This window comes from Hippocampus bargibanti, linkage group LG06 (genome assembly GCF_051943395.1).
Source record: "Hippocampus bargibanti isolate YZ-2025 linkage group LG06, ASM5194339v1, whole genome shotgun sequence".
In the NCBI taxonomy this organism is placed as follows: Eukaryota; Metazoa; Chordata; class Actinopteri; order Syngnathiformes; family Syngnathidae; genus Hippocampus; species Hippocampus bargibanti.
The window spans coordinates 4,169,059-4,313,237 of record NC_142739.1 but is presented as its reverse complement, the minus strand read 5'-3'; the positions used below and the strand labels follow the sequence as shown (position 1 = coordinate 4,313,237).

Genomic DNA, 144,179 nt, shown 5'->3' with positions numbered 1-144,179 from the left:
AACATTTCTAAAAAAAAAACGGATTCATTTTCTCTGGATTCTAAGTAAGATCGTGTCCTTAGCACCTTGCAAAGCTTGTGTCTGTTGCAATAGGTGTGTAGGAGGAGGAGGTCACAATTCCTTCATTTTGCTATGGTAGAAGACGGTAAAAAATGGCGTCTGCTGCACAGAAAGACACGGGAGCTGGTCACGTAACCAAGGCACGTGACCAAGTCAACCAACAGCGCGACCGATACAGATTTCGATAATGGTGGTACTGTATAGAAACCCCTATGCAAATATCGATTTACCTTAAGTATCTTTTGTATCGATATAAACATAGCAAAATGGCCAGCAGGAGATGAAAAAGAGCACCGTAGTTACCAGATTATCGTAATAACCATGAATCGTACTAAACGGAACTAATTCTTCATAAAACGACTAGAAATGAAAATAGTATCGTAATAAGCATTATTATCAATATAACCGATATCGATATAACGAGACTTTACTGTATTGCAAAATGCATTGAGGTGATGCAAGGTATGCCCTTTCTCGCCGAGGGGCGTTCCTTCAGTGACGTAGCGTGAGGACTCGTCACCAACTCAAAAACAAGACTTCCGCAATATTCAGCGCGAGTCTTAAAACGTAAAATATAGCTATATGCGGTGAAATCTTTGTAAAATACGCTCAGTAGAAGTCATTTGAAGCCATTTTACAAATTATGGACACAACTTGTCCGGAGACGTCGGTTGTCCTTTAAAGTCTTCTCACACCTTCGTGGGCAAGCACTCCTGAATGAAGGTCCAGAGCATCATCAATTTTGGGTATACTATGGACGCTGCCTGAAGTTCTTGCAGTTAGACTCTAGTATCCTAAAGTGTCGTATATTGTTATTTGTAATACATATTAATTTAAAAAAATAGAAAACAAGAACATGAGAAAAGGAAAAGGGAAAAATAAATCAAATCAGAATCACAATTTTGTCAGGAAAGAACGTTATAATCAAATTATTTTTCAGCATAATTCAGCCCTAATTTGTTTTATCACTGACATACCCATTTGCTCTTCAAATCATTAAGATGTGGGTTTGTCACTGACCGATGCTCAAAGTGCATTTTGTTACTGCTTGCAAAAGGATGATTTTTTTTCCTTTTCCGTGAAAAGTTCCTCATATTAAAGCTCCCTCCATGAAAAGGTTTATTCAGCTCTCTCGATGAAAAGGTTTCTTGAACGTACACAGACGTACAGTCAAATTAATGCTGTTGTTCACCTTCTATTAATGATTTAAAAAGATGTGTAGTTACCTAGGTTTTACCCATAATGAAAATCAGAGATGAAGGGAGGGAAGAGAGAAATGCATCCAGAAATAAAAGAAGAGTCTTGCCTTTTATATAAGAGCCGACCAAAATCTTCAGTATGTTCAGGGTGTGGCTGATGGATGGGTCTTCATTCCTCGAACATGGAAATCACTCACATAAACCCACACACACCCTTCCTCCTGCCACACATCTGTAGTATGGACAGGTGATACATAATAATGGGTTTATTTTGATCGTTCGTCCCTGGTTCATTGCTTCTACGGGCGTTGATGGCAGAGGATGGTTAAATCATCAGGAAGCCAGGTATTGAACAGAAAGTTGGTTTAATCTTGAAGACTGCGGAGACATTGTGGGAGGTCAACGAAGGAGGAAGGCAGAGAGGAGAGCGAGAGACGAACGCAATGGGAGAGCATTTATACAGCGCGTGTGTGACGCGATAGGATGTGATGTAATGTGGATGCGACATCATCAGAATCAGAATCAGAAAACCTTTATTCGTCCCACAATGGGGAAATTTGCAGTCCACAGCAGCAATTGAAAGGGGATGGGGTGGGGGGTGAAAGGATAGAAAACAAGATATTTTGAGCATAACAAAATACAACTGTCAACTGTATACTGTGCAAATGTAAATGTGCAAAACCTTTTCATAAAAAACTGTACATAGTGCAAGTATCAAGAAAGGCACATTGAAATATTGCATAAACCCATATATACAAGTGTGCAGGTTTTTTTTTTCACATGTGATCACTGAGAATTGCAAAGCCTGACAGCAGTCGGTAGGAACGAGCGGCGGTACCTCTCCTTCTTGCAGCGCGGGTGTAATAGTCTCTGGCTAAAGGAACTGCCCAGTGCTGTCAGGGTGGGCAGGAGGGGCTGTCCATCATAGCTTTTAGTTTAGCTAGCGTCCATCTGTTGCCCACCTCCTCCAGAGAGTCCAGCAAGCAGCCAAGGACAGAACTGGCCCTCTTGACAAGGTGTTGCAGTCTTTTTCTGTCCCGGGTGGTGACGCTGCCTGACCAGCAGACAAATCCATAGTGGATTGCTGAGGCCACCACAGAGTCATAGAAAGTCTTTAGGAGTGACCCCTCAACTCCAAAAGACCTCAGTTTCCTAAGTAGGAAGAGGCGACTCTGTCCCTTTTTGATTAGGGCATCCGTGTTTGTTGTCCAGTCTAGTTTATTGTTGAGAGTAACACCCAGGTACTTGTAGGAGGTCACCCTCTCAATATCCGAACCCTGGATGTTCAACGGTGCAGGTGAGGATTGATTCCTGCAGAAGTCCACCACCACCTCCTCGGTTTTCCCGGTTTTGATCTGGAGGTGATTCTGCTGGCACCAGTCCACAAAGTCCTTTGTCAGTCCCCTGTACTCCCTATCGTCTCCCTCTGTAATGAGGCCAACAATAGCTGAGTCGTCAGAGAACTTCTGAAGGTGGCAGGTTGGGGTGTTGTAGTTGTCCGAGGTGTAGAGGGTGAACAGGAATGGAGCCAGGACTGTCCCCTGCGGTGCTCCGGTGCTGCAGAGAAGCCTGTCCGACTCACAGTTCTTTACCCTCACATACTGCGGCCTGTTTGTGAGGTAATCTGTAATCCAGGATGTAAAGTGGTGATCAACTCCGGCATGCCGCAGCTTGTCCCCCAGTAGATTTAGCTGGATGGTGTTGAAGGCACTGGAGAAATCGAAGAACGTGATCCTCACCGTGCTCCCAGCATTCTCCAGGTGCAGCAACGCCGAGTGGAGAAGGTAGATGATGGCATCCTCCACACCGATGCTGGGCTGGTAGGCAAACTGTAGCGGGTCCAGCGATGCAGGTGGGCGAGGACGAGTCTCTCCAGCGTCTTCATCAGGTGAGACGTCAGCGCCACCGGTCTGTAGCTGTTGAGCTCCTTTGGGTTGGCAATCTTGGGCACTGGGACCAGGCATGACGTTTTCCACAGCTGTGGAACTGTGCCCAGCTTCAGGCTCAGGTTGAACAAGTGCTGGACAATGACACACAGCTGGTCGCAGCAGGTCTTGAGGAGTCGCAAACTGATGTCATCCGGACCTGCTGCCTTCCTCACCTGCATTCTCCTCAGTTGGTTCCTCACCTGCGCAGTTGTGGCAGACAGGCAGGAACGTGGAGGCAGAGTGGCGGCTGAGGGTGTGGCAACGGTTGGGAGGGCAGTTGTTGGTTGCGGGAAGCTGGTCGTGAGAGGGGGCATGGAGGGTAAGGCCACAGTGAGAGTTGGTGCAGGTGCAGCTACAGGTGAAGTTGACGGTGGGCCGGGGGCGACAGGAGACTTGTCAAACCGATTGAAAAAGCGGTTGAGTTAATCTGCCCAGTCCTTGACTTTTCGTTCAATGTCACTGGGCTTTTGTGGCCTGAGATGTTTTTCAGGCCCTTCCAGACACCAGCGACATTGCTGGCTTGCAGCTGCTCCTCCATTTTCATCCTGTAGGCCTTCTTCCCCTCTCTCATGTAAAGGAAGGCAAGATATGACGTATCAGGAAGTCCAAAACATAGAAAGCGATATTTAAAGATGTTTGTATAGCGAATTATCCCAACACAAGTGTATAGTTATTTATATCCACTAATAGTCTTCTTTATCTCCTTTGTTGGTATGTGGCCTGGGAGATTCGTCAATATTTTATTTTCTGGGAGAAGAAGTGGAGAGAAATCAGAGCTGCAGCAACACTAAATATATATATATATATTTGCATATATCAGCTTCAGGCCAACATCTACCTCGCTCTCATTTCTCATGAATCTCCCATTTGCTGTCTCAAAATTGTATTGGTTCTTGCCAAAATTTACCAGGTTTCACGATGCTTCACTCAACTGGCTGTTGTTATGTTTGCCTCGAAGAACATAATAACCTTTAATTTAATGAAGGACCTCAAAGGGACCTGCTGTCACCTATTGCAAAAAGTCAGATTGAGGAGCAGGGCACTTTGGTGACCTCTGACCCCTTATTATCATTGTGTTGTAGTTGGATCTGCCCCATAATGACTAAGCAGTCGAATCAATGGAGCATGTTTCTCTTTGAAGGATGTGTGGTTTTGCTCTTTGCCATAAGCAACAAGAATACGCACATAATACAAAAGGCAGATAAAAACAAGTCACACAAATCAATTGTGTCATTTTCTCTTTTGGAAGTTCTTGACATTTTGATGTCGTTTAAGCAAGTTGACTTTGCAAAACTCAGAAGTTGAATCCTTCAAAACAAAGTATGAGCACTCCACATTCTTACATTATTGCTGCACTTCAGTAGAAAGCACGAGATGTAGACAATAAAACCTTGACGCAATTGCTGAGTCAGCGTCAAATAATCACATCTCTGATGGACTGAATTTGAAACAAATTGTTAACCCACAACTACCTCTGATTGGTTTGATCTGAGTGCCCTTTTTCAATGAAGCCATTCATTCTTTTCCAAAGACTGCAGACTCGTTTCTGTGTGACTTCCGTGTGATCCATGTGCGGATCCTGTATTGAAAATCCCAAATCATTGCATGTATATGGCATAAGTACTGTACAGTCAGGATTTATTGGTACTTTTATGATTATTTCCCGCCTTAAATGCTATACAAACAAATAAAAGAATGATAAATGGTCTGCATAAATAACTTGTGCAGCTACACAAATGCTCTTGAAGATACTTATAAGGGATGCCACTTCTTCTTTTTGTGCCTTGCTCCTTGTCTGTGTTGCTTTACATGAGATGATCACAAAAGGGGAATTAATGATTTTGACCGCAGGCCGTCTCAGCATGAAGGGCAGTGCCACCCTGGCTCTCATTGTGTCCCCTGTTCCTTTGCCATGATTGATAATTACCACCAGAAAGATTAAATAATTTCTGAGCACATTGTGGTAGTTCCTTGCTGACTTCAACTTCCGTTACTTATTGAGCTGTGAGAAATTTGTTTTTTTTTTCATGAAGAGGAGACATTACTTCATCTATGAAGGTGTGTTCCTTCCTCAGAGAGGTTTTGTGGCTTAGAATTGTCCACACTTTTAAACATTGATCAGTAAGGTACAAACAAGAAATACTTTACTGTACAGGAGTGGGTTAAAACCTTTTCTCGACATGATCTTTATAGTTGTCTCATTGTACAATGATGCATGTGGTCTGTGGGGCTTTCAGCACAATATTAATGCTGGAGACCCAACAACACATGGCCAGCTTTAACATCCATAAACACAACGGCCATTCCACCTTTTTTGCATCATGTTGATGAATGAACAAATGTAAGAATTACTTCATTTTATCAAATATTGCCTGCGTTTGGTATGAGTGTGTGTGTGTGTGTGTGTGTGTGTGTGTGTGTGTGTGTGTGCGTGCGTGCGTGCGTGCGTGCGTGTGTGTGTGTGTGTGTGTGTTTATTTTCCTCTCCATTCTGTGTTCCTGGGTCTAACAAGGAAGCCAGTCAATATTTTCGATAAACTTTCTCCTCATAGAGGATTTTGTTGTTTTTCCATGTACAGTATAGTAATTTCTCTCTCTCTCTCTCTCTCTCTCTCTCTCTCTCTCTCTCTCTCTCTCTCTCTCTCTCTCTCTCTCTCTCTCTCTCTCTCTCTCTCTCTCTCTCTCTCTCTCTCTCTCTCTCTCTCTCTCTCTCTCTCTCTCTCTCTCTCTCTTTAATGGGCACCAGTAGGAGTAGCTAATCTCACTGATGATGAAAACCGTGAGCTAAGAGTTACCCCATGCCCATGCAAACTCCACACAGGGAGGCCGGAGCGGGACGACCTCTGCACTGCGAAGCCGGTGTGCTAACCACTTGACTACCGGGCCGCCTTGATTTGACTTATTAAGTGCTTTTAAATAACCGTTCAACTCTACCTCATTGTGCACGGAAAAGTACAATACTTGACTCAATTCATAAAATCGCAAATTAACTGTGATTAGTAACATTTTTGCAAAAGACAAATTAAGTTTCACTGACCACACCCAAACCTGAATGCCTCCAGACATATTCTCTCAAAAACTCACTTAAATAAACCTGTCTAACAATACACGTTTAAGAATAGAGGCATATATGAATAAACATTATTGATTTTCAGGAAAAAAATAATGTTAAAACAACTATGTTGGTGGTCATGCAAATCACATGACAATGAGTCAGCGATTAGGAGAACATCAAATAGCTGAGTGGAGCTGACATGCACAGTTGAGAGATGAGTGGATAAAATGTCATGCTTTATTGTTGAGCTCCAGCGCTCACAGCCCGCAAACTTTGCATGAGTGAGACATGATGCCGAATCATGACGAACTGTGACATGTACAAACCATGAAATCTGAATGAATAACGAATGAGGACTCTTGTGAAGAGTATATATATAAAATATATGCAGCGCTATTTGAACGTAGGGTGGAATAATCATCATTTCATATTCTGTTGAAGGGGCAAGTCAACAAAAAAAATGTTATTCACACTATCTTCTACATGCCCACACAAGTCCAAACACAGCAAAATCCACTGATTTGTACTCATCGGGGGGGTCGCATTCTGTCAAATGAAAAATGACATCAAGTTATCCAAGGGAACGACCAATCACAGCTCACCTCTTTTCTGAGTTTGCTCATGCGATGGCCACAAGCCAGGCCCCAAATCGTTTCGCTTTAGTCTACCTAAAAGGGGAACCCCGAGTGAGATGAGACATGAAGTTTTCAAGCTTCTTTTCCTCTTTTTGAACGACAGCAGGCTAGGAAATGAAGGATGATTTTACATTTTTGAACACCTTGAAAAAGGCAGTTTAAGTTAAACTTTAGGTTTTCCCTGTGTGCCTGACGCAAGGAGCTGCATTATGTTGAGTGTTTGCAAAGCAAAATACCACTCATTTGTCATCGAATTATGAAATCCAAAAACAAGTGTGTCAAGGTCCAGTGTATTTTCTTCTTGGATTAATGTATTTATACAAGTAGGCTGGCCTCTTTCGCTGTTCCTGGAACATTAATCCATGCTCTAAACCCTGCTGTAAGAAGAGGTTTATAATGCTAACCTTGTCATATTCAGGAGCTGTCAGCAAAATGACCACTGTACCGGGCTACCCGGGTAAAGTGGTCTATTCATTATCCTAATCTCATTAGTTAAGATCTGTTAAGTAGAGATCAGTTTTAATGCATGCTTTTCCGTTTTAATTATTGACCATAAATACATTGCAATGCATTAGGGTTCGGAGCGAGAAGAGCAGAGCAGCTCCGAATAGATTAAGCGGCAAGCACGTTATCCCAATGTCCATATTCCCCTAATCACAGATAAGCAATAGCCATGGAGGCTTTGTGACATCCGCTGCAGGTTGACATTCGACCTTAGGAGTGGCCTCTCAGGGGCTTAGCCCAATAAATGTCTCCACTCATGAGCTCCGAATTTTAGAAAGACGGCGGTTGTATGAAGGGCCCAAGAAAACAATGAAGATTAAGAATGTTTCCGAAAATGCTTTAGATGTTGTTTGCAAATTGTTCAATTGGTCGTCATATTACAGATTAAAATCAATGAGGGATTAGTTTGAAGTTCTTTGACGACTGTACTCTTATAATTACCACAAGCTACAGTATGTTGTAAGGTACATTTGCACAAGCTAAGGAGATTTATTACTCGATGATCTTGATCCAAGTCATAAACGTTTCAGTTAAAATTGGCTTATTTCATCGCATACACTGAAGAGTCTGCCCACCCAACAAAAGTGAATTGTTTTATGGGGAACAATGCCATTTTCTTTTTCCATTTAGTACAGTAAACCCAGATCCTGTGGTGAAGACCGAGTGCTTCCTTTCAGATGACACATCCACTGATGGAGACCAGTCAGGTAGAAAAGTATTTAGAATTGTAGCTCGGCTGTTATTGGGTCAAGTGCACCTGCAAAAGATTATTTTTTTTAAACTGCACGTTGTATAGAATACACCCGACTGATTAGCATTGTGTGCATAAACAATGATCATGGTTCAAAGTGTAAGACAAGTTTCAATATTGTCTGTTGATGTTTATGCATTTTTTTATGGGTTTGCCATGGGCGTGACAATCCATGCGTGAGCATGTAGTCACGTGGGAGTTCCGAAACCACATTCAAAAAATGATGGTTTTGATACAGCTTCCTCGGCTTGGAATATACTCCCATCTAAAGTCTATAACTTGGTTGGATGCCTTGTAATGGTATGTACAGTGGGTCCTAGGTTTACGAACACCATGCCTTACAGAATTTTCGGTTTACGAACGTTAAATTTATGAAAATTAAACCTTGGATTAAGCACTACTTTTCGCGATACACACCCCCGACCACGGCTGGTGGAGAAATCTTCGGCGGAAGAACACCAAAGCAAACGACCGAACAGCACCCCAGCTGGCCTACCTTTCCACACCCACTTTCTATGAGTGCACACGTCGATCGTCTTCAACGACAGTTTTGCTGTTATGAGACCGAAAAAGACTCCACCACAGGCTCGTGTTCAGCCGAAGATGACACAAAACAAAATTACAGTCGAGGAGAAGAAGGAGATCATTGAGAAACACGAACGAGGTGTGCGTTTGTGGCGTCACAGGTGCGCACCGCGGCTTTCATGTGAAATGGTATAAAGGCGCAGCCATCGTGGGAGAGGAGATCAGAATCATCTTGGACTCAGACACACACGCAATTACCATAGACCTGCTTAGCATCGGACGTAGTTTCACAGTACGACTTGCTCGACTCCACGCCACGATCAAGCTCTGCGAGACATCTGTGTGTCACTTCCCTGAGAGTAACTTTCTACTAATATTCTACAAATAAAGAGCCCGGTACCGATATGCTAAATCCACCATTGCTACCAATCTTTCCCAACATTTACTCAATGCTTTCACTCTCATTTTAATGGTTTCCTATGGGAAATAATTTTTTGGGATACACACTTTTCACCTTACACACTCTGTCTGGGAATCAATTAATTTGTAAGCCAAGGCCCCAATGTTTTTCATCTTGCTTTTTGCAGGATTTTAATTACAGAATCTGACAGAATAAAAATGAGCATTTTCATATGTTATTGAATAGATTGCTTGTTCTGTAGCCACAAAGGGGCATACGTCTTCTTGTGTCGGTCCCAAGCAGAATACAGAGGGTTGTGTTAGGAAGGGCATCCGACGTAAAAGCTTGGCCAAAACAAACAAGATGCAGGACACTGATTTGCAGTGGCGACCCCTTGAAGGGAAAATCCGAAAGGAAAAGAAGAAGAAGATTGAATAGATTACACTTTAGATGTTTTTGTTGCATTAACTTTAGGACTAGCAACCCTTTTGAGGATTTTTGCAAGACTGTGATGATTTTACCAACTTGGCTATTTATGCAGCGTATTGATGTGACATCCCCATAAAATTTTGGCTCACTCAGTAGAATTTATTTGACATACTGTTATTGATATCTATATATTGCTAACTTGGATTTTTGGGCGTTACACTTTGAGTAGTCATGAGCAAACCAGATGACAATAATCGTGTTAAATAAACAAGAGAACTAGATCCCCAATGCAGGTGGACTTGCCCGGGAACTGATGAAGGCCACACATTAACAATCACAAAAAAATAAACAGTAAATGTAAAGAAAATGAACATCATGATATGCACCCTTTTAAATGTATTTTACATCTCGCCTTGCTCTCTGTCATCACTTTGTATTGTTGTGAAGACTTTTTGCTACGTCACTTCCATCTCCAGTCTGCATTTAAGTCCAAATTCAGCTTCTCATACAACATGTTGCTTATGATGATTCAGAAAAAAATGAGTACCGGTAGTCTGTTGCAATACTTTTTGTAAGGCACATTTCAGTAATGTGTCTCAAGAATTTCAGCAAGAACTTTGATTGAGACTTCATACTTTACATTTAACAATCACTTTTCCATTCTATTTATCCTCAAGCGGATCAGCAGGAGCCTATCCAAGGTGACTTCCGGCGAGAGACACCTTGGACTGGGAATTTAGACGTAACACAATAATAACTTGGTATTTTAACAGCATTACAATTTTGTGGATGCAATTACTATTTAAAGGATAACGTGTAAGAAAAACTGATTTTCATCCATTGCTTCATTATCGACAGGCTGCTCTATACATTGTGCACTAATTCAACTGAGTCAATCATTAGCCGCCCGCTAACATGAATGGATGGATGTCTGAGAGCGTCAGGTCATAACAGTCATATTGAATTGGCCATATTAGCGAGTCAATAAGAGCCCAAGGCAGGTTTATTTAATTACAGTAGGAGACTGATTGGAATGCTTTCCCTTGAGTAAGTATAAATTATCTCTCATAATCATAACAATGGTGCAAATAATGAGCAGGTCAAACTAATATACTTTTGTGGTTTTTCACTGGTAATTACCCTGGTAAATTATTGCAGCATGATGTGGACTTTTGTTGTGCCTGCAGTGATGATTTTACAAACTGCAAATAAACCAAAACAAATAAATGTACCATCCGAAGAACACAAATGGGACAAATTAGCATCCTGATGACACCCTGGAGCTTAAATATTCTTTTTTCCCTGTGAATGAATACTCAGAGACATGTAAAATTAAATGCTTTATATGTTATGTTCAAATAATATAAAATGAGTGAGTGTGTGCATGTATGCCCAAAATAAGATTTAATTGTCATTGTTAGTTTTTGTGAATTAAGGATCACAGCCTAAAACTATTTGCACAGGCAAAATAATTAATTCTGTAAATTTCAGTAAATATAATTTACATGTAAATATGTGTTCTATTCAATTAAAAAAAAAAACAATATAACACAAATGTAGATAAATGACATCCTAAAGGCCACAATTTTCTTTTGAAATGTTTTCATTGTCTATTTTTTAATTCATGACTGTCATCGTGTCATCGTACACACTTTAAGACAACAATGAGAACCTTTATTTGTGGAAATTATTTAATTAACTTCCTGTATCCATGATTTATTTTTTTCATTTTTTTCTGACTGTGGAGTTGTGTCCAAAATCATAGTCTAGATACTGATGAAAAGCCAATTTGTGGGGTGGGTATTTTGAAGACTTCCAAAAACTGCTCATGTAAGCTTGTCACGTCCGCTCGAGGAGTGGTGACAGGACTCGAGGAACGACATGAAGTAGTACGGGTTGGATCCGAAATACACGGTGGAGACAGTAACTTCAAACAGAGTCTTTACTGAAACACATAAAGTAATACAGGAAATCAGGCAATGTAGGAGAACAGAGTAACAGACCTGCACACGGCTGGGTGACAGGGAACTTCGGAGAATACACCGGCGCAGACTGAAAAATAAGGGTGACTTTTATAGCCAGAAGGCACAATTAAGGAAATGAGGAACAGGTGAGTGAGTCCGGAGAGCAGGGAGGGGAGGGGCACGCTCCAGTAGCAAAGGAGGATGAGACAGGAGGGGAGGGGCACACTCCTGGCGCTGACGAGGATGTGATAAATCTCTGTTTATATGATACATTTAATTTACTATTTTTTTATTTTGTCAAGTAGGAAACCATACAGCTACCTGTACTTGAAAAAAAAATATCCGGACGCAGATGATTTTATTGTGAGCAAAATCTCAAAGAAATAAAATTCAACACTGACAAATTTAGACAGATTAATGCTGCATTTGTTGACAGTGGGAAATCGGATTTTCCCCGACAAGGTACTCGAGTACGCTTACGAGAGGGGCGAGACAAAAAAAGGGCCGGTCTTTAATCTGATGTCACTCAACAATGGAAACTTTCATGGGGACAGATCGTAAATGGCAAAACTTTTTTTCCATTAAGTAAAATATTTGAACGAATTTCACTGAATTTTACATGATTTGCACTGACTGAAAATACTGCATAATCTCCCAGCGATTTATTTGGCTCGAATGCTTTGACCTGAACTGGGGTGTTCCAAGATTTCATTGAAGGCAAAATAGAAGATGAGCCAATATTTTAATTTTGAGAATCATTAAATTGTATTTTCTTTTGCATCCAGTCCCCAAAACACAGGAGTCATCATATTCATATCTTGTTTCTTCTTTACCTTTCGGCTTTTCCCTTCAAGGAGTCGCCACAGCAAATCAGTGTCCTCCATCTTTAGAGGTTTGATCCACATGTTTGTTTTGGCCAAGCTTTTACGTCGGATGCCCTTCCTGACACAACCCTCTGTATTTATCCGGGCTTGGGACCGGCACAAAAAGACTTATGTCCCTTTGTGGCTACAGAACAACCAATTTGCTAAGTAAAAGGCTCCCAAACAGAAAATGGTCATCGACACAGCAACATTCAAAGAAGCAAAAACTACACATATATTCATATGTCGAGCAGTTTTTTTTCACACACAATTTCAGCACAAATTTCTCGCACGGTGGGCATTGAATTTGTGTTGTGTTGTGTTGTGTTTTTTAATCTATTGGGCAACAGATCCCAAATTAATTCATTTAACATGACATGTGTGTATCTTGATCTTTTGCATCATGTTCCAATTTCGGGTTACATGATAAGCAGTATCTCTCCACGTGGTGGCAGCAAAGTACCTTAACGAACGTGTGCAAATTTATGTGATGCGTGTGCATGTGCATACCATCAAATCTGACAGCCCAGATTGGCCGCGTGATAATGATACTTGAAAACGGGGTTGCCAGGATGAGAAAAAGACGCCCACCTCAGTTCTCTTACGCCTCAATTTGTGGGTCTCTAAATAGTCCAAACACTGACTGCCTCATGTTTAAATACTCGGGTATCACATGCAACAGCTGACAGACATGAATGCTCATCATCAGTTATTGTTGCTTCAGAAGAGGCCATTCTGGGCCACGTGAGGGTTGTCATGCAAACCAGCCTGACACGACCACGACTTTAGCTTGAAAATGAATTATAATGTATCCATCCACCATCCATCAACCAATTTATCCTCACCTCGACAGTGTGAGGTCGATGCACAAACCACTCGGCAACCGAGTCACCCAATTTTATTTATATTTGCATGCATGTTTTTGGAATGTGGGACAAAACCAGAGGACCCGGAGAAAACCCACATGGGCCCGATGAGAACATGCAAACTTCACACATGGAGGCTGGACCGGGTCCTGAACTCGCAACCTCTGCACTGTGAAGGCGGTGTGCTAACCACTCGACTACCAGGCCGCCCCAAGGGATATATATTGAATCTTAATTTGAACACATTTCACATCATCACCTTCTCAGATGTTTAAAGTATTTTTCTTTGACATCCTCAACCCGAATGTATTTTTTCACAGTAGATTTGATATGTAACTTCAATTTATCACCAACAACACAAAATACTCTTGAAATATCTAGTTAGATCAGCTTTAATTGGGGTATTTTATATTGTTAAATAAATTAGTACAAGGCAGCCAATTTGAAATTATATTCATTTAAGCAACGTAGGACAGCAGTACTACATTGCCTAAATGTAAGTTGCACAAGTATGTTTCTAATATTATGGGACATCAAGCTACACATCTGCTTTCATTGAAAGCAATTTCCAATTCAATGACTAGAGCAGGGGTCGGGAACCTTTTTGACTAAGAGAGCCATAAATAAAATATTTAGAAATGTTTTTCAGTGAGAGCCAGCGCACGCGCACACATACAAACGATCGTGTGCGCGCGCACACGCACGCACGCGCGGCCACTTTACAACAAAATATCAGAATGTATTATTTAAAATAACTTTGTGATAGTACTCACCGTTAACATGAATGGTTTTCCGTTCCTCGTGATTGGTAAAAATCCAGGCAAACGATCGGAATGAAATTCAATTTGCTGGTCCAGAGGCGAAGTTAATGCTAGCTAGCCTGCACACGGCTCATAAGCTTCCACACTTGCTATCTGCAATCGACTTCTCGCAGAAGTATGTCGATGCTAACGTTAACAAGGGGCTTGTTAAAATGTCACTGACATTCGACGGTTTCATCGATGGTATTGTTTCATTGCAAATTAGAATCAGAACATTTTCTCTCCTCTAATGCTCCAGTGCATTCACGCTGAAGTGCACTAGTTGGGCTCATTTAAAGGGGCGTTTACCTGTTTCAACATGACGGCCACTATCATCCAATCAACATGGCGCTTTCGGCCATTCTAGGTCGGTGTCATCCAATCAAAATTGCGCTTTCCGCCAACTGGAGTCCCAACGGGAAATGAACGGTGAAAAAAATGGCAATATGTATTTAGTTTTATCGGCAAGCCATATGCAATCATCAAAAGAGCCATATATGGCTCGCGAGCCATAGGTTCCCGACCCCTGGACTAGAGAAATTTCCTCATTCCACAGGGGCTACAACTATGGACATTGATCACTGGTGCTCTTTGTAAAATAGCTTTTCACGTGCAAAGGTAATGTCATTTAAAGGACAACCGACGTCACTTTTTTGTTTTTTAACTGACACCAGAAAAACGTTTTATAGCATCTAAAATACCCAAAACATGCAGTATGATATTTTAGTCAGATGCAAAACACCAATAAAAATGACTTAAAGTGTCCAAAATCTGCAAAAAAATTGAGCTGCGAATTGGGCATTTTTAGAAAGTCCCGCCCCCCTTTAGTGACGTCACGGCAAGACGTCTTGCATTGCTGGTGAATCAAAACAATGGCTTCAGATTCGGAGAATATGCTTTCTTGTTACACATCCAGTTATGAATATGATTCAAATAGTCCTGATGAGCAAAGCATACATGTTTGCAACCGATTAAAGAATTTATTTGGGCTATTTTGAGGCAAACGGGCGGGGGGGGGGGGGGGGGGGGGTCTCAAAAAGAGGCAGAAAAATGGCGACCAGCTCCGGTGAGGAATGAATCAGCTCGTTTCCACAGCTCTGATACATTCTTTCCATGGAGTTTGCCACCCTCTGCTGGCGGCTTTTGGGTGTAAGACATGGTTTAAAAAAAAACAGTACGGCAAAATACATAGACGTAATGGAAAGACGCTACAAAGCAGTGACGTGCGGTGAGGTTCATGGCTGGTGAGGCACTGACGTCATCATAGTCAGATTTACAAACATATTAACTCTACAGAGTAGTTTATTCACCATTTGATTGGCAACAGTTAATGTATTTTGTTTAAAATTTCATGTCAGCATTCTTTATATACTGTATACAAACTGTAGCATAGAAAAAAATAATTAAAAAAAATGTTTTTATCGTGTTACCTTTAGCCTTCCTTATCTTTCTTCAGTTTTAAAAGTCTCTCTGTCTCAACGGAGATCACTGCCAGTGAAGAAAGTCGTCCTTGATCAGTCCTGTTCCGACTGTATGTTTTCAGTGCTGAGAATGACAATCTCGTCTACTTCTCCAGCAACAAATGGGGCTGCACCGATCTCCTTTTTAATGTCATTTCTAATGACATCACCAACTGCTTCAATTAAATCGTTCTGTATTCTGTTTCACATGCTAGAAAATACAGTGGATGTCCCAAAATGACTCGCTAGCGAAAGCATGTAATAGTTCAACATAGTAGCCACGATTAGCGGAGCCTTTACTTTCATCATTTCCACGAAATGCCCGCTGTTGTTTGGCAAGGAAGCAGGTGGCATCGATGAGATCTTTTAAAAGCTCCCACTTCTCCTTTACCTTAGCATTGTCGATGCTGATGTTGAGTCTTCGCTCATTTTTGATGAGGCTCCGTTGTAAATTTTTCAGCTCGCAATATCCCATTTGAGTCCAGACATTGTCACAAATTGAGAACAGAAGGCAGGAAAAGCAGAAAAGGTGCTTTCTTGCTGGACATCCACACAGCCAGCCTTTTCGTGTGTACCAGTCCGTCTGAAAAGAGCGTGTATTCTGTCCCGTTGTCTGAAGCAAACCTTTTAGCTCCGGTGTTGGTCTTCCTTTAATTATTACCTCCTGCTTCGATTGAAAGTCCAGTTTAGAAAATTCTTTCAATTTAGATATGTAATCCTCCATTCTGAAAGTGAGGCCAAGCAACACGAAAAAATGACTGCAGGGTTGCACTTTACTTGCTAACTGTTTACTGTAGCTTTCTGTCTCTAATTCTATTATTCTGCAGACGTGGAGTAAGAAGTATCTCTGGAATCACAAGCGCCCCCTGCCTGTCATGAGGCGGGAGAACTGTTTGCCTCACCAACGCACAGCGTTTTGATAAAAATAAAACAAAATAAACACTGTAGTGCAGTGTTTATAATGTACAATGACTCTACATTATATACACCAGCTAAACTGTAGAAATTTAGTTCATATACTAAACGTGTTTGAACGCTTTAATAGCGATATGCAGAAGGACAGCAATGCGGTCTCACTGCAGAGCAAGCCAGCACAGTCTGCATAGTGATTGCGCAATCCATGGTGAGGCTCAGCCGGCTGCTGCCTCACCGCTCGTCTTTACTTAGTATTTGAACGGTAAATGTGAAAATTCAGCGATTTTGAAAAAAATCCTAAAACGGTGAAGTTAAATGGACAAGAACTTTAAAGTACAAATCACTAAATACATATAACTGTTTAATTTTTTTTTTCATTTGATATTTCCATGACAGCTTTCCATGATGACAGGTGAGGCACTGCCTCCCCTGCCTCCACTGACTGCACGTCACTGCTACAAAGCGTCTTTTTTTATGACCTTTTTCTGACGTCACGTACGGACTCGTCACCAACTCAAAAACAAGACTTCCTGAATGTTCAGCGCGAGTCTTAAAATGCAAGATATAGCTATATGCGGTGGAATCTTATTAAAATACGCCCGGTAGAAGTCATGTGAAGCCATTTTACAAATTATGGACACAACTTGTCCGGAGACGTCAGTTGTCATTTAAATGTATTGGACACAATTGAACTGAGTTGGAGGGGGGGGGGGGTCATGGAAAATAACTTAATTTAAAGCAAGAAGGAAAACAGAATGTCACTTCTTAATACAGTACGAGACTTGAAAAGGATGTCGAAATGATGACTTTCTTCTCCACCAGATGGTGCCCAACTTCACAATTCAGACAGAAAAGTCCTCCTCTGTGGAACATCCATCCCGAATCGCATTAATTCATCCTTCCATTCACTTTCTGCAGTACTTTCCCTCAATTAGGTCGTGGGTGAGCTGGAAGGAACCCACCCCGGCTGTTATAAAATGAGAGATGAGTTACAATTTGGACAGGTGACCAGCCAATTACAGACCATATACAAACAAGTATTCACACATCCATCCACAATTTGGGTTTTCAAAGCAAATAGTATGCCTGCTTTATTAGAATGTGAGAGTACATGTTATGAACTCTTAGGAGGAGCAGGGTTTAGGCCAAAAATTTAAACCAGACCACCGTGATGTGGAAAACTTTGACTTCAAGACGGCGCCGCGAGAGTGGCTGCCTTTCCAGCAGCTCATGTATTTTGTTTTTCTACTTTCATTCCTGTCATCACTTTGCTGCTGTGAAATGTAAATTTCTCCACTGTGAGACTAATAAAGGCATATCCAATCCAATCCAATCCAAAACGGGCTCAGCACGAGTTTGCTGTGCTCCACTCAAGATGGGTGCAACATTCACAGGACAAAAAGAAAAGATCTTCCACATATTTTGTTAATTCATGAAAAATCTGAGATTGCACTGTAATTATTGCAATAAAGAAATGTATCAAGTGCAAATGGGATCACAAGTTTTTAAAAATATATATTTTTCATCGGCCTGGTGATGCTGTCATTAGCATGTCGACCTCTGGATGAGGCTTCAGCACCCCCGCGACCCCTGTGAGGATCAGAAAATGAATTAATACATTTTACATCGTTGATTAGTTGCGTAATAGTAAAAAAAATACAGCACAATAAAATATTTGTAATATGTCCGTGATACAGCAGATGGCAGCATTAATACATTTATGAGGAGAAACCTGTCAACGTGTAAATTGTAATTTCATCCATTTTTGAATATCGTGATCAGTCTCTTAATAACTGACACAATTTTGATTAGCAGCCAAAATATTACATCCATAAATGATATTATATTCGGAAAGCTTCCTTAGATAGCCTTTAGTTCACTTCTTTTTTATTGTTGCTATATTTTAGCAAGGAGTGGTTACCACATATATGTCACAATGTAATAATAATATGTAAAATGTAATAATAATAATAATAATAATAATAATAATAATAATAATAATAATAATAATAATAAATGTTATTTACAAGCACATTTCACAGCACCCAAGGAAACTTTACAATTAAGAAGAGAACAATAAAACCAGATAAATATACAGTATAAAGAAAAGAAGGGATGGATTTAAGTTGAATATCCAAGTTGAATAGGTGGGTGTCGAGTGATCAGCTTTCGACCTGCCTTATTTGGAATTTGCATTTTCTCTGAGTTTTTTTTTTTTTTTTGACTACCAATTCCATTTCAATTCAATTGCATTCCAAAATAATGCGCATTAGATTTATCTAATCTCTAAAGTCTCCAGAAAGTGCAGGTTTTGAATGTGACTGTGTGTTTGTCTATACCATCCTCTTGAAATATTGGTATTTCAAAGCATTCACAGTTAAATTCAACTCCAGAATTATTACAAGAATGAGGCCAATTCCTTCAGTCTTGGGTTCAACATCAAACAACGAATCTGAACAAAATGTTAGCTTTTAGTATGCATCTGGTGCACAGCAGACATTTCAATCCACCCATTTTACATTTGGGCAAATGTCTTCTGAGTAGAGTATGTGAGACTAACAGATGTGTTTTATTTTGTCATCCAGGTGTGTCGATTCAAAAATTCAAAACATGGATTGCAGTGGCTCTCTACACTTCATTTCAGATTTGGGGATTGCCTGTGAAGAAAAGTCTCATTCAAGACAAAGGTGAAACTTGCACGAAAACAAAGAGAGAAGCCACTTGTGTACTCAGTATAAAGACGTTGAATGGATAACAGGCGGGAAGCAAGAGTTGATGAAAAAAGTTTGAAAAGGGGGAAAAAGCAATCATGACATCAACAACAGCCTCCAGGACCCAAGGTACCACAATCCAGAGGTGTCACTTCTTGTTTTTAGCCATGGGGACCAAGCACCCAGGAGATGCACAGGATGGATATGACAAAAGGAGCATACATACAAAAGCCAACAGTGAATAGTGATAAACTCAAAGATTGAGAAATTGGTCCTCTGGGTTCCTTCCACATTCCAAAAACATGCATGGCAAGCTGATTAAACACTAATTTGATGTTTGGTGTGAGTGTGAGTGTAGATAGTTATTTGTTTCTGTGTGCCTTGCGATCGGCTGGCAACTCGTTCGGGGTGTCTCCCATCGAGTGCCTGAAGATTGCTGGGATAGGCTCCAGCAACTCCCGCGACCCAAAAAAATGAATGCATCCTTTCAACCGCAATATTAATAATCCGCAATGAACTGAACTCAGATGGTAAAGCCTATTGTATATGTGAGTGCCTCATACAGTAGCTTTTGAGTGATTATACAAAGCAGCGTGGCAAGCTGACAAGTTGCACTAATTTGGAATTCTGACACATGCACGCAATGACATGTGCTTGAAAACGTTCAGGAGAAGTTTTCTAGTTTAGAAATCCTAGATTTCTGAAAAAAAAAAAAAAAAAAAACCACAAAGGAGACGCAGGGAGACGCAACAGTAATGTGTTCCGACTGGAGGCAGACCCTGACCAATGCCAAACTGGGAAATCTCTTTCATCTGGAGGTCTCCTCAATCCTGGCCAGGCCAGGCTTTCTGGAAGTGAGGAAAGCCGAGGTATTGAGTCACACTGGTTGTCGGGTCAGGGTGGTTTCAGACTGTTGGAAAAAAAAATATCTTGGAGGGCCCAGTATGGAGTGTGGATTCTCCTCAGGGCAAGCAGGGATTCCCTTTAACAAGACCCACACTTTATTTTCTTATGGGGAAAAGCGGACAATAGTGGGCAGGGGGAATGTTGGAAAATAGGGCTGAGGAGGTCATGATGTGTGAAATTATATTGTCCAGATGTATTTAGACGCATAACTGCAATCGCTTGAGAATAGAGAACTGTTCTGTTTGCCAACAGATCTCGGTTCACAGATGTTTGTCGCAATCAAAGCTTTCTGAATATGCCTACAGTTATTGGAACGTACGGTATGTGCGAGCATGCCGTATTTTATTTCTTTAATTGGCAGTGTCATTGCAACTGATCTCCTTTAACCGGAGAATGATTAGAGGACCAGACAATTTCCCAGAAGCTATCTCCGTTGTATTTGTGACACATGGGAGCTGCTGAGTAACGCTAGTTTAGCCCTATGCTGGAGGGCTCTGATAACTCCTAGTTTGTGTTGTAGAGGGTGGTTAGAATCGAAAAGTAAGTATTTGTCAGTGTGCGTAGCTTTCCTAAAGACTTCTGTTTTTAGCACTCTGTCCTCTTTTATCAGAATCAGAATCAGAATCAGAATCAGCTTTATTGCCAAGTATGTAGAACACACAAGGAATTTGTTTCCGGTAGAACACGCTGCACTAGTATCGTTGTAAAAAAAAACTGCTAAGTGGCACTATACAGTTCCATTTTGGCTACTGTTGAAAGAGTTCAAAGAGTTAATGGCTAATGGTTAATGGTTAATGGAGTTATAATTACTTTACAATCCAAAAAGGCTAGTTGGTTCTCTTTAATGTCCTCGCGAGTAAATTTAATGTTGATTTCTACCAAGTTGAGGTGATCTGTGAAGGATTGAATTTCTTGTTTTTTAATTTTGACGAAAGTATCGTCCACATATCTAAACTAGATATCTAAAATAGCTAAACTAATACCAACAAACGTCGAAGGTAGAGGAGTCAAAACATATCAGGAGAGCACTCACAAACTGTAGGTACCCTCAGTGGTCGTTTGACAAATGTCAGAGAGAAAGAATAGGGAATGAAACCAAAAATTCTTCTTCTTTTCCTTTCGGCTTTTCCCTCAGGGGTCGCCACAGCGAATCAATGTCCTCCATCTATCCCAGTTTTGTGCATCCTCTTCTCTCACACCAGCTACCTTCATGTCCACTTTGACCACATCCATAAACCTCCTCTTCGGTCTTAATACACCTTCAAAGAACTACAGATGACGTCTGAAGAAACCATTTCATCGATGGACCACTCCTGTACGACTGAAAGCTTACACACATTTCAAACACAGATTTAGCCTCAAATTTGTGTGATAGGACACCCCTGATCACTGCGATGGAGAACCTCCCGTCCTCATAAATGCAATTTATTGTCAATGTACTGAATTAATAGTCCCTAAGAATAAATAATAAGGATTTAAATAATAAGGATTATAACCCAACAAATCTGTTTGTATAAATAAGTATCTATATGTACACAGCATGTTATGTGCAACTACAGCCATACTGAGTTGGAAAACACAGAAGTAGATCTTGTGTTACAAGGCATTGGTTGCAATGAAAAAAACAAGGTCTCTCTCTCTCTCTCTCTCTCTCTCTCTCTCTCTCTCTCTCTCTCTCTCTCTCTCTCTCTCTCTCTCTCTCTCTCTCTCTCTCTCTCTCTCTCTCTCTCTCTCTCTCTCTCTCTCTCTCTCTCTCTCTCTCTCTCTCTTTCTCTTCCTCTCTCTATCTTTCTCTCTCTCCCCTCATTCTCAATCCATCCATCCATCGTTCTATCTTTCCGGCAGTGGCAACAAATACTGTGAAAAAAAAGCCCATACCCCAATGGTTGTTGAAAGGAAATTGCAATTTGACGAGACAGGACGCCTCGTGAAAGCAAACAGGGTGTCAGATTGCTGCTGTGGACTGCAAATTTCCCCATTGTGGGACGAATAAAGGTTTTCTGATTCTGATTCTGAGATTGACCCACGCTGCATGGTGACGGAATCTCTCCTGATGGAGAACCACTTACTTGTGTCAGGTTTCAGAAATTGAGAGTTTGCACTCCACTGGTGTTAATGTGTGTATGAAAATTGGGCAATATTGAATCCAGCAACATGTGAGTGATTTGGAACAGATGTTTTGATTTGATGGTTTTTCACGTGGACAATCAATCGGGACTGTCGAAGACATGACTGTGAATGTGAGTGGTTATTAAAGACCTTAATTAGGCGTAGCACAACCTGATGCACTATTACATCCATGCCATCAGTACATAAGCGATGTGAAGGATGTGAAGGACAGGCCTCACCCTCAGATCTCACCCAAATCTTGAAGATTTTGCTTACTGTATTTGGTGTGTTCCTCATGTGATACATCCTCACACCACTCGTGTCAATGCCAGATGAGGGTGAATCAAAAGAGAGGGCTGACTAAGAACATGGTGTGACTCACATCGCTTTCCACGATGCTTTGTTCTGTTGCTGTGAATTTAATTAAAACAAAGAATTTAGCTGATGGAATTCAGTCATACTTTGTCTTTGATTTGGATTCATCCATCCATCTTCTGCCGCTTATCCGGGGTCAGGTCGCGGGGGCAGCAGCTTCTGTAGGGAAGCCCAGACTTCCCTCTCCCAGGCCACTTCTTCCAAAATGTCCTCGCGGATCCCGAGGCCTTTGCAGGCCAGCTGGGAGACAGTCTCCAGCGTGTCCTGGGTCGTCCCCGGGGTCTTCTGCCTGTGGGGCTGATTTTGATTCAAGAATGTCTAAATATAACTACAGTAAAATGTTCAAATAGGACTCTGGCCTAATTTTCCAAAATGCAATAATGTTACAATACTGTTGTCTATGAATTTATATGAAAAACTGTACTATCAACTATCCTATAAGCCAGGGGTCGGGAACCTTTTTGACTAAGAGAGCCATAAAAGTAAAATATTTAGAAATGTTTTTCAGCGAGAGCCACAGGCACGCGCGCGCGCACATACAAACGCTCGCGTGCGCGCGCGCACACACGTGCGCACGCGCGGCCACATTTCAACAAAATATCAGAATGTATTATTTAAAATAACTTTGTGATAGTACTCACCGTTAACATGGATGGTTTTCCGTTCCTCGTGTTTGGTAAAAATCCAGGAAAACGATCGGAATGAAATTCAATTTGCCGGTCCAGAGGCGAAGTTACTGCTAGCTAGCCTGCACACGGCTCATAAGCTTCCACACTTGCTATCTGCAATCTACTACGTTAACATGGGGCTTGTTAAAATGTCACTGACATTCAACTGTTTCATCGATGGTATTGTTTCATTGCAAATTAGAATCAGAACATTTTCTCTCCTCTAATGCTACGGTGCTTTCACGCTGAAGTGCACTAGTTGGGCGTGAAGTGCACGAGTTGGTTTACCTGTTTCAACATGACGGCCACTATCATCCAATCAACATGGCGCTTTCTGCCATTCTAGGTCAGTGTCCTCCAATCAAAATGGCGCTTTCCGCCAACGGCAGCCCCAACGGGAAATGAACGACGAAAAAAACGACAATACGTATTATAATATGTAATATTTATCGGCGAGCCATATGCAATCATCAAAAGAGCCATATATGGCTCGCGAGCCATAGGTTCCCGACCCCTGCTATAAGCCGTGGAAAAAGGCTGAAGCCTATTTCAACTGATTTAGGAGAAAGGTTGGCTGATCAAACTCGGATACTCTTCACCTCAGACACAGACACAAAGATGTAAATCCCTTTGATACTAAATTGTGCCTGTGTAAATGTTGCCTAAGGAAATCACACATATGCAGAGTGAACACTGGAAGTCTGTCTGCCCACCCTACCATTCATATCGGTATGTGACCCCCCCCCCACAACAATGCCCCCCCATATCAGTCACACCATAGCTGTTGTTATGGATTCTAAGAAAGGGGCTTGATTCTGGCTCGGGCCTTCCTGTGTGGCGTTTGCATGTTCTCCCCGTGCCAGTGTGGGTTTTCTCCAGGTACTCCAGTTTTGTCCCACATTCCAAAAATATGCATGACTGGAACACAACCAGTCCATAATAATCGGTGTGAGTGTGAGAGCAAATGTTTTTGTGAGCTTATCGGTGATTCATGATCTGAGATGGTGGTCCATTCTGGCGTGGTGCAGTTTGACCCCCAGAAGGTTGGGCTGGATGGTGTTGAATGGCTCTGGAGAAATCAAAAAACTTTATTCTCACAGTTCTCCCAGCCTTCTCCATGCCATACCAGGCATGTAGGCAAAATGCAACGAGTCCATTGACAAGCTCACATGCAGTCACATATACATGAGAAAGAGTCTCTACAGCAGGGGTGTCAAAGTCATTTTTTGCCGCGGGCCACATTGTAGTTATGGTTTCCTCTCGAGGGCCGTTATGAATTTGGGGAACCCATTAGAATGTTTAAATCCCTTCAAATATTACATATAGAGCACACAGCAAATTAATGAATAACTCGTTTTCAAATCTGAAGTCAAGAATAATGACTTTTGTTGTGGTTGACATCCAAAAATATGAAATTTTGGCTCAGATTTTAGCAATCATCATGGAATTTAACAAGTTTGATTTGCTTTCGCGGGTCGAAAAAAATGATGTGGAGCACCGGATTTGGCCCGCGGGCCTTGATTTTGACACCTGTGCTCTACAGCGTCTTCATTGGGTACAACGTCTACGCCACCGGCCTATTGCTGTTGAGCTCCTTTGGGTGGGGGAGCTTGGACACTTGGAACGGGCACAATGGTTTTTTTATGGAACTTAGCCAAGCTTCAAAGTTATGTTGATCATGTGCTGGACAATATCCCTCAGCAGGTCGTACCTGGTCGTGAGGAGCCGGATGTTCTCTGGAACTACTGCCTTCCTCAACTTCGTCTTCTTGAGTTGGTTCCTCAACTGCGTGACAGGCAGGTAGGCATTGGGAGACAGACGTGGTTGGTGGTATTGTGTTGTTTGAGAAGGAAGTTGCTCACTGTTGTAAGCTGGTCGTGAGAGAAGGTTAGGAGGGGAAGTCCACAATGAGGGTGTGTGCAACTCCAAGGGGTGCTAGTGATTGCGGGGGAGGGACAGACATCTGGCCGATCTGGTTGAAAAACCACTTTAGTTCATTTGCCCAGTCCTTGTCCTTGTCAGTTAATGGTCTTTGGTCTTTTGTGCCCTGATTTTTTTTCTTCAGGCCCCTCCAGACATTACTGGCCTGTAGCTGGTCCTCTATTTTCATTCGTTTTTCCTCTGTTTGCCCTTTCTCATCAGCTGGAGCTACATGGCCTTCGTCTCCTCTCTGTTTCGCAATACAAAAGCCCTCTTCTTCTCGTTTAGTGGTTCCTTATTTGTCAGGAGAAATCCACGGTTTGTTGTTGGAAAGAGCCAGCACAGTCCTGGTGGGTATGGTGTTCTCTTCACATTAGTTTATGTAGTCTGTGATGTGTCGATGAGACAATTAATGTCCTCGCCATTAGCCTCACTGAAGAGCTGTCACCTGTTTGTATTGAAGCAGTCTGGCAGAGACTCTTCAGCCTCTGTAGACCACCCCTGACAATGCAGGCGACAGGCAGCTGCCTCTGCACCAATAATTTGTACACAGGCTGGAGAAGTCCACGTGGTCGGCTCCTCCAAGAGGTGGAAGAGGGTTGAGTATATATGACACCTTGGTGCTGACATAAAATCAGTCCAAAAATGTTTGAAGTGCGCAGACAAGATCAGCAAGGTGCTCAGACTCTGTTTTTGCAGCCTGTTCGCGACACGCATCAGGGCATCACATGCTGCATCACCATGAGCCGACGGGGAAGTGTACACAATCACAACTATGATGTGTGAGAATTCCCTTGGGAGCTAGTGCAGCCTAAGGCTAATAGCTAGGAGCTCAATTTCCCAGCTGCAAAGTCTCTTTCTGATAGTGATATGCCCAGGATGACACGATCTGTCGTACACAAAAAAACAGCTATTCCTCCACCTTTTGTTTTACCACTCCATTCGTTCATTTCTGCATGTCTGAGTTGGAAGCTTTCCAACTCCGTGTGTGTGTCCTGAGTGATCGCTGTTTGCCATGACTCCGTGAGTAGCAGCAAGCGTGGCTAGCGGTACTCCGTCTGATGTCACGTTAGTGCTGCGAGCTCGTCCATCTTATTCGGGAGCGATCTTGATCGAAGAAAAATACACACAATTACATTCACCATAAATGTCCACCAAGTGCAGAATCTGTGAGCCTGTGCCCTGGACAAGTTCAGCAGAAATGTGTGACACTCTCAGCACCAATAGTTCAACATGTTTCAAGTGAGCATAATGTTTTAATCAACTTTCCGGCAACAAATTATCAGGCATGAATGATATGTGATAAAGAAGGTCCATTGCTATGTCAAAACCCTCTCCACGGCCAAATTCCCAAACAGGCAAAACTCGGCTTGCACTGGTGCAAAAATCAATTTTGGTGAGTTTTACAATGTAAGCAATCAACATTTCTGTCCTGTGTGTCATTATAATATATTCAGCATTACATATTTCAATCCAAATTACTAAAGAGGCATCATACTGAAAATCTTTACCTAACCATGTTGGGGGAACATTTAGAAATATGGCAACATCAAAAGAATTGGCTTCAAAACATTAACTCCCTGCCCCTTCCCCAACCCCCCAAAAACACTGTCAACTGGACTGATGCCATGGTTTCCAAGGAACTCACACAAACAACAGGAAACACAAGAGGTGTTCTATCACAGTGTGCATAAAAAACAGGTACTGAAGAGAGAATGTTTTGACAAAAGAGGAAGCAGACATATGTTGATCTCTTGTGACCCCCCTAACCCCTCGATATGACCAGCAATAAATGTGTTTTTGCTCGACATTCCCAATAGAAATACAGGGCTGTCTCTATATTATTTGGTAGGATCATTTCATCTCTGCATCCATGTGAATATCTACGCAAGAGAAAGGAAAATAGGTTAGTCGCTAACTGACCGATTTGAGGATTTGTACATTTGGAGAAGGAATGAATGTATCTTGCTTTTTTCCTGCCGTCAATCACTTGCTGCCCCCAAAAGCTTACGGTAGCCATGTTCAAGTTTGATCTACAGAGCTAAAGAATGCCGCTCAAAGAACCAACTACTTGGATCATGTTGCAACATGTATGATAAAATACTGAGCTGTTTGAAAGTCCTACACCAATAAAACACCGTAATAAGAGGCCGAACAGTAACCGTGACCTCGGAAAATGTACACTTTCTGTACAGTTTGACAGAAATGATTAGTTCTATGGGTGGCTTGGTGGTCCAGTGGTCGACGCCTTTCTGTGTGGAGTTTGCATGTTCTCTCCGTGCCTGGGTGGGTTTTGTCCAGGTACTCCGGTTTCCTCCCACATTCCAAAAGCATTCACCACAGACTGATTGAACATATTATATTGTCCCTGGGTTTCAGTGTGAGCATGGATGGTTGTTTGTCTCGGTCTGCCCTGTGATTGGTTAGCAACCAGTTCATGTTGTCTCCTACTGTACCTACTGCCCTGAAACAGCTGAAATAGGCACCTGTATGATCAAAGTCAAAGTCAGCTTTATTGTCAAATATGCTAATATGCATGACATACAGCACAGATGAAATTACTGTCCTCTCGGACCCACCATGCAAGGCACTTATAATTACTTTAACAAACATAAACATGAAAACGCCAATTTGCCGGCAGAGGGGAGCCGCTGCATGTTCCTTGTGAACATAAGCAGATTTCAAAATTGATGGATAAAATGGATCAAAATCGATCAAAATGGATACATGACTGTATACTATCACACTTAATCCACACATCGTGTTTAATTTATATTTTTTTCTTTGGCAAAATGGGCTTTTCTCTCATACAATGAATTAAACTCATGTCTCAACAAAGCGCTGTTTACAGTATGCTTCAATTATTTCTGGAAAAATCACTGATTTCAAATGCTGAGATGGGTTCCGTACTGTCCGCACAAAAAGAACCACATAATTTCCCAAAATCCGACAGTGCACGCAATAATCAGATGTGCCTTATATATGGTGTAAAACAGCCTCTTAATATTGCCCATTGGGCCCCCGTCACAATCCTGTTAATGTTCTTATTCCATCTGGTGGTGATTATTAGCAGGAATCGGTTGTAACCTAACAGGTTTCTCGTCTTTACTACATGTGCAGAGAATGTGAGGGTTCTCAGATTTAGAATCAGAATCAGAAAACCTTTAATCGTCCCACAATGGGGAAAATTGCAGTCCACAGCAGCAATTTGAAAGGGGATAGGGGCGGGATGGTGAGAGGATTAAAAAAACAAAACAAGATATTCTCAGCAATTGTCAGAAGACTGAGGTGTGTACTGAAAATGTGCAAAAATGTATCATAAAAAAACTGTACACCGTGCAAGTATCAAATAAAAGATATCTTGATATATGTAGCTGTATTGCATCAACACATATTTACAGTACAAGAGTCCAATTTTTTCACGTGAATTGTTTTCATTATTAATAAGGCTGTATTCATTGTATTTCTTTTAGTGCAACTACATCAACTTGATGCATCATGCAACCGCCAGCCATCATTACATTTTCTTTGCTATGCACCTTATAATGCAGTGTCCCCTATATGAGAACTTTATAATACAAAGCGTGTGTGAATGCATTATTATGGAAAATACGGTAACTTAAATGATGGAGGGGGAGCTTTCAACAGGCCACATCATCAATTGTATGACAAAAATTGTCACGGTTTGCGAGGTGGTGATGGCGGGTGCGGATCCCAAAAAGCAGGCAGGAGGGAGCAGGAGGTTGTTTGACAAATTGTATTGAAATAAAGGTCAGCAGGAACAAAATATAAAACATCAAAATCATCTGAATGGAAAAAATAGAAAGTAGCAAAAGAAGACCAAAAGTAAAAGTCCGCCAAGGTTAAACAAACACATTCACAATGCATGCAGCAAACAAGCAGCAAACAATGAACCGACACCGGATGGTCGTGCCGGGTGTCCTTTTAAGTGTCAGTGATTAAACGACCAGCACCTGCGAGGCTGCAGGCAGGGCTGACGTCGCTACCCGTTGGTCGCCAATCTGATCGGGACGACCAGCACCTGTGCAGGTGCAGGCGGGGCCAACAGCGCCCCCCGTTGGTCGGCAACCAGATCATGACAAAAATACAATTTTCAACATGTGTCAATGTGTATTTTACTTTTATTGAATCATTCTTCACAATATTCTAATATATTTTAATAATCAAATGCATGTATAAACGATTCGGTCGTCAAAAAACAGTGTTTTAGCAAAGAACGGTGGTTAATGTAGCCACAAGGGGGCACAAGCCAGTGTCTAATTGTGCCGGTCCCAAGCCCGGATAAATACAGAGGGTTGTGTCAGGAAGGGCATCCGACGTAAAAAAAAAAAAAAATGCCAAAACAAATATGCGAATCAAACCTATGAATACCATACCGGATCGGTCCAGGCCCGGGTTAACAACGGCCGCCATTGGTACTGTTGACCTTCAGAGTCCCAGTGGAAAATGGACTACTGTTGGTCGAAGAAGGAGAGGAGGGAGGTGTGCCCGGAGGAAAAGAGAGAAATGGAACGCCAAGAGTATAGAACTAAGAGTAGGAACTTTGAATGTAGGAACAATGACAGGTAAAGATCGAGAGCTGGTTGACATGATGCAGAGAAGGAAGGTAGACATACTGTGTGTCCAAGAGACCAGGTGGAAAGGGAGCAAGGCTAGAAGCTTAGGGTCAGGGTTTAAGTTGTTCTATCATGGTGAAGACAGAAAGAGAAATGGAGTTGGGGTTATCTTAAAAGAGGAGTTTGTTAGGAATGTCTTAGAAGTAAAAAGAGTATCAGATAGAATGATGAGTCTGAAGCTAGAAATTGAAGGTGTGATGTTCAATGTTTCGACGATTCAGTGTTTTTAGCAAAGAACGGTGGTTATTGTTGAACAAAAATTAACTCACTTAACAATTTTATGAAAGCCCACAATGACAATCCTCAAATAAATCAGTGACACCCACATGACATTGCGGAAAACTCACTCTGTTGCATACAATCCATAAAGTCACTTGCTCAAACAACAAAGTTGTCAGCTGGGAATTTGTGTCAGCGAATATCAAATCGTTGTCTTGGTGCAACACACAACGATTCACCATCGCGTTATTTATGTGTTTTCCTTCTAATTTCGCCATCAACACGGATCAACACGAAGTTTTCAGACGAAACAAAGTACCGCAAAATGCATTGTGTGTCGCTTTCTCGTCAGGGGCGGTCCAAACGTGACATCACATGGGGATCGTCATCAACTCAAAAACAAGACTTCATGAATATTCAGTGCAAGTCTTAAAATGTAAACTATAGCTATATGCTGTGGAATTTTTGTAAAATACGCTCAGTCGAAGTCATTTGAAGTGATTTTACAAATTATGGACATAGAGTAAAGTCTCGTTATATCGATATTCTCGGGAGTTGGAAAAAATGTCGATATAACCGCACTATCGATATATCCGATCCTGCGCTGAACTGCATTAACAAAAGCTGCCAAAAGAGGGCAGCCAAGCGCCATATAAGAAACGGAGCTGGGCATGAGCTCCCATTTTGTGCCTCTTTTTTTTCAGGTGAGAGATGTTCCCCCAATGTTGCCTCAAAATGGCACATATAATTCTTTAATGATTGCAAAAATGTATGCTTTCATCTTCACAACTACAGTGTATTTGAATCATATTCATAACTGGTTGTGTAACAAGAAAGCATCTTATCCGAAGCCGTTGTATCTGAAGCCATTGTTTGGATTCACAAGCAATGCAAGACGTCTTGGCGTGAAGTCATTTTTATTGGTGTTTTGCATTTGAATAATAAGTGACATCAGTTGTCGTTTAATACACAGTATGGAATGTTAATAATTTTCAAAATCATCACGCTTGAGCAGACAAAACAAGAAACATTGTTGCAAAAAACGATTGCATTCATATACAGCACAGTCGGCATGTACATAACACAACAGGGAAACTGCAACGCTTACATCTTACTGTATTATGTATACAATTTAAAAAAGTCATCAATCTTCTTCTGCTTCCCATTTTTAGCTTTTAACACAAACACTTCAATCTCGTCTGCTACACACGAGCTAGCGTCTGAAAATGAAAATGGCTCTGCTGCACGGGTGCTGGTCACGTAACAAACTCACGTGACCAATTCGACTAATGGCGCGACCGATGGCGTGTCACGTAACCAAGACACGTGACCAAGTCGACCAATGGCGCGACCGATGGCGTGTCACGTGACCAAGACACGTGACCAAGTCGACCAATGGCGCGACCGATGTATCGATGTAAACAGCAAAATGGCCGGCGGGGGATGAAAAGGAGCACATGTGCAAGGGAAATGAAAATAGCATGGTGATAAGCGGTACTATCGATATAACCGATATCGATATAACGAGACTTTACTGTAACTTGTCCGGTGGCGTCGGTTGTCCTTTAATGCTTTACGTTTAGTATTTCCGGCCCAAACACTTCCTCCAAATGCTCCTGGCCCGGCCCCTCTGTCAAATCTTAGAACCCAATGCGGCCCGCGAGTCAAAAAGTTTGCCCACCCCTGTCTTAGATGGTGAACAGATGCCTGAAGAATGGAGATGAAGTGTACTCGTGCCCATTTTTAAGAACAAAGGAGATGTGCACAGTTGTACTAATTACAGAGGAATAAAGTTGATGAGCCATACAATGAAACTCTGGGAAAGAGTAGTTGAAGCTAGACTGCGAGTAGAAGTGAACATTTGTGAGCAGCAGTATGGCTTCATGCCAAAAAAGAGTACGACAGAGGCAATGTTTGCTTTAAGAATGCTGATAGAGAAGTACAGAGAAGGTCAGAAGGAATTGCATTGTGTCTTTGTAGATCTGAAGAAAGCGTATGACAGGGTGCCCAGAGAAGAGCTCTGGCATTGAATGAGGAAGTCTGGAGTGACGGAAAAGTATGTCAGAGCGGTGCAAGACATGTATCATGACTGTAAGACAGTTGTGAGGTGTGCTGTCGGTATGACTGAGGAATTCAAGGTGGAGGTGGGACTCCACCAGGGGTCAGCTCTGAGCCCCTTCTTGTTTGCTATGGTGATGGACAGGCTGACAGACGATGTTAGACAAGAATCTCCTTGGACCATGAGGTTTGCAGATGACATTGTGATCTGTAGCGAGAACAGGGAACAGGTGGCGGAGAAACTAGAGATGTGGAGATATGCCCTGGAAAGGAGAGGAATGAAGATCAGTCACAGCAAGACGGAATATATGTGTGTGAATGAGAGGGAGCCAAGTGCAAGAGTGATGCTACAGGGGGAAGAGATAAAGAAGGTGGATGATTTTAAGTACTTGGGGTCAACTGTCCAGACCAATGGAGAGTGTGGAAAAGAGGTGAAGAAGCGTGTCCAGGCAGGCTGGAGCGGCTGGAGAAAAATGTCAGGTGTGATGTGTGATAGAAGGGTTTCAGCTAGGATGAAAGGAAAAGTGTATAAAACCGTGGTCAGACCAGCCATGATGTTTGGACTGGAGACAGTGCCACTGAAGAAAAGACAAGAAACAGAGCTGGAGGTAGCAGAGCTGAAGATGTTGAGGTTTTCTTTGGGAGTGACCAGGTTGGATAGGATCAGGAATGAGTACATTAGAGGGACAACGCATATTAGAGGCGTTGGAGAGAAAGTCAGAGAGGCCAGACTGAGATGGTTTGGACATGTCCAGAGGAGAGAGAGTGACTATATCGGGAGAAGGATGCTGAGCCTTGAACTGCCAGGCAGGAGACCGAGAGTAAGACCGAAGAGGAGGTTTATGGATGTGGTCAAAGAGGACATGAAGGTAGCTGGTGTGAGAGAAGAGGATGCACAAAACCGGGATAGATGGAGGACATTGATTCGCTGTGGCGACCCCTGAGGGGAAAAGCCGAGAGGAAAAGAAGATATATAAACGATTCAGTGTTTTTAGCAAAGAACGGTGGTTATTGTTGAACAAAAATTAACTCACTTAACAATTTTATGAAAGCCCACAATGACAATCCTCAAATAAATCAGTGACACCCACATGACATTGCGGAAAACTCACTCTGTTGCATACAATCCATAAAGTCACTTGCTCAAGTATTGTACAGTTTTTGGAATGGTATGAAATCAGCCCATATTTTTGGTTGGCACAAATATCAACACTATATTCATTTAAAGAATATCTAATCTTTTGGATGGATCTTGAGGAAAAAAATGCATCAGACTGACTGACACAATCAAATTATCATACCAACAACGCTGACTGTTTCAGAGAACTCGTTTGAACAATTGTCTGGATTGATGGCGGAAAATTGTCTCACAGGTCAAATATATTTGACCTATAGAAAGTGTTATTGGCCACAGTCGTTGAATTAGCTGCACATGTGGGTAAGATAAGAGTAGCCATGATGGAGCTCTTATCACAACTCACTCTGTCAGCAAAACCTTTACTCGAAAAAAATAAATACACCAGTGCAGTAATAGGTCATTAGTTTACAATGGGCAAACATTCTGAGGCCACACAAGCATTATTTGTGTAGACATGAAGAAATAATGAGCATCCTCAATAGACTTTTACAATTTTGTGTTCGTTAATGCAATGCTGAAAAGAGAACACATTAAGGCTTGCTAATTTACCATCTTGATCAATCAGTTTCAACTCAAGACTATATCCTTGGATCGTTTCAAGTCTAATACCCACTTATCTTGGAACACTGTTTACATATTTAGCTGATGATGATGATGATTTTTTTTTCTTTGCTTTGAGAGAGTGAGAGAGGAGCGAGGAGAGAGAGAGAGACAGTGCCAGAGAGTGAGAGAGAGAAAGACAGAGAGAAAGAGAGAGAGGGAGAGAGAGAGAGAGAGAGAGAGAGAGAGAGAGAGAGAGAGAGAGAGAGAGTGAGTGAGAGAAAGAAAGAGAAAGGAAAGATGGTGGAAGAACAACATAGCACGTAAAACCATATGTAATCTTATCACACATGGCGAGTGAGTCTACCCCTGTTGCATTAACACGTCCCTTTTACTGTATATCGATGCTGCCCCGTAAACTAGCTTTACATCTGAGTAAAAATTTGAACCACCTCCTGAGGACGGTTACATTTGCTCTGGTTTCAGCTGTTTTCAGGGGCGAGACCGGTATAACATTCTACGTGTGAACGTTCTACGGGGCCAAAGTTGCTGTGTGAACACCCTTAATATTTAGGCCCAATCAGTGACGACTGTGAGGTCCGAATTATTTTTGTAGAATGTATTTCCTTTTTTTGGTGTTTGGGAGCGTTTTACTGAGCATCTTCAAATTTATTGAGTTGATTGTTCTTTGAGTTGATTGTTTATTGAGTTGATTGTTCTGTAGGCACAAGGGGACATAAGCCAGTGTCTTCTTGTGCCGTCCCAAGCCTGGATAAATACAGAGGTTTGTGTCAGGAAGGGCATCCGACGTAAAAGCTTGGCCAAAACAAACATGTGAATCAAAGCTCTGAAGATGGAGGACACTCATTCGCTGTGGCGACCCCTTGAAGGGAAAAGACGAAAGAAAGGAAAAGAAAAAACTTTGAGTGAATGCTTAGTAAAGTCAATTGGAAGTGCAACACTAATCCCTTTTTTCCATAATAATATAACTGCACATGGTTGTATTAACAAGTCAATATTCCTGAAGGTAGTCACGTCAAGAAATTGAACATTGTAGTTCCTCCCCATTCTCACATCAATGGCCATGTGACAATGATGACCTTGCTTCTTTGCTTTCATCGCCAGACGTATACGCTACTTCCTGTTTATAAGAGGAATCTCAGAAAAACCCAGCCGCTAAACATACAGCAGAGTCCAGACATGCCGAATATAACTTTTAGTGGTGAATTCTCAAAGAGAAAAAAAGGGAAGTAAAGTGAACTGACCGAAACTATTCACAACTTGCCTAAAATATTCTTTGATCCATAATCACCATTTATGTATGTCTTCAAAAATTCTAAAATGATTAATGATGTATGTGGTTACAGTTGCCATTGACGTTCAGGATAAAAAACTGGGATGGCTGAGTAATTGAGTAATACACTTCTAACAATATGATCGACACAATTGAACATAAAAATGTATTTAAAGCTGTCTGATTCAGGTTGTGGTTGCTTTCCAATGAGCATATTTTTCCGGATATGTTGAACAAGGATTATAGGCAGATCGAGAAATGGGAGAGCTCACCACGGAAGGAGAGAGGTATGCCACCTTCATTTTAGAAGAATTTCCCAAACACTGGATATTGTTGTTTGTAGAAACATCTGTTCCAATTCACATATGACAAAGCTAGCGAGACAAAGTTACCGTAACCTAAATTAAAAATATTTAAATGTCTGCTCCATACTAATGTGAGTATATTTTGCCTGGTGAGTGTCACGTCTGAACGAGGTGTGGCAACAGATCTCGTTGGATAAAAAGGAGAGATCAATCCAAAATACTCGATGGAGACAGGAATAGGTTCAAACGAGGCTTTAATGAGACACGCCGGGAACAAACATAAAGTGGCGAAACGGACAAGCGAGGCAACAACTGCAGAGGGGGGCCAACCTGCATACGGCGAGGCAACAAGAGCGTGGAATGCGGAAATACACCGGCAAATGCCAAGCCTAACCGGGTGACTTTTATAGCCAGAAGGCACAATCAGTGGATTGGGATCAGGTGCGTGAGCCCGGAGGAGCAGGTAGGGGAGGGGAGCGCACCTGACGCCAATCAGGATGTGAAGGTCTCACAGTGAGGTGAAGTTGTAGACTGTTTCCTTGGCCAAACCACACATCGCCAGCAGTAGAGGGGCCGCCAATGACACAACTATTAAAGCCAAATCTGCTCTTCTCATTTATTATATCGTCAGAGCAACCGGAGATGATTCCCAGTCACCTGATGTACTTCAATGAAACAATGTAGCAAGTAAAGAATGATTCAAGGCAAAAAATAATTAAGAAAATAATAAAAAAAATAATTCTGCAATACTTGACAACAGACAATTCCTTTATGCACCTAAATAAAGAGGCAAAGGAAGAGAAAAATACGAGTGCACCATCTCAATTGTAAACACGTTGGAGGCATGTTTCTCTTTGCAGACAGTAAGCAATGATCACTTTGTGTGAAACAAGAGCAAGGAGCAGACTGCTCATAAATCTCAACACGTCGCTCACGGACTCCACAGACATGTTGTGGCTTCTCTGTATGTGTGTTGTCAAAAAGCCAGATGAAACAGCATCGTAAATTAAAATCTTACATTTCCAAAGAATAAGTCAAGTGCTTCCATACCCCATATGTGATCTGTTTGGTTTCCTTACTCAAAAGCATCAAATCATTTCATGGGAGAAGAATAAAAAAAGTCCAGAAGTATTTGGATAGAGGTTTTATGTGTGTTTTTGCCTTTATCCATTACCACAGTCGAGTTCTGAGCACTAATAGCAGCAAATTAATGCACAGGGCCTTATTTTTCAGGGGACTTTCATATGTGTATAATTGACACTAACAATTATTTGAAATCATTCATGATAAATTAGCTTTAACTTGTATTTCATTTATCCACCATCGGCACTCAAAGCAATTAGACACAATTTCTGCGTTCATCTACTAATGACGCAGCAACAGGAATGAAAATTAAATCCTGTGGACACTCATTCAAAGAGGTAATCACAGCAGTTAATTATTTTCCCTTTGCTCCTTTGCCATAAATTTACATTACGTTATCAGTGTTATAAATTGCAAGCACCAAAAAAAATAACAAAAAAAACAAATAACAAAAACACTTTTCCTTTTCATGTGAAACCTCTTAAATTAATTTGGGTCCAGTTCTGGCACGGTTATAAGTGAGGAATGTCATCTTTTGACCTGCTCTATGTGTCCTGAGACAACCGTTGTTTTTATTTGATGCAGTATAAACACTCATTACTCATTAGACATGGACCATGATGTTTGCAGATGACATTGTGATCTGTAGCGAGAACAGGGAACAGGTGGTGGAGAAACTAGAGTTGTGGAGATATGGCCTGGAAAGGAGAGGAATGAAGATCAGTCGCAGCAAGACGGAATATATGTGTGTGAATGAGAGGGATCCAAGTGCAAGAGTGATGCTACAGGGAAAAGAGATAAAGAAGGTGGATGATTTAAAGTACTTGGGGTCAACTGTCCAGAGCAATGGAGAGTGTGGAAAAGAGGCGAAGAAGCATGTCCAGGCAGGCTGGAGCGGCTGGAGAATGTTGGGACTGGACACAGTGCCACTGAAGAAAAGACAGGAAGCAGAGCTGGAGGTATCAGAGCTGAAGATGTTGAGGTTTTCTTTGAGAGTGACCAGGTTGGATAGGATCAGGAATGAGTACATTAGAGGGACAACTCATATTACAGGCTTTGGAGAGAAAGTCAGAGAAGCCAGACTGAGATGGTTTGGACATGTCCAGAGGAGAGAGAGTGACTATATCGGGAGAAGGATGCTGAGCCTTGAACTGCCAGGCAGGAGACTGAGAGGAAGAGGAGGTTTATGGATGTGGTCAAAGAGGACATGAAGATAGCTGGTGTGAGAGTAGAGGATGCACAAAACCGGGATAGAGGGAGGACATTGATTCGCTTGGCCACCCCTGAGGGGAAAAGCCGAAAGGAAAAGAAGAAAGATAAACACTTCACATCAAGTCCATTACATCATATACTGCTGCCTCTGTCATATGAAAATGACACAAAGCAATTAGGAATGGATTGGTCCCCCTGTTCCAACAAGACAAATGTTGAACAAGAAATTCCATCTCCGTTTCCTTCTGACACATCATTAAATGAACAAAGGCAATATGGTAAGTGTACTTGTGTATGTATTTACTGAGAATAAAAAGCCTTTAAGTGTGTTTTTGTTACACTGTTTGTTTTAGGTTTATAACAGCTAATGGGAGCTTTCTTTCCAAGATGCCCTGGTAACGAACAATCACAGAGATACAGTACTTGCTCCTTGGCCTGCTGGAAGAGGAGCCCTGGCGTAGCACTGTTGAAAGCCCAGTCTGTTCGGACATTACCTCAAAATATACTTAGCATAGAGTTAACTAAGAACTGAAATGACAAGCGGGTGAATATGCACTTCAGAAAATGGATGGATGGTTGGAAGAACATGGGTTCTGTCGTTAGACCATCCATGGCCTGGTGTTACTTGGTGGTTAATTTCACAACATTAAACTAATGGTTGATGCTGCATTTGCCGTTAACGCCTCGGTATCCTGAATTTCCCTCTGTAAGTGAGCTTAAGTTATGGCAAAGCCGATGGGCAACATGTGGTGTAGGTAAAGAACAAAAAAGGACACTCTGTTGCCCAGATAGATAACATTGAATGCTGCATTTTTTGACTATGGCAAAGTACATACTAAACCATTCAAATTCATTTGGTGGTTAAATTCCTATCAATCATTAGCTGCAGATATTAGATTGGAGTCTAGCCCGAAAGCACAGCATGTGATATCTGTGTAGACTCTCAGTCGTACAGGAGTGGTCCATCGATGAAAAGGTTTGTGCTGCAGAACTTTAGTTTGTTGACGGAGCTAATCGAATGAGGAGCAAAACATCCGACACCACCTGAAGAAACATTTTCTTCGACATATATAATGATTTTATTTTTTTTCCTTTCTTACTTTTTGAATAACTTTTTTTTCCATCACGACCCTTATAATGCACAACATGGGTCCAATATGACCCATCTTCATTTTCTGTTAATTCATGTATGGCCAAATTTCTTTTTTTCTTCTTTTTTTTTTGTTTCTTTGGATCATTATTCCCCTCTCTTTTTATGAACAAGTACAGATTTAGGATTTCTACCTCAAGGTTGCATGCATGGACCTGAAAAAAAACACATGTATGTATTAATCATTGCATTTGGAGAGAAAATATATTTGACTGCTCTGCAAAGTTCACCTTACCTGCTGCAATACATATAGGAATACTGACCGCATTTTACAAAGATTGGATTGGATTGTATGTACCTTTTTTGTCTCGCAGTGGATAAATTTACATGTCACAGCGGAAAAGTTATGACAGAAAGAGGAAAAGAAAGAAAGAAGTAGAAAAACAAAATACAGGCGCTGCTGGAAAGGCAGCCACTCTTGCGGCGCCATCTTGAAGTAAAAAAAAAACAAACAAACAACATTTTTTTTAAATTTGTGCTGAATATTCATGAAGTCTTGTTTTCGAGTTGATGACGATGCCGGACGTGATGTAAATTTAGGAACGCCCTGAGTTGTTGACATTTTGAATTGAGCAAGAAAGCGCTCTCTCGTCTCAACATCTCTGATGTTCGTGTGTTGCTCTAATTGCTGTCTCTTTTGTGTGTGTGCGGAAAACCCACCCCTCTGTCTTATACCACGGATTTTAACCAATCACGGAGGTCGCCTCTTATAAGCGGCTCCATATACTGGACGAAACGCCGCTTGTGCGGCATCTTGTGCATTTTCTGGGTTACTACATCGGAGTCCAAATCACCGGTTTCATCACTTGCAGACGGTTGGAATTGATGCGGAATGACTTATTTAATCGATCGCAATCATTTATGCTTTCCTCTTCAGAACTATTTGAATCATATTCATAACTGGATGAGTAACAAAAACATCTTCTCAGAATCTGAACTCTCTGAAGCCATTGTTTTGATTCTAGAGCAAGGCAGTTTGTGACCTAACATGACGTCACGGACAAGGGGGCGGGATTTTCTGAATCTCCCCAGTTTTGAGCTCATTAGTGGCAGTTTTGGGCAACTTTAAGTCATTTTATTGGTGTTTTGCATTTGATTAAAAAGATCAGGCTGCGTGTTTTAGGTATTTTAGATGCTATAACACGTTTTTCTCAGTTAGGAAAAAATGGTGTTGGTAATCCTTTAAGGAATAGAAGGTGACAGCCTTGACTGGGGGATCAAAGAAACGTAGAAGAGAATGATATCAAATAATTGTGCACAATGCACAATTAATAAATAATTTTAGCACAATGCATTCAGAAATGTTATTTTTTTAAAGTTATTTATCTATGGGCAGAATAGAGTGAAATGTAAATGCAGCCAGTTTACGGCTGTCAAACTATTGATACAGCTCAACTCAAAAGTCGTGTTCTCTGTTATGAAAGCTGTGTGACAAAGTGGCAAATAAACACATTGCAAATATCAAAAACAAATGTTTGTCTTCCTTCACTGCTAAAGTAATGTCTCGATGCAAATTGTTATTATAGTTTAAGTCATGTATTCAGACTTTGATAAATGGGTCAATTTTGAGCGAAATGTAAAAAACTATTTTTTTTGATAACCTATGAAAGGAAGAATGGAAATAATGATCAGTGATAATTAAAAAAAGGCATCAAAAGCACACTTGGAATATCTGATGATAAAACCAATTGGTTTCAAAAGATAGAAAAGAAAAATAAATGGAATGGAAAATAAATGCGGGTCATTTTTGAAACATGCTATGCATTAGAAGGGGTTTGTATATGTTGTGCACCAAAGGGTTAAAATTATCTTTATTTACTGGTTTTTTTAAATTTTGGCAGTGAGTTCATAACATTCAAAAATATGTCACTGTGATTTGGATAATAACTCGATTTTAATATCTTCCAAGAACAGTCACCAGCATTTTAACAATTTATTTTGGCACATAAAAAGTCTCGGTGTGGATATTTTTTTCCCTTAAAAACTTGTTCTCACATCGAATTAACTTTAAGTCCTGGGATTTGAACATAAAACCAGAGTCCAAATCTCAGTCGGGCTTTTGACTAAAAAGTTTATGAAACAAACAAAAAAAGGAAAGAACACCAATTTCACATGGGAATATAACAGCTTCGAATTTATGAATAGAAAAAAATGAATAAATAAAAGAGAGTTTTACAGAAACCCCAAGTGATGACACATGCCAAAGAAGAATTAAGTATGGTTAATAAAATATCTGACTCTCGTGCATCATTTTTGACTAATTTTTGCAGTTCTTAAATCCACGGATATTATATTATCTGAGGCCTTTCATTTAGCACATAGCTTTATATTTACGACAGGCATTACATCATCAGGTACATTTTTATTGAAATATAGGGTGCCGAATAGCATGAAGAGTTGCTGCTACAAAGAGGATCTGAAGTGTTCTCTTGTTGACAGACGCTGAAGCTAATGATACTTTCCTCAGAAGCATGGATTCCATCAAGATAAGACAAGAAACTGCTACTGAATCGTGTGCCACACCACAAATTTTTCAAACTTGCCAACAAGTGAAAGCTCATCCTGCTGACGGTGCCAATCAGTTGCGCTGCTCCTTCTTTTCCTACCGCAGGTTTGTATCATAATTCACGTTGACTATAAGATGCTGCTTTTTCATCTTTGAGCTCACACGTGCACATCGGCCAAGCCACAGCTGACGCCAGAGATGGAGCAACTGCAGGCAAAGAAAAACACAACACACTCACTTTCTCCCCATGCCATCTGCTTGTGTCTACCTCCAAACTTGAGTCTGCTTGTGGTTATGTGATCATCTTTTGGGCTTGCCATCAGCCTTTTAGACCCACAGCAGTCCCGAACCAAAATGTATTACAGAGGTGTTTATCTAAGCCGTGGTTAATTGTCCTTGCGGCTGGTGACAGTCCAGCTCATTTTGATGTCTGGCTTTTTCTTTCAAATCAGAAATATTCCCACAGTATTTGTAACCCACATAACCGTGATGGTATTTAGAGAGCCAATCAATAGAATCTGATTTCCAACTCCTATCATGCGCCACATCACCAAAATGTTCACATTTTGATTTCTCATTAGTTGAGAGGGCTTTTTCTGAACGTTTAAATTTTGCAGGATTCTGATCTAATTTTAAACAATCACAAATTACATTTGTGTTGCCTGATGGGGTTTGTGATGGTTAAGCAAAGATGAGCAAAATATGATGTCAACGCAACGGCATGTAAATTAATCTACACCATGATGTCTCATGTTAATATTAGTTATGTTTCATTTAGTGGTACGCCATTTTAATAAACATGAGCATGAGATTTTAAAAATATTTGTCAACAGTATTTCTCCATCCATCCATTTTCCAGACTTTCCTTTTTCCTCACTAGGATTACGGGCGGTGCACGAGCCTATCCCAGCTGTCTTCGGGCATTAGGCGGGGGACACCCTGAACTAGTTGCAAACTTGGCGCAAAGCACGCAGAAACGCACAACCATCCACGCTGACTCTCATACCTCGGGTCAATTTCGAGTGTTCAATCAGGGTGGAATGCATGATTTTCGAATGTGAGAGGAAACCGACAGGCCCCGAGAAAACCCACGCAGGACCAGGGAGAACATGCAAACTCCACACAGGGAGGCCGGAGCTGGAATTGAACTGCAATGTGAAGTTGATGAGCTTACCATTCGACTACAGAGTTACCCTCAATCGGATTCATTTGTTACACAACATAATTGTATACTGAAATCGTGGCATATTACCCTGCCTTCACTGCAGGCAGAGTGGTTTAAGTTCCCACTCGGTGACAATGTAAATGTGAGAGGGAATGTTTATCTGCCTCAATATGTTCTTTGCCACACACTGGTGGCCAATAGTTTTTCTCAATGACTTGTAGTATTTCGCAGCTCCCCATGTGACAGGTTGTGAAGTATCTTATTTCGGATCTTATTTCGTATTTTGGTTACATTCGCATAGTTACATTGGTTTACAAATGATATGTATCGAAAATGTTTATTTAAACAAGGAACGCCTGCTTCGGTTATTGTTTCGTGTCGGACCGATTAAGATCGTTGGACAGGAAGTTGTTGTACGTTTACGTTTGCATTACATCTGGGCATTCGAAGTAAACCACTGTTGAGTCAAGACGTATCGCACTGCTTGTCTTGTGTTTTTTTTCCTAGATCCCACAACACCGTATCTCCCTTACCATAGTGGAGAGCGCAACATTTTGGAGGCACCGCTGGGATATTTGCGTTCGATTGTTGTCTACTCGCCGTGGGTAGAAGCTCGTGCCGAATATCCCTAATCAACCCAGTCGGAGTGGCGTCGCCGTTTACTGTTTTTTTCTACATGTGCTCTGGGTGCATCTCTGTGCGTACATCCACCACTAGAGGGCACTGGAAGTCTATGAAGTGAACCCGGCCAGTTGAACTGCGTGTACCCTCTCGAAAATGGAGTTAGAGGAATTACAGTTGGACATCAAAGGCAAGTTATTTGGACTGAATTTTCAACAGTTGTCAGAGTTATGTGCTGAAATCCAAATATCTGGACTGAAAGGAGAGCAAATTACAGGAAAGTCTCGAGGCCAACTAATTAATATTGTGTCAAACTACATTGAAAGAGCTGAATTAGAGCTAGAAGATAGAGGAATGTCAGATTTGCTGCGTGTAAAGGACTTGATTGAAAGTATAAAAGATTTTGAACTAGGAATAGCCAAACCAAGTGAAAAAGGTGAAGATGCAGTGCGAAAGAGAAGCATAGTGCCCCCAGACACTGCCCTCTGGTGCAAAGATTTCTGGACAAATAAGTGAGCTCGGACAAAAAGATAAACTCCTAGTTTGGTCAGACAGATAGAAAGTGGGCTTAGTAAAGGCTACCAGGGGGATGAGATCATCGATGCAGTGGTTCGTGCCATAACACCAGGTCTGCAGTTGAGAAGCTACCTCGAAGGGAAATAAAACCTCACCCTACCTTCTTTACGAAGGATTCTCCGATCTCACTATCAGGAGAGAAGAGCCACTGAATTGTACAAGCAGCTCTCATCGGAAGTGCAGACTAATAAAGAGTCCCCGCTGAACTTTCTACTCCGTGCAATGGATCTTCGTCAAAGGACTCTTTTTGCATCTCAAGAGGGCGAATCAGGTGTGAAGTATGATCCTACATCGGTCCAGAGTTTATTCCTGCACACAGTTCTGACAGGGTTACAGAGTGACAATGTAAAGAGTGACATGCAACCTTTCCTCCTGCTAACCACCACATCAGATGTAGTACTGAAAAATTAAACATAACATGTGCAAATGAAAAGGAGCGACAGAAAAAAAAGAAAAATGCTGCTGCACGGGTGACAACGGTGAACACTGTCCAGTTAGATGACACACCAGCCCCAATTGGGAAGAAGACAGTCCTAAAGCAGAATACTGTTACTGTGCCGAATGAACTCCTTTCAGAGATCAAAGAGATGAGGTCAGATATGATGCTTTTAAAGGAGCTGCGGGCGGAAGTGTCCCAGATCAAAGAGACTATTCAGAAACCAACAGCCACTTCTCAGCCCATCAGCGGAGGACCTGAACGCCTGCCTGACCACTACCCTGAACGGGTCGTCTTCACTCCACCTTCACCATATCAGGTAGATCCACCAGCCAGTACTACTACACCCAGCACTCCCCATCAGCTCTTCAGCAGTACCACCCGGCACCAGGTCCCAGGCCGATGAGGGGGGCAGCACAGTTCCAGCAGCGGTTCGCCCCTCAGCAGTACTACATGCCCCGTCGCCCTCAGCCCAGGTGTTATTCTTGTATTCAGACAGGTGAAGAATATTGTGAGCACTGTTTTAAATGTTGAAGTAGTGAACATTTCAGAGCAGGCTGCAAAGCACAGAACTCAGCCAGGAATCATGCTTTAAACTAGAAAGGGTTACCCCAGTGGGACATGGTGTGACCACAGAGACAGATAGGTCCCAGTGTTACAGTGGTGCTATGAAAATGGAATGGAAGCCCCACACATGTGGCCCCGTTCAGAAGAGACATAAGCAGTCATTTCTCGAGCATACAGATAAGAAACAGTGTGGCAAATTACTTTCGGTCAGGGAGTTAGTGGGAAAGAAATGTCTTATTCGGTGCTTTTTGGGTAACAAAAGGGTTGAAGCACTCTGGGACTCGGGGTCCCAGGTGTGCGCTGTAGATGAGTTATGGAAACAAACGAACTTACCTGACGTTTCATTGAAAAATGTGAATGAGCTTTTTGACCCTGATAATACTCTCACTATTGTGGCAGCTAATGAAACAGATATGCCTCATGTAGGATGCTTGAGAGACCATTTAAACTTGGTGCTAATGATCCAGGGCTACTTGTACCAGTTTTAGTACTCAAAGGTGACCAGCAACAGTGTCCTATCATAGGGTTTAATGTCATTGAGCGTCTTGTGTTAGATAGCCGCTCTAATGAGACACAAACAGGGGATACAGAAAAGCTCTTGAAATCGGTTAGACTAGCTTTTCCCCACCTTAAGCGCAACAAAGCTGCCACTTTCATAAAAGCAGTTAGTGTGGGACAAGCGCATGAGTACCGTGTAAAAACAACAAATGAGAGATTCACTATAGCTAGGCATAGCTCACTTCTTATTCCATGCAAAGTACAGGCTAAGCCCTTTAAGGAAGATGTTACATTGTTTTTTTATAGCCAAGTGAAAACCCACACTGGCCAGATGGCCTCGAATTTTGTGACTCGTTGGTCTCAGTAAAGGCAGGTTCTATCCCTAGGATAGTTGTTAGTGTCCAGAACCCTACTAACCATGACATTAGGTTGCCAGTAAAGACTATTATTGGTACAGTGCAGTCAGTAGGGTCTGTCTACCCAGCTAACATATTTAAAAGACCTTCCTTCAGCGGTTGTCAATGAGGTCCATGTCCAGGATACCACCATCCCTCTCAGTGAGCAGTGGGACCCCCCAATTGACCTTTCTCATCTGGACGAAGATAAAAGAAAGACCGTTCAGCAGATGTTGAGAGAGAAATCGGCATCATTTTCAAAATCGGACGACGACATAGGGTGTGTGGAAAACCTACAAATGGACACTGAGCCCGTTTCAAAGACATATATGTCTGTCCCAAAGCCACTATACAGAGAGGTGAAAGACTATTTACAGGACTTGATAGCGCAGGGGTGGGTGGAAAAGTCCACTTCCTTCTACTCATCCCCTGTCGTCTGTGTCAGGAAAAAAGATGGTACACTGCGCTTATGTATTGACTACAGAGAGCTGAATCGGAAAACACACCCTGACCGGCACCCCGTCCCACGGGTACAGGACGTGGTGGACAGCCTTGGGGGTAACACCCTCTTCTCACTGCTGGACCAAGGCAAAGGATACCACCAGGGGTTCATGTCCAAAGGGAGCCGACACCTGACCGCCTTTGTGATCCCTTGGGGCCTTTATGAATGGATTTGAATTCCTTTTGGACTCATGAATGCACCAGCAGCGTTCCAGCGCTGTATGGAACAATGTCTGGAGGGGTTACGGGACGAAATATGTGTCCCCTATCTTGATGACATTCTTGTTTTCAGCGGGACATTTGACAACCACGTTGAGGACGTCAGGCGAGTGTTGCGACGTCTCAGAGAAAATGGAATAAAACTAAAATCCCGAAAGTATGACCTCTTCAAGCCGGAAGTGAGGTACCTCGGCAGGATTGTCTCTCCTGAGGGGAGCAGAATGGACCCGGCAGATACAGCAGCAGTGCGTGCCCTGAAAAACAGGCAGCCAGGCACTGTCGGTGAGCTTCGAGCCATTTTGGGACTATTACGCTATTATAGGCAATACATCAAAGATTTCTCTTGTATTGCTAGTCCCTTGTATGATTTGCTTAAAGCCCCTCTGAATGTTGAGACTCAGCAGCACCAAAGAAAAAAATGGAAAGTGAGCATACATAACAGTGTGTCTTCCAACACACTTATTGAGTGGAGTGATGAGCATCAGTCAGTATTAGAGCAGCTAATAGACTGTTTAGTTCAACCACCAGTTTTAGGTTTTCCTGACTTCACGCATCCTTTCATTTTGCATACAGATGCCTCCAACCGGGGTTTAGGTGCTGTGTTGTACCTAAGACTAAATGGCAAACTTCGCGTGATAGCCTATGGCTCTCGGACTTTAACTGCAGCTGATAAGAATTATAACGTACACTCGGGCAAGTTGGAATTTTTGGCGCTTAAGTGGGCGATCACAGACAAGTTTCGTGATTATTTGTACTATGCACCATTCTTCACTGTGTTTAGTGACAATAATCCACTCACTTATGTACTGTCGACTGCTAAGTTAAATGCAACGGGGTGCAGGTGAGTCGCAGAACTTTCTGATTTTCATTTTACTGTTAAATATTGTCCTGGTAAGGAAAATGTTGATGCAGACAGTTTATCTAGGATTCCCCTTGATATGGTAACATATATGGAGGTGAATGTACAAAAGAAATGTCATATGATGCTGTGAGTGCTGCCGTACAAGCAGTTGACCAACAGAACGAGTCTAGTGCAGCTTGGTCTATGGGAATCTCAGGTACGTGTGCCGAGGTGTCACTAAACACACCGATAGCCCTATTGACTGTTGGACAGATCAAGCTAGATCAAGAGACTGACACCATTATAGGACATATTATTAGATACAAACTGGCAGAGACGAAACCGCTAGGTACTGAACTAAGAAAACATTGTCCTCAAGTTGTTTGTCTTGTGAGGGAACGGGACAAGCTACACTTTAATGACAGAGGTGTGTTGTACAGAAAAACAGCAAACAGAACCCAACTACTGCTTCCTGAAAAACACAAGGTGACAGTGTTAAAAGAGCTGCATGATGAAATGGGCCACCATGGTGTAGAAAGGACTCTTTCCCTTGTAAGGGATCGTTTTTACTGGCCCTTTATGCAAAAAGAAATAGAGGACTATGTATTGAGAGTGTGTGTGTGTCTAAAACACAAAAAGCCCAACCGTGAGACCAGAGCCCCTCTCACTACTATTGTGACTACTCAGCCTTTTGAACTTGTCTCTGTTGACTTTTTGCTTCTTCACAAATGTAAGGGTGGTTATGAATACGTGCTTGTGCTAGTAGACCATTTTACACGTTTTGCTCAAGTTTATGCTACAACGTCCAAATCTTGCAAAACAGCGGCAAACAAAATCTTTAATGACTATGCTTTAAAGTTTGGGTTCCCCCTTCGGATTCACCATGGTCAGGGTGGCGAATTTGAAAAGCAACTTTTTGCTCAACTGAAGGAATATTGTGGGGTTGCGGGTTCAAGGACAACCCCCTACCACCCATAGGGAAATGGACAGGTTGAACGATTTAATCGAACACTGATCCAGATGTTAAAGACACTGACAGAGAAACAAAAGAGTAACTGGAAAGATTCACTAAACAGGCTAGTTTATGCTTACAACTGGACCAAAAGTGAGGTGACAGGGTTTTCACCTTTTTACTTACTTTATGGACGTTCACCACGTATACCAGATATGTTGTTTAGTTTGAATCCAGACTCTAACCAGGGTGACACCAACCACAAGGACTATGTGAAGAAGTGGAAACAGGGTTTGGAGGAAGCGTATGTGATCACGCAAGAAAATAACAACAAAGCTGCTGCCAGGAGTAAGAGACTATATGACAGTAAACTAAAGTATTCTACCCTGTTGCCCAGTGATCGTGTTCTAGTTCGAAACTTATCCCCACACGGAGGTTCAGGCAAACTGTGAAACCACTGGGAGGATGTTGTTCATACAGTGGTTCGTCAAGTCAGCAAAGACATTCCAGTTTATGAGCTGGAACCTGAGAGGGGGAAGGGCAGATCGAGGATACTCCACCGCAATCTCTTGCTGCCATGTGATCATTTGCCATTAGAGACTTCACTACAGCCCCAGTCAAAGAAAAAGTCCACTCGGCAACGACCGAACAAGATGCCAGATATGGATTCAGAAGAGGATGATGAGGAGGATGAGTATTATCCAGTGTTGTATCGCCAGAGCGCCCGACCAGAACTGCGGGACGTTAGCTTCGTGGAGACAACTCATCATGATGACAACCAACCAGGGAATGAACTGCCGGGGACAGAGCCGGGAGCTGCGGAAGTTCCACCTGTGACGGTGTGCCCCCCTTTGCCCCATCCACCCCCCAGTAATTCTGATATTGGGGAAAATCGACGAGAGCACAGGAGACCCAAGGTATTCACGTATGATAGCCTTGGTTCACCGTCTTGTTACAATGTAGGAACAGTACCATGTTATAATGTAGGGACAGTACCATGTTACGGTGACCAGACAATGCCTTGGATGTATGGTGCACACCCTTATGTTCCGGAGTACTACAGAGATGGTTAATCGACACTTCTGTGAACTGTTAATTATTACAATGTAAACAGAATGTATGAAAAGAGTTCCAGTCTGTAAACTGTTCATTATTATAGTTCATATTTGGATGCAGTTCATAATACCGTGCGTAATTGTTTTGGGTATGTCGTCCAGCACATTTATGTATTTACTAGAACATATGTTGGGGGCAACATCTATTTTGAGGGGGAGTATGTGACAGGTTGTAAAGTATCTTATTTCGGTACTTATTTCGTATTTTGGTTACATTTGCATAGTTACATTGGTTTACAAATGATATATATCAAAAATGTTTATTTAAACAAGGAACGCCTGCTTCGGTTATTGTTTCGTGTCGGACCGATTTAGCTCGTTGGACAGGAAGTTGTTGTACGTTTACGTTTACATTACATCTGGGCATTCGAAGTAAACCACTGTTGAGTCAAGACGTATCACACTGCTTGTCTTGTGGTTTTTTTCTGTATCCCACAACACCGTATCTCCCTTACCATAGTGGAGAGCGCAACACCTACGCGCTTAAATTTGACAAATGGTATAGGAAATGAACAGATGCGTGGAATTATTAAATGTATGCAATGTATTTTCATAGTCTATGACTTTAAAAGTTTGACTGCAGCGAAATCAATGTATCCACTGTCACCATGTCATTCGAGACAGTTCAGGTACAGTAAAGTCTCGTTATATCGATATCGTTTATATTGATAATACTGCTTATTACAACACTATTTTCATTTCCCGTGCACATTTCTAGTCTGTTTATGGAAAATTAGTTCAGTTTAGTACGATTCGTGGTTTTTACGATAATCCGGTTACGACGGTGCTCTTTTTCATCTCCCGCCGGCCATTTTGCTATGTTTATATCAATCCATCGGTCGCGGCATCGGTTGCGCCATAGGTCGACTTGGTCACGTGACCTGGTCACGTTAGTTTGTTACGTAACCAGTTCCCGTGCAGCGGAGCCATTTTCATTTTCAGACGCTCGGTCGTGTGTAGCAGACAAGATTGAAGTGTTTGTGTTAAAAGGTAAAAATGGGAAGCAGAAGAAGATTGATGACTTTTTTAAATTGCATACATAGTACAGTAAGATGTAAGCGTTGCAGTTTCCCTGTTGTGTTATGTACATGCCCACTGTACTGTATATGAATGCAATCGTTTTTTGCAACAATGTTTCTTGTTTTGTCTGCTGAAGCGTGATGACTTTGAAAATTACCATACATTCCATACTGTGTATTAAAGGACAACCGATGTCACTTTTTATTCAAATGCAAAACACCAATAAAAATGACTTCACGACGAGACGTCTTGCATTGCTTGTGAATCCAAAAAATGGCTTCAGATTCGGATAATATGCTTTCTTGTTACACATCCAGTTATGAATATGATTCAAATACACTGTAGTTCTGAAGAGGAAAGCATACATGTTTGCAATCGATTAAAGAATTATATGTGCCATTTTGAGGCAACATTGGGGGAACATCTCTCACCCGAAAAAAAAGAGGCACAAAATGGCGAGCTCATGGCCAGCTCCGTTTCTTATATGGCGCTTGGATGCCCTCTTTTGGCGGCTTTTGTTAATGCAGTTCGGCGCAGGACGGATATATCGACAGTACGGTTATATCGACATTTTTTCTAACTCCCGAGAATATCGATATAACGAGACTTTACTGTAATAATAATAATAATAATAATAATAATACATTACATTTTAAAAGTCAAAGTCAGCTTTATTGTCAAATATGCTAATATGCATGACATACGACACAGATGAATTTACTGTCCTCTCGGACCCAGCATGGATTGGATTGGATTGGATATGCCTTTATTAGTCTCACAGTGGAGAAATTTACATTTCACAGCAGCAAAGTGATGCAAGGAATGAAAGTAGAAAAACAAAATACATGAGCTGCTGGAAAGGCAGCCACAAGGCACTTATAATTACTTTAACAAATATAAACATGAAAACGGCAATTTTCCGGGAGAGGGGAGCCGCTGCGTGTTCACGCGCCGCCATCTTGGGAAAAAAAAATTTGAAAAAATATCAAATATGACAACACAAAGACACAGAGTCATCCATTCTTCAGGACTTGCTGTACCCTCTTTGTGATGACATGAAGCAGTTCTAGTTGAAAGAGGAGAGGATCAAAGCATCCATGTCAGCAGTGGATCAGGGACGTCATGGTGGAATTTGTACGTCTACTACAAGCTAAATGTTGAAAGCAAACACGAAGCTGTAGCATCCATTGACGAAAAGACATTGTCTCACATCTCCTGTCCCACATAAATCCGCTTCAATTCCAAGCCGCGACAGTTCCACATACGCATCGGCGCTCTGCGCTGACGCTGCTTTCTTATCGCGGGCTCCTCAAGCCATGCATCCATCCAGCCGCAGACTGTCCAACAGCACTGACCTTCCACTGAACAAAGCGGGGCTGTGAAGATGCTGCCCATTACAGGCGCAAAAAAAAGCACAATGGCCCCTTTGGTGTCCAGCGATGGCAGTCGAATGGCTCCGACATTCCTCCCATTCAAAAACAGTACTGGCATATCCATGCTGCCGAAAGGCGCAACCACTCAGCATAGTCTCCTCCTTGATGATTGTCGTGGCCAAAAATGCTGAAAAACAATCTGTATCCGTTCCACGTGACGCACAACAACATAAAGTGACAAAAGAAAACACAATTACAAGACAAAAACAACAACAAAAGCAAGGCTCGTGAGAGCACTTGCTGATGGCTGCCTACTCAGGCGCCATCTTGGAAAAAAAAGTGCATTTCAAAGCTCTCAAGGACATTTTACAGTCACAGACAAGCATAGGTACTATAATAAATAAAATACAATCACAAATAGAATGCAATAAAGAAAATACAATTACTATAAATAGAAACAAGAGAGAGAAATTTAAATATGTTTTGAGATGGGACTTGAAGGTGGGAAGAGAATGAATGTTACGAATGTTGGGAGGATTCATTTACAGTAAAGTCTCGTTATATCGATATCGGATATCTCGATAGTCCCGGTTATATCGATACTATTTCTATGCACGCACGGAGAAAATAGAATAATAAAAAAAACAATAGAAAGACCAACAGGCAAACTAGACAAGGTTATCGGGCAAGGATGTACAAGAATGCTGTCGAATTATGTCAGTCATCTGACCAACTACGTCAGGTGACTGGAGTAAGGGACCTGTCGCCGGTGTGTCAGGGTCTGTGCGCTCGGCGGAGATGCACTGCACTGGGTCTGGGAAGGAACTCTGTCCCCACTAACATAATATCCTTATCTTTCTTCAGTTTTAAAAGTCTCTCTGTCTCAACGGAGATCACTGCCAGTGAAGAAAGTCGTCCTTGATCAGTCCTATTCCGACTGTGTTTTCAGTGCTGAGAATGACAATCTCGTCTACTTCTACAGCAACAAATGGGGCTGCACCGATGTCCTTTTTAATGTCATTTCTAATGACATCACCAACTGCTTCAATTAAATCGTTCTGTATTCTGTTTCACAGGCTAGCAAATACAGTGGATGTCCCAAAATGACTCGCGAGCCTGCCACGAAATGCCAGCTGTTGTTTGGCAAGGAAGCAGGTGGCATTGATGAGATCTTTTAAAATCTCCCGGTTCTCCTTTACCTTAGCATTGTGGATGCTGATGTTGAGTCTTCGCTCATTTTTGATGAGGCTACGTTGTAAATTTTTCAGGTCGCTAAATCCCATTTGAGTCCAGCCATTGTCACAAGTTGAGAACAGAAGGCAGGAAAAGCAGAAAAGGCGCTTTCTTGATGGACATCCACACAGCCAGCCTTTTCGTGTGTACCAGTCCGCCTGAAAAGAGCGAGTATTGTGTCCCGTTGTCTGAAGCAAACCTTTTTGCTCCGGTGTTGGTCTTCCTTTAATTATTACCTCCTGCTTCGATTGAAAGTCCAGTTTAGAAAATTCTTTCAATTTAGATATGTAATCCTCCATTCTGAAAGTGAGGCCAAGCAACACGAAAAAATGACTGCAGGGTTGCACTTTACTCGCTAACTGTTTACTGTAGCTTTCTGTCTCTAATTCTATTATTCTGCAGACGTGGAGTCGGAAGTATCTCTGGAATCACAAGCGCCCCCTGTCATGAGGCGGGAGAACTGTTTGCCTCACCTATGCCCAGCGATTTGATAAAAATAAAACAAAATAAACACTGTAGTACAGTGTTTATAATGTACAATGACTCTACATTATATACACCAGCTAAACTGTAGAAATTTAGTTCATATACTAAATGTGTTTGAACGCTTTAATAGCGATATTCAGTAGGACAGCAATGTGGTCTCACTGCAGAGCAAGCCAGCACAGTAAGCATAGTGGTTGTGCAATCCATGGTGAGGCTCAGCCGGCTGCTGCCTCACCGCTCGTCTCTACTTAGTATTTGAACGGTAAATGTGAAAATTCAGCGATTTTGAAAAAAATCCTAAAACGGTGAAGTTAAATGGACAAGAACTTTAAAGTACAAATCACGAAATCCATATAACTGTTTAATTTATTTTTTCATTTGATAGTTCCATGACAGCTTTCCATGATGCCTCCCCTGACTGCACGTCACTGACCTCTACCAACACACCCATTCAAAGGTGTGCTACTTGTTACTTGTAAGGAGCTCATTCTTAGACTTAACACACAAAAACACGTACATGAAAAAAAGCACACTAATTGCAAAACAGCAGTTCAGACAATTAACACAGTACATATATTTTCAAAACGGGGGTCGACACACCGTCCACCGAGTGATGGGACTGCACAGCGTCTTCATTGTCCAGCACCGCGGTCCCGGTCCGAAGTGGAGAGTCACTTGTGATCCGGGTCACGGCACCAATGTGACATAAATCTCCTCCAGATTGTTCTGGAAACTATGGGCGGGACATGGTGCCACACTGTGCGCCGTTGTGTCACTTCCTTCATAATTTAATAATCTAAGTGCACAACTCCGTTACACAAATACTGCGCGCGCATGTTTACGCAAATGAAGGCGCGTTCGAAATTGATTGCGCGCGCACACACACACGCACTCGCACACGCACTCGCACACGCACTCGCACACGCACTCGCACACGCGCGCATAAGCACGAGAGCATGCACACACGCGCGCACGTTCGCGCCTTTGGGATCCTACGGTGGAAAGCATCTTCTCTTCAACCAGGAGTTTGCAAGAATCGGGTAGGTGGTGTCATGGATGGGCGGCGCTCTGACGGAGAACGGAGGGTGTTTTCCGGCTTTAAAAGAACCAGAGACTGCCCCTTTGACAAAGCCGCGCTACGTCATCGACCTGGGGAGACTCTTAGAGACCTTCAATGGGCACACGACAGAATAATTCACTTCACCCGCTATTTTCTTGAGCAGCGCGCACGTCCTCATTCACTCGGGCAGCCCTCACACGATGTGCAATACTCCCCTGCATTAATAATCCACTCCTTAACTTCACTCCAAAGTAGAATTTTACCCGTGACTTTGCTATCCAGCGTGCACATTTTTAAAAATTGTTTGTTGCGCATGAAGAGTTGCCCGCTGATTTTATGCAGGATACTCAGCTAGAGCGCCTCTTGCAAATTCAGTTTTGAAGCTTCAGACAGCAAGGAGTGAGGACTCCACTCGTTCCTTCACCTTTCCTCGCCGCGATGAAATCTGCAGAAGAAGGTAACACCTTCCTCAATATCTCAGTTTTCAGGATGTTAATCCCTGGTTGATGCAAATGATCGTGAAATTATATCTGCTATGTAATTTGTCTAAATGTCAGAATGACAAGCAAATGAATACGCAGTGGAATCAATCGTCCACTATTAATCAGTCTCTATAATGCATTGTGTTGTGTGAATGTTAAATCGAATTTGGAATGACATGTTTAACCCAAGTTAGACACGGAATTGAGTGAAATGTATGAAGCGGCATTGGCATCATCTCATTCGGTGTCTAAAGCAGGTGTTTAACATAGCCCTGTACATGTTTTAAAAGGTTATCTTACTGGATTTCAAATTATCCAAATAAAAGTAAACAGGAATATGACTGTTTGCACTGGGAGGATTGAGGTCAGGGATCATCAAGTGTTGACAAACTTCAGGCTTTGACTCTGCTTATTGAATCATCCAGTCTGGTTTTAAAATACCACTTTTATTCCTGATTAATGTTGCAAAATATCATTGGGTCCACCAAAAGTCGTTGATGGTCTGCCGTGTGTGGTTTCCAGTGCTGATGTCACTGGCTTTGTGGATTTGGGATTTCATTTCGTCTTTGATATTTCAGATGAACGGGAGCGGTTTTTATTATTATTCATTTTGGCCAAGAGTCTTATATAATTGTTAACAGATGTTTTTGCTTCTTGCTTTGTGTGTGTGTGTGTGTGTGTGTGTGTGTGTGTTTGTGTGTGCGTGAGAGAGAGAGAGAGAGAGAGAGAGAGAGAGAGAGAGAGAGAGAGTCTTATAAAATTGTGATGTGTCCGTTTGTGGATGCCGAGTAGCTTGCTTGGCAGGGAGTCATGTTTAACCACTCAGTCTCAGCAGTATGCCAAAATCTTATTTATTATCACACAACTTCACACGTCTGACACACAGAGCTCAAAACACACATCCTGCTGGGGTCTTGCCAAAGACTGCACTCATGAATGTGGGTCCAAGGACTCTTTGCTCCAGTAGATACCAATGGCTTCTGTGGTCCCTGATGTCCCGTCAGTCTCATCCCACTGTAAACCACAATCCCTGTGGATAAAAACATTTATTCTTTTGGCATGCGTTCTTCGTTGTGCGAAGAGTACTTTAAAACCAATGGCATAATTGGTAACATTTGCAGAGGGGAGATAGATATGAATAAGGTTATTATGCATCTTCTTTTTGGAGAGAGTCTCAGTGTGTGAAACTTGAATGCGTGGCAGACACATAGTGGTGAGACTTTATATGACCAAATGTTGATTCATTTTTGTTAATCTAGAATATAATATGGTTTAATACATGAAATAATACAAGATATGACACCATCAATTAAAGTAAGATGAGCAATATTTCAGCACCAGCTGAAATATTGTGTGAGAAATGCAACTGGTGTGTACAAAAAAAAAAAAAACAGAAAAACAAAATACTGTATGTAATAATGTCTGCAATTCTTTAATAAAGTAAGTCAAGCTTGAAGTAAGGAGGTGTGTCACACTGGGTGGAGCGGGCAGGCACAGTATGTCATCTATAGGGCTTGAGCAGAGCACAAACCAGTCAAGAAAAGTATCAGAGGAGATTAAACTTGGACACGCTTTTAGGGAAATAAAGATGAGTTTTGCACAAGAGCAAGAATGTGATTTTAGTTGTATGTTTGAGCACAGCCAGTGTGTTTATCAACACCAGGGAGGTGGGGTCATGCAAATACATTTCTTTATTTATCCAATATCACAAAAGTGTGAGTTTTGCAATAATTCTATTTGCAACAATGAATACAACCGGAACAGATTAGAGTTTCCAACATTTGCACATTTTGAAGTAAAAGCTACATGTCATCCTTCTCGCTGCTTTAAGTGAGAGAGTGCGAACAGTTTTACATGAACAAATGTATTCAATGTACTGCAGACATTGCGATGACTACACAATTGTGGCAACAGTGAGCTTGTGCAATGTACAGCAAATTGTCAAATCTGAAAAACAGACTCGCGCAAACTTTTTTTTTTTTTGGATGACCAACCCATAAAGGATGTGGTGTGTGACAGATCTCATTCTAAGCACAGCATTGCGGTGAACAAATAATAAAGGGGAATGCCCCTGAGTGGCACACTAACTGAACGGTGTATACTCTTTTCACCCTCATTCACCCTCATTGGCAGCATTAATAAAAGACACCCGTTAAGTTGCTTGCTGTTGATACAATGGCAGATGGTTTGCAGAGGAGGCAAACCTACAAGGATTCTGGGTCTGTTGTTGTTTATGTTGCAGGCTTCTCTTGTGTGTGAATCTCAGAGTATGAGTGTGTTATGCTGCAACAGCTACTCTTTGACTTAATCACAACCTCGAAGCGAAGCGAGAGTGCTGTCAGATTTCCACAGGGGAGGGCCTAATTCACTCAGTGAGTGATGCAATCCATCAAATAAGGCATCCATCACTCTGCTGCCGGGTGGATTCCTGTAGTTTACATTTGACAGCAAAGAGTGCCAAACAAAGTCTTAGATGTACTTATCCAGCAAACACGCTGGGTGTGCAACTCGGGACTACGGATGAACCACATATACAGTAACTGCTTTGAAATGATTGCTAAGTTTCTCCAGATGTTCCTCGAATAAAGAAAGGAGTCAGTATGTCACTGTTGAGATTTGTATAGGGGTATTGTTTGCACTTGGAATGACTGTTAATTATTTCCGAAGCATAATGACTCTGGGTACCTTAATCCATTGGGCACACATGATCCGACATATTGAAAATGTGCTTGTTTATTTTCAGATGCATTCAGCTACACACCAAATGTCACCCTGTCACTTCCACTTGGGATGGGCAACCCCTGTCTGGCTACCCAGTACCACAATTTACAGTCCGGCCCAGTTTTCTCTGTGTCTTGCCATCAGACAGGCTACAACTTCCAAAATGACAACCATGTAGCGGCAGGTTATTACCTACCCCATGGCCTGAGACCCAACGGGGCTCCTGGTCCGGAAAGCCCTCGTATTGAAATCACCGCCTACAGCCAATGCAACGAAGATCCAGTCGAAGAAAGAAACTGTGGCGACCATATAATCAAAAGAGGCGTAAACTCCATTGTGACACTAACACTTCCCAATCCCGATGGCTACCGTGATCCCAACTGCCTCAGTCCGGCAAGCAGCATTTCTTCACGCAGCTGTAACTCTGAAGCATCCTCATATGAGTCTGGCTTTTACAACTACGACAACTCCCTACAAAATTCCCCTTGGCAGTCTCCTTGCGTATCTCCCAGAGGGTCATCTTCCCTTTTGTCCTGCCCGCATGCCAGCGGTCCTGCAGCCTCCCCGAACATTTCACCCTCCACATCCCCTCAGACTGGAGCAGTGGCAGAGGAAGGCTGGCCAGCTCAGCCGCGTGACTCTAGACCGAACTCTCCGGCGCTCAGTGGAGGTGGTGGATGCAACAATATCAGCATTGCCGGTATGGGGAAGAGAAAGTACAGCTTCAACGACACTCCCTACCAGCAGATATCTTGTTCACCCCACCAATCCGCTACCCCCTCTCCACATGGGTCCCCCAGAGTCAGTGTCACGGACGAGAACTGGCTTGCCAATGCGAACCAGTACACAAACTCCGCAATTGTGGCTGCGATCAATGCTTTGACCACAGATGGAGTGGTAGACATGGGAGAAGGGATCCCAGTCAAGACACGCAAGATGGTAGACTATTCACCTTCCATGAGCCTCAAGGTGGAACCTAGTGGAGAAGAGGTCAGTCATGAGGGAGAGATTAGCCCAGAGGACTACCCTTCTCGCCTTGTTTTAAAGAAGGAGAACTACTGCGGAGGGTTCTTGGAGGTGCCCCAGGATCCTTACTCCTGGTCGAAAACCAAGCAGTACCTCAGGTGAGTACCTCGAGATTCTTATGTTCAGAAGTAAAGTCCGTCAAACTCCAATAACCCTAAACATTAGCCTCAAAACATCAACGAACAAATATATTTAAGAAAAAAAAATATGGTTTTAAGTTGTCACAAGATTTTTTCTTTGAACATTCCAAAATACAGCCACCTCAAAAATTATTTGGATACAATATTTACCCTTTTGAATATGAACACAGCAGAGTAGCCTACAGCACAGAATGCACAATAATGGCTTCCAAAGTTCTTTTCAGAAAGGTTCATGATTTAAAATTTTAAATTTTGTGCCCAACGCATCATTTTCCATGTCAATCGCACACCTTCCTGCCGGACATAAAGTGTTTTATTAAGATAGTGAGCAACAGGAAGTAACTGTGACAGGCCCGGCTGAAGTGGAAACAGTCTGTGCGTTAATCAGCCGTCTCTCTACTGTGGTCTGTCGCCCCATCAGACCATCTCATTTTGTAGTCGAGGTGATGTCATTCTCCAACCGGACAGATAAAGTCTTGTGGTGGGAAATCAGTTCGTTTTGGGTCAACAAAGAGCATGCAAGTTTCACAAATTCACCAGAGATTGGTTTCTGTTGAGCCACTCTTCGGTTCAGGGCTTTTGCATTTACCATTCTCTTCTTCATGTTTGTTTTGATATCACAACGGAAGCACTTTTCTCTTTAAGACAAGGACAATTATGTTGTGGGGGGGGGGGGGGGCATACTGTAGCTTCAAGAGGCAGATATCACAATCCAATGCAAAGTGTAATGCTGATCCATTCCCACTGTCTTACTCAACGATCGAGTAGTTGGGTGTGAATTTATGCTTCTTAATTTTTATATTTCAATCAATCAACACTGAATCTATGGGACTTAGTCACAGTGCGTATGTCTGGGATTTGTTTTTGTAACCCAAAAATATCATCCCTCCCACCTTGCAAGCACACTCCCCACTTGCGACAGGATTGTATTAACACACCAAACTTGTAGCCAAAGCAGATTGGTCTGTCTTTTTTTATTAATTAAAAAAAAAATCATCATTACCCAGGCTTGGGGAATACGCATGATTAGATTACAGACCATGATGAAATGGAGAAAGATTAAGACAATTTGAATTACACAAACTCTCCAAAATTGAGGCCAATTTATAGCAAGGTCAGAAAGTTTTGACTTTGAGGTATTTGACAGAACTGGGGCCTGTGGAAAAATATCAAACCTGAAACAGTTTCACTGAGTTTAACAGAGGGTAAGGAAAAGACAAATTTAAAGACCTTCATTTGTCACATGTGTGTTCAAAGTAGGCTGGAAATTTTAACACTGAACAGAAATGTTTTCACCACTATCCCAATATGGGATGTTCCGAAATCTTTTTGCGACTGATAAAGATATGATATCAGTATTAATTTATAATGTGCAATTTTATTGCAGCCCTTCACTGCCAGCGCTTGACTGGCAGCTTCCATCCAGCTCCGGTCCATACAGTTTACAGATTGAGTTACAGCCAAAGTCCCACCACAGGGCCCACTATGAGACTGAAGGCAGCCGTGGTGCAGTCAAGGCTCTTTCTGGAGGCCACCCAGTTGTCCAGGTACGCTGATGAGAGTGCATTATGACAAGTTAAGTGGTTCTACTCTGAATGTCATGCGACAAAATGGCAGCAATCGCAGGGACAAACTGATCGCTTTTTTTTCTTCCAAAAGCACGCTTAGATATGTAACAAATATTACTTATTATATTAGGACATGTGGCAATGTTCAGCATGATATAGAATTTAAATCATTTATGGCGTGGGACCAATTTGGCGGCCTCAGTATACATAACAATTAGATTATAAAGTCAGCTTGTCTGATTGTGTGAATACAACAATTGCCGTGATCATCATATCAAAGAAAAACAACATACATGTACAGTATGTGTGGTTGTCAGTACAGCTAAATTAAAATAAAGAAGAAAATAACAGGGAACACTTAATAATAGAGTTTCTCCCTTGAAAGCGATTTTCAGTGATGGCGCCGCATTTTGCAACACACTGAAAATTGAAATTGGAAATAAAATCATATTCATTGGCCAAGCAGTGCCAGACCAGACAGAAATTGTCTCAAGTATTTGATAGCCATCTACTACAAAAGTAAAAAATGCAGAAACAGATTGAAAAATAATGATAGGACAGATAGTAATGATATTAATAAAAATGATACCAATAACAATAAAATATAACAGATATTATTATTATTATTATTATTATTATTATTATTATTATTATTATTATTATTATTATTATTATTATAATATGGGATGCCTTTCTTTACTCTTTGTAGTTTTTCAGAAACTCTTGCAATGTAAGGTACTGCTACTCCTCTCCTTTTAGTATCTTCAGAATTGTTGGTTTCATTCCCTATTCTTTCCTTTTGACATTTGTTAAACGGCTGAAGAAACCTTTTCATCGATGGACCATTCCTGTACGACTGAGAGCCTACACAGACAAAATAATAATAATGATATTATTATTATTTGTAGTGTAATTTTAATTGTGTTGTTGGAATGCTTATTTTAATCCTTTGATTCATTCTTGGAAATATTTATTAATTGCAGTGCAGTTTGCAATACCTTGATTTCAGTGAGTTTGTTACTAGGCTGATAGTTTATACGAACAGTGGATTGTTGCGTACTTTCTCATCCCGCAGATGGATATATTTTCTTCATTTTTATATTTTTTTGTCAGCATTTTTTTGTAAATTTTAAATGTTGAGGAGAGAGCCAACCCCTGTTGTTTCTTTTTCGTGTTGATTTGTTTTTGTTGAAAACACTTTTTTGGACATGCACATTTGCTGTACATGTTCATACTGATTTGATTAGCATAGATCAGGACAATCACTGTTGTGCTTGGTAAACACTTATGGAGCACAATAGAATCACCAACAGCTTAACGCAGAGCTTCTATCATTCTCATCACACCGTGTGGGCATTTTAGTTAACAAAAGGTAGTCATGGAGAAACAACACTTTGCCTTAAATTTCTTTACATACAGTTAAAAGGGGATATTAATCAATAATGGATTACGGGTATGGGCGATGGATGAATGGATTTAAAATGGCTATTTATTCTAAAAAATAGCATATTGAAGCAGATGAGAAGTGGTTATCTTTTTAGTTTTTTTTTTTTTTTTTTTTCTCGCGGTCTCAATTCGGTCAGGAGTGGCCCTGTTTTTAAGTACAGTGAGCCCTCAACTTACAAACACCTTAACTTACAAACTTTTCGTCTTACAAACGTCACATTTATTAAAATGAAACCTTATAATAAGCACTATTTTCATAATACACACCCACCACGGCTGGCTGAGTGATCTTCGGCGAACGGCACCAACAGTCCTTATGGAAGGTAACTCCTTCCATAAGCCATCAACGACCATCAAAAAGGTAAATAAAACTTGATTTTACAGCACAGTTTATTTCTTCAATTACAGTCCTCATGCAATTCCCTTTGACCTTCGATCTCCAACGCCATTCCATCAAGCCATAAATGACCATCGCAAATGTAAATAAAGTGACTTTATGATACAATGCAGTGTATTTCATTGCAATACAATAGCACATTTATTATACATAGAATAAGGTATGTTGTGTGTAGGTTTAAGGCTTATTTAGTTAAAAAGTATATTTTATGGAAACCCGGGAACGGATTATTCCCATTTTAATGGTTTCCTATGGGAATTTTTTTTTTAGATACACACTTTTCGCCTTACACACTCTGTCTGGGAACCAATTAAGTTCGTAAGTTGAGGTCTCACTGTATCTTGTAGTATATGCCATGACTGATTTCGATTTGGTCGAAAATATGTATTTCAGGGCAGCTCTGTCATTGAGTAATTAGCACAGCAACTTGCAGAGGTTGTGGGTTTCAATCCCCACATCGTCCTCTCTGTGTGTAGTTTGCATGTTCTTCCCGGGACACACATAGACATACAACCAACCATTTATGCTTCCAGTTAGAGTGTTCCATGCATGGTTTTGGAATGTGAGAGTAACTCAAAGTACCCGGAGAAAGCACGGGGAGAATATCCAAATTCCACACAGCAATGCCACAGAGTGGGGATTGAACCCTGCAGCTCTAAACTGTGAGGGGGTGTCAACCACCGTGCTGCCCCATTGCTTTAAATAAATTCACTACATTTCAATTTAACACAAGTGAGATTGCATATTGGCATGGCCCAACACAAGCGTTTGAGGTTCTGAGTATATTCAGAGTGTACTTACAATCTCTTATTTTTTTTCCAGTTTTATTTGACATGAATTGAGCTGTGTTGTAGTCATGAAACCTAAGACATGTCATATTCTCCAGTGGCCATGAGTGGCAGGCAGTGGATGGGTGAGGTGCAGTCAAGGAGAATAAGTCAATAATGACACAGGGGCATGGGTGTAGGAGGCAGCCAAGGAAGTATGTGTGCAAGACACCCAGTAGAAAGAACGAGACGGAGCAGAGGGAATCAGCGCAGCTGGGCCTCGGTCCCGCTGCCTCTGGAGATGATCTGTATCCTGCTGATTAGGGCCTCTGTGGCACTAAGGTTAACTGAGCATGGTGGTAGTCGTAGAGGCAAGGGGGATGTTTGTGGTAAAGTGTCACTTCGGGCACCCCCCCCCCTCTCAGAGTGAGTTGTGAATGTCATCCCTTTTGCTCTGATCAACCTCCAAACCTACAAAAGCAGTACACCATGCACTGAAGCTCACCCAAGCTCAAAGATACACACACTGTGACTGACGCCTTGTGTTGTAAAGCAATGATGGGTGAAAAAGCAGCTAGAGAAAAAAAAATCATAATGGGATACAGTGTTTGTCGAGTGCTGTTTAATAATAATAATAATAATAATAATAATAATAATAATAATAATAATAATAATAATAATAATAATAATAAGAAGAAGAAGAAGAAGAAGAAGAAGAAGAAGATTTTATTTGAAAGCACTTTGCACCGCACTCAAAGACATTTGACAAGAGCTTAAAACTAGCAATGTAGACTTACAGACAAGCATCCATTTACAATAACCACATTTAGATGAACAAAAGAGCTACCTATATCTCTCTGACTTTGAATGATGTATTTTTGTCCAGACATAAATAAGTGGGGTAAACGAATACAATATGAATTGTTTTCATGACGAACCAACTCTGATTTTAAATTGTGGGTTCTGATGAAGATGATGTAACAGCTTTCAAGGTCATATTCCATCAGGAAACCCACAGACATTGAACAGTCCATTCATAACGAAAGACAATAACACCTGTGAAGTATTAACCCTAACATAGAAGACAATCCTGCATATGGCTGGGTCGTATAGGATAATGACAGGCCTATAGAGCTTTGTACCTTCATCAGTCACAAGTGCACACAACCTCACTCACTCTCTCATTTAGTCTAAAGCAGCAACAGACATGGTGTAATTTCAACAGGATGTGGCCATCATCCCTATTAACATGTGCATTACTACTCATCTCACGTCCTCCAAACATATATGTAATACACATCACATTTTAGTATGTTTTCCAATAATGATACATGAAAGAGCTCAGGCAAACATGTGTTAGGTCTTTTGCACGTGCAATCTTACCTTGGATCACTTTGTCACTTTCTGTGTAATGTCCCAAATAAATACTCAGCACAATATACAATGGGTGATTTAAAAAAATGTTTATTGACAGTAGTAACCACCTGTTTGATAATAGCAAGGATTTGGTTCAATGCCATATTGGTGTTGGAGTGCTAAGTGACCATTGTCATTTAATATCAAAAGTGGTATTTATTTAACAATGACATGAATAAATACAATCTTAATTTCTAATTCGGGCTGTGCATGTTGCTGAAAAGTTATATTTGGGCGGTATGGCAATACATGACATAGTGAGAATCCAGTGTCTGAATAGATTTTCTCCAGGTACTTCGTCCCACATTGCAAATATGTGTCTTCGGTTCATGAAAGACAAAATTATTTATACAGTAAGTCGATGTATGCGAATGTTCAAGTTAATGGTTGTTTGTTGAAATGTACTTGATGAATTGCGGCCGACTGGTCCAGTGCATACACCACATTTCACTCAGACTCCTGAGCTCATCCTAGATCACCTTGGAACAAATACCCAGCAAAGAAGGAGGTTCATTGTGCCTGGAAATAAAATTGGAACTGTTGAGGTCCCATTTTCATTCCCAGCCTGAATAACATAGATTAATACCCCTTCGATGATGACGCCTGTGATGTAGGCAGTTGGACATCACCTTTCTTACTGTGCAGCCGTGTGTGTCATCCCATACCCCATAATTGTAACGGGCAGGCATTAAAAATGCTTTTAAGATGATCCTGATAAAGGAAATGACATGATTTCTACAAAAAATGGATTGGAATTTGCCAAAATCACCGTCTTATTTCTGAATTACACCTGTAGATACCCACCACACATGTCCATAAATTACCAAATGTGTTTACTTGCACATTGATCCAATACACCAAAATTGGATTATGCAGATACCCACAATAGACACTCCTTAAAAAACAATAATAATAATAATAAAGTAAAAAAACACTATCATGAGATGTCTCGAGGGTGCAGAAGTAGCACCGATATTCACAAACACACTAAATTAGACTGGCCAGCACAAAAATGACAATTATAGCGAGCACACAGACTACTCACTGTGATCAAATTGTTGGATGAATTGGGGGTGAGGCCACGCCATGTGCTTAGAGAGTTACAACACAGTATGAAACGTCCTACATAAAATGTGCACTGGCACAAAAATGAAGTTATGCCCGTTTAAAACCAAAACTCAACCTTAATGGCTACTGATAATGTAGATAATATTCATGATATTGCAGTAAGTGCAATTCTTTGTAAATGTGTAGTTTTACTGGTGTTTTCGCATTGCCCCAAAGCAACTCTAACTGTCATACAGCCCTTAACAGGAGTATTTTGTAAATACTGTAAAGGTTGTTACAATATTCCAAGGAATTTTCAGCACAACATTTATTTAAGGACTTAATTCATATAGCATGAATTAAGTCAAAATGACAGTGGAGTAGTTGCAGCGAGAAAGGACGGAGATAGTACGAGTTTGAGCAAACACGTGTTGCTTGACTGTCAGCATCTGGCAGAAAGGCAGATGTGATATTGTCGAAAGGTCTGAATCCACTTTAGTTTCTCCTCCCCTTCCCCTGCCAAAGGAGGGGTGTTTTGCTGCTGCTACTGATCTTCTTTTCTCTTTCTTAAATCTCTGTGCCACGTGTACTTCAAGTCTGGTCTGTTCTCCAGGCAGTGATGAAATCAGGAAAAGAAGTCCGCCTCCGCAGGCCTGCATACTGTTTTCACAGTCAATAAGGCCAGACGTGTCATTCTCCAGACACTCATTTTAAATATTGAACAATTGACACCAATAATTTATCGTCGTTTTGTGATAAATTTTCAAAAGGTAAAAGAGCTCAGCAGTGGCTCACAAGGGGATGAAAATTGAGAAGTCACGAGGGGTGTATCTTCTTCTCTCCTTTCAGCTTGACACCCCTCCACATAAGCACAACTGATCCAGAAATTACAGCTGCATCCAGTTATACAATTAATGCATCACCTGCCCAATCCGCAATGTTTCCAATGGACAAATTGCCCAGCCAAACTCACATGCAGTACGGGTTGTCCTATCGCTGACACAGAAAGAGAATTTGTAAATCTGGAAATGAAGCCTCTGTTTACGTTTGTTGGACCAATATGAAGTCGAATACACACAAAAAAAGAAATACATTGCAAAACTCATCTGGTCAAACTTGATGTGGTCAAGGAAGCCCCACAATGATCGACCCCACTCAAATGTAATACAGTTGGGAATTTTGCAACGTGTGGAAGTTGAGCACACGACTCCAGTGTTTAAATGAGCATCACTGAGGTGTGGCATGACGGGACAGCTTGGTAACACGCGGAGAGGGTCAGAGGACGACATATGTTAAAGAGATAGTTTGAAGTCGGATTGGAGAGGCTGATGAGAGGTCTGGTGTCACAAGAAAGGACTGCCTCAGAACATGATTTATTTCCTCCACTCCATGAGTGTACAATGATTCAAATTGGGGAAGGCCACCACCTTGGTCTGCTCCAACAATATGAGTGAGGCGATAAAGAACCACCCTCCAACTGCACACCCTGACCCCGCATACTGCTTGTCTCCATATAGCAATGTGGCAGCTGAGGTAATGGTTGGAGGTCACCAATATTATTACATTACATATATATTACAAAATAGCTTTGTGCCACGATTGCTTGGATTATATTAAATCCTTAAAGGCAATGCTGTCATCCGCCAGATTTGTAACATAAGCAATTTTGCTCTTGAGAGTCAATATAAGTAACTAGTAGCATGGATAATTTCTCCTCGTGGCACCGTAAGTAAAGTATAACAAGCAAAAAAAAAGGTCTGGTGGTGAGATCACCTCATAAATGAATTGTTCCCTTGGGATGGCAAGACTTCAAGAAGCTCCTGACCTCCACCTAACTCACTGATGACTTTCATGTGTGACTTGCTCAGAGGTTGAGACAGCTGCAAGAGACCCTCAGTGCAGGGTGGGGAGAGGAAAAAACTACAGTAGAAACAATACTCTTTACACTTTTACTTTTGCTTGCCCCTTTTCTTCCTTTTCATCTCCTTCAGAATTGAAAGTAACAAAATCAGATTTACTGGTAGAGCTGCTTTTTACCTGTTGAATAGTTGATCAACCACACATTCTCAACAAACAATTTCTAATTCTAGATTAAAAAAATGCCTTTAGATCCGCCTTGTTATAGTCCAGTAAGGTTTTATTATTCTAAATTACAGACCAAATCGACTCAACATCAAATTGACTAATGTTTATATTTATTTATTTGCATTGCTTTTTTTAGGTTTAAAACAAGTCAACAGTCTTGTCAGGAATATATGTGAGAATTGAAATCTGGAAGTGTGTGATTGCTACTAAATTCAATGCCCTGAATACATGAGCTTATATGTAGCACTGTGACATACATCTCATCTTCCTTTCAAAAATACAAATATTTTGTCTGTAAAAAAAAGAAACGTCAACCCTGCGCTCTCATTTGCAAAAACATACAGCACTAATTTCCACAAATGTCAAGTGACATACTGTACCTCTTTGGTCCTCTGCCTGCTTTCCTTATCCCCAGACCTTATCCATGTGCTTTCACAACTAATTATAAGCACATTAATCTGTTCATGTCACAGGTTACATGTGGTATTTATTTTGTTAGGTGACTCAGTCCATTAGAAAAACAGCCGGGGTCTTTTATTCCTTTCGACAGTACTGCTGTTTTCACTCGGACTGAGCTCAAAGAAGATTGGTCTGAGGTGATGTGCTGGTGTTTGCTGGGGTAATTGACCAATTAGTGTGATTTTGTGAGATGGCCATGGCTTACTGAGCCTTGGTTTCGACGATATGATCATTCACAGTCAGAGCCCAACAGTCAAGTAGCCAAGAGGATATATCTTTAATGTATCAAATAGACTTTTCTGGAATCTTAAGTCAACATATATTGTTTATCTCCCCGCAACCCTCCAACATCTGCTTATAGCACTGCATAAACACTGAAGTGTAAAGACTGAGCATATCCTGGGAGGTCTGCAGAAGACAGCTGGATTCCGGCATAAAAAAGAGCTTTTGGTCTGGTCAGAAATCCCTCATAAAGTATCAGTTGTCTTCTAAAATTTGCAGCCCAGCATATCTGTTCAGATCTCTATGCCATAATACACTTGACTAAATTATATAATTGTGTTACCTTAAGGAGCTACAAAATGATCCTTGCTGCTGAAATTAAAGTGGTGACAGTGAGTAAATAATAATAATACAATTAATAATAAAACAACAACAACAACAACAATAATAATAATAATAATAATAATAATAATAATAATAATAATAATAATAATAATAATGTAGCCACAAGGGGGCACAAGCCGGTGTCTTATTGTGCCGGTCCCAAGCCCGGAAAAATACAGAGGGTTGTGTCAGGAAGGGCATCGGACGTAAAAAATTTTGCCAAAACAAATATGCGAATCAAACCTCTGAATCTCATACCGGATCAGTCGAGGCCCGGGTTAACAACGGCCGTCATTGGTACTGTTGACCTTCAGGGTGCCAGTGGAAAATGGACTACTGTTGGTCGAAGAAGGAGAGGAGGTATGTGTGCCCGGAGGAAAAGAGAAATGGAACGCTAAGAGTATAGAACTAAGAGTAGGAGAGTAGGAACTTTGAATGTAGGAACAATGACAGGTAAAGGTAGAGAGCTGGTTGACATGATGCAGAGAAGAAAGGTAGACATGCTGTGTGTCTAGGAGACCAGGTGGAAAGGGAGCAAGTCAAGAAGCTTCGGGTCAGGGTTTAAGTTGTTCTATCATGGTGAAGACAGAAAGAGAAATGGAGTTGGGGTTATCTTAAAAGAGGAGTTTGTTAGGAATGTCTTCGAAGTAAAAAGAGTATCAGATAGAATGATGACTCTGAAGCTAGAAATTGAAGGCGTGATGTTCAATGTTGTTTGTGGGTATGCCCCACAAGTAGGATGTGAGCTGGCGGAGAAGGAGAAATTTTGGTTGGACTTTGCTGAAGCCATATAGAACATCCCGAGAAGTGAAAGGGTTGTAATTGGTGGAGACTTCAATGGACATGTTGGCGCAGGAAACAAAGATGATGAGGAGGTGATGGGCAGGTTTGGACACCAGATGAGGAACGCTGAAGGACAGATGGTGGTTGACTTTGCTAAGAGAATGGAAATGGTTATTGTGAATACTTTCTTTCAGAAGAGACAGGAACATAGGGTGACCTATAAGAATGTAGGCAGAAGTACACAGGTAGACTACATTTTGTGTCAATGGCACCATCTAAAGGAAATCAGTGACTGCAAAGTAGAGGTTGTTGAGAGTGTAGCCAGACAGCATAGGTTGGTGGTGTGTAGGATGACGCTGGCAGTGAGGAAGATGAAGAAACCAAAGGCTGAAGTGAGGACAAAATGGTGGAAGTTGAAAAAAGAAGAGTGTTGCATGACATTTAGGAAGGAGGTAAGACAAGCACTGGGCGTGGAAGATGTCCTTCCAGATGACTCGCAAACTACAGCGAACATAATCAGAGACACAGGTCGGAAAGTACTTGGTGTATCGAGTGGAAGAAAGGTAGATAAGAAGACTTGGTGGTGGAATGGGGTTAGCAAAGAAGAAGTGGGACACTGAGAGGACGGACGAGAGTAGACAGCAGTACAAGGAGATGCAGCGCATGGTTAAAGTCAAGGTGGAAAAGGACAAACAAGAGGCTCATGGTGACTTGTATGCTTGTCTGGACAGCAAGGAAGGCGAGACTGATCTTTACAGGCTGGCGAGACAGAGAGACAAAGATGGTAAGGACCTGCAGCAGGTTCGGGTGATTAAGGATAGAGATGGCAATGTATTAACAGGTGCCAGTAGTGTGATGGCAAGATGGAAAGAGTACTTTGAAGAATTGATGAATGAGGAAAATGAGAAGGAGCAAAGAGTAGAAGACGTGACTGTTGTGGACCAAGACGTAGCAAACATTAGCAAGGATGAAGTGAGGAAGGCGCTGAAGAGGATGAAGGGGGAAAGACACTCGGGCCTGATGATTTACCAATCGAGGTATGGAAGTGTCTTGGAGAGGTGGCGGTGGTGTTCCTGACTGGGTTATTCAACAAGATCTTAGATGGTGAACAGATGCCTGAAGAATGGAGACGAAGTGTACTCGTGCCCATTTTTAAGAACAAAGGAGATGTGCAGAGTTGTACTAACTACAGAGGAATAAAGTTAATGAGCCATACAATGAAACTCTGGGAAAGAGTAGTTGAAGCTAGACTAAGAGCATAAGTGAACATTTGTGAGCAGCAGTATGGCTTCGTGCCAAAAAAAGAGTACGACATATGCAGTGTTTGCTTTAAGAATGCTCATAGAGAAGTACAGAGAAGGTCAGAAGGAATTGCATTGTGTCTTTGTAGATCTGGAGAAAGCGTACGTGCCCAGAGAAGAGCTGTGGTATTGCATGAGGAAGTCTGGAGTGACAGAAAAGTATGTCAGAGCGGTGCAAGACATGTATCATGACTGTAAGACAGTTGTGAGGTGTGCTGTCGGTATGACTGAGGAATTCAAGGTGGAGGTGGGACTCCACCAGGGGTCAGCTCTGAGCCCCTTCTTGTCTGCTATGGTGATGGACAGGCTGACAGACGATGTTAGACAAGAATCTCCTTGGACCATGATGTTTGCAGATGACATTGTGATCTGTAGCGCGAACGGGGAACAGGTGGCAGAGAAACTAGAGATGTGGAGATATGCCCTGGAAAGGAGAGGAATGAACATCAGTCGCAGCAAAACTGAATATATGTGTATGAATGAGAGGGATCCCAGTGCAAGAGTGATGCTACAGGGAGAAGAGATAAAGAAGGTGGAGGATTTTATGTACTTGGGGTCAACTGTCCAGAGCAATGGAGAGTGTGGAAAAGAGGTGAACAAGCGTGTCCAGGCAGGCTGGAGCAACTGTAGAAAAATGTCAGGTGTGATGTATGATAGGAGGGTTTCAGCTAGGATGAAAGAAAAAGTGTATAAAACAGTGGTGAGACCAGCCATGATGTTTGGACTGGAGACAGTGCCACTGAAGAAAAGACAGGAAGCAGAGCTGGAGGGAGCAGAGCTGAAGATGTTGAGGTTTTCTTTGGGAGTGACCAAGTTGGATATGATCAGGAATGAGTACATTAGAGGGACAACTCATATTAGAGGCTTTGGAGAGAAAGTCAGAGAAGCCAGACTGAGATGGTTTGGACATGTCCAGAGGAGAGAGACCGACTATATCGGGAGAAGGATGCTGAGCCTTGAACTGCCAGGCAGGAGACCGAGAGGAAGACCGAAGAGGAGGTTTATGGATGTGGCCAAAGAGGACATGAAGGTAGCTGGTGTGAGAGAAGAGGATGCACAAAACCGGGAAAGGTGGAGGACAATGATTCCCTGTGGCGACCCCTGAAGGGAAAAGCCGACGGGCAGAGGACACACAGAGGTGGAGGGAGGATGAGGATATGAGGAAACGAGAGGGGACAGAAATGTAAAGGTCAGCGAGGTATGGGGGGGGTTATGGGGGGTTATGGGGGGTTATGGGGGGGTTAAATTGAGAATTTAATCACGGGGTCAAGAAGAGCATTCATGTTCGATTCAAAGAAAAGACTGACTGTCAGAATGATACGTACCAGGTTTGACTGTCATCGAAGCGTCCTTTCGGCTACACCAAAGAGCTCGGTCCCCGTTCTGAAAAATGTCATCATCTTTGGCTTGGAACAGCCCCATTTTACTTATATACGTTCAACAAAATAATTTACGAGCTTGATGATCAGCCTCGAGAGGAGCAGAAACAACACGAGAGGATGACAGCGGTTATTCAAGCGGTGAATTGCTAACTCCGGTTAGCTCCTTGTTCTCCTCCAGCTTGTGCTCTTCGGCTACGAACTAACAGCAGCTGGATGCTTGTGCGATCGGTTTGGTCCACTAATATTTATATATATTAAACGATTCACCATTATGTTATTTATATAGTGTTCCTTCTAAATTTGCAATCAACACGGTGCTTTCAGAAGAAACAAAGTACCCAAAATGCATTGTGTATCGCTTACTCGGTCAGGGGAGTTCACAATGTGACATCACTTCGACATCGTCCTCAACTCGAAAACAAGACTTCATGAATATTCAGCGCAAATTTTAAAATATACGGCTACATGCGGTGGAATATTTGTAAAATGCAGTCAGTAGAAGTCATTTGAAGTGATTTTACAAATTATGGACGCAACTTGTCGGGGGGTGTTGGTTGTCCTTTAAATGTATAAAAAAAAAAGTTATCTGTCATTGAGCAAATAATAAACAGTCCTGTCCATACTACTCCATAATCTTTCGATATATGAATGCTTGCATGTGTATGTATAAACACACACGCAAACACACACACACACAAACACACACACACACACACACACACACACACACACACACACACACACACACACACACACACACACACACACACGCACATGCGCACACACACACACGCACGGAAATGAGGAATTGCTTAATAGGAGGTCTTAAAACCTGGTGTTGGCTCTTACCCGACTCCTTTGTTGTCCCGGCAGCTTTATGGCTACATGGAAAGTGAGCCGCTCACCCTGCAGCTGTTTATAGGGACCGCAGATGACCGCCTCCTACGACCACATGCCTTCTACCAGGTCCATCGCATCACTGGCAAAACCGTCTCAACTGCAAGCCATGAAGTTTTGCAATCCAACACCAAAATATTGGAGATCCCTCTACTTCCTGAAAATAACATGAGAGCTATGTAAGTTATCTTAGAAGTTCACAAGTCCACCATAAAATATTTCAATTTACACATTATAACTGTTAACCCCAACGTTGGAATAAACAAAGAAATCACAGATCTCTAGATTTCAGATGACAGACACTTTACATATGCCTAATTAGAGCACAGAAGTTTAGATCTTTTTTTTATTTACTCAACTCTTTTCTTACTGAAATGTGTTGACACCTCAAGAGAAAACCAGCTGCCAAATATTCCGGCACAGAGTGACATATGTGAGCCATACAACATAAATTAAAGGCCTGGCATATGTTACGAAGAAAGTGACACATTTTTATTAACGTGACATAAGTACACATCACTAGGATATGTTGTTCATACAGTGTATTGCAGCAAGTAAGACTGCGACGTAGTTGATGTAAGTACTAAGAAGTGTTAGGCCTGCTTTGGTGTAAAGGACAGTGAGAACCTTAAAACCGACATGTGACATGTTTCTTTGATTAACAATGTCACTGTCATGCTCTCATTGACTTCCAATGATGACTTAAGTAATGTTGCTTCAGTGGGGAAACTTTTTAATGCTCAGAATTTAGGTTGGAAAGCTCAGCTTTTTTAATGTCCTTTTTTAGCAGATAAATATGGGTTGTTTTCCTTGTTGCAAGAAGCATAGCAACACACATGAAAAGGCCACAATTTATCCAAAGTGCTGTCTTTTAAATGCTGTTGAATTATACCATTATGTGGTTTTTATTTTCCCCAGAATTGATTGTGCAGGCATCCTAAAGCTGCGCAACTCAGACATTGAACTTCGCAAAGGGGAAACAGACATTGGACGTAAAAACACCCGGGTACGGTTGGTGTTCCGAGTGCACATCAACCAGCCCAATAGCAGGACAGTGTCCTTACAAGCTTCCTCAAACCCCATTGAGTGTTGTAAGTATTACTACCCTAAGTCTATCTCAAACACCCAATGACAATCCTTTCTCTCAGCTTTGCACTCACTTGAACAGTGGCATCAAATGTTTACAATACACTAAGCATCTATTTTCTAGAGCAGGGGTCTCAAACTCAGTTTTCCCGGGGGCCGCTGGAGGCAGAGTCTGGGTGAGGCTGGGCCGCATCAGGATTTTCACAAGAAAAGCATTTTCACAGCACATTCCAATGTTCTCAAAGTCTTTATTTTTAACACACAAAGAATTAATTAAATGAATAAATGGAAAAAAATTATAAAGAATAAATTAACCAGTAATAAATAAATAAAATAACTATAATGATGATAAGGCAGATACAGATGACTGAAAAAAAAACACAGGAAACTAATTATTTTAACAAAGTTTCAAATGTCTGGATTCACAGTTTTGCGTTAATATATTCACAGTATTGAGAGCATCTGCTCTCAATAAGTTTTCAATCATCGAAGTAATTTGCCAAGGTCATAGATATGCAATGCCAGACATGTTATTAATCTCAATCTGTTTTAAATTATTAGGAATATATGGATCTCAATCTGCAGTACATAGCAGTACTCATTGGACTACAATGAGATTAAAATCTTAGCGACACAAAATAGATGGTTTGAAAGGGGAGTAAAAGACGCTATTTTTATAATGCAGCAAAACCATTCAATAAATCACCATGGCGGTGTGAGGTTTAATTTGGATCGTGCTTACAACACACTTCTGAGATTGTGACCACATAGGCTTAGTTATGCTGGTGAGGATATACCAGGACAAATGGGGCAATCAGGCCGGTCGTAGACAATCATCAGTCAGGACAATGGAAGTAATCAGTCAGGACAATAGAAGTCATCAGTGTAGCCTCAGGAAATCAGGAAATAGTCTTCTGCCCCCCCCCCCAAACTTAATGCAATATATATATATATATATATATATATATATATATATATATATATATATATATATATATATATATATATACAGTAAAGTCTCGTTATATCGATATCGGTTATATCGATAGTCCCGGTTATATCGATACTATTTCTATGCACGCACGGAGAAAATTAGATGCAAACAGGGTCGGATATATTGATAGTCCCGGTTATATCGATATTTTTTCGGACTCCCTTGAATATCGATATAACGAGACTTTACTGTATATATATATATATATATATATATATATATATATATATATATATATATATATATATATATATATATATATATATATATATATATATATATATATATATATATATATATATATATATATATATATATAGAGAGAGAGAGAGAGAGAGAGAGAGAGAGAGAGAGAGAGAGAGAGAGAGAGAGAGAGAGAGAGAGAGAGAGAGAGAGAGAGAGAGACATAGTGTTCCTTTCCTTTGTCAGTCATGCGCCATATACCGGAAGCGATTTTATAAGCATACAAGGGAGACTGTGAGAATAAAAAGATTTAGAAAAAATGTTCTGACATACTTAATCATTTAATGTTGGTGATAAATGTTCTTTTTTCCTATTAATTAATAATGAAATTGGTCTGTTTTATTTTTCATGTGATAGCTTGGGCTTTCTGTCTTATTTTTGGGCCATACAAATCCTATTATGTTCACTCTTTCTTATTTTGCAACCATACTCCGGACTACCATGCAGTCACCTCACCCCTGACTCGTCTGACAATTTGGCAATACAAAGTAGACAATAATTCTGCAGAAAGGCGCATCATCATTTTCATGCCAGGGCAATGGTCGAGTTCACTTTGTTTACTCAATGCGTTACACCTCATTAAGCATTCCTGCCACACCCCCAGCCCAGCTCCAAATTTGGTTAACAAAAAGTAGGGTAGATTTTGCACTCGCAAAAAGCAAGTGTAACTACATGCATAGGAGGTGTAACACGATTAAAGTGTTTTTGATCGAGGTGCACACAGGAACATATATGTATGTACACACATGCGTGTTTCTATTAGATTTGGTGCCCTGTGGGTGTGTGTGGTAAAAGTCATCCAATTAATTGACAAATATGTTCCCAGCAGGGTCAATCACTCTGAATTACTGTGGAAATACATACAGGAAATTAATATCTTCTTAAAACACATATTAATAGCAGTGAATAACTATTGCGAAGGGAGTGGGCATTATGGTTGGGGTCATAGTTAGACTTACAGTATAATCAAGGATGTAAGGCATTCTCATGTCACATTCACGGCCAACCTGTTTCACCACAAAGGGAAAGCTTCAGTTTACCTGCTGATGTCATGCACGGACCTCAGCAAATCTATGACATTGTTCCAGAACTTTGAGATGTGATTAAAAAAGTCAAAATAAATATGCTTTTGTTATTGAGCACGAATCCAAAGTGAACAGAGCAGAAATGCTTTTTTCATATACACACATATAAACATACACAAACACACTATGGTCACACATAGACGTTAAAAATCCGAATTTGAGTTTGTTTCTCTCTTCGTTCATGTATTTGTATAATCATCCGCCTCATCGTCGCACACCATGGAGTGAGTGTATGACGTGGGATTGCGGCAGTACACAAATTTAACTTCAAGGTTAACGGCATTCCCCCAATCCTCACTCCACATATCGGTGATCTATCTAGCCAACTTTGTCTGCTTGCAGTTCCTTACAAATATAATTTGAGGCCTTTGACCAACTGCAGGACTTTCGTCTTCATTTCTTCTTCTGTCATGTCAAAGGCGAACTGCGTCCAGAGAGCAACATTTTAAAGATTCGAATGAGAGAAGCTGCTTCAATTGCTGGTGAATCAATCATTCAATTACAGCAGAACTAAATTGCACTTTAAAAAAAAAGTGCCATGCTCTACCCGCTTGCTTGGGCCTTTGAAAATCCCAAAATTTGTTTAGCCCTCCTCTATAAAAATTCATATTTCCCTGATTTGCCTCTTTTCCACCTACAGCACAGCGCTCAGCGCAGGAGCTTCCCTTGGTGGAGAAGCAGAGTATGGACAGCTATCCTGCAACTGGAGGCAAAATGATGGTGCTGAGTGGTCTCAATTTCCTCCCTGACTCAAAGGTGGTGTTCGTGGAGAAGGCCCAGGGTGAGTGGAAGTCATCAGTATATAATTACCACACAGCCTGTCAATATCTAATCTCACTTTCTTAATATTTCTTTTAAATCGCCCTTGTTCTCTCCCTTCAAAATTATTCGTCTTTCAATTCCCTCCCATCAAAATACAGCAGGACTTGCCATTGAGCCACATGTGTTGTTCATTAGGCCATTATATTTTTACCCAAACCATATTTACATTTGCTGAAGTTTCCATAGCCGGTACACTGGTGCTTGCCACAAGTTAAGGAATGAATCACTACCATGGCATATTTGACGACTTTCTTCAGTTTAGTCTGTTTTATGCCACGATTTGTGACATTCGACCCCTTTCACTAATTTTCACCTGTTGAGGGGATGAAACATTCTAATGGCTTCCCCAAATTCATAACGGCCCTTGAGGGAAATCGTCACTACAATGTGGCCCGTGGTAAAAAATGGTTTTGACTCCCTTGATAAAATGCTCCACTTATCATGAATTTATTTGATCTGTCATTCATCTAAAGCGCCACCTGAGATTAATATTAACATGAAGGAAAAGAAAACAAAAAAATATATATATAGACATTTTGTTGAAATATACCATTATAGTTTTGTTTTGGTTTACAAATGTGTTGAAGATTACAATGTTTGTACACTATACCTGCATATCCTGCAATAACTAGTTTAATGGATTTTATTATTTGGAGTTCTATAAATTGTGAAGGGATTAATTAATAAAAATGTCATTGTAATGGCAAACTCTTCGTTGACTGGTCAGCCTGTCACCGCACAGTGCAGAGGTGCCTGTTTCAGTTCAGGTTTTGTCCTCCCTGTGTGGAGTTTGCTTGTTATCCCCAGGTCTGTCTGTGTTGAAATCCGCTTTCTTCCCACGTTCCAAAAAAATGCGCATCGGATTAACGGAACACTCTAAATTGTCCTTCGATGTCAGTGTGACCGCAAATGTTTGTTCGTTGCTCTGATTGGCTGGCAACCAGTTCAGGGGTGTCCTTCGCCTACTGCCGAAGTCAGCTGAAATTGAGACCACGCTGCTGTGAATTGTGAATTTCTCCATTGTGAGACTTATAAAAATGTATTCATTGTCTTTTCTTAATTCAAGATTTAATTGTATAAATGACCTGATTTAACCCAGAAAGCTACTTCATGCCATCTTTGTTTTTTTTTATAATCAAATAACAAACCACTTTTTTAAGTAATTGAAAAGGCAGTGAAGGTCAATTCAAATGACTGCACTGATTAATATACTGTCTTTGTCTTTGCATTCATAAATTAAGTGAAGAAAACAACCCCTCAAAATAGTTTGAAGAGTGTCAAGCACAGTGATTGGAAATTACTCGTTTGTTTTCTATGACTAAAACAATAAATAATACTCTCAGAACCAACTCAGATGAAGGCTCTTGTCAAGTTAAGATATTTTAGTTGCTCTGACAACTTCCTTCAAAGCAACTCTCTAAAATAAAACCCAAAAGGGATATTAGATTTGAATAGATTATCCTTTATTATTCTCACAGTGGAGAAACCACACACATTTTGCTTTACAGACTAGTCATTGCATAACAAAAATGAACCAATAAAAGCTTTGTTAATATTCTCATCCCCAAAGCTAACTCCATCCACTTTAAAAATAGTCTTCCAAGTGTTCAGCACTGAAAGAGTGAGTCAAAGGTGGAGTAAGAGGAAGTGGATGAACTTGGTCAAATGGGGCTCTTCCTTTTTCTGCCTTGAACTGAGTCACAGAGGGGGTTCCCCCAGAGCACCTTTGTCTAACCCCTCATGCCATATGAGATGTATGACATCGTGTAGAATGTATTTTCCTTCCTTCAACTACAATTTCTCTTCCTCTCGAGCGACACTGTTTCCTTTCTGTCTCTCTTTTCACAAACAACCCTGCACTTTATCCTCATATTTTTTACCCTTGTCCTTAATATCGGGTAAAGACATTAAGTTTGGAGCTCTGCACTGCTGGGATACCGGCAGTCAGCTTGCCATCAATATTTCACGTGTATGATTTCCATTGTTGTGGTGTTCAGCAGCAAGATGAGTGGAGTCGAGGTGCCTACTTAGTCTCTGTTTATATAAATGTTTAAGACCCACCACTTCCATCCCCCACATCAAAAGCCCAAAACAAACACATTTTCATGTACTTACACTGACAAAATTGCGGGTGTCATTCCTTGAAAGAAACGCCTTGGCTTAAACTGTCAAACACAATCATAAATGAATATTTTAAAGACTGATGAAATTTCAAAAAATATACTACAGTAATGGAAACCATGCATTGCTCTTTATTGTGGGCAAACATAATTATTTGATATTGTCCTATTCAACAAAAACAAATGTAACTGTCCTAGAAAAATGATGACAGGACGCTACATTTGTTTTTGTTTTCATTTCGCACAAACAATTTTGGCACTCACTTCAATCAAACATTTTCTGGAATGAGACTTCTTATGGGCGAACTAATGCAGCTGTTTCCCGTTTGAAACATGCATTTATCCAGAGTGCTTGCTTTAGTCCCCTGTATGGATGTTCAATCGGTTTTGGATCAGGTCTCATTGAAGGCAAATGATGATAGTTTTTTTTCCAGCCATTCTCTTTATTGATGAAAAGGTTTCTTCAACCGTCATCTGTACTTCTTTGAAGGTGTCAGACGTTTCTCTCTTCAGCCGAAAAGCTTTGTCACTGAACTAAAATTGTATATACAGTAAAGTCTCGTTATATCGATATCGGATATATCAATAGTCCCGGTTATATCGATACTATTTCTATGCACGCACGGAGAAAATTACATGCAAACAGGATCGGATATATCGATAGTCCCGGTTATATCGATATTTTTTCGGACTCCCTTGAATATCGATATAACGAGACTTTACTGTATATATATATATATATATATATATATACAATGGGTTCAATAGAAAAACATTTCTAAATATTTTACTTTTATGGCCTTTGCCAACTAATGGTTGCTCACGTGGGGCTCAGCTGAGCTTTCAAAAGTGGAGAGTGAGGTTGTAGACCTGCCCCAAGTATGGTCTGAGTGAACTTGTTTTGGGAGTTGAATTCGGAATTGCAGTATTTTCTTCATGAGACTAAAGTTTACAACGCAGCCTGTCAGATGCTTTGTGTCACGTCCAAAAATGGAATACATTGTGTGTCACGCCTTTTAATAGAACTCAGACAGTGATCGGCACTGTTTGATTTCATTTAAACTCAACTTTGTTGAGTCTGGCTACCAGGGGCAAGTCTCAACATTAGACAGATTACTCCACGTATTGTACTTTTAGCAGTGTCTAGACTGCCATTTGCCTTTAACACTGTTGGCACCCAGTTTTGGCACCGTTTCAGAATAAATCCAGCCACCACCCTTACTTGAGGATCCAAATGAAGTGCAAGAATTGTCACTTTTCTTGTGTCAAGTCATTGTTTAGCACTCAACATCTGAAAGTGATGCAGCCTTTACATTTTACTGAGTAGCAGACACCTGGCACTCCAAAGAAAATAGCAGATATAATGCAGTGATTAGTCAAATTATTTACTTTTAATTTACATTTTATTGAAGACCAATTAAAATTAATATCTTCTTAGGAAAGAGACATCTTTAAATATTTTTTAATAATCAAATATGTGGTTGATTAGATTACATTTGATTACATTATATTGGATCAGGTTGTATTATATTAGAATTGATTAGACTAGATTAGATTAACCTTTATTAGTCTCAAGCACAAGAGTGATGTTACAGGGAGAAGAGATACAGTAGGTGGAGGATTTTAAGTATGTGGGGTCAACTGTCCAGCGCAATGGAGAATGTGGAAAATAAGTGAAGAAGCGTGTACAGGCAGGCTGTAACGGCTGGAGAAAAATGTCAGGTGTGCTGTGTGATATAGGATTTTCAGTTAAGATGAAATGAAAGTGGTGAGACCAGCAATGATGTTGGGACTGGAGACAGTGCCACTGAAGAAAAGACAGGAAGCAAAGCTGGAGATGGCAAGGATGAATATGTTGAGGCTTTATTTGGGAGTTACCAGGTTGGATATGAATGAGTAGATTGGAGAGGCAACTCATATTAGATGTTTTGGAGGGAATATCCGAGAGGCCAGACTGAGATGGTTTGGACATGTCCAAAGGAGAAAGAGAGTGAATATATTGGGAGAAGGATGCTGAGTCTTGAACTGCCAGGCAGGAGACCGAAAGGAAAGCTTAAGAAGAGTTTTATGGATGTTGTCAAAGATGCCATGAAGGTAGCCGGTTTGAGAGAAGAGGATGACCAAAACAGGGTGAGATGGAGGACACTGATTCGCTATGGTGACCCTTCAGGGAAAAAGCCGAAAGGAAAAGAAAAAGAAGAACAAGTCTCACAGTGAGGAAATTGACAATTCACAGCAGCAAAGTTGTGAAAAACAAAATATAGAAGACAATAAGACAATGCTGTCCCAAAGTTGAGTAAACATTTGAGTAGATTTATTAAAAGTAGTTTCATTTAATGAATGGGTGGATATCTGTCCATGTTTCTTTTGTCAAGCTCTTTTCCACCTTTCTTGACACTGTGCAGTCCATATCAAAATGTAATTGAAGTAAAATAAAACACCAGTATTGTGTTGAAGCCTCTGCTACGAGCCAAAGCAGAAGATGCAGTAAACAAAATTGATGAATGCATGTTTTTTTTTTTTTATTGCCATGAAATTATATAAAAAAATAAAATAATTCTAAATGAGAACATGAATTGCTTTCCAATACCGTTTACGATGCGTATGTCTGAGAATTTAAACATTGGGCTTCTCTTCAATGCTGATGCATAAAGGAATACCTGGCACACCTCATGCAGTGTTTGTTCTGGCATGCCCTGCTTTTCCTGGATGGAATGATTCTTAGTAGCAGGTAAAACAGATAGACAGACAAACAGGTGAGATATATAGATGGGGTAATCCTACACTCTGACTCGGAGTGGTGTGGGTAAGCGAACTCCCTTGTGAGCTCGATCGTTTTTACATCTGGTTGGACTGGAGGATTGCCCGGAGGTCAGCAGCCTCACACATGGAGGGCCGTGGCAGACAACAGTCTGATCCTATCCACGTCTGGCACAGGTTGAATTCGGAATTGCAGTATTTTCTTCATGAGACTAAAGTTTACAACGCAGCCTGTCAGATGCTTTGTGTCACGTCCAAAAATGGAATACATTGTGTGTCACGCCTTTTAATAGAACTCAGACAGTGATCGGCACTGTTTGATTTCATTTAAACTCAACTTTGTTGAGTCTGGCTACCAGGGGCAAGTCTCAACATTAGACAGATTACTCCACGTATTGTACTTTTAGCAGTGTCTAGACTGCCATTTGCCTTTAACACTGTTGGCACCCAGTTTTGGCACCGTTTCAGAATAAATCCAGCCACCACCCTTACTTGAGGATCCAAATGAAGTGCAAGAATTGTCACTTTTCTTGTGTCAAGTCATTGTTTAGCACTCAACATCTGAAAGTGATGCAGCCTTTACATTTTACTGAGTAGCAGACACCTGGCACTCCAAAGAAAATAGCAGATATAATGCAGTGATTAGTCAAATTATTTACTTTTAATTTACATTTTATTGAAGACCAATTAAAATTAATATCTTCTTAGGAAAGAGACATCTTTAAATATTTTTTAATAATCAAATATGTGGTTGATTAGATTACATTTGATTACATTATATTGGATCAGGTTGTATTATATTAGAATTGATTAGACTAGATTAGATTAACCTTTATTAGTCTCAAGCACAAGAGTGATGTTACAGGGAGAAGAGATACAGTAGGTGGAGGATTTTAAGTATGTGGGGTCAACTGTCCAGCGCAATGGAGAATGTGGAAAATAAGTGAAGAAGCGTGTACAGGCAGGCTGTAACGGCTGGAGAAAAATGTCAGGTGTGCTGTGTGATATAGGATTTTCAGTTAAGATGAAATGAAAGTGGTGAGACCAGCAATGATGTTGGGACTGGAGACAGTGCCACTGAAGAAAAGACAGGAAGCAAAGCTGGAGATGGCAAGGATGAATATGTTGAGGCTTTATTTGGGAGTTACCAGGTTGGATATGAATGAGTAGATTGGAGAGGCAACTCATATTAGATGTTTTGGAGGGAATATCCGAGAGGCCAGACTGAGATGGTTTGGACATGTCCAAAGGAGAAAGAGAGTGAATATATTGGGAGAAGGATGCTGAGTCTTGAACTGCCAGGCAGGAGACCGAAAGGAAAGCTTAAGAAGAGTTTTATGGATGTTGTCAAAGATGCCATGAAGGTAGCCGGTTTGAGAGAAGAGGATGACCAAAACAGGGTGAGATGGAGGACACTGATTCGCTATGGTGACCCTTCAGGGAAAAAGCCGAAAGGAAAAGAAAAAGAAGAACAAGTCTCACAGTGAGGAAATTGACAATTCACAGCAGCAAAGTTGTGAAAAACAAAATATAGAAGACAATAAGACAATGCTGTCCCAAAGTTGAGTAAACATTTGAGTAGATTTATTAAAAGTAGTTTCATTTAATGAATGGGTGGATATCTGTCCATGTTTCTTTTGTCAAGCTCTTTTCCACCTTTAAGCGAGTCATGGGCTGGTTGCATTGACAATGTGTTCACCCATTTCTCATTTTAAGTGAGACGGGATTGTAGCGAAAAATTGTTTTCGCACCCCTGTAGCAAGAGTTACTCTCCTAGTATGAGCTCTTGTCTCACATATTTACAATTAAAAGGCGGAGCAAAGGCGAATGATGTTGTGGGTGCATCATGCGTGGGTGAAGACACCAAGAAGGAGGAAAAATAACTATTCTTCAAATGCAGCAGTAAAAGAACTATTTTTCAGATTCAGCGGGTGGAAAACTGTGAAACAGACATTTCTGTGGTGTCAGTTGAACAGCGCTCTTGATTTTGTAAAGCAAGACTATTTCTGGTCTCAGCCAAACCCATTAACAAGTACGTAATTATCAAATAATTATTGCAACCTTTGGTACACGCGAGAAAATATTCACAGAAAGTTACACACGGAAATATTTACAATAAAGTAGGTTTAAGTTGAAATTACAGTTGATTATTTCTCTTTCGGCGTATCGACCATAGCTAAGGTTGACCAAACACAGTTTTGGTTCCCCTAATGTGGTATACTGAAGGTCTCCTTAGCTTCTACGAGTAAATTTGACAAATCCATAGGCCCCAGAAAAATCCGCAGACACTTTAATATGTTGCACAATTCATTCACCTACTCTTGATCAGTGATTCTGAAACGCCTTTTGGTCATCCTATCTCATTTCGCTATTTTCCTCTGTTGTTCATTGAAAACCATGACAACTTTGCCAACAGCCATCCAACCAATCCAACAGCACTGTTTTCTGTTAAAACCTCTTCTCATTACAAATGACATTATTCCCTTGAACAGAGTTTTAATATAGCCATTTTAGAGATGGCCCCGACCCAACTTCAAAGGCTGATTATATTTATTGATCTTTCATTCATTCACTTCCCATACAATGTTAAAAACACATTCAACACTACAGTATTTTACCAAAATTTTCCAAAGATGCTCAGATATCGTAAATGAGATACACCTCAGTTAGGCAGCAGGACGTATGATATTACTTTAAGTATGGAAGTCACACCGACTGCATCGGCAAATAAAATGTAATAGTTATGGTGTAGAACCACATTGCTCATCCTGCTGCTCATATCTCTAAAGGAGAGTCTGGACACCCATTTTGGCCGCTTGCTTGTGGAACCTTGTTCTTTTGGTCACAACTCACAACTCATAGCTCGTGACCACAGGTGAGAGTAGGAACGTAGATTGATCTGCAAATTTTGAGCTTCATTATTTGTCACACCTCCTTCTTCATTCACCACGACAGATCAATACAGAGTCCACATCTTTTCTACTTTCATTTCTTTCATAACTTTGCTGCTGTGAAATGTAAATTTCTCCACTACGAGACTAATAAAGGCAAATCCAATCCAATCCAATCACAACAGATGCAATACCAATCCCCCTGTCAATTTCACATTCAATCCTATCCTCACTCATGAACAATATCCCAACATACTTCAACTACTCAACTCGGGGCAGGATCTCCTCCCCGACCAGGAGAGAGCACTCCAACCTTTTCTGACTGAGGACCATTGTCTCAGATTTGTAAGTGGTGACTTTCATCCCAACTGCTTCACATGCCTGTGAACTGATTGCTCCATTGAGAGTTGGAAATCACAGGACCACATTCTCTGTGAAAAGCACCAATGCAATACTGAGGCCACCACTGCGGACCCCCTTCATGACTGGGATGCCCCTCAAAATTCTGTCAAGAAAGTTAGGAACACAATCAATGACAAAGGGTTTTACCAATCTTCTGCAAAAAATATGAACATATACTATCTGATTGCATCCATGTCAATATGTTATTGGATATTGACACAATGATTTTCATTAATATGTGTGTGTGTGTGTGTGTGTGTGTGTGTGCGCGCGCGTGTGTGTGTGTGTGTGTGTGTGTGTGTGTGTGTGTGTGTGTGTGTGCGTGCGCGCGTGTGTGCGTGTGTGTGTGTGTGTGTGTGTGTGTGTGTGTGTGTGCGTGTGTGTGTGTGTGTGTGTGTGTGTGTGCGTGTGTGTGCGCGTGTGTGTGTGTGTGTGTGTGTGTGTGTGTGTGTGTGTGTGCGTGTGTGTGTGTGTGTGTGTGTGTGTGTGTGTGTGTGTGTGTGTGTGTGTGTTTTGCATAGATGGTCATCATCTGTGGGAGATGGAAGCCAAAGTTGACAAGGACTCTGTCAAATCTGTAAGTGCCCTACTGGTTTCAATGTTCCTACTCTCCGTATTCTCCAATGACACTTGCTACCCATCTGTCTCTTTCTCATCTGTCCCACTTTATGATGTAACCTTTACTAAGGCATTGCTACATAGACACTGATGATTAGCTCATGCAATCCTGAATGGAATTTTCAATCTCAGCTCTAACAAATGGTAAACATAAGTGACATATTGCTCACGTGTCAATGATTCACAAACATTCAAATTGAAAATATAAACAAGAGCATGAGCGTCAGATGTTTGGTTCACAGTGAAAGGTTCCTTTGTGGTAAATTTGAGCCCAACAGAATGTGTATTGCAGCTGTGGAGCTTTTCATGAGATAGAGAATTAAACCGGCATCTTGGACTGACCCAGTGTGACACATGTTCACACTTTGCCTAATCAAATGGTATAAAACAAACTCGTCAAGAGAAAGGAAAGGCTAATTAAGTCAATGAACATAGCACGGGTTTACACATAGGCAATAACTCTTTCAAAACAAAAATATTGGCAGTACTTGGGTGTTAAAAGGCCAACATGCACAAAAACAACATAAGATCCCTTAGTTTCCCCTTTCCAAACCTGAATATTTGGTGACGTAAATGGAATTGGGACGGCATGGTGATCGACTGATTCACATGACCGCCTGACAGTGCCGAGGTTCAGCGATCGATTCCAATTTCTGATTGGGGTTTGCTTGTTCTCTCTCTGTCCCCGTGTTGTTTTGTTTCAGGTATTATTTTTTCCCACATATCAAAAATATGTACGGTGAGTTAATTACCATTCCTTGGAGAAATACACATGCAGCAAGGCAGCATAGTTTTGGAACGAAAATGAAACTGCTTTGGTGTTCGTCCTCTTTGATAAGAGATGACCATCTTCACTACGTGGTGAAGATGACTTGCACGTGAGTTTGATTAAAGTGAAGGAGAGTTGCGCAATGGCGTCTGCCTCAATCTATCGTCCCAGCCCATCTGAATCCAGTGGCAAGACAGAGGCAAGACGGCTGGGGATGGGTCGGGATGCAGTGGATGACAAAAGTGTTCTACGTGTCTCACTGTGCCCTACTTGCACTTTCCTGGGCCCACCTTCATGCCCCTTGAACCAGTCTAGTGGTTTCCTCCATGCAATCTGCTGGGTCCAGGCTTTACATGTGTAGGTAGACAGGCCCTACAATAACCTACTGCCTATGTGGCATGCTCACTTAGACAGGGAGACTTGTGGTGGCTGGGACGCCTAACCCCATCACAGATCAAACAGACCTGCCACTGCCCACTGCTTATTCCTGCAGTGAATTACATGAATATACTGTAGTTGTGCCTGCGTTATGTTGTTCCCCTCCTCCTTATGCATTAGACTACTTTTCCAAGGGCATTGTGGGTAATTTTAAATGGCCAACATTTTGCTGACATTCACAAGGATTAATCTGGGCCGTGGCCTGGCGACATTTAAACATTTTGACAGCCACCGGTGCAACTTTGTAACTCCAATGCGCCAGCACTGGCGCAAGTCTATTACCATTACCGCATTTTGCTACATGATCTGCGCTACATATGACATACATCTGTTACAAGAGCCAAGGAAAGACATTTAGTTAAACAGTAATTGAAAACTTCCTTTTACTTCAGAGGTTTTAACTTTCGTCATCTTCCATCTTACCTTACCGATATCTAGCCATAATCACCTTGCATTTGTTTCGGTCCGTTCCAAAGCCATAATAGAGGATATCTCTGGCCTTTCCGTGATCCGCCGGAAACTGTCCAAAGAGACAGTATAATATTCATTTACCCATGGTGACCTGCATAATTTACATCGAACATGGCTGATGTTTGCAATATGGAGCGTGAGAACAGGAGTAAAATTCTAAAAGATGGTAAAAACAGGCAGAAAACAAACATTCTCGTTTTTAAGAAGCAATTGAATAAGTCTGCGGAGGGTAGTGACAATTTGTTGCAGCAAACTGCTGCTAATGAGACAGACAGACAAACTGCAACAACAAAATGTATTATTATTATTATTATTATTATTATTATTATTATTATTATTATATTATTATTATTATTATTATTATTATTATTATTATTATTATTATTAAAATAGTTTGTTGTATTACTCTGTATGTATGTTGTTTATTGTATTGTTGTATGTATTAGAAAAATGGATTTTATTCAAATAATGTTTTTTTTTTCATTTGCAATTTAGAAATTTTTCAATCAATTTTGTATACTTGGGCAATCGAGTTAAATCGGGCACCATCAATTATAGAATTTGGCTCCCTTTTCAGACACAAGAGGGACAACTGCCCCCCTTTTTAATTTCTCAGATGCATCCCTGCATTCAAAAACTCCTACAAAAAGGCGGAATTCATTGATAGTACCCTAAACGTTGAATAGTGTACAATGTACACTATTCAACAGAATATGTACACTGTACATATTCCGACTCAGCCATTTCATGGTAGACAGTAACAAGTGGAAATTATTTCTAATTTCATCAGGATGTCAGTACATCACCATTTAAATTGGGTATTCAAACGGGGACACAAATCCCATGCAGATTTATTATTTTATTTATTTATGGTTATATGGTATTTATTAAATTGATTGCATCATAAGTTATGAATTCATTGTCTCCCAGGCACCTGACCCGAAACGGTTACAGTATACGATACAGTCAAAGTCCCAACTGCTGAAAAATAGGACAAGCATTAGATTAGAGACACGGGGTAATGGGTTTATTGTGATCGTTCGTCCCTGGTTCACGGGTGTTGAAGGCAGAGGATGGTTAAATCAGCAAGAAGCCAGGTGTTGGACAGAATAAGTTAGTTAAACCTTGTAGACAGCGGGGCATCGCGGTGTCGGCCTAGGAGGAAAAAGAAAGAAGAAGGAAGAGGACATTGACTCACTCACCAACACCATCACAGACTACATTAACTTTTGTGAACAAAACACCGTACCCACCAGGACTGTGCGGTGTTTTGCCAACAACAAACCATGGATTAATCCCGACATAAAAGTCCTCCTGAAGAAGAAGAAAATGGCTTTTGTGTCGGGCAACAGAGAGGAACTGAAGGCCGTGCAAATCCAACTGAGGTGGAAGATCAGAGAGGGGAAGAAGGCCTACAGGATGAAAATGGAGGAGCAGCTGCAAGCCACCAATGTCGCTGGTGTCTGGAAGGGCCTGAAAAACATCTCAGGCCACAAAAGCCCAGTGACATTGAACGAAAAAGACAAAGACTGGGCAGATGAACTCAACCGCTTTTTCAATCGGTTTGACAAGACGCCAGCCGCCCCCGGCCCACCGTCAACTTCACCTGTAGCTGCTCCTGCACCAACTCTCACTGTGGCCTTACCCTCCCTGCCCCCTCTCACGACCAGCTTTCCACAACCAACATCTGCCCTCCCAACCGTTGCCACACCCTCAGCCGCCACTCTGCCTCCTGGTTCCTGCCTGTCTGTCACAACTGCGCAGGTGAGGAACCAACTGAGGAGGATGCAGGTGAGGAAGGCAGCAGGTCCGGATGATATCAGTTCCCAACTCCTCAAGACCTGCTCCGACCAGCTGTGTGTCATTGTCCATCACCTGTTCAACCTGAGCCTGAAGCTGGGCATGCCTGGACCCAGTGCCCAAGATTGCCAACCCAAAAGAGCTCAACAGCTACAGACCGGTGGCTCTGACGTCTCACCTGATGAAGACGCTGGAGAGACTCGTCCTCGCCCACCTGCGACCGCTGGCAAGCTCATCGCTGGACCCGCTACAGTTTGCCTCCCAGCCCAGCATCGGTCCTCCTCCTCCTCCATACGGCGTTGCTGCACCTGGAGAATGCTTGGAGCACGGTGAGGATCACATTCTTCGATTTCTCCAGTGCCTTCAACACCATCCAGCCAAATCTACTGGGGGACAAGCTGCGGCATGCCGGAGTCGACCATCACCTCACCTCCTGGATTACAGATTACCTCACAAACAGGCCACAGTACGTGAGGGTAAAGAACTGTGAGTCGGACAGGCTTCTCTGCAGCACCAGAGCGCCGCAGGGAACAGTCCTGGCTCCATTCCTCTTCACCCTCTACACCTCGGACTTCAACTACAACACCCCAACCTGCCACCTTCAGAAGTTCTCTGACGACTCAGCTATTGTCGCCCTCATTACAGAGGGAGACGATAGGGAGTACAGGGGACTGACAAAGGACTTTGTGGACTGGTGCCAGCAGAATCACCTCCAGATCAACACGGGGAAAACCAAGGAGCTGGTGGTGGACTTCTGCAGGAAACAATCCTCACCTGCATCATTGAACATCCAGGGTTCGAACATTGAGAGGGTGACCTCCTACAAGTACCTGGGTGTTACTCTCAACAATAAACTGGACTGGTCAACACACACGGATGCCCTAATCAAAAAGGGACAGAGTCGCCTCTTCCTACTCAGAAAAACTGAGGTCTTTTGGAGTTCAGGGGTCACTCCTAAAGACTTTCTATGACTCTGTGGTGGCATCAGCCATCCACTATGGCATTGTCTGCTGGTCAGGCAGCATCACCACCCGGGACAGAAAAAGACTGGAGCGCCTTGTCAAGCGGGCCAGTTCTGTCGTGGGCTGCTCGCTGGACTCTCTGGAGGAGGTGGGCAACAGACGGATGCTAGCTAAACTAAAAGCTATTATGGACAGCCCCTCCCACCCCCTCCTGGCCACCCTGACAGCACTGGGTAGCTCCTTTAGCCAGAGACTATTACACCCGCGCTGCAAGAAGCAGAGGTACCGCCGCTCGTTCCTACCGACTGCTGTCAGGCTTCACAATTCTCAATGATCACATGTGAAAAAAGAAAAAAAAACTGGACACTTGTAAATATGGGTTGTTTCAATATATCAAAATGCATTTCTTGATTCTGCACTATGTTCAGTTTTTCTTATGGAACGGTTTTGCACATTTACATCTGCACAGTATACAGTTGACACTTTATTTTGTTATGCTTAGAATATCTTGTTTTCTATCCTTTCACCCCCACCCCTACCCCATCCCTTTTCAATTGCTGCTGTGGACTGCAAATTTCCCCATTGTGGGACGAATAAAGGTATTCTGATTCTGATTCTGAGAGGAAGGAGGAAGAGGGTCGAAAGACCGCTGGAAGAGAATTTATAAGACGGGTGACGTAATAGGATGTGACATCAAGTAGGGGAAGGCAGGATATGACGTATCAGGAAGTCCAAAAGGTAAACAAACTATGAAAGAGATGTTTAAAGATGTTCCTATAGCGAACTACCCCAACACGGGGTTCATGAAATACAAATAGCACGTTAGGAAGAGAAAGCAAAAGCACACTGCAATTATTTTCTTATGTCACTGGATCGCTTTAACGCACTCCAGACTGCCGACCTGCATTTACTTTTATTGCTGTTAGAAGTGTGCTAACTTTCACTGCAAGCAAGGGTGAGGGAAAGCCTCGCAAGTACACAAACATGCACTCACACACACATACACACGCGCATGCACACTTTTACATTCATTCACCCACCTGCATATTTGTCTTGTAATCATCTGGACAGCAGAACCCATTTCCCACCCACCATTTTGTCCATGGCTATGTTCAATGTAAACTTGCCCTCTGTCACAGTGGACTGTTTTGTCCAATTTAGATCCTAACCAGAGTTGCAGCCAAGGAATTAAATGCAATTAGACACAAACAGTTGAACATTTCTTTTCCATTGTTCCTGTGTCAAAATGAAAGTAGAAAAATACTAACATTCGTCCAGACTTGCAAAGTTGAGGTGGGGTTACTGCTGTGCAAAAACGAACTCTGGCAAAAAATAAGCCAGCTACTCCTCTTTACTGATGCTGTACAGGGATACAGCTAAAGCCCTTGGGTTTCCTCAAGCAAAAATATGGGCAACTTCGTGGTCTCTACTGCTTCAGTCCAGATGGGCTCATTTATGTCTGTCTGGCTATATGTCTCCAAAGGGTGAACACTTTTTTTTTGTTTGTTTCAGAATACACTTTTTGTTGAAGTCCCACCCTACCGAAACCAGAGAATATCCAACCCATTACAGGTTAACTTCTACGTCTGCAATGGCAAGAGGAAGAGGAGCCAGTACCAGAACTTTACATATCTCCCTCCCAGTGGTAATTGTCATTAATATATTATACGGTATATATTTGTGTCATTACCATATATCTCTTTTGTACGCATTTTTTTCAACATTTTTTTAAACATTTTTTTTCTACAGGAAGTGCATAGTAGTCTGTGAGTGGGTGAGGTGTGTTTATTCTATAGTGGGTCCACGTTCCCCAGGAATGAGGTATACTGTACTGCTGAGTGACAGAGCCTTGGAGCAGTGTTGATGTAGAGAAGTCAATACCCCCACAACCTCATTCTCGCAGTCCCACATCACACAATACCTGCCCGGTCCACCTACACATGCACAAATGTGCAGAGGTGTGCTTGCGTGTACATATGCACTGACATATGCAGGACTTTGCTATTCATGTAGCAACCTGAAAACATAGGGTTATTTTTCTCAACGCTCAAAGATGGCACTCACATTGGAATTTAAAGAATGGGTTGTTCAGAGTGTAAAATGTTGCTCTACACACACACACACACACACACACACACACACACACACACACACAAACACACACATGCACGCACACGCACATGCACACACACAAACACACACGCATATGCACACACACACAAACACACACAAACACACACACACACACACACACACACACACGTGGCATATATGTGTGTATATACATGCAGTGGTGGGCCGTCAGAGCCAGCAAGGCCTTCTCTGCTGGCCTAACATAATCAGACATCATTATCATAATTATAATAAAAGTCAATTTCATTAAAAACATATTTTTTTCTAAATATATATATAATTATTCTACATACTGTTTTCTTGATGTTATATTATATCCATTTGGTTATGCTCCTTTCAGTGTAGTTTTAGGTCAGAGTTTTTAATCCAATCAGAATTCAGCTAGCTTGCGTCGCCAGGCTGTCTGAAATCTGACCGACGCCTTCAGAATCAACAGTGAGGGCGTCTGTGCGCTGTACATGAACGGGCACAAGTAGTTGATATATAGTTGCGATAGCCAATCAGATTACGAGTTAGCACAGTAAGGCCAGCTAGAGGGCCTCGCGTTTAACATGACATGTACGCGGCCTCTGATTGGATACTCACTTTACCTCAGCCCTCAGTGGAGGCAGCGCTATGCAAATCAACCAAGCTACAACAGATCAGACCCGGAAACCTTAGCAGAAAAAACAAGTATATCTACTCGCTTTTTTAACCCACAATGGCTGAAGGAGAGGACAACTCGCTGTCGCATGTAGGCCTATTCTCAAGAACAAATGAAAAAGATTTGTTTACTTTTATTTTCAACAAATAGTTCGTTTTGTGAACGTCTTGTTGTTTTTCTTATATTAAACTGACATTTTGTAATTTTGCGTAAAATCTTGTTAAAGATTGCATATTCTTGGTGGACTTAATGAAACTTTGTGGACAAATGATTTTAAATTTCCTTTTATTTTTAAGTGTTTGCAGTATCACGTATAGTGACAAGTTCTAATTGCTGATGCAGATTTATTGATGTGTAATTGTTCCGGAAAATAGCCTGTGTTGTAGACGATTAAGGTGATGTCACGCCGAGTACAGCGTGCGTGTGCTTTTATAAATGATATCTCCAGCCGTTGTGTCATAAATTATGTTATTACGAGGGATATTTGTTCAAGTCGGACTAAGCAGGACTTCACTGAAGGCCTAGGTGAAATGCACGGACCGCCACTGTATACATGTATACAAATATACTGTGTGTGTGTGTGTGTGTGTGTGTGTGTGTGTGTGTGTGTGTGTGTGTGTGTGTGTGTGTGTGTGTGTGTGTGTGTGTGTGTGTGTGTGTGTGTGTCTGTCTACATGGAAAACAATATACAATTAATGGGAGACAATCCCACCTCTGAAGTCAACTCTAACTACAACTAAATCATCCCATGACCCTTAAAATGACACCACAATGGAAACAGTATTCCTTTAAATTAATGTTGTAAAGAGCTGAGTTAAATTCCCTTTGTTGTGGTTTTCACAATAGATATAACAATTCCAACTTGCAGCATTGTACTTGCAGCTCAGTCTTAGACAGCAATGTTTTCATTGATCAGCATTTAATGGGTCTCTTGTTGCTAGGGTGTCATGCACGTTGTTATAAGTATACAGCTGTTCATACGATGTGTTGTCTCGAATTATCAGCAGATCTATTTATGCCACAGGAGATAAGACACAATTTGGACCGAGCTCTGAGAGAAAAACACAGGGGAGCCCTACTTGGAGATCCCTGATTGCTTTGATTTACAAGTACATAGTGGGTAATTTGGCCAGTTCAAGGCAGACAAACGGTGGCCATATTTAGAATATTCATTTTATATGCCGGGCTGAAGCCAGTCTTAGCGCTCCCTATTTTGTGTTCCCAATCATTTTGCTTTGCATGAATACAAGTCTAATTAAAAGATTGTTGTTTTTGCTGCCAAGTCAACCACAAGTGCAGTGTAGACCACACAAGCAGGGCCAGTAAAGCTTAATTATCTCTCGAGTGTTAAAGCCAAGGAGTCTGTGAACAACAAGTAATTTGATGGTATTGTAGTTTGAGATGTGCTAGTAATTTTTATAATGTTACATCCATCCATCCATCCATCTTCTGCCACTTATCCGGGGTCCGGTCACGGGGGCAGCAGATTCAGTAGGGAAGCCCAGACTGCCCTCTCTCCAGCCACTTCTTCCAGCTCGTCCTGGTGGATCCAAAGGCGTTCCCAGGCCAGGTGGGAGACATAGTATGTTACATTGAGGGATAAAATATCAAATGCACAAATAGCATATCCATGCCCTTTTAAGCTAACAGCTACAAAACTCATCGTGGAAAAAAAATATTTACAATAAAGGATACATTAAGCTTAAGTGTTAGCAGGGTATCTCAAATACAATCATGTTTTCAATACAGCAAGAAAAGAATGAGGACATCCTGGCTCAGTTTATGCTTCTTGCTCTACAGAGTTGTGGTGTGTCAGTAATAAAGGAAACAACTAACGATGTGGCCACATTCGAGGCTGAGCTTGTGAGGACACCCACAGACTTTCACACACATGCCCTCTTGTCAACACTTTCTTGCTTTCCTTTGTCATAGGGACTCTTCCGACCCGCTGTCCCACTTGAAGAACATTTGTGGTCGCCGATGTTATTAAGGGAGAACATTTCTTTGATGCTGATTACTGTTCGTCTATAAAAAGACAAAGCCCTCCCTTAAAATAGACTTGGTTGAAAGAGCGGAAGGATGAAGAAAACTCCTCTGTGGCACAGATGCGGGTGAAACTCGGTTTCTTTTCCATTCGGGTTTTGCTGTCTTGTTTTTTTGATTGCTTACGTAAACACGAGCATCACCCATTTTAACTGGCTCTGTGAGAAAGCCCTTTGTTATTCGCCATACTTTCCGACCACCTCCACAAAATGTATTGTTCTTAATGAGGTTCATACATTTTGAATTGAATGTTCACCAACAATAGGTGCAACCGATTGGTTTTACATGCAGGCTTGAGAAACACACAATAATAAAATACTGTTTAAGCATCAGAGACAAGAGTGCTAACTTTCTCCCTTTTTTCAAAATATACAAGTAACCTTCAGCCCATGGATCTGAATATTTTCTATTGAGTCAAGCCTTTCTTGGCACTCAGTAACACATGGGAATCATTACATTACTTTAAATAAAATGACTAAGAAATAAAATACAATGCAATACAATATAATACAATAGAAATAATAAATACAATTAAAAACATTGACCTCAACTCAGAGAGACACAGGCAATGGCACTGTTCATGGGCAGTTTTGAAGAGGCCTCTTTTTAGTTGCGTGGACGAACCCATGCTTCCAAGTTGGGTTTGTTGTGACTGCCAGAGACGGGGAGCAGAGTGGCTGAGTATTCTGTTCCCCCTGGTAGTGAGGTTGCCAGAGTGGATAGACAAGTGAATGAAGTTAAAGAATCTATTAGAATGAAGACATGAAGAAATCTGGTAGTTATGCAGGTCTACGTTTTTGGATAGCCTTGAATGCAAAAAGGATCACTTTGAAACATATGTGGAACTGAACTGGCAGCAGTGAAATTATTGGAGGATAGGAGTGATGTGTTGGATGGTGGGAGTTGAGGTTATGATCTGGCAGTGAAATTCTGGCCCAGGTGAATTTTTTTGGAGGGATATGTGAGGGAAGCCGGAAAGGAGGGTGTTGCAATAATCCAGACAGAATATGACACGACTGTGGACAATCAAAGTCAAAGTCAAAGTCAGCTTTATTGTCAAATATGCTAATATGCATGACATACAGCACATATGAAATTACTGTCCTCTCGGACCCAGCATGCAAGGCACTTATAATTACTGTAACAAACATAAACATGAAAACGCAAATTTGCCGAGGGGAGAGGGGAGCCGCTGCGTGTTCACGCGCCGCCATCTTGGGAAAAAAAATTGAAAAAATAACAAATATGACAACACAAAGACACAGAGTCATTCATTCTTCAGGACTTGCTGTACCCTCTTTGTGATGACATGAAGCAGTTCTAGTTGAAAGAGGAGAGGATCAAAGCATCCATGTCAGCAGTGGATCAGGGACGTCATGGTGGAATTTGTACGTCTACTACAAGCTAAATGTTGACATCTCCTGTCCCACATAAATCCGCTTCAATTCCAAGCCGCGACAGTTCCAAATACGCATCGGCGCTCTGCGCTGATGCTGCTTTCTTCTTATCGTGGGCTCCTCAAGCCATGCATCCATCCAACCGCAGACTGTCCAACAGCACTGACCTTTCCACTGAACAAAGCGGGGCTGTGAAGATGCTGCCCATTACAGGCGCAAAAAAGCACAATGGCCCCAGAGCTGTCCAGCGATAGTAGTCAAATGGCTCCGACATTCCTCCCATTCAAAAACAGTACTGGCATATTCATGCTGCCGAAAGGCGCAACCGCCTCTCTAAACGGATAGCCACAGGATGTCACCATTTTGTGCCTCTTTTTTTGGGTGAGAGATTTTGCCCCAATGTTGCCTCAAAATGGCACAAATAAATTTTTTCATCGATTGCAAACATGTATGATTTCCTCATCAGAACTATTTGAATCATATTCATAACTGGATGTGTAACAAGAAAGCATATTCTCCGAATCTGAAGCCATTGTTTTGATTCACGAGCAATGCAAGACGTCTTGGCGTGATGTCACGAACTGGGGGCGGAACTTTCTGGAAATGCCCAATTCGCAGCTCAATTTTTTGCACATTTTGGACACTTTTAAGTCATTTTTATAGGTGTTTTGCATTTGACTAAAAATATCATACTGTATGTTTTGGGTATTTTAGATGCTATAAAACGTTTTTCTGGTGTCAGTTAAAAAACAAAAGAGTGACGTCGGTTGTCCTTTAAGAGAAGATCACAAAGAGTATGTCAAGCTTGGTATGATTGATAAGGTCCTGGATCCGATGTTCCTTTATTGTCAGGGAGCGGATGTTGAGCAGAGCAAAGTCGAGTGAGGTGTTGTCAATGTTGGAAGATATGTCAGCCGTCTGTGCTAAACTGGCTAACATGTTGTGCTTGATAGGCCGGCTGGTTGAGTGAGGCTGAGTGATGATTGCAGGACCAGATGGACTGTAATGGCGCTGAACTGGAATTTTGAGGTGGAAAGCTGCCGGTGCAGGTCCAGGCAGGTAATTGCACAAACAGTGGAGATCAGCATCGAATACTCTACTGGGGTAAACCCACCACTACCACTTGCAGGTGAATAGAAAGTAGAAAACAGGCACAGTCGACCCAGGTGTATGTCATCGTATACCACATTATGGATGTGGTCTCAGCCATTGACGGCCAGTGAAACACCAGATGAAGAGTCGAACTGGGAGCGAAGGTGTAGATTTATAAACTGCAGCACAGTTTATGAAAGTCCTCAAAAAGCGGGCAATTCAATAGTCCGATTAGTTCAGAATGCCAGGTAAAACAGGAGCCAGGAAGGTTGAAACATTTAATGTGTAACATGTTTTCAATGGTTACCAGATTTTTTTTTTTCGATTTGCATCAGCCTCAACATTAGACAATGACAAAATCTAAATAAACCCATGTGCATATAATGATATCATGGTTTTGAAAAAAAAAAATACTATATATTTAAATATAAAATTAATTACTCTGATACTTTGGTTTATTTAAACATTAAATTGTCCATAGCTATGAATGTGAGTTTGAAGGATTATTTGTCCATTTGTTCACTGAGATTAGCTGGCCACCAATTCAGGTCATCTCCTGCCTCTCGACCAGTGACCGTAGATGAGTTCCAGCACGGCTGTGATTCTCGAGAGGATCAGTGGTTCAGAAAATGGATGAATGGATGCATGGATAATAATCTCAGTTGTGGCCCTCCTGTGCTGCATTTGTATATTCTCCCCATGGTTGGTGTTAGTTTCATCATTCTCCATCAAGGCAACATTTCTGATATAATGTTTGCATTGGATGTCATTAGATTGTCAATATGTCCCTAATAGTGTTGAGGTCAACTTTATATCGAAGGAACTGATCACATTGCATCTTCTGTTAGCCAAAGATGTTTTCTCTTTGAGCACTTCCCTTCATTCTTGCACGATTATTGACGTGACATGTGGTCCTCAAATAAGAAGGAGTTAGACCAACGACACTGAAGAACAGATGTCAAAAATGCCTGACAGCCACCAAAGCATGACCTTCTCACAACCCTTCTATTTTTTCACAGGCTGTTTGAAGATGCCTCTGTAATGTCAAACTATTCTTAAGACAAACTTGTGCCCAGTGTATTGGTTGGTGGTTAGAGCTTAAACAGAGAAACATGCTTTCTGATAAAAAAAAATTGCAGGCAAATATAGAGGCAGTCCAGAGTACTCTTCCACTCATGTAAAAATGTTTTAAATGGCAACAAAATGTTTGAAAAATGCTGTATTTCTCCCAAGTGCAATTGTGCACCTTCTGGATGAGCCAAAGGCTAACTTGGAGCCAGCCAGAAGGAACCTTGCCAATTCACCAATGACAAAACTCATTTAACTCTGCACTTCGTGCATCTGGATCATTTCAATGCGTTGTTTTCCACTGGTGGTGGCTGCTCTCAATTTTTTTCAGTTTAGTGAATTTTGCTGTCCTAAGGTTTAAACACAACATTTCAATTGGTTCCTTGGTTACTTTAATGGTAGCCTGTTGAATCATTTGCCTTTTCTTGTTGTGGCCCCCGGTGGACAACAGCCGCCTATAACTGTCAAAATATTTACTGGGCTGTCAGAGTCTTACACATATGTATGAATAATTGTATTTTAATATTTCAAGATTACATTCTATTCAAATTTACAACTACAGTTAAGCAATTCAACAGACACAAATACAAAATTATATTCAGATACTGTGCAGTTTGGATGTCACTGGGCTTTCTGCACATGCTGCCTATCCAATCTACCGGTACTTGCTAACACGCAAGGTGGTCGCAAATGTCTCTTGAAGGTAGATCATAGAAATTGCACAAGGTCTCAAGAAAGAATATGTGGTGTCAGGAGGCTAAATAATCAATCGAGAGTCTAGACAAACACTATATTTTCATATCTAGCTATTAACAACACAACGCTAATTCGTAAAACTCACTATTTCCACCAGAAAAACTAAGAAAAGAAATACGATTATCAGTTGTCTTTGGGGATCAGAGTAAAACCCAGATAAATTTGGACCTTTCCGAGGAATTTGTTTTCTGAACATTCATATGAAGTGAAAAGGAGATGTATGGATGTAATAAGTTTGGGATAGATATGTTAGGTTTATTTTAGATGTGACATGTGTGCCCTTCTAATCCATAACTGTTGCATTACTTCACTTCACAAAATGAAATCCATGATCCAATATCACCTTACCTTGTCAACCCAACTGCAGCAGGTGATTCCATAGACCTTTTGGCATTCAATGAACTGAGGCCGCACCACAAGGAAATTGACAGTGTGACAGTAGAGTGGACATTGTGAGGTTTATGTTATTCCCGAGACATGACAGAGGAGGCCCTAGAATCATGGGATTTGCCATACGATGCTCTCCAGACAACCTGTTCCCTAGGCTCCCAAAGCAGACAGGACTGACGTAAATGGTCTCCCTGCTTTGTTATCATCGCTCCATCGCTTGGGACCCCAGAGACAAACAGGCGTGACTGCCGTTTAAATTCTCCAACTAAAATAACAACACACTGAAAAATAATGTCTCGTCTGGCTGTTCATATATTGTAGCTTATTTCCCTTCCACATAAGTTTTATTTGTACACAAGCAAAACAATGTGACATTAACTTATACTCATTTAAATCATGCTTGCTTCATTCAATTAAATGTCAAAGATTTCTCTTTGGCATCTATCAATTCAAACAGTGTAAAGGAGACACAGTATCATCTGATAAGAACCTGAATGTGTACATTTGACTGTTCATTCTCCCATATTAATCATTGCAAGTGGTAGGCACATTGTTATGTATGCTAAGGATAATTATGGATTCCTTTTTTTTTATTAATCGACTTCTCCTCGGTCAGCTGTACTTTCCTCTCTTTTTTCCTTGCTCTCATTCGTCTCAAGCTCAACCTATATACTGAAGCTCTGCTTGTAACTGATAGAGATGGAAGAGGCCCAACACAGCAATAAAAAGAAAAATGTATCCTGTGTCATCTCTCCTGTGTCCTGACTAAAGAGTAGCATGTGATACCTGTCAGTCAGAAAGCATCAGGAAACACTGCAGACAGCCTGTGATGGAATGGAAGTTCCAGAGACAGGATGATCAAGTGGGGTCACTGCACTTTTGGCCAGAAGGTCCTGAAACCACAGGCACAACTCATTGGCCACTTAAGAAACTCAGACAGCCAAATCCAGTCGTCTCCTATATTTTGTCCTATCATTTGGTCCAAAGAGAAATCATTGATTCTAGACTGCAGAGAAAAGTAAAGGACCTGCGGCCTTAAAGTTGAGTTTTATTAGATATAAGAGCCTGAGAAGAGTCCAAAGAATATAGGTATTATTCATTATTCGAACCAGCTGTGGTTTTCCATTCTGATGACTCATCCATTTTTCTTTCCCCTCCTATTCTTTGCTTTTTTTCATGATAGAGTATCAAAGTTTTCTCACTGAAACAGTGAGCCATAATCATTGGTTGTTTGTTTTGATTATTAGCAGCGCAGCAGCCACAAGGGTGCATGTCCATTGATTTACTTATTCTCCCTCATGCAAGAATTGTGCCACGTGGACGTTTCTGCACATTTTTTACAAATATGTGTGTCTTTCTTTCTCCTCTACCCCCTTCAGTGCCGATGATAAAGACAGAACCCAATGATGAATATGATTGTTTGGGGAGTTCAGTCCTGCCAATGCGTTCAAAGCCCTATTTCAGTCATCCTAGACTTAATCCCATCATGCCATCCGCTGATCATGATGCTTGTCTGGCCAGTAACTATCCTCCCTGCCCTTCTCTCAATGCTGCCATACCATCATCATCCCCCAATTCCAGCCCTACCTTGCATGACCTGTCCCCTGTGGCCTTTAGCAAGTGCCTCCCAAATAGCCCCACCCATGCAGCACCCTCAGTTCCGATGGTGACAACCTTCCAGGAGAATGGCAGGCCAGTCCTGACCCATCCAGCATCCACTGACCATGGCTCTCCTCTGGGTATGCTCCAAACTCAAGGAAGTCCCAGTCACCTCAACAGCCCGGGTCACCATGGATTCCACCCTGTCTACGCCAATAGCAGCCCTTCCTCCTCCCCAGCCTCCCATGCATCTACTCCCAGTGGGTCTGCGGAGAGTCCCTTTATCCAAGCCTACAGCCCCAGCCAGGTTCAGGCAGCAGCCCCCCCGGCCCAGGCTGGAGGCAACTCACCCAGCCTGCTTCAAGAGGAATCAAGTCCACCTGCGATCACAGTTAAACAGGAACCTCAAGAACTGGACCAGATGTACCTAGATGATGGTGAGTTTCCACAATTTTAAAATACAATCAGAAACAACATTTGAGAGTGTTAATTTATATTCACTTTTGAATAACATAGTGTTGGGGTAATTCGCTATACGAACATACGCAACATTGCCTTGATGGGATTTTGAAACAATCTGTCAAAGCATCACACGGAATCTGGGGTCAGCTAGGTCCCAGCAGAACAAAAACAGTGGCACACGTGTGGCAGACCAAGCTGTTGACATATCGACTAATGATTGTCAAGGAAGCAAAACAATAGTAGGGGTTTCCTAATCCCCGCCTGGCTTTTTGGGAGGGATGCCGGGAGCTCTGAGTCAGAGGTTTTCTTTTCCCGTCTTTTCCCTCTGGAGTACACGCCGTGCAGCTGTCGTCATCAGGGGAGACTTAAGGGTCATGCCTCTACCCTGGCAATGAGATCAGACACACCCAAGGGAACACATGGCCGAGTTTATTGCCTCCCGTGTTCGTCCCACAGCTTGTCTCCCGGGTCACCAACCTGTTATCTATGTTAGCAGAGGCTCCATTTGTTATGATATGTATTCATAGCACATGTGGATTTTGCGAATTTGAAATTGGAACTAGCCCATCTTTCGTAACACAGGTGGAGACCCAGCGACCCCCAGTGAACTCGTGCCTCGTCACACTTCCTGTTAACGATAAGGGTGTGTGTGTTTCTTGCAGAGTGTGTGTGCATGCGTGTGTGCATGCATGCATATACGAGTGCTAACAATTCTCAAAGGCGAGAGGTAGACATGAGGGGAAGAGGGGTGTGGGGGAGTTGTTGTTGCTGAACTACAATTGCATTGTCAGCAAATCTAGCTGCTTTGGATGAGTCCCATTTGTCGTCATAAACAGGCAATGTAGACAAAGGAGGATGTTGTAATCAGCTTTTTAAAGTTATTACATGAGTCTTATTTTTGAATCGATATTGTTGCAGTTATGTGCAGCAAACTTGGGCTAAACTACCAGGCTAAACTACCAGGTAACCTAAATGAATGAATGCTTGAGCGGTTAATTGCCCTGTTGCATACATGTAATCTAGACAGAGATCATTTACATGATTTCCATTATACACACAAGCAATGTGAGGAACAAACAAAAATTTAACAATGTATTTTGTTAACTAATTTCCATGTACTGAAATCACTCAGCGAGACATCAGAGGTTGTCAGTGTTGCATATTTTTAGAATACATTTTTGTAACAATCAAATCAAATACCTGTTCAAATGTATTTTTCGTATTAATGTTGTTTTTAATACAGTAATTTTACTGCAAATGTAAGTAAATAAACAGCAGCTCAACAATATCACATAAGAGGGAGGTATATACCTCTTAGGTGCTGATTCAACACTTTTGAGGCTGCTTCTGTCTCAATTAGTACATTTCATTTATGCAGTTTATTCATACTATCATCGGAAATAAAAAAAAATATGAATACATGGTAGATTAAACCAACTCATGTTTTCCCAAAATTGATCACAAACATTTTCAAAAAAAATGTCAATTTTTAACACAAAAGATAATCAGTATGCTTTCTTGGAGGACTGCTGAAGTCAGAGAATAATTTCTATTAACTGGCTAACTTTTTTTCACGTTTTTCTTTCTCTCTATATATTTGCAGTGTCTGAAACTCATGACAAAAAGTTTGCAGACACCCGGGCAGATAACTCATTGTTGCTTGAAACTTACTTGAAACACAATAAGACGACTAATAGCAACAAAAAAACATTGATGTAAAGTATAAATGATTTTTTTTTAAATTAAGGAAGTACCTAGCCACGGATGCTCCCTTGCTTAATTTATGGTAAATATCCCTTGCTGAACATTTTGCTCCAGTTGTCGTTTGTCGCCATGGTGCATAATGCGATGGTTGCCTTGTTTGCTTAAAGCCACGTGGACTCCTCTTTCTAAGCGGCTTTCAAAACTCTCAAGTACACTTTTCAGTCCCGGTGTAGTCCAAAGCACGAAACAGGCTTCTGATTGGCTGCCGGTGCAGAGTATGCAAGTTATTGCAGAGTATGCAAATTATTACTCGCATAAGTAATTAACTCAAACAATAATTTGCATAATGTTAAGCAGATTCCTTACTCACAGCCCTCATAGCAACACCAGCTGAAAATGGCGCGTCACAGCAACATCCGTGACACTCTGACGAAGGCAGAAGTAGTCGCCGAAACATGTCAGGTATTTGAACACCGACAATACACTGTCTGTGAGTAAGGAATCTGCTTAACATTAGTTATCAAGTAGACAGGATGAATTTAGTACAACGAATAATTTGCATACTCTGCAATAACTTGCATACTCTGCACCGGCAGCCAATCAGAAGCCTGTTTCGTGCTTCGGACTAAACCTTGACTGAAAAGTGTACTTGAGAGTTTTGAAAGCCGCTAAGAAAGAGGAGTCCATGTGGCTTGTATCGCTTTGCTTGATTGAATTAAACAAGCATTTGATTTGAGAGAAATCACTTTATTTTCTTGAAGAACTTGTTGGCCACCTGGGCTGAGATGTTTTGAAAGTTGTACGCCCGATGTAAACGTTGTACGCCCTGGGCCACCGGGCAGACGCTATTTCAAACACTGATATTTGCATCCATGCCAAGTACTTAAAACCATGTCAAATGAATTTTGCTCTCACTGTCAACAATATGACCGACTGAAAGTCTAATTTAATTGTTAAATCTAATTACGTGAAACTGGAGCTTTATTTTTAATTTTTTATTGGTCTCCTTTTACACTGATGTCTCATAATTATGATGTTCCAAAAGTCCATTGAAATACCAGTTTCCCATCCCCACTACTGTATCTATTGTCACTTAGTGGGCTCAGCCTTTCTTCACCAAGTGGCCAAATGTAGTATAAGTGATTACAGTTGCATTAGAGACGCACAGGAATGTGTATTGATTGATCCAGGGTAGTGTAGAAGGTCCATGAAAAACCTCAGCATGCTACCGATTTGCATCACCTGTCATCTGCTCATGCATTCTGCGGTGAGCTCCTGGAGTCCTGGTAAGTATGCGGTGGTAACAGCATACTCCAAAGGCATTTGCCACTCCCAGTCCTCTCTCAAACTCTTCAAATGAGTCCTAAGTTAAAACAAATAAGATTGGAAGGTAGCTCACAGTGCCTCTTGCGTCCGCTGTGCATTTGTGAGCTGACCTCTCCATTACAGAGGAAGCGGATGACCTCACCAGAGCAGCAGTGATTTAGCGCAAGGGGTGTAGCATTGTGTTGCTCCTCAGCAATCGGGGGCTGGTGATTTGGAGTCCATGGGCGCACACTTGATCTTCCCCAAGAGTGCATCACCTCCCACGCGCCAATGCGAAGGCCTCCAGGTCTCATCAGGCAAAGGAAATGTGCCTCTCTGGCCAGGACTAGATTTTATACAGCCCTTGAGAAATCACTCAACTTATCAGTGAGCTACTGTACCACGAGGAGCACTGATATGATGGTGAGAGCCTGAGCTGAAAACCCCTTGACTGCAATACACACTCTTCAAAGTAGACTTTGTTTACCTGTTGTTCTGTCTGTGAGCACGGCTGAATGCAATATACCCCTTCTGCCGGTTTCCATATAACTGCGGCTTCCTGAAAAACCGTGGTGATACGTCTTGAATAGAGGCGTACGTAGCCCATTTGTTTCAAGACAATAATGGCAACCACCAAATTTTTGGGCAAAGTTGAAACGATTTTTTTAACCTGAAATCTAGAACAGACCCACTTCTGTTGAAAAACTAGCTTCATCCACGCCACCCCTTCCAACATGGCTTTGGAGCTCCAAATGCCGAGCACCAGCAGAGCATGATCTTCATTCAGTCATGCAGAGTGAATTTGTTAGTGCACTTTGTTTTATTCAGGATATGTTTGTCTATGTTATTTTTTTCGTAATAGTTGCACACATTGTAATCAATGCCCACACTGGCAGTTACTATATCACTCCCTACCCAAAAAGACTTCAGCAACGGACTATCTTGACCATTTTTAAAAACTTAAAATATCTTTTTTGTTTGTATGTTTTTTTTTTTTTTTTTTGTTTTGTTTTGTTAACCCATATTGGGCTTTTTTTAACCCTCAGTTTTAAGGACGTACACAAGCCCGGATAAATACAGAGGGTTGTGTCAGGAAGGGCCTCCGACGTAAAAGCTTGGCCAAAACAAACATGGGGATCAAACCTCTAAAGATGGAGGACACTGATTTGCTGTGGCGACCCCTTGAAGGGAAAAGCCGGAAGGAAAAGAAGAAGTTTTAAGGACGTACACAATTGACCATTAATTGGATATTTGCAAGAAATAATTCAATTTGGTGAGCACGTCCAACTCACAGTGCAGAGGTTGTGTGTTCAATTCTGGCCGACCCCGGTCTCCCTATCAGGCGTTTTCACATTCTTGTTCCTGCCTGCGTTTTCTCCGGGCACTACGGTTTCCTCCCAAATTCCAAAAACATGAACAGTAGGTTTACTGAACACTATAAATTATCCTTAGATGATATTGTGGGTCCAAATGTTTTTCTGTGTGGGTTTTCTCCGGGTACGGGTACGGTTTCCTCCCACATTCTAAAAGCATGCACGACAGAGAATGGTTGTTTGTCTCCGTGTCCCCTGCAATTGGCTGGAAACCAATTCAGGGTGTCCCCTGCCTCGTGCCCGAAGACGGCTGGCATAGGCTCCAGACCCCCGCGACCCTAATGAGGAATAAGCGGTACGGATAATGGATGGATGGATCGATGGAAGATGAATGAATGACTGTTGTGTGTTAAGCAAGAGAAGCATCCCAACTCGCACAGGTATGTGGCCCTCTTATTAGCTGCTGTCGTGATTTGTGATATCATGAAAAGCAGCTTAGTTGTGCTAATCAGAGGGTCAGATTTTTACCAGCTGCCTCTCAGGGACACAGAGGCTCCTTATTCTCTCAAAAAACACACACACGCATAGAAACACACACACACACACAAAACTCATTGCAGCTTCAGTCAATTTCTGACAGTTAACATATGCGCTCTGATTGCTTTGCATTTCAGGGTAGTTTTTCTTGTGATTGTTTCCTCTTCAATTCAGAGTTTCTGCATTTGAAATTCAACCAGGCATGTTTTCCCAACGTGAAAATCCAAATGTTGTCAAATCCCCTTGCTTTCGGGAACAAAAAGGGGCATTCTATTCTTGTAGAGGATCTCCATCTACCCCTGATGATTCTGAAAGCAACAGAGGCTTTCCTCATGGAAACTTTTACACATTCTGGAAAGTATCCCAGAACCCAGGACTCTCCAAAACCCTTAATGATGATTGAGAGTGTGTCCACACCACGCTGAAAACATGCTGAGTCGATAACATTGGAGTGTGCCGCAAGACTGGCTTTAGGATCAGAGGGGAGAACTGAAAAGGCAGACTTGGGGGAAGGGTGTACAGTATATTTAATTTAACGTTGAAAGTGTCTAACTGGCTCAAGCAGAGTTCCCTCAATAGAGTATGCTTTTTGTAATTCTTCTTGTATGACTCAACAGTAGAGTCAGCAAGATGTGGAGGTATTTATCGAGCAAGTAACCCCCCAACTTTTTAACCCCTCTTATGAAGGTAAAGACTAGATCAATGTTTGTGGGGAAAAAAAAATAAGTCTGTGGTTAAGTGCAATGCCAAAAACGCAGCCCTCGAGCCAAAGTGATATTGACAGGTACCAGAGAAACTGTGATGGCTTTTTCATTATTAATGGCCATAAACAGGAAGTAGGTATTTTACTATTGTTGTTATTGATGTCTTCTCATTAGAATATGTTTTTTTTTCTGGCAGACCTAAACATGGCAAGTCATAAGTCGAAGACTTGGGAGGAGCTTTTCAACATATTACTAGCCATGTAAGCCGCATAACATTGATCCATGCAGTCTGTATTTCCTCATATACAGAACAATTAAGAGTTCATAGGTTGAAGGCACCAATGAGGGCATTTCCAGTAAGAATGATAATCATAATGTTTGTGGGAAAAAAGTACAATATACTGTAGGTCAGGGCTGGCCACTTACTGTGTAGTGGTTGACCCAGCTGTGTCAAGTGCAGCCAGTGTGTGTTAAGTTCCCCCTTTGTGTGAATGTGTGAAGGTTTTGTATGCTTAAATTCAGTTACCGGTAAGCTTAAATAATTTCAGAGCAAGTTAACTTGTTTTTTTTTTTTTGTTTTGTTGTTTGTGTTTGATTTTTATAATGTCTGGTGTTTGTTTGTTTTGTGTCATATGTGGAGTATTTATCGAGTGCATTTATCAAATAAATAAATAAATAAATAAATAAATAAATAAATAAATCTCATTTTCCGTACCGCTTATTCCTCATTAGGGTCGCGGGGGTTGCTGGAGCCTATCTCAGCTGTCTTCGGGCACGAGGCGGGGGACACCCTGAATTGGTTGCCAGCCAATCATAGGGCACACAAAGACATACAACAGTCACTCTCACACTCACACCTAGGGACAATTTGGAGTGGTCAATCTGCCTGCCATGCATGTTTTTGGAATGGAGGAAACCGGAGGACCCGGAGAAAACCCACGCGGGTCCGGGGAGAACATGCAAACTTTGCACTGTGAAGCCATTGTGCTAACCACTCGACTACCGGGCCGCCCTAAATAAATAAATAAATAAATAAATACATAAATACATAAATACATGTAAAAACGTGTGTCTAAGTATTTTGCAATAAACTAAACTACAAATATTGAACCACATCACTGCCATACTGAAATAAATTAAACTGAATGAACAATGAAAGATGTTGTATGATATTAATTAATAAAGATGAAAACAGGATTTTTTGCTGTTATTAAATGTAGTTTTAGTTTGATTTATAAGCATACGTTGATGTTTGGAATAATTATCTGTTCACAAAAATATGTTTTAGTTTTCCATGGAAAAAAGGTATTTACTCAATTTTCTAATTGTTTGCACAAAATCAAATCATCTGGATCGAAAAACAATTTTTTAAAGTAGATTTATAGTTTCAAAAGTGTTTCTGCATCCACATGATTGTATTTTGCACAACCAGGAGACAAAATACAATTGACTAAATTCAACAAAAAAACATTTTTTCAGTATGGTTATTTCATTTTTTTTCAACTATCATAACTGTGAGAGTGTCTTTTTAAATTTCCCAGATGCATCCCTGCATAGTTTGTTGGGTTCAAATAAGTATCTATTAGCTATATACCGTAGCTATCTATCTGTTAACTATCTATTCGCTATGGCAATCGCTATCTATTCAAGGTATTATCTATTTGCTAGGTATTAGCTATCTATTCGCTAGCTATTAGCTAGCTATTAGCTCACTGTTCGCTAGCTCGCTAGCTTGCTATCTATTTGAGTTACTTCTGGGTTGAGTGAACGCTTGCGCATGATGCTGCCGCTGCTCACCCGCAGAAAAAAACTTATCCTGTGACTGTATAGTGACCTTGACAGTTTATAAATGAAATGCATTATTATTATTATTATTATTATTATTATTATTATTATTATTATTATTATTATTATATGGGTTGCCTTACTTAACTCTTTGTAGTTTTTCAGAAACTGTTGCAATGTAAGGTACTGCTTCTCCTCTCCTTTTAGTATCTATTATTATTATAGTGGAGAAAGATTTAGCTCAAAGTCTAGTCGACAATATAGTAGTTGAGTGCAATCTTATTTCTAAAAGGAAAATGAAAAAAATATGTGCTGGAGAGTTGAGCCCCAATGTCACGCCAGTTCAGTGGAAGGCCTTTGGATTACCCTCTGTCTTTCCTGACATCATTTATCACCATTGGCAGACCATGAGAGCCTTTAGATTCTTGGTAGCAATCTGCTTGCTTTTTTTTTGTAAGACATATTTGACACTATTGTAAGGATTGTGCGCACGCTGAACAAATAACTCGGTCTAAGTGGTTGCATATGAATACAACAATTGGGTCATAATACATGTTTTTTTTTAGTATCTGGAACATAGTCCATACCAGCTGCATTAAGATGATTGTGAAAAAGCAATCCATTCATTACCCAATTGCGCTGGCTCACTGTTGCCTGTGTGTGCACCACAGTGCTGGCTGAAGAGCCACAGGATCTGATCTGGTTTCAATTGCTCTCTCATAATATCCATCGTCACTGACAAAGAATGCATCTGCAAAGCAAAAAAAAAAAAAAAACAGTAAAGACGACACCTAAATTATCCAAATAAATAGATTTTCCCATTCGTCTGGGATGTGACACTCATAAATTGTAGATGTGATCCTTAGGTTCAGATTTTCAATTACTAGTGTTTGCTCTGTAAACACATCATCAATTTGTCAGATTTGCTACTGGAGGAATGTCTAACTTATTTTCTATAATTCACCCAAGCTGTGTCAAAAAGGAACAACACACCTATGACACACCTAGAGTTTGAAACAGTGCTCCAAAAGTATAATTGGACTTGACTCAAGAACGCTGTTGATTCAAGCTGCAGCAAATATTCAAAGCTCTGTTTCTTAAGTTAATCATGCATAACGTATATCGTTCACTGTTTCCTGACACAGCCGTCTAGAGGGTCGGTTTACATGGCTCAGATTCCGAGGTTTCAAGAACACAAGTTGAAAAGCCGCAGAGACGCACGGATCGTAACGGGTCAGGACTCAGACAGGGTCTGCGGCTTGGCTGGGATCTGTTTCTGTGTACACAGTATCTGTGATCATGCAGCTACCACCTCGGAGTATGACAAATGTCAGTGTGGTTGATTGCAATGACAGGATCATTACGTAGTGCATCTATTTTCCTGAGAAAGCTGTCAGTCGCTTATCTGTGCCCAGTTATGAATGTGCCTGCATTTTTTTGTGTGTGTGGTAGGTCCACAGCTACCCTTCCAGAGTATTGAATGAAGGACAGAGACTAAGCTGCTTTGTTTGTTATTAAAAATACATTATGCTACTCCTTTTTTACGACCATTCCCCGTTGTAGAGTTTGCTGAAAACGCCACAAATGCTGCACAGTCACCGAAACCATACATTAGCTTTTATTGGAGGATATCTCCAGTTGGCAAATACTGCACATTTTCCCTTTTGTGGGACGATTAAAGGCTTTCTGATTCTGATTCTGTTTGGAATGGAAAAATCGGAGTAATTTTAAGCACATTTGGGTTTTATCCACAGATTCTAAAGAAAGTTGCCACTCTCTTGGAGCAATGCAAGGAGGCCAAAGTTGTCAAGTGCAAACTGTCCACTTGTAAATTAATTTATTTAATGTATGAACACATTCATTTTACCAGAGAAGAAACACAAGAAAATTGAGTGCAGAATGCATAGGCTGTGTTCCATCCACATTTCATCGTAATGCTTAGGATTGTTTTTATCATGGTAGTAAATTCAAGCATCAGTAAAGAGAAACAGCCTCTCCTTTCTTGACCACTTATCGACAGCTCCCTTTTGTTTGCAATGTGTTCGCTCAGTGAAAAAGCATCCCCCTGCATGTGCGGATGTTTAGAGAAAGTTCCCATTCGGCTGTGGGATATCGCGACAGCCCTGCGCGTTTGCAACACTTGAATTAGAATGAGTCAGTAGCACCCCGAAAAAAGTCAGCGGAAATCGGGAGGAGCTATTCATAACACTAAATGGTATCTAAAATAATTGATTGATTTATTGATCTTAAATACTTTGTGGTAGTGCAAAAAGAAATTTATGAGTGTGGTTTCAACGTTACAGTCCATGAAGGACATGTACACAAAGTGCATCTGTCAAAATATTGAAGCTTTTGGATCATTCAGTGGTTATTTAAACTTGCCAACAATTGTTTCAAATGTTTAAAAAGAGTTGTTGAATGTGCAAATACAGTGTGTTGATGGGCCTAAATTAGAGATAGCAATCTGGAAAAGTTGGGGTTCAAGGAATTTCATGATCGACTCGCATCCAGTAATATTCAAACATCTTGAGAAGAAGCAGGTCAGCCATATGAAGATGTGAGACATACACAAAGACAAGTGGTCAAAGAGGAAGAGGGGAAAAAGTGAGATGGAAGAAAGTCGGTTGAGATGTTGGTGATTTTTCCCTGGCAGCTTCTCTGATTGCCTGAAACACACACACACACACACACACACACACACACACACACACACATCCCTACACACACACGCGCGCACACAGACACACTCACTCCCTACACACACACGCGCGCACACAGACACACTCACTCACATAGCCTCAATGTGGGCCCTTTATGCCTGATGAAATCTAAGAGCGATGAACAGCCTCTAAATTCAAGATCACAACTCGTTTCTTTGCAGCATAGGGACCTATAAAGCAGTGGGTGAAAATATTTACTTTTGAGAGGGGAATAATGACAACCACTGAAATGCAATTGTCTGACTTTTGGCATGTGGCCCACTGCAGGTATCAATCTCAACAGGTCCCTGTCCTCTCCTGAATGTATTTGACCAATCTTGGCCTCTTTTGAAGAAATAGGGCAGTAATTTCATGCCCATGAACTTCCTTTTTCAATTCTAAACTCGAAATTCACATATTGAATGCACAACACTGAAGGATAGAAATTTATTTTATCCATCCAATGTCTACTGTACAGTTTATGTTGTTCAGGGCCATATGTAACATTTGAAGCAAAATAAGACCGCAGCCTGATTTGGTTGCCTGTCAATCGCAGAGTACATTTGGAGACAAACAAGAATTCCTTCCCTCATTCCCAAATTACTGAATATGGATTAAACTGACAGTGAAGCACGAAAAAAGGTCTTTAGGCTCCAACAAACAAACATTCGGACGCTCAATATCATCAAAGTATAATGTATAGTGTTTAGTTAACCTAATGTCCTTGTTTTTGGAGAAAACCCATGCATGCTCAGAGCGAACATGCATAATCCACTCCGGCCCGCCGAATTTGTCCAAATTGTAGTAAAAACAGCGTCTGAAAGTCATGACAAAAAGTTAGCCTACGACAGAATAATGGAGCAGGCAGCTTTATGGCCGGGCAGGCAACTTTTCAGAGTTGTCTGCACAGCCATAAAGCTGCCTGACCCAATTTTTACAACTTGAAACACAATCCGACGAGTAATCGCAATAAAAAACATTTTTGCAAAGTATAAAGTTTTTTTTTTTATTAAGGCTGTAACTACCACAAATGCTGCCTTGGTCAATTTACAGTAAATACCTGCAGCTGAAAAATTTGCTCCAGTTGTCATTGGTCGTCATGGTACACAATGCAATATTTGCGTTGTGTTGTCTGGTGCCAGCCACAAAGCGCCTTTCATAACTCTCAAGTACACTTTACAGTCACGGTATAATGTAAGTTTACATTTTGTAGTGTCACAAATTTTGTTAGCTTCTTTTGAATCTTTCTTGAGGGCTGAGGTTCTGTGCATCTATTTTGGAAAATAATATGCAAACGCACAACCTTATAATGCTTGGGAAAGTCCGAAGCACGAAGCAGGCTACTGATTGGCTGCCGTGCCAAGTATGCAAATTTCAACTGCAGGTAGCCTATGTCTGTGTGCTTGGCAACGATACACGTGTACTGTCTGCGCGTGAAGGCAAGGGCGTCCGTGGTGAGTTTGTAGAGTGCGCGGTCAGGACAATCCATCCATGATTTTGCAGTTTAACACAAATAGATATTATTGAGCTTGAGTATTTCGTTGTGTAATATGTCTTGAATGTTGAAAGTGATTAAATTTTTCAATAAATGTTGATTTCTTTAACTTTGCACCTTCGATTGAAACTTATTAAAAACAAACGCAATCTTGATAAATCACAGTGCGTTATTTTAATCTATTTCCATTTCCTTCTCCTAGTATCTGTGAAATAGTATGTAAATGACATATCTTGCATATTCCTTCAGCATACCTGTCAACCTCTACGGCATAATCGTACACCATATTTTTCTCAAACATGTTTATTAATGTAGTTTAACATGTTATATTGTACATGTTTCGTTATATCATTCTGTACATATTCTTAATAAATGATGAATTTACACGTGTTGCTTAATTACTACAGTGTTCTCTATTATATGCTTTTGTATAATCGATATGTTTTCCAGACTTCTACGTTTTGGGCGGGGCTCTTTGTATCAAAATGTTTCTTTAAATCATAGTAACTGGAGGCAGCTACTTTCACGTATTTTTTGCAAGCAACACAATATGAATATTCCACACCTCTCTTCGAAGCTTGTATTAATCCCTCGTATCGTCCTGACTTTTGCTTTGTTCACATGTGATCAGAATGATGCAATCAATCAAACCACTCGCTTCTTTTGCAAAAAAAAAGAAACAATACCGAGATAGAGGCTACCGCGGTGAACTCGTTTGACTTGATTGATTTGCCGTTTCGTGATAGTTGGTGCCTACCGGATGGTACCCATAATGAACAAATTTGCGTTTTCCCGTACAGATTTTGTTGTACGTTATACACGTACAATGCATAATAAACGTAATTTGTACGACAAAAACGTACAGGTTGACAGGTATGCTTGAGACAAATGTATTAACTGATAAGGGCTATTTTTTCACATTTGGGAGACAGTTAATAAATTGGGTTGTAGTGTTCTTACTGTGCTATGAGGGTTGCACACTCTTCATTTAATGCTTTCGTATATCCGAGCCAAACACTCCCTCCAAATGCTCCTGGCCTGGCCCCTCTGTGAAATTTTAGAACCCATTGTGGCCCGCGAGTCAAAAAGTTTGCCCACCCCTGACCCAGAACCATTCTCAGTCTCTCGTCATAATTTGACAATTTTCAGAAAATCGAGTCTTTGGAAACCAGTTGGTTTTGTGTTTGGGAGATTGCAGACATTGCATGGACTTTACTTTTATACAGTATAAGATTTATACTGCTCACTCCGTGGTAGAACTTGCCGTCAAACAAACACAGAGAGACGGAAGTTGCAATGCAGAGATGGCTGTATTTATGGCACTCCTTCCTTCTTCTCATTAAACTCAGCTCAAGATGCTTAATTTTTCTTCAACATCCCCTATAAACGCATGTAATCTGGATTACTCTCTCCCTTACACGTGTACTCTCATGGGTGGGGTGTTCGACATTTCATTAGTCATTAGTGGTGAAACAATGGCTACATCTTTTGGTAGCATGAAGCAAAAAAAAAAAGATCTTATTGTCTGGAAATGGTGGTAGGTGTCGCAATGACCTCACCTTTCATGTTGATGCAAAATGTTTACAATATAGCCTACAGATGCATACCCTTTTGTGATGATTCAGTGTAGAGCTATGTCTTTATGGTGATATTGTTTTAAAGGAATTGACTAGACGGGTTCAATAAAAACAAAAATGTCTTGAAAATGTTCAGAATGTGGCCCAAGGAATCGCCTCACTCTGGTTCTTTCAGGTGGTAGGGTAGCTTTCAAGTTCAGTGCGCAGAGCATTAATCAGAACATCGAGCCCCATCCCAATAGCTGTTTAAAAACTGAAGCTTTGTTAGATTTTGTTATATAGTGACAATGAGTGGGGAGGTAAATGTTCGAGTTGAGCCAACATTTTTTGTATCCACTTTGAAAGGTGATATTCAAATCAAAGTGACCAAAACCCAGTCAATGCACGTAGGAACAAAATGCACTTTTTACAAAGTTGCTTTTGTCCCCCAAAAATTATCCAAAGTCCACAGTTTTACACACAGACACAAAGATATTACAGTAGGGAGCATGTCAAAGCCTTCTGTCTATGATGGATAGTAACCAATAAAGCGTGCACCGAAGTTAACCTTGTTGGACAGGCACAACACCGTTGCTGTACAATAAAAAAAATCAAAATCCCACTTCACAACTAATATGTGACAGGTGATTTAAAAAAGATCAGGCAAATGCAAAAATGCATCTACAAATCAGCTTTTTCGTCACACGGCCAAGTTCTGACTCAGATGAGGTGAACTGGCTGAAGTCTGATTGTTTCAGTATGCTCATATTTTGCGCCAGCTTCCACAGCAGCAAAAGTTTTTTTTTTTTAATTCAGAATCAAAAGAGATTTCATAGGTCAGTTGAGTGATTTTATCATAAACCTGTTCATAATGAGGGCTAGAAATAACGTGTAATCCATCTCCTTTCATTCCTCAATTCTGCAGGCATGTGCTTCCCTCTGTAATAATAATACATTTTATTTCAAGCGCCTTTCAAAGCTCTCAAGGACACTAACAGTAACAGACAAGCATAAATACAATAAGAAATAAAATACAATTACAGTAAAGTCTCGTTATATCGATATCGGATATAACGATACTATTTCTATGCACGCACGGAGAAACTTACATGCAAACAGGGTCGGATATATCGATAGTCCCGGTTATATCGATATTTTTTCGGACTCCCTTGAATATCGATATAACGAGACTTTACTGTATAAATAGAATACAATAACTAAAATGCAATTATAAATAGAAACAAGAGATAGAGCTACACGGAAAATGCAATTTTAAATAGGTGGGTTTTGAGATGGGATTTGAATATGGGAAGAGAATTGATGTTACGAATGTTGGGAGGAAGTGAGTTCCAGAGTTTGGGGGCAGAGCCGCTGAAAGCTCTGCCCCCCCCAGGGGGAGGCACACAGAGGTGGAGGGAGGAAGAGGATCTGAGTGAATGAGAGCGAATAGAATTTTTAAGAAGGTCAGATAGGTATGGGGGGGAAGGTTATGGATAGCTTTAAATGTATAAAGAAGAATTGTAAAGTTGATTCTATATTTCACCGGGAGCCAGTGGAGCTCCTGGAGGACGGGCGAGATGTGGTGAAAAGATGAGGTTCTGGTGATAATCCGGGCTGAAGAATTCAGGACTAGTTGAAGTTTGTGGAGAAGTTTCTGAGGGACACCTAGGAGAAGTGAATTGCAATAGTCAATCCGGGAGGTGAACAAGGATAGCAGTGACATTACGTAAGTGGAACACTGGATATACAAAGGAAAAAAGTTAACAGTTGGCGTACATGAATATCCACTTCTGAACAAAAAAAATTAAAACAAAATATCAAGCATGAAAAGTGTGTCATCCAGATGTGTGACTGGATCTGTTTCTAAAATGCAAATTGGAATATTCATATACTAGAGTTGACCCCTTCAATTCTACACTTCATTCATTTTACAATACTAGAAAAAACATAGCACAACAATTTATGACGTCAAAGTTATTTTAATGTTACCAGGTTGAACTCACGAGTTTTGTAGAAAATGTGTTTAAGGTGATGGCACATACCACAGTACCTTTGGAAAACATATTGAGAAAATGGCAATGATCATTGGAAAGCCTGAAACTGATTTCATGGTCAGCACGGAAAGCAGCAGCCACCACATCAATAGTTCTTCCTTATCCTCCCTGGGGACCGCCCTCTCACGGGCACACCCGCAGCCTCCTGGGTTTAGGAGGAAATGAAAAGATGAGATGGTGGAGGAAGAGAGGGAAGTGATGCTATGAGGCACAGAGGGAGGTGAGATAGGCAGAGGCTCATCAGTTGAGAGCTTGATCAAGGACAAAGGTTACACTCCACCGCAGCTAAAACAAGCATACCAGAGGTCGAAATTTCAATGAAGGTCTCTAGATAATCTAATTTGTCATACTGCGAAGCTTGGATCACATTTTTATTTTGTTGTTATTTTGAAGTGAACACCTATGCACATTTCCCAAGGTCAAATTTGAACAGGGTTGCTCTCACCCTGAACTTGTCGCCAATCATTTACAGTGCGCATTTGGATAAACAAGCACTCAAACTCACGTTCACATTTTTTGCCCATTGAGGAACCCTCCACAAGGAAATCTTTGACTATTTTCAATAGCGTCTTTGTTTTTTTTTGTGTAATCGTTTTTTTTTTTTTTTTTTTTTCAAACACATGGTAAATTGGCGTTGAAATCAGATGGATGGATGTTCCACAACTTGCCGGGATCTAGATTTAAGTTCAAAATCAGAAGTTGTAGCACATTGTCACATTTCTTTTGGTTGACTTCCTATTCTAGCATCATGCCGCCATTTCCGTTTCGGAATGTACTACAGCCTTTCAGTGTCTTCTTGCTGACATCCACATTTCATTAAAAATACAGGAAAAGCTCTAAAAGTAACAAAGATCAAGTTTGACTCTGTTTCCTTGTGGACAAATTAACAGTTAAGTGTAAGTTAACCGACCGTGCATGTTTTTGAAATATGGATATAAACCAGAATACCCAGAGAAAACCAGCAAAAAATGCTTGCCACATACTGTACTGTTATCCTCTCCTTGTTTTCTCATTATTATTTACTTTCTATTTTTATTGTCATTCGCCATTTTAGGCTTTTTATCATGATAAAGCAACATTCATGGAATACTTTTTGGAATACACTTAGGATATGTCTGCTTGATATATCTCAGATCTTTTTTACCTTATTTACCATCTTCTGCCACTTGACCTCATTGTTTTCTTTGTTTGTCATGCTGCTATCGATGTACAATAAGTGACGTTTGCAGAGGCTCTCCGCCTAGCAATTTAACATGTGCGTGTTTGTGTGTGCGTGTGCGTGTGTGTGTGTGTGCACGTGTGTGTGTGCATGTACGTTTTTGTGTGCGTGTGTGTTTGTCTGTGTTTTTGTGTGTGTGTTTGTGTGTGTGTTTGTGTGTGCGTGTGTGTGTGTGTGTGTGTGTGTGTGTGTGTGCGTGCGTGCCTGTGCGCGTGTGTGTGTGGGTGGGTTGGTGGGTGCGTGCGTGCGTGTGTGTGTGTGTGTGTGTGTGTGTGTGTGTGTGTGTGTGTGTGCGTGTGTGTGTGTGTGTGTGTGTGTGTGGTAGGCAGCAAATTGTCCATTAAGTGTTTCTGCTGAGGCCAAGAGAAGATTTGATATAGTGGGCAAACAAAAGTAATATGTAGCAGGAAATTCAATTGTCTCTCTGCAGCAAGTTGGACCTTTAGTTTGGCTTTTCCGCCGAATCAATTCCACATGAAGTTCAAATGAGGTTTAACTTAGTCATACCAGTCGATTCTTGTCATTAGTGTTTACATTGTACTACTCAGCTTATATGACATTGGCACAGTTCCTCAAATGCAGCCAAAGCTGGATGCCACAATAGAAGGAAGCTACCTCATGTTTCTCACAAGGCTGTGGTGCTCAGTCAGACACAAGTATTGAGAAAGCATAGGAAACATTACCCTTCACTCTCTAGCATGAAGGTCCGTGACCCCTAACAGCTGACACTTTATTCATAGAGTGAAAGTGATTTAAGTTCAGGAAGTTGCCATACTCTTCTTTGGGGTCCTGGGACTAAATGTGAGAACAGTAATCTCTGGAAGGAAACCTCTGTTTCAGCCTTTTGGTCAGAGGTGCCGCTTTCTAAAGTATTCTCAGAAGGAGTGTCATTGTCCGCCACCTCATTGCCAGTTGCAACCAATTTACCTGGAAATCAGGTTGCACCTACGTGTTGAACTCTAAGAGTGGCTCTGGGGCCTCTAGATTACAGGAAAGCCACTCTATTTCTGAAGAGGCCCCAATGTTATTGAACTCGAGTGAACACCACTTCTCCCTAACAGTCTTCACAAAGTTGTTGGAACTGGTCAGCTTCGAGCATAATGCTCGAGGTTGGACTACTTTTGTTCTGATGGATTAAATCAGTCATCATTTGAATTTGAAATCAATTTGCCCAAATCCAGTTTTTCCAGATCTCTGGATTGGGTCCATTTTATATTAGCTTTGCGCCAGAGTAAAATAATCACATTGTTATCATTCCGAAAGAATCAAGGACTCACTAATATGTCCATTAGATTTGATTCTATGTCAAATAATTGTGCACAGCCCTTCTCAGGTTTGAGTGATTCTGTTTGATCACTGCTGATAGATATTATGGATACCAATGTAGCACATATGTCATTAACCATATGGCATGTGTTAAACTCACAGCTAATGTGTCTGGGTGCAATGAAAATGATGACACATTGGATAAATCATCAGTGATTGGATCTGCCTGGACACCTTATTCACATTTTACTGGTATGTATGTTTCTCTGTGCAGAGGGGAAAATAATAATAAAGTGTCGTAATGAGCATGAACGGTTGTCAAGTGGTGGTGTTTGGTCATTGTTATAGCTGAGTGGTTCTTAACCTTGTTGGAGGTACCGAACCCCACCAGTTTCATATGTGCATTCACTGAGTCTTGAGTGAAAAATAACGTGTTTTTTTTTTTCAAATTCACGACATAGATATGTTTTTATTGCTACACAAAATGAGCCAGGCATGAACACAACTCATTGTTATAGCTCAGTGGTTCTTAACCTTGTTGGATGTACCGAACCCCACCAGTTTCATATGTGCATTCACCAAGTCTTGAGTGAAAATTATATATATATTTTTTAAATTCACGGCATAGATATGTTTTTATTGCTACACAAACTGAGCCAAGCATGAACATCACCTTGTTTTAAGAACAAAACCAACACAATGCATAAACTCACAACAAATGACATACAAATCAGTGTGACTTCTGCTGTTGCCTTTGAGAGACCAGTTCAGATATGTGTGGCTTCACCTTGGCAAGTGCCACTCTCATGTCATTTTCACAGCAAAGTCTGTTCCTTTTCTTCGATTTTATGTTCAGCATCGCCGAAAAGGATTGCTCACAGAGAAATGTTGGAACAAATTGTATCAAAAAACAACCAGGGCTTTCTAGGCAACAACTGAATACTTGTTCATTTGTTGACACCAAAACATTGAGAGCGTTGTTGTCTTGAAGAGTTGCTGTTGAACCTGGCTATGCTGAATTTCAATGATTTTTCTTCACATCTGCTTCCTTCGTTATTGTTGTAAGAGGCTTACAAAATAACAACTCTTCTTTTATCATGTTGTCTTTCATGAAGCGCACAAAAACAGCAAACTGGCTTAGATCAGCAACGTCTGTGGTTTCGTCGAGATGAAGACTGAATTTTGCCGGGCTTAAAATCAGTTCTGCGACTACTTGAGCCAAGATGTCTTTACTCATGTCTTCAATTCTGTCACTGACGGTGTCATTTGAAAGGGGAATTTGGGATCATTTACCTTCGGCCGCTGTTACGAGTATCAGATTCACCATCTTTATCGCGGCTGGTTTCACTAGTGTTTCACCAATGGTGTGTGGATTGCCCTGCTTTGGGATCAGGTAAGCAACTTTGTACGATGCTGTCAGGAAGGTTTTGCTAACAGGTACAAATCCAATAACAGGCAGAGTGGCCCTTTCATCGAATCTAGCGTCTTCACCTTGAATTCAGCAAGTGTTGTGTTCTTGAAATCCCCGTCTCCATGCAGCTTGATGAAGTGTTCCTTTAGTGTTGCTGGTGCTAGGCTAGAGTTGCTCAACTTGTCGTTGCTAATCATGCAAATAGGATGCTCACTCCCATCACTTTCCGTGATGCATGAGAATGTTGTACATATTCATCCGACCACTTTCTTCTTTTGCCCGACATAGTATAGATAAAATGTAAAAATGATGTATTACGATGACAGTCGGCGGCCCGGTAGTCGAGTGGTTAGCACACCGGCTTCACAGTGCAGAGGTCGCCGGTTCGCGTCCCGATCTGGCCTCCCTGTGTGGAGTTTGCATGTTCTCCCCGGACCCGTGTGGGTTTTCTCCGGGTCCTCCGGTTTCCTCCCACACTCCAAAAATATGCATGGCAGGCAGATTGACCGCTCCAAATTGTCCCTAGGTGTGAGTGTGAGAGTGACTGTTGTATGTCTTTGTGTGCCCTGCGATTGGCTGGCAACCAATTCAGGGTGTCCCCCGCCTCGTGCCCGAAGACAGCTGCGATAGGCTCCAGCAACCCCCGCGACCCTAATGAGGAATAAGCGGGACGGAAAATGAGATGAGATGAGACGATGATAGTCACATGTTGATGACTGTGAGCTACTGGCTAGCCTGTTCATTCGTTGTGAATGGGTGAAGCAGCAGCAGTCTACCTGGCCTCTCTTCTTCTCTCTCTGTATTCATTTTACCGTTTTGGTACGCTTCTGACTATACTGCCCACATGATTTCCTGTTGTATTTCTCCAGTTTGCTCGGAGCTCTACCGATTGCTAAACGGGCATAACAACGGACAAAACGACCTCTGGGGCCGGACGAAATGTTCCGTTTCCGTAATTAACAGAAGTGTATCAGCGGAGGCTGAGCCGAACCCCTGAGATCGTCTCACCGAACCCCAAGGGTTCGATCGAATCCGGGTTAAGAACCAGTGTTCTAGATTCTACATTATATATTTTACGACGCAGTTTGGTGTATTTTTTTATTTGTGTTTCCTTTTCGGGCTATTTGTGTTCAGCATGCCTTCATCTAAATGTACTGTAGTAATACTACTGCTCTGAATCTATGGGACATTTATGTATTTGAATATGTGTCAGATTCAAATACCCAGGCAGTCATTGAATAGACTTCACATTTCTGGAAGGTACATTAATATTTTCGTGTGTCACATTTTATTCAACAGACCTTTCAGCTGCCCAAGCAGCATTAATATTTTGTAGGTCCTGGCAGGTTGCTCATATGCTCCACTGATCGCAGGCTCTGCTCCTAATGAACAATGTCAGTAATGTTTGAGTCAGTCTACCGCGACATGTTTTGCTCTTTTCGCCAGGGGAATAATGCAGTTCATTTTTCCACTGTTTTTGTTTATTCATGAGCATGCATCCTCTCAGTTACTACTGAACGAAGTAAGAAAAAACAACCAAATCAGATATGTTTGTCCAGCTGTTCGCTGAAATGACACAATGAATTTGCTAAAATATATAATGTGTTCAGGGGCAAAATAGCTCACATTTTAACACTCTCCACCTGTCCGTGCTCCTTGTGCAATAGAATGATCTATTGCAGCCAGACTCTATGTTGAACAAAATGTTCCCAATCATGTCTGACTGCGTTCCTTCATGCTGCATATCTGAAATTGATCTAGTCACTTCAGAGAAGGTGGGATTGATCGCAAAATGAAATGGTATCATGACACATACCAGACTTGATCTTCTCATTTTGTTTTACTGATGCCAAAAAATAAAACATTGTCATATTTTGAAAGCCAAGCCTTTACAAGATATTTGCATGTATATTTGGTGGTCACTTTTTCATGACAGTCTAGTGGATTAAGATATTAAAGATAATATCTTTGGTGTTGGTGTTTGAGCTGTCGTCTGAGCACATCCTGTTTCTGTCCTCTTCACTCTTGATGTTGATGTTGGGAATATAAAAGCAAAATGGTAAACCAGCACGGTTTGTCACTTTAGAACTTTATTTTCTCCGAATGGAACATGATCAACTATGCCAGTGGAAAGTATGAACCACTCGTGGCAGCAGTAAATGGAAGCTGTGAGATTGCAGTTTCAGAGTTTGAATGGCGAAAGGTTGTAATTGTTTTTTTTTCTGAAAACAAATAAAAAAGATGGTTTTTTTTCAACGACCAGGCTTTTGGGGTATCACCTTGCTTTTCAGGACGACTGAGCTATTTTCTCACCTTGCCTCCAGAAGTGAAAAGTGATATAAAAGTTAGATGGTTTCATTGTTCAATGTGTGCACACTTCCTTCAAGCCCTGCGGTGGCAGAGCTAAAAATAACCATAAACATATACGTAAATGCCTGTTAAGCCAAACAGAGTTCAAAACAGGCTCCAATGTTGGCAAATGTTCTGTTTTTCCAATGGGAGTTCCTCCTGTTTCGGGAGGTGAGTCCCATATAACCTGCCTGTGTGTGCATGTGCGTGCGTGTGTGTGTATCTTTCTCACCTCATCTTTCGTCGGGTCTCTTCTTCCGATGACGCCCTTGACTAAATCAGCGTGCCAGCCTATCTTGTAATTACACATTGCCATAAGGTGGGTGTACTTCCTGTTGTGACTCCTCACTGTTAGACCCCGCTTGTCGCCGTCTACCTCAGTAAGCTTTATCGCAATCAGCTTTATAAGTGGGGAGCTTCTTGTTTACGTTGAGCTGGAGGACTCAAGGTCCTCGCCATCTTCTCACTCACTTCCTTCTGTTTTGCCAAAGAATACAAAGCAGATAAAAGCAGTAGGCTGATCTGCGCCTGCCCGACTGTGAGAAAGGCGCGAGCACAGGAAAGACACATGGATGACTTGTGTGAAGAGATGTGTGCACGGGGCCGATATGACTTTTGAAGGACAATAGATTGTTTGGATTCCAGCTTAACGGCATTTCCGAATTCCACGATTTGATGTACTATTTTATTTATTTAGTATTATTTTTTTTGTCCAAAGTGATGTTAGGCATCGTGTTTGTGTATTGTTGACTCAAGTCGTGTATTTTTTTTATTTTATATTGTTTTCATAATGAGGTGTCATCTTATTTGTAACGATTCAAGGAAAAGGTTTGGGGAGCATTACGAGTACTCTGTGAAATATGTTGGTTCATTGGGCAGTGAACAGTTTGCTGGACATATTACTAGTCACTTTGATCAGATGTCAGCCCCGTAGCCGCAAGGGGCTCTTTTGCTACCCCTGTGGCTCCAAGGAGCTTTTTAAAAAATGTTTGAAAGATGTTTAAGGTAATATATATGTTTTTATATGGTTTCTGTTGGTCTACAAACATGACACAAACATATTTAATATGTTTCAATGCTGTAAAAATCTTTCGAGATTTTATTTCCACCTTTCTGTCAACAAGGTTTTCCGTCATAGCGTGCAAACATGTTTCTATTTGCAGGACGGGATGTTATAAAAAAATGGAAAAAAAAAAAAAGTACTCTTCACATATGGTCCCTTGGAGGTGCCAGAAGTCAGTCGCATACAAGAAGTAGTCTGATTCCAGGTCATAAAATCATTGCTGAATTGATTTGATCTACTGTCTCATCAAATCTGATAATTCGGACACGGGTATCCGTTTGGGCCGACGAAAAGTAAGAATGTCACCATTCTAAATGAGACACACATTGTTCTTTGAGTATGAGTACATTGAGGGATAGCATGTGCAAATGTCCAACTTGTCAGGGTCAGACCGAAACAAAAAAATGTTTGGGATTCCAAAAATGCATGCTGAGACAAAGTGTGATAAAAAAAAAATATTCTTAAATCAAATCGCACAAAAAAAGAGGATATTAAAATTGCTTCACACAATGAGCCAAGAAAACCCTGAATGGGAAATAATGGCGCCTGCTGGAAGGAAACACCCATTTCTCTAACTGGAGCTCAAACACAGTCAAGATAGACCATGACACAGCCTAAAAACATCATGCTGTATCATATTCATTCTTGTGCTAGGTTGTGATTTTATTTTATTTTTTGAAAAAAAAAATGACTGTGTATTTTTTTTTTGTTCCTTTGTTTCCACAGTTAACGAGATCATCAGGAATGACCTTTCCAGCATTTCCGTTCATACTTAGAGCATTCATCAATGGTTGTGCAGCAGCAGCAGCAAACACACCCATGTGCGCACAACGATCAACTAAAACAATCGAGAAGACCAATAAGAAGAATAGACACCACAAAGCAGGATCTCCCACCCATCAGATGTTGCTATCAGTTCCTTCTTCAGACTTGCTCCAGATTCTCAGTTTAATTATGTAATCTAAATATGTGAGTATATCCGTTATGTTATTTGTACAAATGGCAAAACTTGCCTTAATTGACAAATGAGAATCTTCATTTGGAGTGTGTACTTCATGCATGGACAAAATAACGTTGCGAAAACGACTGTCTTGTGTCTTCGCTGTGTTACATTTCTTGCTGTCAGATTGCAGAAGACAAATTGGTGCCTTACTTGTTGAGAAAAATACAGACAACAACAGACACAGAAATGCAAATGATGGTAAATTGTAACCCCAAGTGCAACGTTTTTATATGACACTTTTATATCATTTTAATGATTTGTTTATGGGGAAATGGACCCAGGTTACGAATGATGTCAGGGAGTATGTGAAAAAACAGATTTGCTTTCTTTGTCCTTTTATTCTCATTGTTCAATTATACTGAATGTTATGTATCACGTTATTTTGTATAAACACAAATTTGACAATATGCCTTATGCTTACGCTGCACATTCAAGTCTTTCGCATTGTCTTCTCCAATAAATGTTTTTTTTTTCTAAGTGGGGCGGTTACATGGGTGGGTTTACTGCTGCTTTTTGTACTACGCTTCATTCCCGCCGTCACCCGAGTGCCTGTTTGACCATGCGTGGACCATCTCATAGTTATGCACAGACAATCGTTGAACATCACACAACCTGACCGAGGTTTCTTCTTGGCACGACCATCCAAAGTTACATTCCACATAGAAATAGAAAGTCTTTCTTGTCGTCGTATGTTGTAGAAAAAAATCACATAAGAACAATGGTATACTTACCTGCTGAATTTAAAATACTCCTAAGCGATTTAGTCGTTAACTTCTTGCACTGCAGCATTGATGTGTAAATGATCAAAAAGATAATTTAAGTATGCTACCGCCTCAGTTTTACTCATTTTGATTATTTAAATGAGGACCTGGCGAGACTGTTACTTCTAACCGGCAATAATTGATTTGTGGAAACCAAAGGATTTTATCTTTGGTGATATTATTGTCCAGGTTTCATTTTTCAGGCTTTGATGTGCCGTGATACCGCCCAATACAAAAATATTGTGCACTTTACCATAGAGAGGCAGGCAGTAGTTCTCCCAGACCAAATGTTGTGCTCTTTCCTGCTCTCATATCAACCTTTCTTTTCGATGTTACCTGACTTACGGAGCATGCACATTTGCTGAATATTTCTTCTTTAGCTAATAATGAATTTCAATGTAGCTCTTCCATTTTTTGGAACCGTGATATAAAAGCATGACTAAACTATATCAGCAAGGTTTCTATTGTGTGCCTTATTGTCCTTCTGGGATTCAAAATCATTGACTATTGCTTTTCTCTGTCGACACAAAGTGAACCATATGTCTCATTAATATTACATATTTATGAAGAATGAATTGTGTTTGAAGTGCATTTTTGTGTGAATTAATAAATGGTTTAGTGACCATGCATAACGCAAGTCCCCAATTACTTTTTCATCTGTTAATATAGTAACATATCTGTTGTGTGTTGCTGTTTACTCTAAATGTTGCATAATTGAATGTTTCTTTTCTTTATTATTAATATTATTATGAAAAAATTAAAATATTCTTGTTTGTTTCATGTTTTGTTTAAATAAAATATTAGAACCATTCAGTTTTGTTGCCTTATTTTTAGACACTTTCAGTTTCAAGATACATTCAAGATAATTAAAATCTTCTTCATCTTTTCCTTTTGGCTTTTGCCTTCAGGGGTCACGACAGCGAATCAATCTCCTCCATCTATCCTGGTTTTGTGCATCCTCTTCTCTCACACCAGCTACCTTCATGTCCTCTTTGACCACATCCATAAACCTCCTCTTCGGTCTTCCTCTCGGTCTCCTGCCTGGCAGTTCAAGGCTCAGTATCCCTCTCCCGATATAGTCACTCTCCTCTGGATATGTCCAAACCATCTCAGTCTGGCTTCCCTGACTTTCTCTCCAAAGCCTCTAATATGAGTTGTCCCTCTAATGTACTCATTCCTGATCCTATCCAACCTGGTCACTCCCAAAGAAAACCTCAACATCTTCAGCTCTGCTACCTCCAGCTCTGCTTCCTGTCTTTTCTTCAGTGGCACTGTCTCCAGTCCAAACATAATGGCTGGTCTCACCATTGTTTTATACACCTTTCCTTTCATCCTAGCTGAAACCCTCCTATCACACATCACACCTGATATTTTTCTCCAGCCGCTCCAGCCTACCTTGACATGCTTTTTCACCTCTTTTCCACATTTTAAATTGCTCTGGACAGTTGACCCCAAGTATTTAAAATCCTCCACCTTCTTTATCTCTTCCCCCTGTAGCATCACTCTTGCATTTGGATCCCTCTCATTCACACACATATATTCCGTCTTGCTGTGACTGATCTTCATTCCTCTCCTTTCCAGGGCATATCTCCGCCACCTGTTCCCCGTTCTCACTACAGATCACAATGTCATCTGCAAACATCATGGTAATTCAAGATAATTAAAATACAAAAGCAATGTATAGCGCAAACTATGTACTAAAATATGTTACAATGATGACATAAAAAAGAGACTCAAATCCATGATTGTTAAAACATGAAAAATAAAACATGAACGTGAAAATGAATAAAAAATAAAAATCAATATAATAAAAATATAATAAAAATCAATCATGAAATAAAAATGAGCTCATGTTATATCATATTTATTTATTTCATGCTGTTAGCATGAAATCCATCCATTCATCTGATCCACTTTATTCTCAGGACAAACATTTAAAGTGTTTTGTCATCCTACAATACATGTTTTTGTAATGTGGGATGAAACTTGTCCGCTCAGAAAACCCACGCAGGCACGGGGAGAACATGCAAACCAATGTAGCCCACCCACAAGACAGGGGAGTGCACCATTACACCAGCAGGCTGCTGCTGCTCACCTGCAGAAAAACTTCTTGACTGTCCTTGAGAGTTTTGAAAGGCACTTATAAATGAATTATTATTATTATTATTATTATTATTATTATTATTATTATTATTATTATTATTATTATTATTATTATTATTATGTTGTATATGTAAGTTCTCAGTTGTACAGGAGTGGTCCATCGATGAAAAGGTTTCATCAGCCGTCGTCTCTACTTTGAAGGTGTCTGACATTTTGCTTCTCATCCAAGAGGCTTTGTCAGCAAACTTTTTTTTTTTTTGGTAGCTCTGGCCCTATATGTATATACGTATACCCCAACTGTCCAGTGGTGGCTGTGGCAAACCTATCCTATGACAGGTCCCTGCTCTAAGCTTCTTCTTCTTCTTCTTCTTCTATTATTATTATTATTATTATTATTATTATTATTATTATTATCAGTGTCTGAAATAATGTCTGCCCAGAACGCCCGGGGCATGCAACTTTTACGTTGGGCGTACTACTTACAAAATGTCTCCGCCCGGGTGGCTGACAACTTTTTCAAGAAAAAAAAAAAGATTTTCTTTCGGCAGTTTGCATACTCGCCAGCCAATCAGAAGCCTGCATCGAATAACTTGGTGCCGCCGGACTTTCCCGAGTGCCATAGCCCCAGAAGCAAGATTCAAAAGAAGCTAACAAAATTTATGACGCTACAAAACGTAAACGTAGATCAAATGCATCATGGACAGAGAAGTTCATGTGGCTTGTAGCAGACAACGCAACGCAAGCATTGCATTTTGCAACATGCCGAACAGTGTATGGACAAACAACAACTGGAGCAAAATCATCAGCAAGGGATATTTATGATAAATTAAGTAAGGGAGCATTTGTGGGCGGTACATTTTAATGTGTTGTTCTGTTATATATTCTTATTATCAATCCTTAATACTTTGCAACAATGTTTTTTTTTGCTATAGTAGTCTTATTGTGTTTCAAGTTGTGAAAAATGGGGCAGGCAAATTTATGGCTGGATAGGCAACTTTTCTGTCTGCCCTGGTGTATTATTATTATTTATCCATCCGTTCGGGCAGATTCGCTCCTACAGATAAGAGGTCGAAGTAAGGGAGCCCAGTGGGCCTGTTCTACAGCTAGGCCAAGACGCTCTGCATCAGGGTTTCATCCTGAGCCTGTGGTGGGAATAATGCCAATGAGAGAGTCGGGAGACGAGGCAGTTTCGAGAGAAATAAAATGAGGCAAAATAAATAATTTGATTGTCAACAACTGATCACCCTCGTAATCATGATTTGTCAATATCAAGATAAAATCAGCCATTTTTGCACTTCTGTGGGCCCGTTGTGGGAGGTAATTACCAGAGAGTCGGAGCCCCTCCGCTCATGAATGGATTTAAATTCTACTAAGAGAGCCATGATTCCATCACGCGATCTACATGACTGAGGAAAACACCTCAAAAATCAATACACACAAGCACAGGGCATTTACAGTTAACGGAACCTCAAGAGGCCAGACAAAGATCTCCTGTAACATGGCCAATAGGAGACTGCTTTGCGCAATCCATCCACGGCCGTGTGTGACCCAACTAACCACAATCACGTTTCCCCCAAGATTTGGGGTTGGTGGCGCTAAGAAACTATTTTGAAATGAACTCATATAATTGCGAAAATGTAAAGTTGACTTTTTTAATTTCTGGTACCGCAAATAACTATTGTGAATGGCATTTGCCCAGGCAATTATTGAAGGACTATAAATCAAAGGCAACATAAAAAAAAAAACATCCGCATCCCACAAGGATCCAATGTGCTTGCTATTATGGTATCTAGAGCTAGACTGACTTGTGTTGAATATACCAATTAGCATTCGTCAGGCGCATCCTGTTAAATTGTTGACACAGTAGCGGCGGCAAGGGTTACAAATTGTCATGCAGGCATATCATAATCATTTTTTTGTGGCGGGCCAATTCGGAGTTTCGTTTTTCCCTCACAGGGTCGTTGTGAAAGAGAGACCACAAAAATATTAGATTGGATTGGATTAGCCTTTATTAATCTCACAGTGGAGAAATTTACATTTCAGAGCAGCAAAATGATGAAAGTAAAAGGAGAGGAAAGGAAGAAGTAGAAAAACAAAATTGAAAAAACAAAATTGATAAATGCCATGGCCAAAAATGCTGAAAAACAATCCGTATCTGTTCCACACAATGCACAACAACTCAATGTGACAAAAAAAAAAAAAAAAGCATGGCTCGTGAGAGCACTTGCTGACCGCTGCCTACTCGGGCGCCATCTTGGACTTTTATTTAGTTGCCTTATCGCATTGTTGCATGTACACAAGAAATTAAGGGATTATAGGTATTGGTTTTGAAATTAGACGACAATAGTTCAATTACTGTTAAAGTGAGTGTTAACTGGAACAACACAATTGTGTTATTTTATTACAAATTTGACATATTGATACATATTTTATCTAGGATGAGGGAATGTTGGTTACAATGGCCATATAAAATGACGGTGTGGGCCTTGACGTTGACGCCTTTTTTGCAGTGTATGAACTGCTGCCTCCCACTGAGAAAATCGACTGAATGGGAATGAACTGTTTTCGACACTCTGGGCTCTGCTCCCTTAAAATAATTAAATTGCCGAGCTCCACCCAGGTCATTATGGTGACAAAATTTATACTTGCCATTGGACATGTAGCATATGAGACATGGCTGACTTGCATGAGAAAAAACCATCCTTTCAAATGAGCCACTTTTGGCAGGATATAAACAAAAAAGAATGTGTGCTACAAGATGGATAGATGGATGGATGCATGGATGGATGCATGGATGGAGTCTTTTCTTTCATCCAACATGAGCAAGTCACACATCTTGAAAAAAGTCGATGTTTTCATGTTAAAAAAAACATACACCAACATTGGTGATGAGTGAGTTTGTGTTTGACTCATTTTAATGCTTCACTTTTCATTTGTATTACTTGATTTATTAATATTCTGTCATAGTGAAGAAACAGTTAAATATGTTTTTTCCCTCAACGTAGCTTTGGTATGTCCACTTAAATAACATTGGTTTGACTTGCTGGACAAATTATATTTTTTTTTTTAAAATGTGACATCTTTAAAAATCATTGTCACAATTTCATTATTGTTCTTCAGAATGTGAAAAAAAATCTGAGGAAAATACCAAAGTCAGGAAGAAACAAAATTTGTATCCATGCCGACATGCCGACATTTTTGTCCAGTGACTTCCCTGCTGTGTCAACCTATCAAATGCAACAAGCTGCTTATCATCCAGCTGCAAGCAGAGGCCTGTGTTTGTTTTCCGCGGAGAGTCGTTAGTGGTGGGTCATTGTGTGAAACGCTCCTCGCTGTGGGAGCTGTGCCATACTCCTGTGTACCACCTGCCACTCCTCCAATCTTTTTCCATCCATCAAAGTTATAAAGCACCCATCCCTATAGAGACAGAGGGCAGGTCTGGGCGGTGCTCCCCTGGATGACCTTGGTAATCCTAAAATAGCACCACAATATATGTACATTGGCAAACACACCCCTTTTTTCCTGGCACCCTTTCTTTACCTTAGTCTTCTTCCACTGGCAGTGCAATTCCCTGGAAGAAAGTGAAAAAATGACTCAGCCAGGCCATGCTTTCCACTCGTTTGTGCATACTTTGGCATTTATCTGCTTCAGCCATGTTGAATTTGGCTTATTTTAAATTTCAAAGCACCCAAAGAAAAACATTTTGTTTCACTTTGGAAACGAGATATCCCATGTAATAATTGAATGTTACTTCCACTCACAATGAAATATTCTCTTGCCAAGGTGAAAACTATCCATCCATTGATTCATTTTTTAATATGCTCCATCCTCATGAGCGTAACAGTTGTGCTGGAGCCTGTTGCAGCTGTCGTCTGGGCAATCGAACCCTGTCAGCCAATCACAATGCATACAGAGACAAACAACCATTTGCACTTGCAATCAAACCAAGGGACAAAGTTGATTATTTATGACATTAACCTGCCATGCGCGTTTCTGGAATGTGGGAGGAAAACATACTCTCAGACATGAGGAGAGCATGCAAACTCCGCAGAGGAAGGCCAGAGTCAGAATCAAACCCACAACCCCACGTGCTAACCAGCAAATCACCGTGCCACCCCTGAGGTGAACTGGTCAATAAATTAATCGAGGAACCGAAATCACTTGTTCTGGTTCGAACAATACATCCCAACTTGTCATATATCAGTTTTTGCACACCATGAAAATAAATCAGCAGTTGTGTGACATCAGTGAAAAGTGCATTCTATTTCTGTTCCAGTGCATGCTTTTTCCACACTCCGAACAATACATTTTTGGCGATGGTGAGATTAACTTAATCAGGAACATGAATGAAGCAAAATCGACCCTTCATAGTGTAAAAGGAGGTTGCATAGACACAGCAGAATTTACAGAATGATGTCTGTTCAATCAACAAATTATAGCTACAGTATGTCATTGTGGTACATATATATTATACTATAGTTGCATACTGTGCTCCCTACCTTTAAATATGTTTTCAATAGGCATATTAGGTAATGGAATAAATTGTAAAGGTAACTGTAAAGTGAAACGTCTTGTAAATTTGATCCATGGAGCAGGCAAACGTCTGTTTCCCTGACAGATATGTGGGGGTGGGGGGAAAGGACTTTCATGACTTCACTTACTGGAGAGGTTTTCACGTTCGTTTTTTTTTTTTCTCAATGAAACGATGAATTACGCACACAAATGAGTCTGATATGAAAATTGCTTTTACTGATTTTTTCGCAAGCTTATCTAATAAAAGGTTAAGCCTGATTCGAAGGCAATGGCAAAACTATCCAAAATGCAAAAATGTCAGGCATAACACTTTTCATGTTTTATTTGGATGTTGAGATTAAAAATCTATTTTCCAAGATGACTTTGGTGCCTTGGTAACAAAGACTAAATTACAACAATAAAAGGGATACAACAATCATACACCATTAACAAATAACACAAATTATACTTTATACAGTCTCAAACACATCAATACAAAATAATTCAACAACGGAGTTAGCAATTTTACAAAGAGGCAAATTGTCCAATAGCATGCGCCTGGCAATAATCAGACACGACATCCAAATAACACCTCTCCATAGGACATATTCAAATATTAAAATAAACAAAAGAACATTGCCGCGATGAAAGGTACAAAGAGAGCATGCAGCACTTTTGAAATAAATCCCATTAATAAAAATCCTCATACCATTGATGACTGAAGTCCAGCATCTATGGCAGAATAATGTCACAGGAGAGTCTTCTTTGGCTTTTCAAGAATGAACTGGCTTAAATGAGAGAGATATAGTGCACCTGTATCTGTTCGCAGTGCCAATCATGGCAGTTGCAAAGGTGCGAGCAACAATAGACTGTCCTCGTTCTCCTTCAGGAGTTGGTTCTGGCGCATTTTTTCAATCATGTTCATCTTTCACCATGATGTCCTTGATGATGGTGAAGAGACATTTTGACCCTCTCCTCTTTCATCTGGAACTGCTTTATGTAACAAAGAGGGTACAAAAAGTGCTTACGAATGGATGTCTCTGTGTCTTTGTGTGGTCATGTTATTTGTTATTCAGTTTTTTTTTTTTTTTTGTTCTTTTGACTTCAAGACGGCGCCGCGAGAGTGGATGCCTTTCCAGCAGCTCCTGTATTTTGCTTTTCTATTTTCATTTCTTTCATAACTTTGCTGCTGTGAAATGTAAATTTCTCCACTGCAAGACGAATAAAGGCCAATCCAATCCAATCTAATGTTTCTTGTCCCCCTGGGTATTAGTACAGCGGCTAATTTATTTATTTATGTTTAAATTACAAAATGCCCAGTGGTGAGATGGACTGCAAGCTAACTGGAAGCTTCTGTGATCAGAAATTGACACCTGTGCACTACTCTGAGAGTGTGTGCGTTCAGTTCAGAGGAAGAGCGCCCTGCCATAAAAAGGGACTGAGCATTGGCACGAATGCAAACCCCATTCCAAGGACGTTAGACTCAGAATTAGAAAATCAGAAAACTTTTAATCGTCCCACAATGGGGAAATTTGCAGTCCACAGCAGCAACTTGAAAGGGGGATTGGGTGGGTGGGTTGAGCGGATAAGAAAACAAAATATTCTAAGCATAGTAAAAATGTCAGAAGACTGAGAGGTATACAGTAAATGTGCAAAACTCTTTCATAAAAAAAATGTACATCGTGCAAGGATGAAGAAAAAGTATTTTGATATATGTAGCTGTATTTCATCAACAATAGTGTTGCATCAGCAAGTGTTGTGTTAAATATGAATACATATTAACAGAATATTGTGATTTGCACAGCTTGTTCAAACTACATATAAAAAACTACAGAGAGAAGATATTTTGTGTTCAAACTCTATTGTTTTTATGCAAAGATAGGTGAACAACTACAGTAGTTAGCATGCCCGCCTCACAATGCAGAGGTGCATGGTTCGGTTCCAGCTGCAGCCTACATTTGTGGACTTTTCTCCAAGTACTTTGCTTTCCTCCCAGATTTCAAAAACATGCACGGCAGACGGATCAAAAACTCTAAATTGCCCCTTTGGTGTGATTTTGAGGGTAAATTGTTGTTTGTCTATGTGTGCCATGCGATTGGCTGGCAACCTGTGCAGTGTATATGCTGCCAGAAGACAACTAAGGTAGGCATATCAGCACAGCTGCGACCCTTGTGAGGATATGTGGGTCGGATAACGGATGGATCGATGATGTTAGAAAATAATCATTATTTTCAAATAATGTGGCTGCCTCACGTTCCCAAAAAGTTCACCCTTTCTTTAATATTGAATAAACATTTAGAGAAGTGAGTCCTGCAAATGCTTTATAGAAGAAATTCTTCCCTTTCTTGTTTGATCTACAGCTTCATGTCTTCAACAGCTCGGGGTCTTCGTTGTTGTCGTTTGCATTTTATAATGTCTCACATATTTTCAATGGGAGACAGGTTTGGACTGCAAGCAGGCCAGTCTTCTTCTTTTCCTTTCGGCTTTTCCCTTCAAGGGTTGCCAGAGCGAATCAATGTCCTCCATCTATCCCGGTTTTGTGCATCCTCTTCTCTCACACCAGCTACCTTCATGTCCTCTTTGATCACATCCATAAACCTCCTCTTCGGTCTTCCTCTTGGTCTCCTGCCTGGCAGTTCAAGGCTCAGCATCCTTCTCCCGATATAGTAACTCTCTCTGCTCTGGATATGTCCAAACCATCTCAGTCTGACCTCTCTGACTTTCTCTCCAAAGCCTTTAATATGAGTTGTCCCTCTAATGTACTCATTCCTGATCATATCCAACTTGGTCACTCCCAAAGAAAACCTCAACATCTTCAGCTATGCTCCCTCCAGCTCTGCTTCCTGTCTTTTCTTCAGTGGCACTGTCTCCAGTCCCAACATCAAGGCTGGTCTCACCACTGTTTTATACAATTTTCCTTTCATCCTAGCTGAAACCCTTCTATCACACATCACACCTGACATTTTTCTCCAGCCGCTCTAGCCTGCCTGGACACACTTCTTCACCTCTTTTCCACACTCTCCATTGCTCTGGACAGTTGACCCCAAGTACTTAAAATCATCCACCTACTTTATCTCTTCTCCCTGTAGTATCACCCTTGCACTTGGATCCCTCTCATTCACACACATATATTCCGTCTTGCTGCGACTGATCTTCATTCCTCTCCTTTCCAGGGCATTTCTCCACATCTGTAGTTTCTCTGCCACCTGTTCCCTGTTCTCGCTACAGATCACAATGTCATCTGCAAACATCATGGTCCAAGGAGATTCTTGTCTAACATCGTCTGTCAGCCTATCCATCACCATAGCAAATAAGAAGGGGCTCAGAACTGACGCCTGGTGGAGTCCCACCTCCACCTTGAATACCTCCGTCACACTGACAGCACACCTCACAACTGTCTTACAGTCATGATACATGTCCTGCACCACTCTGACATACTTTTCTGTCACTCCAGACTTCCTCATGCAATGCCACAGTTCTTCTCTGTCACCCTGTCGTACGCTTTCTCCAGATCTACAAAGACACAATGCAATTCCTTCTGACCTTCTCTGTACTTCTCTCTCAGCATTCTTAAAGCAAACACTGCATCTGTCGTACTCTTTTTTGGCATGAAGCCATACTGCTGCTCACAAATGGTCACTGCTGCTCTTAGTCTAGCTTCAACTACTCTTTCCCAGAGTTTCACTGTATGGCTCATCAACTTTATTCCTTTGTAGTTAGTACAAATCTGCACATCTCCTTTGTTCTTAAAAATGGGCACGAGTACACTACGTCTAGACTGAAGGCAGGCCAGTAAAGTACCCAAACTCTTATACTGTGAAGCTGCACTGCATGTTCTTACACGTGCAGAATGTGGTTAGACATTGTCTTTGTGAAATAGACAATGGTGTCAAGAAAATCATGTTGCTTGGATGGAAAACATATTTCTCCCAAACAGGTTTGTACCACTTGTGGTGTGTTCATTGCAGGAAAAAAAGTTTTGTGACCAAGTTCAACAAGCTGCTCCATGTGTCTGCAGGCATGCTTTATGTGTGTTGACCAGGGAGATCCGAGCCAGCCATTTGCTTGCAACAAAATACGAGAAGGGGGTGGGTAGAGAACAGTGCAGTCAGGGGAGGCAGGTGAGGCATAGCCACCTGCCACCCGTCATCATGGAAATATCAAGTGAAAAAAGAAATTAAACAGTTATATTTATTTAGTGATTTGTACTTTAAAGTTCTTTTCCATTTAACTTCACCATTTTTTTTTTTTTTTTTCAAAATCGGTGAATGTTCACATTTATTGTTCAAATACTAAGTAGAGACTAGCCGTGAGGCAGCAGCCGGCTGAGCCTCACCATGGATTACGCAATGACTATGCTAACTGTGCTGGCTTGCTCCGCAGTGTGACCACATTGCTGTCCCTCTGCATGTCGCTATTGAAGTGTTCAAAAACCTTTAGTATATCAACAAAATTTCTACAGTTTAGCTGGTGTATATAATGTACAGCCACTGTACATTATAAATACTGTACAACAGTGTTTATTTTATTTTATTTTTACCAAAACTGTGCACATGTAGGGGGTTAGAAACGACCTCCGTTACTCTATGTTAGTCGATTAGACTACCAAGTCAGGAGAGGGCGCTACGAGCCTGTGAATGGAACAGAGATATAGGCTCAGCTCACGCATGCGCAGTTGTCATAAATGCCGTTGTGTGAAGCTGATTAACACGGTTGTCTCGTGTCGTCTTTTCCTCGTCGTTCACAGGTATTCAAAATAAGAAGTGTCAGATATTCTCAAGATGTTAAAGTAATTTGGGACTTATTGGGCGATGCTATATATGAAACCTTGTTTTGTGGCTTTGATGAATTTGGATTTTTGGATGTCAATTGTAGTTCCCAGTACAACACACACGAGCGGGCAGACGTGCATAAGCATGTGCGAATGTGGAGGATATATACAATGTATAGATGTTGAATGTATAGATCTACACATGAATGTATTCTGATATTGAAATTGCTGAATTGATGTTTTGATGAGTAAATGGTCATAAATGCCGTTGTGTGAAGCTGATTAACACGGTTGTCTCGTGTCGTCTTTTCCACGTCGTTCACAGTGCTACCTGCCTGTGACGTCTTTGGACCGACCCAGGTATCCCCTAGGCCTGAGGCCGGTTACACACAGGTGAGACACACAGTTCACCTGCCTCATGACAAGGGGCGCTGGTGATTCCAGAGATTCTTCTTGCGACTTCTCGGCTGCAGAGTAATAGAATTAGTCACAGCAAGCTACAGTAAACAGTTACCAAGTTAAGTGCATCCATCCAGTCATTTTTTCGTGATTTATTTCCAGAATGGAGGATTACATATCTAAATTGAAAGAATTTTCTAAACTAGACTTTCAATCGAAGCGGGAGATAATAATTAAAGGAAGAACAACATCGGACTGTATAGCTCACAAACGGTGAGGGATGGATGTAAATCTCCTGGACAGCTTCTCAGCTTTTTGGCCCAGAAGGATCTCATTGAAACTATTCCTGAGCCGACAAAGTTGCTCCAGCTCGTGCTCACTGTTCCAGCAATTTCAGCACCAGTGGAGCGGTCATTCTCAGCACTGAAAAGACTGAAAACAGTCGCAACAGGACTGATCAGATGAGAGACTTTTAAACCTGAAGAAAGATAAGGAAGGCTTCTATACAAAGAAGTTATCGATGCCTTTCTTCAGAAGGAGCGGCGCATGGACTTCATTTATAAGTAAAGGTAACACGATAATAATGTTTTTCTCTTCTTCTTTTTCTATGCTACGTATTGTATACATAAAGAATGCTGACATTATATTTTAAACAAAACACTTTAACTGTTGCCAATCAAATGGTGAATAATATATTCTGTTGAGTTCATATGTTTGTAAATCTGACTGTGATGACGTCAGTGCCTCACCAGCCATGAACCTCACCAGCCATGAACCTCACCGCACCTCACTGGTAGATAAAATTGTTTCGGCATGAGGCATGGACAAAAAAAGGCAAGTTGAAGTGGATACACAGCTCGCTAGTAACGATCTGAAATTCATTCTGAGTTGGTTGTAAATTATTGATGTTTTGAACGACTAACAAAAACACTGACTCCTTAATTGTACTTAGATGGCCTCTCACACCACTTCCCTCAGTTCTTTCAGATTTAAATAAGGGAACTCTCTCTATGACTGCCTCAGCTATCTGCAACTATTTTCCTTTCTAAATGTGTGTGTGTGCGTGTGTGCGTGTGTGTGTGTGTGTGTGTGTGTGTGTGTGTGTGTGTGTGTGTGTGTGTGTGTGTGTGTGTGTGTGTGTGTGTGTGTGTGTGTGTGTGTGTTCGCTCATTATTGACCAATCGAAGGCGAGACATTGGTCATGGCAGAGGCTGATTCAGTACTCAAAATTGTTTCGATGTGTGAATGTGAGCGTGAATGATTGTCTGTTTCTGTGTGCCATGCGATTGGCTTGCAAACGGTTCAGGGTGTCCCAGGCCTACTGCCCGAAGACAGCTGGGATAGGCTCCAGCACCCCGTGACCTTTCTGAGCATAAAACAGATTGGAAAATGGATCGATGACAAGGATGTGTGCTTTTAATGGTTGTTGGTTTAGTAAAAGCTTCTCAACAGACGATTCCACAAAACCTTTCACGTGACACCTGCGGCTGACCTGCTGACATGATCACATGTCAGCAAGTGGACTCATACAAATGACCAATTCAAGACACTTGAAGATACCCTGCAAGACTCACAGATGGCTCATGGAAAATCATGTGGTGTGTTATATTCCATCTGCAAGTATTCAACTTGATATACTGTCTTTCTTTTGTGATAAGTGAAATGTTTTGGTTAGTTTTACACAGATGTGACAGACATTTGTGACCAAAACTGTGACAAGTGAACATCAGTGGTGAGTCAGTCCCCTGCCATTATATTGCTTTTCTTTTAATCACATGTGCATTTTATTTGCTTTCATACAGCACAATTCAAATCCTAAATTATTAAAACCATGTAATTTCTCATTCCTCATTGTGTGTCTGTCTGACATCCTTTTTCAATCCTTCAATTCATACAAGTGCGTAGCCTGTGTACTTCAATATTGTTATTAAAAATGGTAAATTGGAAGTAAAAGAAAGCATGATTGGGGTTTATATGGTGCACATTATTCCGAATTTGACTATTGCATGTCACACCATTTTCACCAGATTACTCCACCAGCCGTGGTGGGTGTGTATTATGAAAATAGTCCTTATTATAAGGTTTAATTTATATAAATTTGACATTCGTAAGATGAAAAGTTCGTAAGATAAGGTGTTCGTAAGTTGAGGTCTCACTGTATTTACTTTTTCTGTAAATAACCACTATACGATCACATGTTGTTAATTCTGTTTTGTTATTGTTTTTCATTAGAGAACTACTTGGATAAGTCATATGTTATTCACAAGACGAAACCCATGCGACTTCACCTATCCCTTTTGCCATACTGTGTTGCAGCAATAAAAGAAATAAAAAGACACATCCACGTGTCTGGTATTAAGATGGCAGCAACGTGGAGCTCAAGACAGTCACTGTTGTGACACCGGTCACACGTATACAGAATAAACTGAGAGAAAATATTCCAAACGCGTACCCAGAAACTTCTCAGATGACGTAGTTCACAGGTGTCAAAGTCAAGCCCGGGGGCCAGATCTGGCCCTCCACATCATTTTATTTGGCCCGCAAAAGAAAATCAAGCATCTCAAGTGCCATTATGCTGACTAAAGTCTGAACCAAAATTTCAAATTGCCAAATGTAAACCACAATAACAGTAATTATTCTTGACCTTAGATATGCAAACTTGTCATTTATCAATTTGTTGTGGGCTCTGTACGTCATATGTGGAGGGAATTACGCATTCTAATGTCTTCTGCAAATTCATAACGCTCCCCGAGAGGAAACTGTAGCTACAATGTGGCCCGCAGCAAAAAAAAATGAGTTTGACACCCCTGACGTATTTGATAGCAGTCAAAAAATGGCCTTACCAAGTGACCGGTTTAGGAAGTGGATCAAGAAATTAAATTGAAGCGGCAACGAAAAGCGAGTGTGCTGCCATTATAAGGATGGCCCTTATAATAGGTGGGGTGCCATCCTCTTCAACTCCCGCTCCTGCGGCTCCTCCTCCTCTTCTCGATCCCCCTTCTCTTGCGGCCCATCATCACCATGAAGCCCCACCTCACTGTACAAATAACGTTATACGGTTGCAATTTTATTTTCATGCTCACTTAGTGAGACCCTATTTGTCAGTGAATCTAGACAGCAAATGGTTAAATTATTTTGATTCCCTGCACAAGCGCACAGGTTCCATAGCTGACTCCATTTTTTAGGTGAAAAATTACCTCGGAGAGATGAATGTTCAACAGCATGATAAGCCCCCTGTAATATTGGGCCGAGAAACAACATGTTGTCCAGACTTGCACTTAAGTACATGTGCATCCCCGTTCCATTTGTTCAATGTGAAAGTTTTTTTTCCAAAACTGGGATATTCTCTCCACCTCCTCACAGCACAAAAAAAAACACTGAGCCCAAAAACTGTTGAAAAAAAAGTATATTTTTAAAAATAAAAAGCAATAAATTAAAAGTTTAGTGTGAGTACATTTTTCATCTACAACTACAGAGACTCAATGGCTGCATTTTCCTCCACCATGTTCATGTCAATTCCATGTCATGATGAGTGTGATCGTATTCAAACTTTTTCCCCAAAAAACCTCTTCCTTGCATGCCAATATGTCCACTTGATGGTGCCAGAAAGGATTGAACCACATCTGAAGCCTCAACACAAGTCAAACCAATTGCATGGAAAGCCTCAATACATCACAAGTGATTTCGCCTTTTTCCTGGCATGCACACACAGTACATCTTCATTGGTTTAGCTGATGCTGCTTCATTGGATTAACTGCTTCTTCATTTTTCAACTGTAAAAGTCAACTGTACTGTCAATCTGTGCCGACACCAAGCGCAATGCCAGGGTCATTTTTTTGTATCAAATATTTTATTTATTTTATATTAGATACCCTTGCGAGCGAGACGCATTAGGACAATGTATCCACTTGTTGCTCCAGAACAACCGACTCTATTGCCTTTGTACACAGACAGGCAGGCAGGCAGGCAGGCAGGCAGATATGTGTGTGTAAATATGTACCGTACATATTCATCTATCCATCCATCCAGCACATAAAACACTCTCAAAAACTGTAAGAATATTCAAAAAAATAAGAATAACATTTTAAAAATCTATACTTTGACTTCCAGTAGGTACAGTATGTTAAATGTCAGAAAATAACAATTGATACAAAGAAGGCCAAATTTCAAATACTAGAGGACTTTATTGTAACTTAATTTTAACTTCTCCTACTGTTTTTTTTCCTCTTCATATTTGTCCTTTTACAGAGAAAACTTCCAAAATTCAGACTTTACTTGAGATTTTGCAATAACATTAAAAATATGCAATTATTTGCATTATGTCTTAGCTATTAATCTTTTCATCTGTGTAAGCTTATTGCTTTTATATTAATGGCAACACCATATTTTTCGTGTGTTTATATGATCATATATCTGTTCTCAATTCTGCACAAGTGGAGTGGATGGAGTCAACATGTCCTTTCTGGTCCACTTTTGAGTGCTGTATTTCTTCGTGGAGACTTCCCAAGCAATCAGTCGTTCGTTGCTGGCTGTAAATGTTTTAGCACATGTGAAAATGTTTACGTTGAAGTACATAGTAGCGTACATCAGAGAAATACTTAATGGGCTTCAATAAAAGCCCCGGCTAGTCAGAGTTCAAGCAGGTGCAGACTCTTACAGTAGATAAAGCAGACGGGCACTGAAGATAAGTTCATGACAAACACTGTGAGGCTTTTAGACGCCTTCTCCGAGCTCAATCTTCATTTCCCCTGACACTGATTTTGCAATAAGGATCCGGAGAAAAGGGGAATGTCCATCTATTCATTTTAATGATCCTTCATTATTGACTGCTGGCAGGGAGGGGGCGGGATAAGGTAATGATTCTTTGTCTTTGCTGGCCAATCACCCTTAAAGAAATCAGACTCTAAATAAGGCCACTAATGGATGCCCACTGTGACCTAAAATTGACCCTATATGCAATCCAAGACTTCTGCACATGCCGGAAACAATTGCTGTGATAGCCTTTTGTCTCAGTGTGGGTAACCACTACATCGCAGAGGGTGCAATGTAAACAACATTTTTTATTACTAATTATATTAAAGGACAACCAACACCTTCTGACATAGTTGCGTCCAAAATTTGTAAAATCACATCAAATGACTAGTGACCGCATTTTACAAAGATTCCACCGTATATAAAATGAACGCTTTTTAAAATGAACGCTGAATATTCAAAGAGTATTGTTTTCGAGGTGATGACAATGTGTACGTATATTTAGGAACACCCTAAGGCATTTCCGTATTACTTTTATGTTCAGCATCTGTGTAAGCTCTCAATCGTACTGCGGTTGTCCATCGATGAGAAGGCGTCATCTGTACTTCTTTGAAGGTGTCGGACGTTTCGCTTCTAATCTAACAGGCTTCATCAGCGAACTAAAATATTTTGCTGGTAGTTTTGGCCCTATATATATCCCTACTGTCCAGACGTGGCGGTGCCAAACTCCAAATAAAAATGACTTAAAGTGTCCACAAAACTACTTCAAAATGACCTCAGAAAGTTTCAGTTTCAGAAGATCCAGCCCCCTTGTTCGTGACGTCATGCCAAGACGGCTTGCCTTGCTCGAGAATCAAAATAATGGCTTCAGATTCAGAGAAGATGCTTTCTTGTTACTCATCCAGTTATGAATATGATTCAAATAGTTCTGAAGAGGAAAGCATAAATGTTTGCAATCGATTAAAGAAGTCCTTCCATGTCATTTTGAGGCGTCTGAACTGCGTCCCAGAAAATGCACAAGATGGCGCCCAAGCTCCGTTGGAAATGGGCTGATTTGTCTGCTGGGAATTTGTGCCAGCTAGTATCAAATAGTAGTCTTGGTGCAACACACAATGATTCACCATTACATTATTTGTGTTTTCCTTCTAATTTCGCCATCAACACGGACCAACGAGTTTTTAGACCAAACAAAGTGCCCAAACCCAAAATGCATTGTGTGTCGCTTCCTCGGTCAGGGGCGTTCCAGACGTGCCGTCACGTTAGTTATCGTCACCAACTCAAAAACAAGACTTACTGAATATTCAGCGCGGGTTTTAAAATGTAAAATATAGCTATATGCACTGGAATCTTTGTAAAATACGCTCAGTAGAAGTCATTTGAAGTGATGTTACAAATTATGGACACAACTTGTCCGAGGGCGTCGGTTGTCCTTTAAACAAGCTACATTGATGTTGACATCTTGTAGCTTACGTCTGTGTAAGCTCTCAGTCGTACAGGAGTGGTCCATCGATGAGAAGGTTTCTTCAGCCGTCATCTGTACAAATTTGAAGGTTTCGGACGTTTCGCCTCCTATCCAAGAGGCTTCGTCAGCAAACTAAGGTCTGACTGG

At 41.1% G+C, this 144,179-nt stretch overlaps 1 protein-coding gene across 1 annotated transcript; it reads left to right on the top strand.

Annotated features, from left to right (window-relative positions):
• Positions 1 to 54,348: 54,348 nt before the first annotated feature.
• LOC148896220 (nuclear factor of activated T-cells, cytoplasmic 1-like) lies at positions 54,349 to 126,831 on the top strand. The gene is made up of 10 exons (XM_088999272.1): positions 54,349 to 54,699; positions 57,468 to 58,569; positions 59,999 to 60,158; positions 72,742 to 72,944; positions 73,684 to 73,856; positions 76,814 to 76,954; positions 85,690 to 85,745; positions 91,739 to 91,871; positions 101,128 to 101,784; positions 124,996 to 126,831. The coding sequence occupies exons 1-10, from the start codon at positions 54,681 to 54,683 to the stop codon at positions 125,043 to 125,045; spliced, it is 2,694 nt and encodes an 897-aa protein (XP_088855398.1). The 5' UTR covers positions 54,349 to 54,680; the 3' UTR covers positions 125,046 to 126,831.
• The last annotated feature ends 17,348 nt before the right edge of the window (positions 126,832 to 144,179 follow it).

Bases quoted from the DNA above. Each gene is read 5' to 3' on its own strand.
- LOC148896220 (XM_088999272.1), top strand. The intron at 58,570-59,998 runs GTGAGTACCTCG...ATTTTATTGCAG, and splicing joins AAAACCAAGCAGTACCTCAG to CCCTTCACTGCCAGCGCTTG. The intron at 91,872-101,127 runs GTAATTGTCATT...TACCCCCTTCAG, and splicing joins TACATATCTCCCTCCCAGTG to TGCCGATGATAAAGACAGAA.